This window comes from Muntiacus reevesi, chromosome X (genome assembly GCF_963930625.1).
Source record: "Muntiacus reevesi chromosome X, mMunRee1.1, whole genome shotgun sequence".
Lineage (NCBI taxonomy): Eukaryota > Metazoa > Chordata > Mammalia > Artiodactyla > Cervidae > Muntiacus > Muntiacus reevesi.
In genome coordinates, this window is record NC_089271.1 from 52,697,889 (window position 1) to 52,842,067 (window position 144,179).

Genomic DNA, 144,179 nt, shown 5'->3' on the forward strand with positions numbered 1-144,179 from the left:
GGCTCAACATTTGAAAAGAAACCAATGAAATTCACCATATTAACAAACTTAAAAAAAAAAAGACCCATATGATTGTCTCAGTGCAGAATGCTTTTGCCCTAAGACCAGGAACAAGACAGGGATGTTCACTTTTACCACTTGTATTTGACATTGTACTCGAGGTTCCAGGTAGTGTAATCAGGCAAGATAAAGAGATAAAATGCATCCAGTTTGGAAATGAAGTAGTAAAACTGTCTACTCACAGATAACATGACCATTTTCATAGAAAGTGTGATTAAATCTAATTAAAAATTATCAAAACCAGCAAGTGAGTCTACTGAAGTTGCAGAAAACAAGTTCAATGTAAATAAATCAGTAGTATTTCTATATACTAGCAACAATCAAAAATTGAAATAAAAACCAATTTACAAGAGCATAAAGCATAAGAAATATACAGGGATAAATCTGACAAAGTGAAAGATATGTATATTGAAAACTATAATATATTGCTACTGAGAAAAATTAAGATCTACGTTAATGGAGATATACATTGTTCATGGGTCTGAAGACTCAAAATTGTTAACATGGCAATTTCCTTCAAATTGACCTATAAATTTAATGCCCTCCTAATCAAATCCCAGCAGTTCTTTTTTTTGTAGAAACAGACAAGCTGATTCTAAAATTTATATGGAAATACAAAGGATCTAGATTGCAAGAATTATTATAAAATTACATCATAGCAGTGTAGTATTGGCATAAACAAGTAGATCAATATAACGGAGTCCAGAAATAACCCCCTACATATACAGACAACTGACTTTAGGCAAAGGCATACAAGCAGGTGGATAAGAGCCAGCAAAGGCCAGCATGACCATACCCTCACCAATTCATTGCCTAATTGTTGGCATATGTACCCAAGAGGAAATTCCCCGGAGAGAAAGAAGTCCAAAACCAGATGAGCTTTCTAGGCCAGATGAGAAGCCTGAACAGCATCAATAAAGACTGAGAGCACAGCTACAAATTTGAAATCTGTTGGCACAGAAAGGTAAATTTGGAGGCTTCTGTATATGGAGGAGGGGGAAAAGGGCAAATCCTTTGGGTGACGGAGCTGCCAAGAACCTTCCTTCCTCACTACCTCTTCAAGTGAACCATCCAGATATGCCAACACTAAGTAATTACTATCTGAATATATGTGTGTGTGCAACAACTACATGGGCACGAGAGGCATCTGAAGGGGTTTACAGATTGTTGGAATCAAAGTTCAAAATTATATATCTTATCATTGAGATTTACATGAATGCTCCTTTGCAATCAGGTAAACTTCCTTTGTGTTTACCAGACATTGATTTAGAAAAATTCCCTCTCAGAGTATTTATATTCACAATCTACTTGTGCACTTATTACAGTCTCCTATTGGTTAGGAACACTAAAGAAAAGATCCCCTTTTCATCTGTAGCCTGAATCTCCAGCCTCAGTGACCTCTGCAGTTGCCAAGCATGTCATGGCCTGCCAGCTTCCATGACTTAGCTCATGATGTTCCTTCTGGGAGTGTTGCACCTCACACACATGAGTACTTACACCACTTGCACTTACACTTGTGCATGGTGGTCATGGGGTTGCTAAGCTTCTCCTTGAGCTAAGGGATTCAATGGAACCAGCAGATCTAGAAGTCAGAGATGTAAAGAAACAAGCAAAGGCAAGGGGAGCAGCAGAAAGACACAGGTTTACTGCCTGGAATACCTTGCCAAGGGTATGATGTTGGACAAGTTAAAAATACTCTCAAGCCCCTATTCCTTATGTAGGATTTTTTCCTAAAGAAATCATTATGGAAGTGGGTGGGGTAAGGACGTTTGCATGGATGATAATCTAGAATGAATGTGTGAGACATATATGTGGAACTATATGAACTAAAATGGCAAAAGAAGTTTTTAGTGAATGCTTGAGTTATAAGGTTGATTCTTAATTCTCCTCTGATTTTACAGATTTTTTGCAAGCATAAATTATTTGAATGATATTGTTAAACCTTATACTTATAAAAATATAAATTCAGATACTAGGATCCATCAAAACAGCAGAAAAAGAACTAACATTATACACAACAATTGCAAGGGTAGAAGAAAACAGGACTTTGTATATGCAAGCTGGAGTGTAAATGGTTTCTCATTTCTTTGAGTCATCTAGCAATACATAGTAAAAGCCTTTGAATGCTTACTTTCCTTTCATCCAGGAATTCAATTTACAGAAATATATCATAAGAAAATATGAGAAAAGTGTGCTACAGCACAAGTGTGTTACAATACAAGTTCATTCCAAAACAACACTAAAAAAGAACATGAACAAATCAATATAAACATATACACACAGATATAATCATGTCTGCTTAAAACAACCATAGAATACTATAGTGTTCTACAGATCTTTTTTGTACTATTTAACTTTCATTAATGGATATCATTCTATATCAATACCTGCTAATTTATCTAATTCCTCAACTTTCATGGTCTAGTTTTACTGCAATTCATAAGGGCAAGTACATCACTGAACACACAGGCACTTTCGAATTTTCACTTTTGCAACTGTTATGTATTTACTGCAGTCTACTTGGCTGGATATACCTCTAGGATGAGTTCCAAAAGGCAGATTTCTGGCAAAGGGTGCTTAGAGCACTATTAATTGAGAGACACTGAGAGTATCAGGAGTTTCTCACGAACCTCTAAACGAACCACTGCTCCCTCACCACCATCTAAAATAGGATGGGGATGGGTTGCATGAACTATTTGGGCTCAACAGATATCCTATAATACACCCCAGCTGCACCCTCTATTGTTCTCTCTCTCCAAGGCTGGCTGTTGGGATTTCCGCCAACTTCGGGTGAGGGTAATGGTTGTGGATAGTAATGCCTCCAGGTCTCGCCCACCCCTAGACCCACAGGGCTGGTACCCTAGGTCAGAAGAAGGCCAGAGTACTCCCTACCACCATCACCTCACTCTGGAGCACACACCTGTAGTCAGCATGTAACCCTGAATCTTTCTTTTCTCCAGGTATTGGAAATGGGCAGGGTCATCATTCCACCCACTGCATAGCCGTAGCTGTCACCTCACCACAGCCTTGTGTCTATGCGTTCTGTTCACAGTTGGCCCAGGTAGCATTTCCCACATTTCTCCCATGGAGCTTCTGGACAGTCTGCAGATAGCTAACCTTTGACCCATGCACCACCTGGGTCTTGAACTTGACACCTGCTCCACTTCACACTGGGTGCAGTTGCCAGTTCCCACTCTTGATAATCATCTCTGACTGTAGCAAATGGATGAATAAAGGGTCTTTTTTCTCCTCTGCTAACCTGAGGAAGGGCTTCCTTGGTGGCCCAGATGGTAAAGAATCTGCCTGCAATGCAGGAGACCTGGGTTTGATCCCTGAGTCAGGAAGATCCCCTGGAGAAGGGAATGGCAACCCATTCCAGTATTCTTGCCTGGAGAATCCCATGGACAGAGGAGCCTGGTGGGCTACAGTCCATGGGGTTGCAAAGAGTTGGACATGACTGAGTGACTAACACTTTCACTTTCAACGTGAGGAAGGGGAGTGTGGAGGGACATGAGGGGATGCCTTGTGGTTCCCCTCAGTGGTCCTGGTAACACAATTGCTGTGAGGTTGGGTGACTTTATACTGGGATTTAAATAATGACAAAGACCGTGGGACTGGCCAATTCTTTGTGACTGAATTATTTCTAAGGAGCAGGTATCACCTGTGTCATAGAACAAAATCAAATCATATCTACAGTCATCACAGTGATACAAACAAGGGCTTGGGAGTGCCTGGCTGTCCTTGGTGAGAATACTTGCTCTGCACTAATACTGCTTGAGGATGAGGTTACCCAGGAAGGCTTGCAGCACTGGGCAAGACAGGGTTTCTTTTTCAGTTCAGCCTCCAAGCTCTTACACAGAAATGGCCCCAACTTTCCTCTAACTACTTTGCAGTGTTGTGGAGAAACTTGATTCTACTCAGAGAAGATAGCTGCTGCATATAGGCAAAATCCCAAGGTTAGGAAGCTGGGCTGCAGATAGCCTTTCAAGAAGATAAGAAAAGACTAAGAGTCAAAGAAAGTGCTTTGCATGAGAAGAAACATAAGACTGAGGTCAGCACCCACAGTTCACGCTGATTAAAGAATGTGAGAACTCAGTGCTTCTTAATAAATTTTTATTTCATACACATAAAAAAATCTGAGTTGTAGAAGTAGCTCCTGTGTGTGTGTGCACTTAGTTGCTCAGTTGTGTCTGATTCTTTGTGACCCCATGGACTGTAGCCCATCAGGCTCCTCTGTCCATGGGATTCTTCAGGCAAGAATATTGGAGTGGGTTGCCATGCCCTCCTCCAGGGGATCTTCCCAACCCAAGGATGGAATCCTTGCCTCCTTTGTCTCCTGCACTGCAGGTGGATTCTTTAACCTGCTGAGCCATCGGGGAAGCCCTTGAAGTAGCTCCTGATTAGATATTAAAACTGGTGATCTCTAATTGGTGAGATTAAGGAAGAATCATATATTTATACTTGGCTCTAAATAGCCTATATCTTATTTGTATGAGAGGATGAGGGAGGGAGAAAAGGTGGGATGTGGTAATTCTATTTTTGCCACAGGGGATCTTTCTAATTTTCAAAGAATATGTGCTTCTCTAAAGGTAACCTGTAGGGCCCAGGAACTGTCCTGGACATACAATTACAGAAAAGGTTGCCTGTTTTTTTTTTGTTTTTTTTTTTTGGAGGGAGGAGGGGGTGGGGAAAGGCAGGGAAAATTCCTTCCCGTCCTGTAGGTACCCATCTACCTTTGTTCACCCAAAGCAGCAACAGTGGGCTGCTGTCCTCCTCCCTTCCCCTCACCCCACCTCTTCCCTGAGAGCAGAGGACCAGAACACCTAAGTGATGTTGAAATCCACCCAGGTGCACCAGGCACAAAAGACCTACAACCCTGAGGGCTGAATTTTATCTGCTGGGTTACCCTTGGAGAACCAGATGTCTCTGGAGCCCTGGAAACTGTTGACTTCAGAAAAACAAACAATATTTACTGTCTGAGAGGAGAGTTGGTGGTGATAGTGCTGGTAAACTTCTCCAAAGCCTCCCACTTCTACTGGGAACAAGTTGCACACACACAATGCTACATAATCGGCTGTGTCTAGTTAATAACAATGCGAGCAGCACCTCTATGACAGCAAACGTTTAGTATTCGTTTTGATGGGCAGCCATATCTCAAATGTGCCTCAGTTTACTGATATATCAAGTCTGTGAACATGCTTTTACAAATAAAGCTGCTTTGGAAGTCCCATGTATCTAGGTCTTTGTTCACATGCAAGGTAGTTATCTTAACACAAAATTCCAGAACAGAAATGTTGGCTCATAGGACCGTTTAAGGCTTCAGTTTTATTTGGATTTATCGACTCTTTTCTTACATTTTCTGGATCCCTCTCGTGCTTAAAAATGCCTTTGCCCTCTTTCAGATCCTAAAAGCTTTCACACACCTCTGGGGAGACTAAAGACTTTCTTGAGGGCCACCGAACAGCTGCACTGAGAGAATGTGGAACGTTCAATCAGGGTTGGGAATGTTCTAGACAGAGAGGGACTGGAAGATTTTGGTGTGGAGAAGAAAAACCCCTTTTGGGACTGGGATGTAACACTCAGGTGGGGCGGAGCCTCTACCTGGTCAGAGAGGGCTGTAACCATAGCCCACGTGACATACACATTATTGAGCCGGCGCGTGGGAGTTACCTTGCACACATCCGAGGCTTGGGCTTGGCAGGTGGAGTTGACTCTGCAGAGGTCCTGTTTCGGCGGCAACGAAAGGTAGGTAGATTTTCATTCCCTTTCTGATTCTCCACCAGGTGCTCTGCTATGTCACAGCTGGTTTGTGAACAGATGTTAATGAGTGAGTGTGAGCAAGGGGGATTTGGGTGGGTGGGTGCAGTGCAATACTTGGCTTCCCAGGAGGAAGATCCTCGAGGTCGTCATTTTTCTCTTCACCAGGCATCCCGGCTATGGCCCTTTGCAGTGGGGCAGAACAGGGAAGAATGGTGGGCCAGAGGGGAGAAGGGTAGTTGAAAGAAAAGCGAGTCTTAGGAGCATTACTTGAGATATCTGAGCACTGGAAGCACCAGAATTGGCAACAGAACACATATCTGGGAGTCATCCTTTTGGATGGGGGGAACCAGCCCATGCGGCTCATGGGAGACAGAGTGTGCATGCCCAGGGTTGCGTGCCTTCCCGTCGGCCCTTGTGGTGAAGCGTGTGCAAGGTGGTCTGGGTGCCAAGCTTTGCGGGTCGTGTTTTAGCGTCTGGGTTCTTTCTACCTGGCTGAGACTGACCAGGTGGGTCCACAGATCAGTCCTATCTGGAGTTTAAGTGTGCGTGCATGTGAGGGTGAGCCAGAGGACTTTAAACTGGTCAGGCGGTGTGGTCTCCTTTTGAGGAGGAAGGTCCTCAATGTCGTCGTCTTTCTCCTCACAAGTGTTGCGGCCGCCATAACTCTTGTTCTAGTGGTGGAGGACTGGGGTGGGGGAGGGGTGGTGGAGGACTGGGGTGGAGGAGGGGTGGTGGAGGACTGGGGTGGGGGAGGGGTGGTGGAGGACTGGGGTGGAGGAGGGGTGGTGGAGGACTGGGGTGGGGGAGGGGTGGTGGTGGGTGGGAATGGGGAGTTGGGGGCAGGGAGGAAGAAGGGGGTGGGCGGCAGAGGGCAGGGGGTCAGATGAATGCGGGGTGAGTCATGGGGGCGTTATTTGGGTCCTGGAGGCTCCGGAACTGCTGACAGAGCACCCATCCGGGAGTCTTGGGGGGGGCGGGGCGAGGCGGGGCGGGGTGGGGCGAGGCGGGGTGGGGCGGGGCGGGGCGGGGCGGGGCGGGGCGGGATGGGGTGGGGTGAGGCGGGGCGGGATGGGGTGGGGTGAGGCGGGGCGGGGCGGGGCGGGGCGGGGCAACGGTATCTCACAAAAGAGAGTGCGCATGCCCAGGGTTGCGCACTTTCCAGTCGGCCCTTGTGGTGCGGCTTGCCCAACGCGGTCCGGGTGCCGAGCTCTGCGGGTCGCATTTTAGCATCTGGATTCTTTCTCCCTGGCTGAGACTGACTGGGTAGGTCCATAGATCTATCTTGTTTGGAGTTTAAGTGTGCGTGCATGTGAGGGGGGGCCCGTGGGCTTTAGACTGGTCAGGCAGTGCGGTCTTTAGCCTCTTGAGGAGGAAGGTCCTCGAGGTCGTCGTGTTTCTCCTCACAGGTGTCACGGCCGCCATAGTTCTTGTCCTGGTGATGGGAGAGTGGGGCGGGGAGTGGGGTGATGGAGGTGGGGTGTGAAGGGGAGGTGAGCGGTGGAAGGCAGGGGGTCGGATGAACGTGGGGAGAGTCACGGGGGTGTTATTTGCCGTATTTTGGTCCTGGAGGCACCGGAACTGGCAACAGCACAGATTCGGGAGTCTTGGGGAAGGGGAGCGGGGCGGGGAAATGGTTTAGCCCTCGTGGCTCAGGGTAGATGCAGTGCGCATGCGCAGCATTGTTCACTTACCCATTGGCCGTTGGCGTGAAGTGTGTGCAAAGCGGTCTGAGTGCCGACCTCTGCGGGTCACGTCTTAGTGTCTGGGTTCTTTCTACCTGGGTGAGACTCACCAGATAGGTCCACAGATCTGTCCTGTCTGGAATTTAAGTGTGCCTGCGTGTGAGAGGGAACCACTGGGCTTCTGGTGGGTTGGGCGATGCGTTCTGTGGCCTCTGTGGAGGAAGGCCCTTAAGTCGTCGTCTTTCATCTTACAGGTGTCGCGGCCGCCATACCTCTTGTCCTGGTAGCGGGAGAGGGAGGGCGGTGCACAGAGGAGGGTAGGGGGTCAGATGAAGGGTCGAGTCAGGTAAGGTCGAGTATTTGAAGTACCTGGGTCCTGGAGGCCCTGGAACTGACGACAGCACAGAATCCAGAGTTGGAAGTGGTGAGGTGGACGTGGCCGTATATTACAAAATCTCTCCATATTCAAGGGTTAGAGAGTGAGATCGAATTTCTTTAGTAAGGTCATAACTTTTTTTTAAATCAAGTACTTGAAGGTCCTTTCTCTGTCAAATTGGCTGTGAGAGAAATAAAGGGGTTTGCAGATAGCCTTATTTGATGTTGTTAATAATGTTATATTGTAGCAAGAATTTCCAACCAGCTTGGTGATAGTCCAGTATAGTCTTTTAAAATTAACTACATTCTCCAGTTCACCGTTTTCTACTTTCAGTGTGAAATATGAGTGCACGAGTAAGATCAAGATCTAGAGGAAGGGGAGATGGTCAAGAGTCTTCTGATACGGCTGAAGCTGTGGCTGTAAGTGCTTTAATATCTTACTTCCATTAGCAGAAATTAATAAAAGAAAAATTTTAAAAGTTGAACTAGTATAGCTTTGTTGTACAAAGGGCTCTCTTGCTGAGAATAGTTGAGTGATGAATCTCATGACTGAGATATAGAGCAAGGAGACTTATGTTCTGGTATTGCTTGGATAGGTATATTAATATGAGCCTGGAAATCATTCCTATGACTTCTCTATTGTGGTTATTAATAAATAACACACAGCTCAGAAAAGATGAAGACGGTTTCGAGAGTTACTGGTCCTTGTAGATAACTCCTTTCTTAGAGTATTTTCTCTGTAGGAAGAGTAATTTTGTTAAGAATACTTAGATAGAAACAGGAAAAGCCTCTTCAGATTGTTGATTAGTTACCTCCATGTAGCATGTGTATTTGTGTTTTCTCTTGTCATAGTATTAATAGCAATACTTTTTATTTGCCCCTACTCTCCCCCCAAGGCCCGGAAACTAGGTGGCAAAAAACCTCAACGCAACGAACCACCAGCTCAGAATGTAGACATGGAACCTGGACAAGAGGAAGAAGGAGGAGCGTCTGTGGTTCAAGGTAAAGAGGGGACCATCTGTATTTCATTTATGATGTTTAACCCGTGACAGGTATAAAGGGTTCCCTGAAAATTGGCTGGAAACCTGTTTGGTAAGGAAAAGATATATTTTTCAGCTGATTGCAGTCCCTCTCTCTGATAAGTTTTCCCTCCTCCAGCATTTTACTCACCTATGTTTTAATTTGGCATGCTTGGGAAATGCATTTTTTTCCAAGGCCCTAAATTGGCAAATCAAAGGAAGCAACAATAAATTTTGACAAAATTATACCCTATTTTACTAGTTAAACTCGATTTGTTTGGAATGTTGTTTCCAGGGCTTCTGAAGTCATTGAATCAAGAGTTTAAGCAAAACTAGATATATTTTGGTTAGCTCTTAGATTGTAATTCAAATTTATAATTCAGAGAAATAAAAAATGTGAAACCCTATTGTAGTTGCTACAAAAAGTCTTCAATATTTTTGTCTTCCTGAACCATAACCTAGTTGTCACATATTTTTTTTAACTTTTTACTTAGAAAAGTTTTAAAAAGTACAGAAAAGTTGTAAGAAGGCACAGTGTACTTCTGTATCCTCTTTACCTTGATTCAGCAATTGCTAATATTTTGCCATATAGTAGCCTTGCTTTAGGTATTAATATACATATTATTATTGCCAAACCATTTTGAGAGTAAATTTCAAATACAGCTCTTTACTCTCCAAGTAATTCAGTAAGTATCTCCTAAAAACAGGGATATTCTCCTGCATAACCCAGTACAGGGATCAAATACAGGAATTTAACATTGAGAAAAAATATGTAGTCAGTTGGCCTAGTAATAACCAGTTTTGTCAGTTGGCCTAGTAATGTTCTTTATAGTGTTATTTTTTTCCTGACCCAGGATCCAGCCCAAGACTACCCATTGCATTTAGTTGTCACCTCTCTTTGAACTCCTTTAACCTGGAAGCGTACCTCAGTATTTGTCTTTCATGATTAACATCTTTTGGAGGCCAAACCAGTTGTTTTCATAAAATGTTCTTCAGTTTGGGTTTGCTTAATTTTAAAGATTTCCCCCCGCCCTACTCAGTTTATGAGGTCTTCTTGGTGGCAGGTTAACCTGGGTGCCGAGGGTATAAATACAAACAAGAATGATTTCTGCCTTGAGTTCACAATCTTGTCAGAGAAATTCTTGTAAACAATAGCCAATCTAATGAGTGCAATAGATGTGTATATAGGTTACAAAGGAGACAACTAAGTTTGTTTTAAACAGTTTTAGAAAAAAGATTCATAGAAGAGGTAATATATGAAAAATACAATTTCACTTTATAATAAAAAACTTTAGTGCTCATTACATTTTTATGTATCACATTTAGGGCAATGCTAACCTCCAGTACTTTATTTAATAGCATTAATTTATAGTTTGCCACTTATAGTAATAACTCTCTATTTATATCAGAACCTGAATTGGAAGATCCCCGCCAGGAAATGGGTGTGGAAAAGATTGAGGGTGAGCTTGGAGATGGCCCTGATATGAAAGGGAAGACTCCACCTAATGTGGTGCCTGCTAACATTCCGGAAGGAGGTATATTATCTATTAAGAATGCAAGTTGTGAAGTGGTTGTTTTCTACAATATTATACTTTAATAACAAATTGCACATATAGAGGTTATTTGAAAAGTAGTTCAGACACAAAATACTGCATAAGGAAAAAAATGAATTGTCAGGTTCATGTTGTTGAATTATAAAACATGAAAGAAAATATTATTACTTTAGAGTGGAAGTCCTTTTAAACCCAAGGCAAGTTATCAAATACTTCTTAAAGTACATAAATTAACATACTTCAGTGCTGCTTGGATAATTTTATTTCAACTGAAATCACTCAGTTTTTGCTCATTCCTTAAATTATCTTTAAATAGGCTAGTAGGATTTAATCTGTTCTGGGCTTGATTAATCTGTTTCTTCACACCACCAAAAAGAATGATGCATTAAAAAAATTAGTGCTCATATGCCTGAAAATGTTCATTAGCATGGAAGCATGTGCAGTAGTCAGGGTTCTGGTTTTAGTTTCATTTTATAAAACCCAAACTGTAGTGTCTTGTGTACCTTTTTTATTATCTAAGTAAAGTTCTAAGTAACGTACCACTGTTACATTTATGTTTTAGGTGATGGACAGTGAGAAGTTAAAAAGAAGACAAACTGAAGCCATACATACTGTTGATTATTTGGCTTGATCAGTTCTCTCAATAAAAATTTGCATCTTCCTGGAAAAATTCATGCATGTCTTTGGTCCAGTCTGTTCCTAGGAAGTTGATACTAGTGTAAGTGGTATCTCAAGATTCTTCATGGTATGTTTAGAGCTGGTCTGTAGAAGTGCTGTTTTTTTTTTTGTGTGTGTGTGTGTATAATTTTGTATCTGGCAACTTTGCTAAACTTATTAATAGTTTATGTCTACTTTCTTTTGGATTTTATACATATCCAATCATACTCTATATAGTTTTGCTTCTTCCTTTTAAATCTAACTTTCATTTCTTGTCCTTACCTTATGACACTGGCTGAGCCCTTTGAATATAGTGTTGAATAGAAACGATTATAGTGGACATCTTTGTCATATGCCTGACCTCAAAGGGAAAATTTTCAATGGTTTACTATGATGTATGCTACAGGTTTTTTTTAAAATTAGATCTCTATTAGATCAAAGTTCCTCCTTACTCCTAGTTTTCTAAGAGTACTTACCATGGATATTTGTTGAATTTTATCAAACACTCATTCTGCCTCTATTAAGGTGATCTTGATGTTTCTCCACTAATCTGTTAATGTGGAGTGACCCTTTTCTGTATTGTTGGATTCCTTTTCCTAATGTTTTGTTCAGGATTTTTGAATCTTTATAAGTTAAATTAGTCCATAATTTTTTTATGTACTCTACATATATTGGGTTTTGATATCAAGGGCTATTCTGGTTTTATAAACTGAGTTGATATAAATAGCCCCTTTTTCTGTTTGCTGGTAGAACTCATCTAACATTGGAAATATTTCTTAAATGCTTGATAGAATTCATCAGTGAGGCCATTTGGGCCTGGAGTTCTCTTTTTAGGAAAGTTTTAATGATTCAGTATCTTGGTTTCTGTTCTTAAGTCAGTTTGGGTAAGTTTTATTTTTATAGGACTTCGGCTATGTTATCTAAATTTTCATTATAAAAAGTTGTTCATAATAGCCTCTTATTATCCTCCTAATGTCTGCAGAATCTGCCATTTTCATTCTTAGTACTGATAAATTGTGCCTTCTCTCTTGCATTTTTATCAGCCTCACTAAAGGTTACCTGATATTTTTGACTAGTCTTTTCAAAATAAAACCAACTTTTGGCTATACTGATTCTATCCTATTTCATTTTTCACCTTTATTATTTCTTCTTTCTCTATTTGCTGTTCTTTTTCTAACTGCTGGAGATGTTTAGCTTATTAATTTTCAGCCTTTTAAGCATATACTTTAAAATTATAATTTTCTCTTTAAATAGGTCTTTAGTTACTCAACTCAAAATGTTCTAATTTTATTTCTGATTTCTTTGGATTTTGGATTACTTCTAAGTTAACTTTAAACATTTGAACACTTTCTTTTTGTTACATAGTGCAAATAACTGATAGAACTGTTTAGAAGACACACAGCTAACACACAAGAATTCAGAAAAGTTGAAAGTAAAAGGATGGACAAATGATATCACTACACAAAATAACTAAAAATAGGCTTTAAGATAAACAGGCATTGCTAGAAATAAGGGATACTTCATGTAGAAAAATTGAATTTATTGGAAAGTTTAACAACAGTTTTAAATATGAATCTAATAGCATGGCTTCAAAATGTAATAGATTGGCAGAGCCAACAAGGAGAAATCAGTAAGGCCATATAAGATTTGTACATAGTTTGTTGTTCAGTCGCTCCATCATGTCCCACTCTTTGAGACCCCATGGACTACAGCACACCAGGCTCCTACACTACCTCCTGGAGTTTGCTCAGATTCATGTCCATTGAGTTGATGATGCCATCCAACCATCTCATCCTCTGTTGCCCCCTTCTACTCCTGCCCTCAGTCTTTCCCAGAATCAGGGTCTTTTCCAATGGCTATTTGCATCAGGTAGCCAAATTATTGGAGCTTCAGCATCAGTCCTTCCAATGGAAATCCATGGTTGATTTCCTTCAGGATTGACTGGTTTGATCTCCTTGCTGTCCAAGTGACTCTCAAGAGTCTTCTCCAGCACTGCAGTTCAAAAGCACCAATTCTTTGGTGCTCAGCCTTCTTTATGGTCCAACTCTCACATCCACACATGACTACTGAAAAAACCATAGCCTTGACTATACGGACATTTGTTGGTAAAGTGATATCTGCTTTTTAATATGCTGTCTAGGTTGGTCATAGCTTTTCTTCCAGGGAGCAAATGTCTTTTAATTTCATGGCTGCAGTTACTGTCCATAGTGATTTTGGAACCCAAGAAAAGTCTGTTACATGTTGTACATTATAATTAACAAGGTTTTATCTGACAGAAAACTCAGTATTCAACAACATATTCAGTACATTCTTTTTGGTGCAGTTATTTATAAGAGGACATACACTGCATTTCAGTTCTTTGAAATTTGTTGAGATGTGTGTTATGACCCAGCATATGGTCAGTTTTTGTAAAAAAAAAAACGTCCCATACATGCTTGAATGTATATTCATTGTTGAACATGAGTGATGTACTCTGTCTAACTTCATATTCCTATCCTTTACTTAAACTTCACAAGATTATTGTGCTGTGGTCCCCTTACCTTGATAAGGCAAGGAACCCTTGGGCAATGGCTTCAGTCTTGCTGCTTTCCTAACTCTCCACTCAGCCTGTAGAAAACTAGTTCATTCTTGCCATACCCGCAGAGTGGTAGTAGAGCATGTTCCTAGACTGGTTTCTTTTCTCTCAGCTGTCACTGGCAGCTCTGCAAGCCTTTCTCTAAAACCACTAGGCAAAGACTAGGCTCCTGTTTCCAGAGGAAATATTTCAAGCTCTAAAAACTTGGTCATCACATTTCATTCTGGTTGCAGCACTAGAATGGGTCTCTGATTTTCTATAGCTCAGTGAACATACAGATGGTGAGATGCCAGTCTTCCTTTTTAAATATGCTTCAAATGTCTTTCAGTGGATTGTTTAGCTCCCAATTCATTTGGTTTCAAATGGGGTGGGTAACTTACCCTCTAGAACTTAGTGCAGAGAGGATTTCTTTCACACCGGCCCTCACTGAGTTGACAACTCACAATTTAGGTACATTATTTTCAACAAATCCCTGTTTAAGGAGTTTTCTTTCTTCTTCTTCTTCTTCTTTTTTTTTTTTTTGGTTGTACCATGTGACATATGAGATCTTAGTTCCCTGACCAGGGGTTGAACCTGCACCCTGTGCAATGGACGCATGGAGTTTTAACCACTGTCCAGACCTCCAGGGAAGTCCCTGAGGAGTTTTCAAATTTACACTAATCTTGTTTTTATGTAGACCAGTTAGCCTAGCAAGATGAGAAAATGTATCAATATTATCCCTTGCTCTTTAAAATGTTGTGTTAATTGCTTATTGTCCTGTTGTCAGTAGGCATTTGGATATAATGAATTTAGTAAATTTCGAATTCAGGATATAGATAGCATTTGAAGCCATGAATCCACAGGAACTCACTTGGGTAGAGATTACGTAGAGCTAGATTACATAGAAGAGAGCTAGAGGCAGAGCCCTGGAGCATGCTACAAAAGATAGAACTTAAAAAAGAAGAAAAAATGGCTGCCAGAGAGGAAGAAACTAGGTGAGGTATCAAAATCTTAAGGGAATAATAAGTGGTTGGCAATTTAAAATACTGCTGAGAGGTCATGCAAGAAGGGTAAAAAGGAATTTACTGTTAGTTTGGCAAGACATGTCACCAGAAACCTTGATATGAGTCATTTTAGTGGGAGTTATGATAGAGAGGAAAGCCTGATTGAAAAGAATTAACTGAGAATGGGAGGTGAGCAAGTGGAGATAGTATTAGAAAAATTAATTTTTTATTGAGGTACAGTTGATGTACAATATAAATTACAGGTGTACAATAGTGACAATTTTAAAGACTATGCTCTGTTTATAGTTATAAAATATTGGCTATATTGCCTCTGCTGTAGAATATATCCTTGTAGCTTATTTATCTTATACATAGTAATTTGTACCTCTTAATCCCCTACTTCTATCTTGCCCCTCCCCCTTCCCTCTCCCCACTAGTAACCATTAGTCTTCTATGTCTGTGAGGCTGTTTCTGTTTTGTTATATTCATGTGTGTTGTATTTTTTAGATTACACATAAGTGATATCATACAGCATTTGTCATTCTCTTTAACTTGTTTCACTTAGAATATACCCTCCAAGTCTATCCATGTTGCTGCAGATGTCATTATTTCATCATTTTTATGGCTGAGTAATATTCCATTACATATATATTGCTATAATATATAATGGAATATATTCCATTATAATGTGGACTTCCTAGATGGTACTAGTGGTAAAGAACCCGCCTGCCAATGCAGGAAACTAAGAAATAGGGGTTTGGTCTCTGAGTTGGAAAGATCCCCTGGAGAAGGGCACGGAAATACACTCCATTATTCTTACCTGGAGAATTCCTATGGACAGAGGATCCTGGTGGGCTACAGTCCATAGGGTTACAAGGAGTTGGACATGACTGAAGCAACTTAGCACACATATATTATATTTTATATATAATGGACTCAGCCATAAAAAGGATGAAATATATAATGGAATATTACTCAGCCATTAAAAAGAATGAAGTAATGTCATCTGCAGTAACATAGATGGACGTGGAGGATCCCCAGTGGCTCAGTGGTAAAGAATTTGCCTGCAATGCAGGAGTACAGGAGACTCAGTTTCCGTCCCTGGGTTGGGAAGATCCCCAGGAGGAGAGCATTGCAACCCTCTCCAGTACTCTTGCCTGGAGAATCCCATAGACAGAGGAGCCTGGTGGGCCACAGTCCATGGGGTCAAAAAGGGTCAGACATGGCTGAAGCAACTTAGCAGGCACTATTCACCACATTTTCTTTATCCATTCATCTATTGATGGACACTTAGGTTGCTTCATTTTGGCTATTGTAAATAATGCTGCTATGAACATTGAGATGCATGTACCTTTTCTGATTAGTGTTTTTCATTTTCCTCTGCTAAATACACAGGAGTAGAATTACTGGATCATATGGTAATTCTACTTTTAGTTTTTTAAGGAACCTCCATGCTGTTTTCCATAGTGGCTGCACTAATTTACATTCCCACCAATAGTGTACAAGGGTTCCCTTTTATCTACATCCTTGCTAACACTTTTTATTTGTGGTCTTTTTATTGATAGTCAATCTGACAGGTTAAGGTAATAGCTCATTGTTTTGATTTGCATTTCTCTAATAATTAGTGATGTTGAGCATCTTTTCATATGCCTGTTACAAATCTGTATGTCTTTAGAAAAATGTCTGTTTAGATTGTCTGCTCATTTTTAAATTGGGTTATTAGTTTTTTGATGTATGAGCTGTTTATATACTTTGATATTAATTCCTTATCAGTCATATCACTTGTAAATATTTTTTCCCATACAGTATGTTGTCTTTGTTTTGTTGACATTATAGAGACATATTTTGAGGAATTTTGGTGGTAAAGAAGAAGGAATGAGGTTGAGGGGGGATTATTTTTTGGTAGAGTGATGGCATGTCAGGCATGTTTGTGTGCTGGTGAGAATGGTCCAGTAGAGGATGGAAAGAGAAGACTGTAGGGGTAAGATTTAAAGCACAGTTGGAGGGGTTGGCCTTGGATAGGAGTAGCATACCTTTCCACAGTAATATAAAGGCTGTATAAATTTCTCTGAGTAGAGGAATGGGTAAGATTAGAAACCAGACAGGAAGACTTCTACTTTTTCCTTTATACCCTTTTATGATTTTTGAATTTTGACCATAATTATATCTGCTTTTCTAAAGTAACAAAGATCTGTCATTAAATTTTAAAATATTTTCAAAGAGAAGCTTGTGGTCACTTGCTTTGCAGCCATCTTGTGTTCTGATGTGCATGGAACCCTTATCAGGGGAATCTCATTTGATTCCTGTTGTTGGCCAGGGTTCAGCCAGGCCTTGGAGACATTCTGCCAGGGTCACATTAAGATCCTTAGAGGCTCTGAGGCTCAGAAAGATTATGAAGTGCCCTTGTTTGCACCTGTCATGTATATTTCATGATAAAAAATTGATAAGATTTTTATATTTTCCCCACGATGCTGATTTTGTGGTTTCTTTGAATATCTAATTTGAATATCAAATGTTTCTAGCAATCTCTTTTTCATTGCTGGGAGCCCCGTTCTGCCTGGTAACCTAAACACTTGCTTAGTTGGCCTTTAGGGTGATCTAGCACTGCTATCGGAGAAGGCAATGGCAACCCACTCCAGTACTCTTGCCTGGAAAATCCCATGGATGGAGGAGCCTGGTAGGCTGCAGCCCATGGGGTCGCTAAGAGTCGGACACGGCTAAGCGACTTCACTTTCACTTTTCACTTTCATGCATTGGAGAAGGAAATGGCAACCCACTCCAGTGTTCTTGCCTGGAGAATCCCAGGGGCGGAGGAGCCTGGTGGGCTGCCGTCTATTGGGTCGCACAGAGTCGGACACGACTGAAGCGGCTTAGCAGCAGCAGCACTGCTATTGGTCCTTCAGGCTTTTTCCCCTCCCAGTCCATGACCAAGTACTGGATTGCTCTAAGATACAAGGAAACTGAATACAACCTGGACCCTATGCTCAGTTTCTACATCTGTCCTCTAGGGGCAGGAGAGAGGTGCCAGATGGTTGGAAAGTGTGTTAAACTAGGTGCCTATGAAAGCAGGGAACCAATTTTAGTGTTTCATCACACACCAAAAAGGGCAGGCATTTATTGGAAGGATACTGGGGTGCTTCAAGGGATGGAAACAAGAACTGGCTTAGGAAGGGGAGGCACCGGGTAACTCTGGGGACCTCAGGTGTATGGGAACCAGCATTCTACCCTCCTTAAGGGCTTGTGACTCCTGACAACCAACTCCTGCTTCTGACCCCGGGAGGCCTAGGCACTACCTCCTACCTAGAGGAAGAGGCCAGGTGGAGGGGTGGTGATGTCCATGCTAACCAGGGAGAACTCAGCCACAACATAATGGGGCAGTACAGCCCTACAGGCAGGGCAGTGTGTACTGGGCCAAGGGCTGCCATCACTGGGGCTCAGGCAGCAGACTCTTCCTGGAACACACTGTCTCCGACTCTCTGCTTCTCGTGAGACTCATTATGACACCTGCCCTGGGCTGCGGGCTTCCCCTGTGGTTTAGCTGGTAAAGAATTCACCTGCAATGCGGGAGACCTGGGTTTGATCATTGGGTTGGGAAGATCCCTTGGAGAAGGGAAAGGCTACCCACTCCACTATTCTGGCCTGGAGAATTCCATGGACTGTATAGTCCATGGGGTCGCAAAGAGTCAGACATGACTGTGTGATTTTTCACTTCACTGGGCTGCACTCCCTGGTACCAGCACCTACAGCTGCCTCCCAGCATGCCCAAGCTGCCCAATACCCAAGCCACTTGCTCTGGGCTCAGTCTTTGTGAGCCCCTAGGTGCTGCTCCCCATGACTCCCAGCTCAGCACAGTGGGGTCCCAAAGATGCATGGCCACCCCTCCCCCTGACTGGCGGCTCCACAGATGGAAACTGGTTTCCTGCCACAACCACCTGCTGCCTGAGCTGGGCCTCCGCTGGGCTTGAGGGTCTTGGGACAGTGTCCTGTAGTTCAGGCCCCTCTCTCAGCTGTAGGGGAGATGCCAGGAGTAGGCCAGGCCTTGTTGTGCCTTGTCCATCCTGCCACCCCCGGGGCGGCTGGCTCAGTATCTCCTGGGCCAGAAGGCTGGCTGCCAAAACCTCAGCCCACCCGTGGCCTCGGGAACCCGAGGGAAAGGTGCAGAGGAGGCAAGGAGCAGGCACAAAACGTGCAGAACACCAGTAAGATGGGCATGGGACGTGCCTCTTGGGGCCCAATGGCCTTGCGAGCTCTGCCCCTCTGTATCCGGGGTCCAGGCCTGCCCCGGAATGGAGCTTCGTTCTTATGGGGCAGGGCAGAACCTGGGGTGGGCGGGGAGCCTCAGACAGGGATGGGAACCTGCTCAGCCTCAGAGATGCTGGCTGATCACCGCTTCTGCCAGTGTTCCTTGGGACTTGGCCTCTGGGGGTATGTTTCCCAGCCCCAGGGATGTTTCTGGACTAAGATACCCCTTTGTCCTTGGTCCCACCGTGCTGAGGGAGGCTGCATGGACGAAGGGAAGAACAGGGAGAAAAATAAATGTTGTATATGTGGGTGCAAAACCTATACTCCAGGAATACGGCATAAGATACTAGATAATCTGTCCCCGGAGACCTTTGGTGGAGTGCAATGGACAGAGACCTGGATGAGAATCAAGAGAACTGAGTTGGCTTGTGGTTCTGCTTAACAGCTGTGTATATACTTGTAAGATGTAGCTAGATGAGCCTCTTTGAATGTCAGCTTTGTTGCCTGTAAACTGGAGATAATTCTGACATCACAGGGATTTTACAGAGATTGAGATGAGAATGGCAGTGTGCAGAGAAAAGAGCTAGGCCTGTTGTAAAGGCACAATGGATGTTGGTTGTATCAAAACCTGAATTTTTCTAGAATCAGAGATAGAGGCCAGACTACACTGGAAGTAAGGGGCATCCACCTGCAGTCCACCCACAGACTTAGCTCACACCCTGTCATATCTCCCCATACCCTGCAGCCTGTCAACTCCCTTCCTCTCCAGTACTCACTGTCACCTGGGGCTTTAGCACACCAGACCACACTACCAGTGCACAGGAGAGTGCAGCCAGTATCACACCCACTGCCTATAAGTGAGGCCTTCAGGAAGAGTGGTCTTAGCCTGCATCTGATGTCCAAGATGAGGTGCTAAGCTGAGCTATATGTTATGGAGCAATGTATGGGATGCAGTCCCATGTGTGTGTGTGTGTGTGTGTGTGTGTGATATACATATAAAATCCACTTGCATATTCATTTAATATGATGGAAGAGTACAAAATTTTCATTTCTATGTAAATTTTTGGAGAAGAATCCAAGAAACTGTTAGTAGTGGTTATCACTAGGCATTGAAACTGGGGTGGTGGGAAGGGAGATGAGGAGAGTTAAAAAAAATTCTTACAGATCATTGTCATTTGAATATTTTACTATGAGCATATGTTACTTTTATAATGCAGAAAACTTTTAATTCTGAACTTTTTATTTTGTATTGATTGGGGGATAGCCAATTAACAACGTTGTGATAGTTTCAGTGAACAGCAAGGGGATTCAGCCATACATATACATGTATCCGTTCTCCCCCAAATTCCCTATAATAAAACTTTAAACCAAAATGTATAAATAATAAACAGGTAGATACAGATGATAGAATATGAATGATATGTAGACAGATAAAATATGAGCTAGAGGGTAGACAGATATCTCCATGCCTCACTTTCCTCATTTATCAAATGGTACCTATTTCACGGGATTACTGTGAAGAACAAATAACAGAATGCATACAACCCCTTGGAATAGTTCCTGGCACACACTAGATGCTCAATAAATGTTCTCTTCACTGCAATAATGGTGCTGAGGAAGACAGGCTGGCTGAATGTGATAATCTCTTTCGCCACCTTGTGGTCAGTGTATGCCATGCAGGAAGGTCAATGCCAATAAGAAGCATCAACCCTCTTGGCCTTAGTGGGGATGGCAGACCTATGACTTTTAAAAAAATAAATAAGCAACTTTCCAAATAGGTAGCCAGATGAGACTTATAGTCCTCTACTCATCGCTTCCTGTTTCAATCCCCAGCCATGAAAGTGTCATTGAGAAACTTTTAACCAGTGCATTGACTGGTTTCCTGCTCGTTTTCAAGTCTATCTCTCAGTCTTATTAGTTCCAAGTGACAAAACCCATTCTAGCTTCCTTAACCAGAAAGGGGATTTTTTTAAAACTGCCATTAGGCAGAGTTCAAGGAAATCTCCAACAGGTGAGAGGATCTGGCTTGGGGGCTTGGCAGTCAAAAATTGGTCCCATCCATCTCCTCTGGGGACAGGTACTGCTGAGGCTGAACCTGATACTGTGCCATTGGGACACCTACTACAGTTGTTTGTGAAACCTTGGCATCTCACAGCCATGCTCCACCATTGTCACCAGGCATGGATTCCACTGGATGGTTGACTCCTTACTTGTTTCTCTCTCCTGAACGGAAGTCTTTTTTTTTTTTTTTTAATATTTCCATAATTTTATCCAATCCTCAGGCTATTGTAAAGACTTATGTAGGTATCTGTTACTATATATTTATGTGCTCATTGTTTTTTTTTCTTTTCCCAATTATTTTTATTAGTTGGAGGCTAATTACTTTACAATATTGTCGTGGTTTTTGCCTTACATTGACATGAATCAGCCATGGATTTACATGTGTTCCCCATCCTGAACCCCCCTCCCACCTGGAAGTCTTTATTTAAAAAAAATTTTATTTGAAGAATAGTTGATTGACAAGATTGTGTTAGTTTCTGGTGTATACAGCAAAGTGATTCAGATATATTTTTTTTTCCTTAAAAAAATTTTTTTTTGGCTGTGTTGGGTCTTAGTTGCCATATCTGTCTTTGGGCTCAGTGGTTGTGGTGCATGGGCTGAGTTGACCTGCGGCATGTAGGATCTTAGTTCCCCTACCAGGGATCGAATCCTCATCCTCTGCATTGGAAGGCAGATTCTTAACTGCTGGACTACAAGGGAAGTCACGTATGTTCTTTTTCATATTTTTCTCCACTATGGTTTATCACAGGATATTTTTTCTGCTTGGCTAACTTCATTTCTTTCTTTTTTATTGGCACATAATTGCTTTATAATATTGTTTCTGCTTACAACAAAGAGAATCAGCTATATGTATACATATATTCCCTCCCTCTGAATCTCCCTCCCACTCCCCAACCCTACCTTTCTCGGTCATCACAGAGCACCGAGCTGAGCTCCCTGTATCATGGGATACTGAATGTAGTTTCCTATGCTATACAGTAGGACCTTGTTTATCCATCCTATATATAATAGTTTGCCTCTGCCAACCCCAAACTCCTAATCCTTCCCTCTCCCATCCTCTCCCCCTTGGCAACCACAAATCTGTTCTCTGTCACTATGTGAATCTTGCTGTTTCATAGATAAGTTCATTTGTGTCATAGTTTAAATTCCACATATAAGTGATATCATATGGTATTTGTCTGACACACATCACTTAGTATGATAACCTCTAGCTGACCTGAAGTCTTGATGGGGAACATCTGATTAGTGGAGCCTGGGACTCACACCTCTCCTCCCAGCTGAGTTCTGTTTTCCACCTTACAGAGGCGAAACTCAATGTGGTGGTTTAGTTGCTAAGTCATGTCCGACTCTTTGCAACCCTATGGACTGTAGCCGGGCAGACTCCTCTGTCCATGGGATTTTCCAGGCAAGAATACTGTAGTGGGTTGCCATGTTCTTCTCCAGGGGATCTTCCCCACCCAGGGGTTGAACCTGGGTCTCCTGCTTTCTATAAATTTAGAAAGGCTTTTCAGAAGAGACTGGATAGGGCAGAGGGTGATGTTCTGTCCCTAAGGAAAGGATATTGAGTGTGTATACCTCAGAGTCCCATGTCCCTTCCTGTCTCGCAACAGGGTCTAGATATGGTCCAGGTGCTACTGGGAATTTAGTCTATCTGAGTCTGTGGTCAGAGTCCATAGTGTTCATCCAGGGGGCAGACCATAGCGAGACCAGATGGGAGAATTCTTTTAGGCTTGGCCCTCCATGGGGGCAGGAGCCATGTCTGTCCGGTTTACTACTGTATCCCCTAGCATCTAGCTCGGTGCCTCCACACATGATTGAAGGAAGGAATGATACAATGAAAGAACAAATTAGGTTGGCCACTTTCCTTATGTAGTTGTAAATTTTCACTGATGCTTAGGGACCTTAATCTTAGCAAAAGCCTAAAAGATGCTCTCTTAGGAGTATCTTGTTAGATAAGGGAGATTCAAAAAGAAGTAGCTTTACTCACACCACACTACAACTTCACATAAGGTTTCTGTCTCCTCTCCAGGTCCAAGCAGACACATTGTCTCCATTCAGAGGGAAAGGACAACCAAGTAGGTGTCAACAGGTTTTACTGTCTAACTAGATATGTTCTTGAAAAAATTCTGCTCTCAGAACATATTTCCATGGAGGCTGGCAACCCCAGGTATTGAGGTTCACTTTTTTCCCATATATCAATTGTATAGCTCATTCATTGAGGAGATTCTTCTTTTTGGCATGCTTATGAAAAATTAGTTGAATAAATGCGAGTTGATTCCTTTTAAATATATATTTCCAGGAGGGATGCATGCAAGATTCATTAGAATTGTTCAAGATGGCGGGGTCTGAAGGCCTCTTGGAATTGAACTTTGACATCCAATGCTAGTCTCAGCCGGTGGCTTCAAATGGGGTTTGCTCTTCTCATCACTGGGTGGTGAGTCCTCATCTCTGGTTGTGCCTACTGAAAGGCACAGACCACCAGGGGGAGCAGGTGTGCCTCCGCTGTGGTAGATCATAGCCATTACTGTTTGAACCCCCACCCCGCCCCGCCCCCCAACCAACCTCCTCTGCTCTGGAAAATACTGTTGCTCCGCAACAGAGAAACCAGTCGTGCAGGGCCCCTTCATCAGTCACCAGCCCTAAGTGAGACATGAAATGCAAAGGGCTGCCTTCAGATCCCATCTTCTATAGCTCTTTGGAACTTTCTGGTCACCCAAAATGCTGCCTGTTATCCTTCACACTTTTGAGGGTCCCCAAGACCACCCACACATTCAGTGAATTCGCTAAAAGGATTCAAGGGACTCAGTATATAATTATTCTCAAAGCTAAGGTTTATTACAACAGGATCTACAATAAGATCAGCAAGGCACATCAAGTCCACTCTTCCCCAGGAATGAAAACACATGATATGTGGGTGATGTTTTTATTCAAAGAAGCTCACTCAGTGTCCAAGAGTTTTTTTTTAATTGGGGGACAGTGATTGGACACCCTCTGCCTAGCATGTACCAAAACTCCAGACTCTCAGAAGGAAAGCAGGTGTTCAGTATAAATGACATTCTACAAACAGGTTAAGCACAGAGAATCACACTTATCAATTAGGGAACGGGTAGGGTGCTGTGTTAATAGTCTTATTATGCTGTGCTGTTAATAGTTTTATTACTGCTGTGACAAAATTTCACACACTTAGAAGTTTAAATCATACAAATTTATTCTCTTAGAGTTCTGGAGGTCGTAAGTCCAGTACTGGTCTCACCAGGCTAAATTCCAGGTGTCAGCAGGGTTACATTCCTTTCGGAGGCCCCAGAGGAGGGTCTGTTTCCAGCTTACTCAGGTTATTGGCAGAATTCAGTTCAGAGGTCCTTGTTTTCTTGCAAGGATGACCTGAGGGCTGTTCCTAGCTTCTAGAGGCCACCACATTCCTTGACTTATTCCTCTTTCTCCATCTTAGAACCCAGAACAGTGAGTCAAATCCTTTTCAAGGCACATCTTTCTGATTCCTCCTCATGTCTCTGGCCACAACTGGGAAAGTTTCTCTGCTCTAAAGGATTCATGGGATTAGATTAGGCTCACCCAGATAATCCCAGATCATCTCCTTATCTCAAAGCCCTTAACTTTAATCACACTCACAAAATACTTTTTGTCATATAAATTGAATATGTTGTCAAGTAACATATTCATAGGTCCCAGGGATTATAACATACATCTTTAGGCAGCTACTATTCTGTCTTCAACTTCCAAGTTCCCAGTTGCCAGCCAAAGACCAACCTTGAAAGCAGGGCTTTCTAAAGACAACTCAAGGTTGTCTAAAGTCAACTTAAGGTCTCAGGTCTATTCTATTAACTATTTTCTGCACATCAATGCATACTAAGAAAGGTGATGTTATGAGGGATAAGTGATATCACTTTCTAATAGTGTGTGACCCCTCTAGGGCTTGTGAAGTCTTGGACTTTGTAGACAACTGGCCCCATGGCCCAGTGCACAAAGAGGCCCTTATGCTCCAGACACACTCCAACCTTGAGGCTGCACAGGGCTGTCTCCTCCCCAACCCCTTCAACCCTCAGAAGAGCCAAAAGACTGTTAGGCTTTAGTGGTTATTAGTATTGGGCTCTCCATAAAATAGATTACCATTTAAATTCTTAGCTATGTACCAAAAGCAAGTTATATATTCTTTCTGATTCTTATTTCCTCATCTCCTTGTAGATATAACAACACTATCTTACAGATTTAAATGAGACAATGCACATAGTGTATGTTCAAGAAAATACTTCCAGATCATAATGGCTAGTGGGCTAGGAGATAAGACATCTGGGGCGGGGGGCAAAACCAAAATTAAAATCTATTTTCACAGGGAGCTTCCTCTTGGAGGAAAAATAAAAGAGTTATGGAATCATTGTTTAGAATTTACCCTGGTCTTTTTTTCCCCCCTTTTTGAACCCTTATCTCTTTATTGACTAACTTATTTCTCTTTCTTTCTGTGAAAGTGTGACATTGTGAATCATTAACCTTTGTTTTTCACCCTCAGCTCCAACTTGCCCTTGTACTCCTGGCCCTGCCTCAGACTCAGCACGTCCACAGTTTTTGCCCCAGGGTAGAGTTATTTTAGCAGAAATGCAAATAGACTCAAAGAGCCCAAGATCAGCTTTTGAGTTTCAGAAGAGATTTCAGAAAATTTACACAGAGGAAATAGGACTATAAGAAAGGCTTTCTGAGTCGTGAGATCTTAGGTTTTCTGAACACTAAGAGATAAGGATTCAGCCTATCTACAGGCATAGAAGAATATGCCTGTAGTTGTCTGTCCAAAGACATCCAGCCATCCCACACTAGATGAAAATCCCACAGACTGAAAGGAAGGCTGAGAGGGAGGCAGGGAGATACTGATGACATTCAAGGTCAGGGAACTGCATCCCCCATTTCAGACTCCACTGAAGCCTTAAGGAGAAGAAGATATCTCTCTGTGTGTTTCTGTCTCTTCCTACTCCCCTACCCTCCATCCCCACAGGATTTGGGCTCCTTCTCATCTCCAAATATCACAATGGTATGATCTGGAGTATAAGAAAGGCCAATGAAGTACCAGAAATGCTTTTAAAAAGCCTGGGCCTTGGCATTGAGAGAGGAAAAGAGTCTGTGATTTTCATAGAAGGTCCAACACCAACTATCAGGCTAGGAGGGAGTTGCAACCAAAGTCCTGTATTATTAAAGGCTTGCCTGGTGTGGGTCCTTAGCAAACTATTTCAGGTTCTCTGAAAAATACACTGCCCTCCTGGTGTGGGAGTCACTATGAGGTAAAGACTCCATTCCTCCCATGACGAGAACAGTCATGAGTTTTCCTCACAGCACAATGACAATGTCTATGTCACAACAGCTGAACAAAACACACTTGGACAGAAAACCATGGGCTCTGTGGTTCCTTGCTGGTTAGATGATATCAGGATGGAGTTTGGGCACAAAAATTGAGGCAGATTGAAATTATGAACAACTCAGTGATGTCCAACCCCTTCTGCCTGCAACTACTAGCCTCCCATGTCTTCTCACTAGCAACCCTCTGAATTTGGGGTAAGCTTCATGTAAGCACCACAGAAAAGAAATAAAAAAGACCCTGTGAACACTATATAGCATGGATTAAAAACAAACGAATATTGTTCTTGCAGCTGGGTTGCACGGATGTACATCGGGGGGAACCATGAGTCCTACTGAATGATAGGCAAACTGTAGTGTATAAGTTGATTTTTGCACTTTTCAAGGAAGAGGAGCTGTGAATGTGATCAGGTTCTCAGAGGGTTCAGAGATGTACATTTTTGCAGGAGGGCCTCCTGGGTCTGTGCTTTATTTATCTGTGCACCCTATGAGAACTCATTTACAATTGCAATGTCATGCTTTCCCTGCCTGTGGAGTGGAAAAAACAATACTAAGCACACAGAGTTATTGTGAGGAATTAATTAGAAGGTGCTTTGTAAATAAATTGATTTTAAAATGAGGAGTATTCATGTGTTAGCCCTCTTTACCACCCCAAAATTAATAGCTCTATTAAATAATAAGCAATTGGTTGAGATTTTTGGTATCAGAGAGACACAATTTTTAAAAAAAAATGTATGTGTATGCAGTTTATAAGTGACATAATGATGTGATTAATCCTTTATTTTTTCAAGGAATAATTTTCATAGATCATTTGATATTGTGTGCTCTAAAAATGATGATGATGGTATGATAATTCCTTGTACTTGCATAGTCAGTAGTCCTCTCATTTATCTAATCGGTTGTTGACAAAGCCCTCCTCTTACTCTTGTAAATGAAATGAGGCTATTGCTGGGTCCACAGTGTTTGGTTGCCATGGTTTGAGTTCGTTTCATAAGCTGTTGCTTGGCAATCCCACGCGTCAGCTGGCTCTTTTTCCTCAGCACTCACCACACACTGAAGTATAATGAGACTGAGACTGGGCAAAGGAGGATAATGGTCCCTGAGCGCTTTCTATCTTCCCCCACAGTGCTGTTACCATGATGTTTGACAAATGAGTTGAGAGCAGAGGAATGAAGTGGTTACAAACATGGGATTTAGAGTCATGCAGACCTGGGTTCAAATTCAGGCTCGGGATCTGGCTCTATGTTTCCTTTAGCTATTCACTTAGAGAAGCCAATCTGAGTCTCAGTTTTCCCATGGGGATAATTACATTTAGCTCCTAGAGTGGTTGTGAGGATTGAAGGAGAAAATCCATGGAAAGCACCTGCATACAGTAGGTGTAACCTATGCTTATAAGGGTGATCAGAGGTGGTGGAACCACAACTTTCCTTGTTCTGCAGTAAAATGCCCTGATGTCATGGTCAGGTTGGATTTTATTTGTATAGTTATGTCCCACTTTCCTTTAAGCATAAGAGTGAGTGGGCCTGCTGCAAATTCATGGAGTAAAAGAGAAATTTATAAATAATCAGGACCAAGGAAAAGAACAGGGGGTGTTAGTACCAAAAGGAAAACAAGTGGGGATGCAGCAGACAGAAAATATCAATAGAAGATGCCCACTCCAGGTAGTGAGTGGGTAGGTGCTAGACATTCAAAGGGGCTTGCGTCGGAGAGGCCCATCTCCTCCCTAGACAAGCACATGGCCACAGGCAGTGGTGTATTGGTGAAACAGCTCTCAGGGAAAGAAAACCCCTGATTTGTAGCATTTGCCTATTTCCATGGTGTAAATGCTCCCACTAGGGCTGATTTCAAGTTGCCAGTATGATGTCATGAACAGAGATGTGGAGTTGGAAAGAGATGCCCACAATCCACTCTCCCTAGGCCTTTAGAGACTGCTCTAGCCCAGAACTAATCCCTTCCCTAAGGGCATCTTTCCTGTTTTGTTCTCATTGTTGGGCATCCCCAAAAAGCTTCTGTCTTTTTATAGCAGTTTAGAGAGATCAGTTCTCAAGCCTGCTCTTCTGGCCTTCAGTTTTCCCAGACAGGAAGGATATAGCTGAGGAAATCTCTTGCGCAAGCCCAGCCCCCACCTTTATAGATTGGCTTCTGTGGACTTTCTGCCCCAGGGCTGGGACCCCATGACCTTCCCCGGATCCATAGGAGACTTGGGACCTAGGTAGACTCACCTAGGTAAACATACTATTTGAGGTAGTCTCTTCTTTCAAAGTTATCTTTGTTTACCTTTTTTTATGTAATCCAACTCAAACATGCTGCCCTGGTCATGGTCTTTCATATTCTTAGTTCTACAACATATATGACCTTAGTATTTTTTTTATGTGTCACCAACCAGTTTTAAAAAGAATCACTTTTTAAATAAACCTGTGCAACTGTACCATTTCTTAAAGTGGTAGTAGAACTTCAGTGCAGTTGTTTGGTTCTCAGAGCTGGAGTAAACAAACAACCATGTGTGGGGGGTGGATTCCCTTATGGCCCGACTGGTTTCAGGTGTCAGTCACTGATTTTCAGTCACAAGAGTAGGCACGTTGACCAGCTTTTGGTGAAAATATGTCTTTTACAGTTTACTTGGTCCATAATTTTTATTCCCCCCCACTCACTATCTGACGATTTCCAGTTGAATGGCTTCTGCAGATTCAGTGTCCTAAACACAGTGTCTCCCCTACAGATCAGCTGAAAATACCAGTATGCTTATGTTGCATAAGCAGCAGAAGAGAAAATTAGATGTGATATCATATAACTTTCTAAGGAAGGTAGATTTAGTAACAGAAGAGGGTTTTTTGGGGGGAGTGTGAGGAGCTAGGTACAAAGTCATTAACTTTATAATTAATGGCCTGTCACAGGAAGTGAGGGCTAAGCTTCCAGAAGTCAGTGGAATGCATAAGTTTGGAGGGAGAAGCTAGGGGAGACAATAATCTCCCTGAAAGAGCAAGAAGATCAAGACTGCCTGGGCAAGATCCTCTGAAGGAGAGAACAAAGCATGGGAAAATGGAAGACTGTTGGGAGAAGGTGCAGGTGGTAGGGACAAGGGGGAGTTGATCACTAGAGACTAAAAAGAAAGCTGTAGGAGACGAAATAACATCTAATGGCAACTTTCAAGTTAAATTCTATGGGAGCAACACCTCACATTGGCATATCTCCCCTTAGAAAATCTTCTACAATTTAATTCTACAAACCTCACTGTTATGATTTTCTATGGGGAATATGAACAAAATCTGGTTTCAAGGTTTAGATATGGAGAAAAACAGAGTCCATGAATTTGAGTAGCAAATGTGGGGCTTATAAACACGCACGTGAATGAAGGGATATCTTTGCATGAAGAGATCTACTGTTCACCACCCACTGGTTAGGGTTGGGTGGAGGGTATTTACTGTGCCTTGCTGGAGAACCACAGGTCAGAGAGACATAGGGAGGACCCAGACGGAGTCTCCTTGAATGTGAGCCTATAGGCTTGTGGAACTCTTCCTCAAGCTATCCACCCAGAAATGGGCCTGGCCTTCATGATCCCCAGAGATGTACTCAGGAGGGGTAGGCCCCTGCTGGGGACAGTCTTGCTAGATCTGGAAGAGCAACTTATCAGCAGGGATAAGCATACAGTCTGTCTTAAACACACACAAACACACACACAAAGAGTCAACGATTTTTTCATCATAATATTTTCCAAATATTTGAAAAATTTGTGTTATCAAGGAGTTTGGGGACTTTTAATAGTTTTTATCTTTCAGCCTTTGTGCCCAGCTATTTAAATGTTGGTGAAGAGTGAGGGTGTTATTTTTTCTGTTCCGAGAAAAACCTAAAACTTTTCAAGTCCACTTTGACATTTGGGGCCAACTTTTGGATACTAAGAGGCTTTATTTCTAATTTATTTCCAGGAAATTTTGCCTCACTGCCTTTGTATAGAATTTAACATTTTATCTTCTACTATGAAAAAAGCATGTGTGACTGAGATGGCTCAGTGACCATCTGAGATTCATCCTGTCTTTCCATGGCATGGAATTGTGACTAGAAGCAGCTGCCCAGTTGGGGATTACAGTTCTCAGAACCCCCACCCCCACCCCAAACCATCCAGGTGATTAGTACTTGGTAGTAGAGTGTGAGAATTACTACATGGCCAAATAAAGGGCTGTGCCTTCCCTGTGGTCTCTTTCTTCATCTGCCAGCTAAATGGTGGGAACACTGGCACCCTAGGAAAGAGCGAGGTCACAGGATAGAAGGAGGTCACCGTCAGGCAAGAACAACATCACTGGGTTAATGGAGCAAGAATCTAATCTATCATGTTAAGCCACTGAAATCGTTTCAGGGTTTATTTATTTACAGTAGCTAGCATTACTTTAACCAGTACAGGGGTTTCTCCAGTCAATCATCAATCTTGTACACACAGCTTAACCTTGGAATATGCTCGGCCTTTCCAAACCCTCTAACTTTGAAATGCATTTCAGAAAACCATAAAAAATAAAGCCCGGGGTGATGGTTGGGAGTGGGGGTGGTATTCTTTGGTAAGCCTTCAGTCCAAGCTGGGTCAGGTTCTATCAGGTTTGCCTTTCTGGAAAGGTCACAGACAAGTAAACCCAAGACTGGGCCCCAAAGGAAGGTGTTTAGGAATTTATCAGCCGGAAAAGACTTAATGCTAATAGGCAGGTGGTTAATAGGAGCCTAGAAAAATGCAATTAAAAGGTTAGAAAACTTATAGTATAGGTTAAACATGGGTAGCAGCCCAGACAAGTAAAGCTTAAAGAGACAGAAGAAAGATGAGTAACAGAACAGCTGGGGATGATATGAATGCAGAGGTGAGGAAGGGCTGGTTAGGACCTGATTTGGTGAAAGTACCACTTATGTAGCTGTCTGCATGGCCGAGCACCCTTTGCGCACTTTTCTTTGGGCTGTCCAGGGGCCTCCCAATGCACTGAGCCTTTAGTGAACATAGGTAGCATTGCACATATAAACATTCTACATGGCAGCACCTTCCTCATTCTCAGATTAATGTGACAACTTGTGGGAGTGTGATGATGCCAGGCAAGCAGTGGGCAGGGCTGCTGAGTAGATAGCCTCAGTTACCCAAAGGAGCTCAGCAGATTGACCTTTCAGTTCTAGATGGCCCCAAGGAGACGGCAGAGCCTGCCTGCCCAGCTCCTACATCTTGAGTCCTTGAAGCTCACAGTTTTGGCTCTTTTTCTTTTGATGCCCTGCTAAAGATGATGTGTATATTATCACTCCTCTCCCCTCACCTCCTCCCTTTTTGGACTAAGTCTTTGCTGTCAGCTGTGCTGTGCTATGCTCAATCATGTCCGATTCTATGTGACCTTGTGGACTGTAGCCACCCAGGCTCCTCTCTCCATGGGATTTTCCAGGCAAGGATACTGCAGTGGGTTGCCATTTCCTCCTCCATCTGTTATCAGGGTCCTGAGCAAAAAAGAGTGAGACATTTCTTTATTAAATCAATTTATTCTGAGATGCAGTAACTAAAAGCAAATTCCATTGAGGATAAGGAGTTCTAATTGCTCAGAGAAAGGAGTTTCTCCATCCACATATGATAAACTCTTTTCATCTGGTCACTAGTCTGGGATTTGTGAGTGATGAAAGAGGCTCTGTACCTGGCATGCCTTAATGAAATTCCTTGAAAGTAATAACAAGTTGTGGGGCTTCCCTGGTGGCACAGTGGATGAGAATCCATCTGCCAATGCAGGGGACGCAGGTTTGATTCCTGGTCTGGGAAGATGCCACATGCTGCAGAGCAACTAAGCCTGTGCACCACAACCACTGAGCCCAAACTCTAGAGCCTGGGAGCTGCAACTACTGAAACTGGAATGCTTAGAGCCCATGCTCCACCACAAGAGAAGCCACTGCAATAAGAAGTCCAAGCACCACAAGGAAGGGTAGCTCCCCTCACTGCAATTAGAGAAAGCCTGTGCAATAAAACAAAGTCCCAGCACAGCCAAAAGTAAATACATAAATTAATTTAAAAAAACAAGTTGTGTGAGTGGTTGTCTGAAAGAACAGTAGTCTTGGTATCCCTAGTAGAGCATTCTTATTGGAGGAACTTTATTTTTTAAAATTTCTAGTTATTATAAAATGTTGGCTATATTCTCTGTGTTGTATAATATATCCGTGTAGCTTATTTTATACCTAGTAGTTTATACTTCTTACTCCCCTACCCCCTCTTGTCCCTCCCACTTCCCTCTCCACTAGTTTGTTCTATGTATCTGTGGGTCTGCTTCCTTTTTGTTATAGTCACTAGTTTGTTGTACTTTTCAGGTTCCACCTACAATTGCTATCATAAAATATTTGTCTGTTTAGCTTATTTCACTTAGCATAATGCTCGCCAGTCCACACATGTTGCTGCATATGGGAAAACTTTGTTCTTTATGGCTGAGTAGTATTTCCGTGTGTGTGTGTGTGTGTGTGTGTGTGTGTGTGTGTGTACGTGTGCACTACATCTTCTTTATTCAGTCATCTGTCGATGGACATTTAGGGTGTGGAAGAACTTTATTTTGATCAGCATGTGTATTAGTCAAAGTTCAGTTGCCCATAACAGAAATCACTCTACTTACTTTAAAAGGATATGGACTTAAGAGAGGGGAAAATATGGTTACAAAATCATCAGAAGGGCTGAAGAGGCAACCCTTAGGCTCAGCTGCCAGGAATGACTACTAACATAATAAAATGAAGTGCCCCACTAGGAAGAATGTTACCTCTGCCACATAGGAATCTGGGGAGTTAGGAAGTTTCTTCCCTGACAGCTGGGTTCAGGATCATAGTATCTTAGTCACAATCCTGGAGTCAGGAATCTGCCATCAAGACCGTTGGCTCTAGGAATATACTCCCTTAGCTGTGCACCTGAGGTCATGAAGCTGCTATCGCATCTGCTGTTCCAAAGCCACCTGGGCCTGCTAGACTGCCAGCCATAAAATGGAGGCCTCTAATACTGCCACCGCTCTCTCCACTTGACTAAATTTTCAAAGATAATTCACATAGGAGTATATCTGATTAGCGGAACCTAAATCACATCCATTTCCTGGTTTCAAAGAAGGGAGAAAATAGAGCTTTTAGCTCTATTTTGTGTCATAAAAGAGGGTGCACCAGGGAAGGGTTAGAAGAGAGACTGGCCAAGCCAATTTACAGAGTTCACTACCTGTCATTCCCTGACCAGAAAAAAAGCCCTCATTCCTGGCCCTGATGCTCTGAGAGCAGCCTTTCATGATAGGAAACAAGCCCAATTAGATAAAAGCTTCAATTCTGAAAGCAAAACAAAGTAGCAATATAATGTCATTGGACTGGGAACATTATGTTAACTAAAGCCTGCATTGACGTAAATGATAGTCAAAAATATACCAAAGCTAGGTTTATAAAGTGTATTACTGTTTGGGAAAAAACCATAACATCTGAAAAATTATTTTTGAGAAGAAAATGCTTTAAAAAGTTGTGACATCAAGTGACACTATATGTATGTGTGTATATATACATGTACGTGTGTGTGTGTGTGTGTGTATGGAGATACAAATATCCAGGATATATTTCAAAAATATTTATGTGGTAGAGAGAGGATAATGAGAGTAGGAATTTGGGGTACAAGCAAAAAAAATAAAATAAAATTTGAAAAGAGAATAGTCTGTACTGAGTGATGATAAAAGTGTGCTATAATCTGTGTGATATGAATAGTCCAACAACTGCTTTTTTAACATCTAAATAGGATACATAAAAATTACTAAAGTGTTAACTGGTGATTGGAGGCATCCATTTTAAATTAACTTGCAACTGAAAGTTTCATGAAAATACTGCCAAAGAGAGCAGGAATAATTGACTTAAATAAATAAGATTTAAAATATAAAATTTGCAATCTACAGAATGGGAGAAAATATTTGCAAATCATACACCACATAAGGACTTAATATCCAAAATATATAAAGAACTCATACAATTCAATAATAAAATCTCCAATAGGTTTATAAATGAGCAGAGAAACCAAACAAGAATTTCTCCAAAGAAGACATTCCAGATGACCAACAGGTACATGAAAAGATGCTCAACATAACTAATCAGGGAAATGCAAATCAAAACCACAGTGAGCTATCACTTCATACCTGTTAGAATAGACATCACCAAAAAGACAAGAGATAACAAGTGTTGGTGAGGATGTGAACAAAAGGGAAATCTTATGCACTGTTGGTGGGAATGTAAATTGGTAGAATTACTATGAAAAATAGTATCGAGTTTCCTCAAATATTAAAAATGGAACTACCCTATCCAGTAATTTCACTTCTTGGCCTATATCCAAAGGGAATGAAAGCAGGATATTGAAGAGATATTTCCACTCCCATGTTCACTGCAGCATTATTCCCAATACCCAAGATACGGAAACAACTTAAGTATCCACCAATGTATTAATGGATAAAGAAGGTAAAGAAGAGGACATTATATATATTTTTTCCTTCATGAGAAAGAAAGAAATCCTGCCATTTGCAACAATATGGATGAACTTAGAGGACATTATGCTAAGTGAGATAAGTCAGAGAAAGACTAACACTCTATGATCACACTTATGTAAAATCTAAAAAAGCTGAACTTGTGAAAACAGAGAGTAGAATGGTGGTTGCGAGGGTCTGGGGGTGGGGGGACAGGAGAGATGTCATTTAAGGGTACAAACTTGACACTGGTAGTTAAGTCTTGGAGATCTAATGCACAGTATCGTGAATATAGACAATAATATTGTATTATGATCATCAAACTTGTTAAGAGACTAGATCTTAATTACTCCTGCCACAAAAAAGAAATGATAATTATGTGAGGTGTTAGCTAATTGGTGATAATCATATTGCAATATATAAATGTATGAAGTCAACACATTGTACACCTTTAATTTACACAGTGTTACATGTCAATTATATCTCAATTTAAAAAATTAAAAATGTAAAGAAAGACAAATCACTCTCCAAATTCTGAAATACATGCAAATATATAATTTTTTAAAAGCTTAGAAAATGTCACAGTGTTTAAAAATTAATCAAATGTCCAAATGGAAAGCCTAGGAATGTTCACATCCTCAATTCTGATAGAACAGTGTATGGTATCAAAATTATATCAGAGACTGATAAAAATTTGTACAAATGAAAAGCTTATTGAATATGAAAGAACATTCAGAATAAAATCATTGTTTCAATTGTAACTGAATTTTTAAGAATTCACAAATGATAAGGTGTTTTGAAGCCAGAACAGTAACATGAAATAGTTCAAAAGTGAATACAATAGTTACAAAAGTCTTATAAACTGCTGTTGGGAGATACTTGCTTTGAGTCAATTTTCATATGTAAAAGGCTTATAAAAATTTTAGAAACCAAACAGAATAAAATTACTTACGTTAAAATGAAATTGAAATAAAAATAATATCAAAAGAGCCACAACATGGAAACAACTCTGTAAAAACCTGAAACAAATCTACTTGACTTATAAAATCATTGAAAACTGAATCCCAAACCATTGGAATTTACTGAAAGATCTTAGTTATTGATTGGAAACATTTCATTTCAAACCAACTAAAAATTTGACAATTTTGCCCAAACTGTACAATGCCTCACTCTAAAATTCTTCTTTCCCAAGTTCCCTCATATCATATTTTTTTTCCCCTTGTATCATATTTAAACTAAATCCCCCACACAATTAGGCAGCTGAGCAGGCCAGGAGGCATTCCTTTGGCACTTACAAACAGCAACAGTCCACAGAAAGGTCAGAGCCCTCACTTCTGCCTTTCATACCATGACGCAACTTGCCAAACCCAAGCTCTCAGGTCTGCTCTTCATATCATGAAGATGTGGGTCTTTGCTCACATCAACCAAGAGAGACCCCAATAGTTTCGAAATAAACCTAGGGTCCCCCACACTCCTCAGTAGGAAGGGAATGGCAACCCACTTCAGTATTCTTGCCTGGAGAGTTCCATGGACAGAGGAGACTGGTGGGCTACAGTCCACGGGGTCACAAAGTCAAACATGACTGATGGACTAACACACACACCCTGGGTTTGAACCAGAAGCTTCATCCAAAGCTTTGGGCTGTGCCAGATCATTCTGATGTAGGGAAGAAAACCCTACCTTTTTCAGCTCCCAGATGGCTGTTGCAGCTATATGATGATGGTTAACCTTGGCCTTTTTCCCCTTTGGTGGAGTTGACTGGAGCTGACTCACAGATTCTTTTCTTTGTTCTAGTGTCTTCCATGTGCAGGCCAAAGGCTGGAGCAGTTGGGTGGGGTGTCGATGGGGAAAAGATGAGGTCCAGGTCTAGGGATTGGAGCAGGTTGTAGAAGATGAGTGCTTCATGTTGCGGGAAGCAGCAGGCAGCGCTCTGGTCTGGAATGGAGCTACATCATGTTGAGGTGAGGGTTGTCTGGGGTGGGCTGCCACATCCAGGAATGGCTGATTAAGTGGGTCTTGATCTAGACATTAGCATCCTCAAGGTATAAAAGGGCAGAGGTGAATGATTTGGTCAGAGCTGGGCTGTGGCAGGGTGGGGGGGGGGGCAAAGATATTCACCCAGGTCTAGTTAAGGGTTGTTCTCAGATATGGTGTTTCACTAAATCTAAGATGCTATCAAGTGTAAGATGTACCATTATTTTATGTATCACTACACGAAGAAAGTGGGCTTCCCAGGTAGTTCAGTGGTAAAGAATCTGACTACCAATATAGGAAACACAGGAGACTTGGGTTCGATCCCTGGTTTAGGAAGATCCCCTGGGCAAAGAAATGGTAACCCACTACAGTATTCTTGCCTGGAAAATTCCATGGACAGAGGAGACTGGTGGGCTACAGTCCATGGGGTCACAAAGAGTCAGACACCGCGGAACAACTGAGCACACACGAGCACAATAAGAAAGTAAAAAGACTGCCAATTAAACTATGCCATAATCTTTTCTTTGCACTTAGAATTTTAAATTTTTACTTATTGAAAGTCTTTTAAATTTTATATAGACATAGTCACTCTTATGAGTGTCTTAAAAATATAAATAATATAAATTGTTTTAAGTATTCCTAAAATTTCTTCAGATTGATAACCTGATTATTCTGAATCACATTTTGGTTCAGAGTTGAAATTGTCCATGTTTTCTCACAGGATATTGTCCTCTGTGCCATCAAGATAGTTGCTGATGCTGCATTCCTTAAGAGAAACATCCAAGGTATTTTCTTCCAAGTTGCTTCCAAGTTACAAGTTTGGACATGGGATTACTTGCTCAGCTTGTAACAAGTAATCTGGTTGAACATACCTCAACAACAAAGTACAAAAGAGTTTCAGCTACTTGTAGGTATCTTCCTTGCTTTGGACTAAAAATATATTTTGTTGTTGCACTGCATGAAAAATGCAGAATTGCAATAATTTTTCCATGTTTCTGGAGAAGGAAATGGCAACCCACTCCAGTACTCTTGCCTGGAAAATCCCATGGACAGAGGAGCCTGGTAGGCTGCAGTCCATGAGGTCGCTAAGAGTCGGACACAACTGAGCGACTTCACTTTCACTTTTCACTTTCATGCATTGGAGAAGGAAATGGCAACCCACTCCAGTGTTCTTGCCTGGAGAATCCCATGGGTGGCAGAGCCTGGTGGGCTGCCGTCTATGGGGGTCGCACAGAGTCGGACACGACTGAGCGACTTCACTCACTCCCTCACTCATACAGATCACCATTTCTAGCCTGAGAGTGGCCATTACTCTTTGTGCTAATATGCTTCTGAGAGTTTGATCTTTGTTCCAAAGCTCTTTATTTCTCTTTTAACTTTTGAAATACTTTTAACCTCACAAAAAGAGTACAAAGGGGTCTCATGTACCCATCACCCTGCCTACATCAATAGTGACATCTTACATAACTTATAGTGAAAAACCAGGAAACCAATTGGCACAACACAGTTAACTGGACTACAGATCTTAACTCATATTTTACCAGTTTTTGCATGCATGTTTATTTTGTATGTCTGTGGATCATTCAATGACATTTAGTCAGATGTATATATTTGTATAGCCACTACCATAGTCAAGGCTTTTTCAGTCACCACAAAGATCTCCCTCATGCTACTCTTTATAGTTACACTCTTTATTGGGGCAAATACCCTCAGCCTTCTCCTCCAAGTTTGGCTTTTATCTGGCTGTAGATGCTAAGCAGTGCCTTTGTTGACTGTCTGTTTTGCCTCCAAAGCAGACTATTTTCTATTAACCATCTCCACAACACCCTACACCACAAGTCCCCCTGACTCCTCTTTTGACTTAAAGTATTGTCAGTTGTTATGGTTACTACAGCTTCCTGGCTTCTGACAGTTGATTGCTGCCACCTGGCTCTCTTAATTCCAGGCTCCATGCTTCCCATGAACATTAATGAGCAGTAACCACCTCTCCTACCCACAACCCTAGCCAGCAAGTGAGAGTCAACATTGAGCTTCTTAGTGATACTGGTGCTCCTCTCATCAGTACATTCCTGATGGTTTTGGTGAATAGTGAGTTTTCCTCATGCACCCCTTCCCCCACCCAAGGAACATAATCTTCTGATATTATTTCCGACCTCACAGGGTCTATCCATTCCAACAGTCCATTTCCTCCATCTTTTCTATTCCTCTCTACCATCTACCAGGCGACATAGGCATTTTCACTTCATCCAGCATGAGCCTTTGCCTACTCAAGGCTTCTAGGAGCCACCCTGAAGTAAAGTGAAGTGAAAGTCTCTCAGTCGTGTCTGACTCTTTGCAACCCCATGGACTATACAGTCCATGGAATTCTCCAGCAGAATACTGGAGTGGGTAGTCTTTCCCTTCTCCAGGGGATCTTCTCAACCCAGGAATCAGACCCAGGTCTCCTACATTGTAGGCATATTCTTTACCAGTTGAGCCACAAGGGAAGCCCCAGAGCCACCCTAGCAGTGAGTTTGCTCCATCCCTAGGATGCTTGTCAGGTTGTTAAATCTACCTCCCAAGAAAGTACCCTCAAACTGTTAAATTCTTGCTTCTTCAATCTTATGTTCTAGCTACCTTGATCAAGCACCTCAAAATCCAGTCTCAGGGGTACTCACCTGGCTCATGTGAATCTGTTAGCCAATTCTTCCCAGCTCCTTCAGTATACAATCTATTTCCTTCCTTTTAGGGTCCAGCACATTTCCAGTTGGATTATGCTGGGATTTAACTGAAGTTATTAGCCTAGCAGCCAGGAGAAAAGATTGGGGCAGCTCCTGAAAGGGAAACCATATGTTTTGTAGAGTGAGGCTTTGTTGACATCTTCCAGCATGAGATGTGCTGACTCTTACTAGGGAAGGTTGAGCTACCTGTGCATTTTCTGAGAGTTCAGGGAAATCTACAGGGCCAATATCTTAAGAGTATTCATTCAGATGGCTCCATCCTATTTTTCAGGTCCCAGATTTTTCCAACCAGGGCTCTGACTTTAGCATGACAGACTTACCTAGGATGAGCATTTAATCATCTTGAGACTCTTACTATCAAGTCCTGAGTCTGCTCCTCTGATGTGTCAGGTTGTCACCGAGTCCAAGCTCTTACTGCTCCCCACACAAGAGGCCAATAAATCAAGAGATCTTTCATTGAGGGAAGGAACTGTGACTTTATTCAGAAAGCCAGCAGGCCAAGAAGATAGTGGACTGGTGTCCCAAAGAACCATCTTGCATGGGTTTGGATGCTAGTTTCTTTTATAGAATGAAGAGAGGGAGGTGAGGAGGTAAATTTAAAAAGATGGTTAAGTTATTGCATATATTTCCTGATTCCAGTCAGACTGAGGCTACCATGATAGTTCAGTTGGTAAAGAATCTGCTTGCAATGCAGGAGATCCTGGTTCAATTCCTGGGTCAGGAAGATCTCCTGGAGAAGGAATAAGCTACCCTCTCCAGTATTCTCAGGCTACCCTGGTGGCTCAGATGGTAAAGAATCTGCCTGCAATGCAGGAGACCTAGGTTCAATCCCTGGGTTGGGAAGATCCCCTGGAGAAGGGAATGGGTACCCACTCCAGTATTCTGGCCTGGAGAAGTCCATGCACAGAGGAACCTGGCAGGCTACAGTCCATGGGGTTGCAAAGAGTCAGACATGACTGAGTGATTTTCACTTTCACTTTCCAGCCAGACTCAGGAGGGATGTGCTTGCTAATTTCTTCTTTCTTGCAGCCATTCACAGGTGGCTCCACTCAAGATGTTTAAACACAGGTAATTTTTTTTTTTTTTGTGAACTTAAACAAGGGTATTTCAGCTTAACAATCAGGCATGGGAAGGCAGGGTTCTGGGAGATGTGCATTATGTATACTTTAAGCTATAGGCAGAATTCCTTTAGTGATTGATTTGTAGCAAAGGCAATGGAAAGCAAAGGTTAAAGTAAAAGAAAGAGATCCAATATGGAGTCATATTTGTTCTTCCCTATTACATGCTCTTCTACTGAAAGAGAAGAGGGCATCTTTGTAAGCTACCAACAAGATCTTCTGTCTCTTATGCTTAGGCATTAATTGCTTGTTAACAGCCCTCTATCTCATTATTCCCTTGTAGATAATCAATACAAATTTGTAATAACCAGTCAGCTTTGCTGATCTTCCTTTCTTTCTTTTTTTTTAATTTTATTTTATTAGTTGGAGGCTAATTACTTCACAACATTTCAGTGGGTTTTGTCATACATTGACATGAATCAGCCATAGAGTTACACGTATTCCCCATCCCGATCCCCCCTCCCACCTCCCTCTCCACCCGACTCCTCTAGGTCCTCCCAGTGCACCAGGCCCGAGCACTTGTCTCATGCGTCTCACCTGGGCTAGTGATCTGTTTCACCATAGATAATATACATGCTGTTCTTTCGAAACATCCCACCCTCACCTTCTCCCACAGAGTTCAAAAGTCTGTTCTGTACTTCTGTGTCTCTTTTTCTGTTTTGCATATAGGGTTATCATTACCATCTTTCTAAATCCCATATATATGTGTTAGTATGCTGTAATGTTCTTTATCTTTCTGGCTTACTTCACTCTGTATAATGGGCTCCAGTTTCATCCATCTCATTAGAACGGATTCAAATGAATTCTTTTTAACGGCTGAGTAATATTCCACGGTGTATATGTACCACAGCTTCCTTAACCATTCGTCTGCTGATGGGCATCTAGATTGCTTCCATGTCCTGGCTATTATAAACAGTGCTGCGATGAACATTGGGGTGCACGTGTCTCTTTCAGATCTGGTTTCCTCGGTGTGTATGCCCAGAAGTGGGATTGCTGGGTCATATGGCAGTTCTATTTCCAGTTTTTTAAGAAATTTCCACACTGTTTTCCCTAGTGGCTGTACTAGTTTGCATTCCCACCAACAGTGTAAGAGGGTTCCCTTTTCTCCACACCCTCTCCAGCATTTATTGCTTGTAGACTTTTGGATAGCAGCCATCCTGACTGGCGTGTAATGGTACCTCATTGTGGTTTTGATTTGCATTTCTCTAATAATGAGTGATGTTGAGCATCTTTTCATGTGTTTGTTAGCCATCTGTATGTCTTCTTTGGAGAAATGTCTGTTGAGTTCTTTGGCCCATTTTTTGATTGGGTCATTTATTTTTCTGGAATTGAGCTTCAGGAGTTGCTTGTATATTTTTGAGATTAATCCTTTGTTTCTTTATTTGCTATTATTTTCTCCCAATCTGAGGGCTGTCTTTTCACCTTACTTATAGTTTCCTTTGTAGTGCAGAAGCTTTTAAGTTTCATTAGGTCCCATTTGTTTATTTTTGCTTTTATTTCCAATATTCTGGGAGGTGGGTCATAGAGGATCCTGCTGAGATTTATGTCAGAGAGTGTTTTGCCTATGTTCTCCTCTAGGAGTTTTATAGTTTCTGGTCTTACATTTAGATCTTTAATCCATTTTGAGTTTATTTTTGTGTATGGTGTTAGAAAGTGTTCTAGTTTCATTCTTTTACAAGTGGTTGACCAGTTTTCCCAGCACCACTTGTTAAAGAGGTTGTCTTTTTTCCATTGTATATCCTTGCCTCCTTTGTCAAAGATAAGGTGTCCATAGGTTCGTGGATTTATCTCTGGGCTTTCTATCCTGTTCCATTGATCTATATTTCTGTCTTTGTGCCAGTACCATACTGTCTTGATGACTGTGGCTTTGTAGTAGAGTCTGAAGTCAGGCAGGTTGATTCCTCCAGTTCCATTCTTCTTTCTCAAGATTACTTTGGCTATTCGAGGTTTTTTGTATTTCCATACAAATTGTGAAATTATTTGTTCTAGTTCTGTGAAAAATACTGTTGGTAGCTTGATAGGGATTGCATTGAATCTATAGATTGCTTTGGGTAGAATAGCCATTTTGACAATATTGATTCTTCCAATCCATGTACACGGTATGTTTCTCCATCTGTTTGTGTCCTCTTTGATTTCTTTCTTCAGTGTTTTATAGTTTTCTATGTATAGGTCTTTTGTTTCTTTAGGTAGATATACTCCTACGTATTTTATTCTTTTTGTTGCAATGGTGAATGGTATTGTTTCCTTAATTTCTCTTTCTGCTTTTTCATTGTTAGTATATAGAATGCAAGGGATTTCTGTGTGTTAATTTTATATCCTACTACCAGCAGCTCTATGCCAATAAAATGGACAACTTGGATGAAATGGACAAATTCTTAGAAAAGTATAACTTTTCAAAACTGAACCAGGAAGAAATAGAAGATCTTAACAGACCCATCACAAGCAAGGAAATCGAAACTGTAATCAGAAATCTTCCAGCAAACAAAAACCCAGGACTAGATGGCTTCACAGCTGAATTCTACCAAAAATTTAGAGAAGAGCTAACACCTATCTTACTCAAACTCTTCCAGAAAATTGCAGAAGAAGGTAAACTTCCAAACTCATTCTATGAGGCCACCATCACCCTAATTCCAAAACCAGACAAAGATGCCACAAAAAAAGAAAACTACAGGCCAATATCACTGATGAACATAGATGCAAAAATCCTTAACAAAATTCTAGCAAACAGAATCCAACAACATATTAAAAAAATCATACACCATGACCAAGTGGGCTTTATCCCAAGAATGTAAGGATTCTTTAATATCCGCAGATCAATCAATGTAATACACCACATTAACAAATTGAAAGATAAAAACCATATGATTATCTCAATAGATGCAGAGAAAGCCTTTGACAAAATTCAACACTCATTTATGATTAAAACTCTCCAGAAAGCAGGAACAGAAGGAACATACCTCAACATAATAAAAGCTATATATGACAAACCCACAGCAAGCATCACCCTCAATGGTGAAAAGTTGAAAGCATTTCCCCTGAAATCAGGAACAAGACAAGTGTGCCCACTCTCACCACTACTATTCAACATAGTGTTGGAAGTTTTGGCCACAGCAATCAGAGCAGAAAAAGAAGTGAAAGGAATCCAGATAGGAAAAGAAGAAGTGAAACTCTCGCTGTTTGCAGATGACATGATCCTCTACATAGAAAACCCTAAAGACTCTTCCAGAAAATTACTAGAGCTAATCAATGAATATAGTAAAGTTGCAGGATATAAAATTAACACACAGAAATCCCTTGCATTCCTATATCCTAACAATGATCTTCCTTTCAAATGTCAGAATCCTTGTACCTGAAAGAGTGTTTCCTTCCACTGGACAGTTTCCCAGGTCACTACTGGTGAAACTGTTGGCATTTGCATTACCACCTTGTGGAAAGGAATATCTGTTCCCATCTCCAACTCAGGATGGCATTCTCTTTGCCCAACAGGTAGTGAGTGATCCAGTCCCTCAAACCCATCTGACCATCAACTTTCTTGAATACCATCAACAATGTACTTTATGTCTATTCAAAACCTCCAAGAAGGTGATGCTAAGATGGGATTAGATGTGCAAGAAATTTATTGGGAGAAATGCCTTTGGGTGATAAAGAGTAAGAAGCAGAAGTAGGTAAGGGAGAGCTTTCAGATTACAATCTAGGCTTGACACCAGTGAAAGGAGAAGGGGAAGGAAAAGGGACTGGCTAGAGAGAGTTCCAGTCTATAGTATAGTGCAAAGAAAGTTTGAGCCCATCAAATGGGTTAGAGAAATATTGTGTCCCGCAAGAATGAGCCTGCAGTAGCATTTGCACCATGCTCAGTCAGTGCTATTGGCAGCGTGTGGGTAGCATGGTCTGGGTGCAAACTTGGTGGTGGACCAAGGCTGATGGAAGCTAGGGCTACTAGTCAACTATGCTTTCTGCAGCAGCAGATCTCAGTGGCATATTTTTATGGCCACTGTAAGTGGCATTCTAAGAGCAAACCTTACATCTATCTCTGGTTTTGACCTCTGGGGAAAGGGTTTTGGGCTTCTCCCCATGCCTCTTTAAGTGCAATGCATGGACAAACCAGGGATGATTGATCTTTTATCCCACTTGAATACCCCCAGTATGAGCTTCCACATTACCAAGAAAGGCTTCCTCTCTCCCCGCCCCCACTCAAGTTTGGGAACACGAGTGGGAGTTGGAAATATGCCATGACCAATTTCCAATCATTTAGGGTCTTCTCTTTGGCTTGAGTAGAGCCCTGGCCTGGACCTTAGACTCTACCATACAGCTTATTGATCTAGAATGTAAAACCCTGGGCTAACTTTTGTAACTCTTTGCCAAACTATGTTTTACCTCTGACTCTCACTCTTGGACCCTCAATGTATTCAGGCCTCCACATAAGGTGGACAGTCAGGTGTTTGCTTTCTCAGGCTTATCAACCCAAAAGGAAGGGCTTTAGCCCAATTAAACCCTAAGACATTTCAGCCCTTAGGCAGCTCAGCTTTAGACCTGATTAATGCTCTTCTGACTGGCCACCCATTTCTGTGAGGTTTGCTGTTTATCAGGTCATTTCTTAGTTGAAAGTATCCCTATTGCTTTAGCAGCAAAATCTCTTAATTGGATGATTTCCAGTGTGTGTGTAGGGTGGTCCTCCTGCACAGTTAGAATGGCCTCAACTCAACAGGAGTGGCTGTGAACCATCACCAGGAACAGTACTTTACAAAGATTACCCAAAATTATGCCCCCAACTAGAGGTTGTCTGTTGGTCCTTTAATGGACCGGAACCTGGTGGTCTGGAGTTGACGATAAGAAAGTAAGAGAGAGAAAGAGGCTGATAGCCCTTGTTGGTCCTTTAATGGACCGGAACCTGGTGGTCCGGAGAGTAAGAGAGAGAAAGAGGCTGATATCCCCTGGTTTACGCGGAAAGCCGATAGAGTCCTATTCTTAGGGCTCACGCTGCTGCACGTAGGCACCGGGCGCCCTCTCGAGTGGGTGAAGGTGCAGTGTGCCTTTTCGAGAGGGTCTTAGAAGCCCGGGCAAGAAAGTGAGCTCAGCGGGCCTCCGCACTCCAAGGAATTAGCTAGAGAGAGAGAGAGAGAGAGAGAGAGAGAGAGAGAGAGAGAGAGAGAAAGAATAGAAAGAAAGAAAGAAAGAAAGACACGGGGACCAAAGCTCTGATGGAGCAAAGGTGTTTTAATCAGCATGGCATTGGCATGTTTACTGTAGTTATTCTCAGCAAAGATAAAGATTAAAATTCCAGACTTACAAAACATAAGATGATCCCTATCAAAGAGAGAGTTGCAAACAGTCACTCAAAAAAGGAAGAAGGTACTTATCACCGTAATGAGAAATGCCTGGATTCCTCAGCTCCAGGAAAGGCGTGCCTCTCCTCTTAATTCCTGAATATTCAGGAATACACAGGAAGCCTCTTGTTAAATGCTTCCTGACAGTTGCCTGAAAGGAATTCTTAGAGGTTGGTTTGAGGCCATTGCAGGGAGCATTCTAGGCAGGTAGAAAAAGCAGCTCTCCCCTTCAATGGATAGTGGAACTTCTTTCTACTATCCAACATGTGGGATGGCATAATTGTTTCAGCTATACTAAAATGTTTGTTATCTTAGATCCTGTCATGGGTTGTGTCTCTGAAAAGATATGTGGCAGTCTTAATTTCCAGTTCCTTGTTTGAATGTGACCTTATTTGGAAATAGCATCTTGGTAGATGTAAGCAGGTTAAGATGCTGTCATTAGGGTTGGCCTTTAATCCAATAGGACTGGTCTCCTTATAAGAAGAGAAGAGACACAAACAAAGATAGAGACACATAGGGAGAATACCATGTGATGAAAGAGGTAGAGATTGGAGTGATATGTGTATGAGCCAAGGAATGTTGACAACATCAGAAGCTAAGAGAAAGGCATGCAATATATTCTCCCCTGGAGAGACCATGGCACTATAGACACCTTGATTTTGGACATCTAGTCTCCAGAACTGTAGAAGGATAAATTTTCATTGTTTAAAACCACCCAGTTTGTACTAATTTATTATGGCAGCCCTAGAAGACTAACGTAGATCTCTGTAGTGACTTTGATTAGTTTTGGAAGGAGTTTCCAGAAATATGAAGGGGAAAGATGGGACCTACCCATCAGAGAGGAATGTGTGCAGCACTTTGATGTTCCTGGCCCTCCTCTAACTTTTGTTAGCCAAGAACAAAAATGAAGAGACGAGGATCCAGCTCAGGTCTCTGATTGTGAAGTCTTACTAGTTAAGAGTTTCACTGCATACTTTGACCAAGGTATCCAGTGTTCCCAATTTTTATTTATCCTCTTGGTTTGATACTTTGGGCTCCTAGAAATGAAAATAGTAATACTACTAGATAATACTTATGAGAGTTCTTGTTCTGAATTCTTTTACATTCATAAAGTCATGACTCACAACAACGCTAAAATGGAGTCATTGATATTACTATATCTATTTTTACATATGAAGAAACTGAAACAGAGATCTTAAATAATCTGTCAATGGTCCCATAGTCAGGAAATAGCAGAGAATAGGATTTGAACTCTGGCAACAATGGCTCCAGTGTCTGTGCTTAACTGATATGCCATGGGAGAGGCATATAGGAAGCATGGGAGAGGTAGTAGCAAACAGGATTCACCAAGGACTGGATGTTTCAGTAGTCCCACAACCTACTGACTGTCAGAAATGAATAGGCTGACTTTGTTGCCATAGTGTTTGGATGTCCTCAAAATGGAAGCCCAAGGCCACAATTTCAACCTCCTAGAGCCAATTCCGTTTTCCAAAGTAGCTTATTGAGATCCCATGTCCCTGTACTCCCAGTCCAGCTTCTCCTTGTACAAAGGACTCATCCTCAAAATATAATTTGCTTTCTCCCACAGTTAGTAGTTCTCTCCCAAGATTATTTAGAAGATAATAATAAATGTTAGAGAAACATAGTCATTAATTGATATTGATACAGCTATTTCCCATGGAGAAGTTGGAGGCCTCTCCAAGAATTTCTCCACTCAATGGTCTTAGGCTACTACTAGTGCTGGGGGTTTTATGAACAAATTGAAACCTCCATCATACAGCATAGTTTTTCACCAAGTTCCATTTGGCTTCCAAATAATGCAGGAATGATTATGGATGAAACTTGTAGTAGCTTTCTTTCCAAGCCAACAATTTTTGGACTGTTATCCTCATTTCTTTGATAACAACAGCACTGGGGTTATGTTTCTGTTGGAGCTTGGGGTAGCTATGGTCCTTATACCAACTTGAGCTCAAGTGTGAATACATGACTTATCTAGCTGACTTTTCCATCAAAATTAATTGTACTGTGACAGCTATTTCTTTCTCCACAACCTACTACAAAATTTGATGACAGTTAGGTTAGAAAAAGAAGAAGAAAATAAATCTTTGAGATTTCTGAGACATGCTTACTTCAAGCCAGTTCAATCTTGAGTGCTACATGCGGGATTTCAGGTACTCCTGCCAATTTTCCCATCCCATAAACAATTCTGTACCCAGAATTCAGTGGAAAAGTCTATGTATCTATTCCCTTCTGTATTCTCAACAAGCCCATTGCAGTCTTGAAAAGTAATTGTGTGCTGAGAACCCACTCCTCCTGTCTTCTTAGTTTGAAATTTGCAACGGCTGATCTTGGTGCAGAACCAGAACAATTTCTTCCATTTCCCTCTGGATGCAAAGTCCCGTATGTAAAGTGCAATAATAGTCAGTAAAATGTATTGCTTATCAAAGTGCCTCACTCATTTTCCCTGAAGAGTATAAACACTGGTCTCTTCCCAGAGATGACAGAAGAGTTCACATGGGTTTTTGGCTTGGGGCTCTGCCCTTAAACTGAAAACTCGGCCCAAACAGATTGGCCTATTTAATTCAATGTAGCTTGTTTGGATAATCAGTGTAAAACATGTTTTACAGCATTTTTAAAGTCAGGTTTATTAAGATATAATTTACATGTAGTAAGCCTTACCCCTTTTAGAAGTACAGTTGCGTGAATTTTGACAAAATTACACAGTTGTGGGCTTCCTTGGTGGCTCAGGCAGTAAAGAATTTGCCTGCGATACAGGAGACCCGGATTCAATCCCTAGGTCGGGAAAATCCCCTGGATAAGGGAATGGCTATCCACTCCAGTATTCTTGCCTAGAGAGTTCTATGAACAGAAAAGCCACGCAAGCTACAGGGGGTCACAAAGAGGTGGACATGACTGAGTGACTAACACTTTCACTTTCTTTTTCGTACAGTTGTATAATTACCACCACAATCAAGATACAGAAAATTTCCATGTAACAAAAATTTCCCTTGTGTCTCTTGGTAATCAACCCCTTTCCTTCCTTGCTCCCAGATGCTGGCAACCACTAATTTGTTTTATATCCCCATAGTTTTACCTTTTCCAGAATATAAATAGAATTGCATAGTATGTAGTTTTCTGATTCTGATTTCTCTTACTCAGCATAATGCATTTTAGATTCGTCCATGTTATTGTATATATCCATAGTTTGTTCCCTTATATTGCTGACAATTATTGTCCTTTTATTGAATGAACATACCAAAGTCAGTATATCCATTCGCCATGAAGGACATTTAGATTGTTTCCAGTTTGAGACTTCTATAAACATTCATGTACAGGTTTTTGTATGAACATAAATTTTCATTTCTCTAGCGTAAATATCTAGGAGTGGAATTGCAGGGTGATATAGTAAGTGTACATTTGACTTTATAAGAAACTTAACACCTTTCTATTCTTCCCTAGTATCTGCCCTTCCTCTCTGAAAAGCTAACTGCTATCAGTTTGTTGCAGGGTTTCACTATCCCCAAGCCTTTAGTTTACCACCAAAAGATTATTTTTTAGAAGGTTTCTAGAAAGTAACCGGCATCAATCATTTGTTTTGACTTTCTAGTTCTTCTGGTGGTAATAATTGGAAAGTCATATAGTTTTCCGTATTTCACATTACTGGGGCCAGGTGCTGAATTGGTGGTTTAGTCACTAAATCATGTCCGACTCTTGTGACATGGACTGTAGCCTGCCAGGCTCTTGTGTCTGTGGGATTCTCCAGGCAAGAATACTGTAGTGAGTTGCTATTTCCTTCTCCAGGGGATCTTCCCAACCCAGGAATCAAACCAGGGTCTCCTACATTAGCAGGCAGATTCTTCGCAGTCTGAGTCGCCAAGGAAGCCCACTTTAGGTGGTGGTAGTTTGGTCGCCAAGTCGTGTCCGACTCTTGTGACCCCATAGACTATAGCCTACCAGGCTCCTCTGTCCGTGGGATTCTCCAGGCAAGAATAGTGTGAACTGTCAAATTTTTTTGAGTGTCTATTGAGATTTCTAGGATTGCGAAGACCAGGGTTTCATCCTAACTTAATGGAATGGCTATCTAGTGTCTAGCCCTTGTGATGATCCCAAAAAAGCTTCTTAGTGATTCTCTTGAGGATATCTCTCTTGATTCACCATTGCCTTGTAATTGACACAATCCCATTGTTATGTTGCCCCATACCTAAGCTCACTCCATCAGTGACTTGGAAAACTTTTCAGTTCTTAAGGCACTCTCCCTAGACTTGAAAAACTTCTTGGAGCCCTGAACTTCAAGGTTTTCAGTGATAAATGTCCATTTCATTGTGGGTGGATGGCAGAGCAGAGTATTTTTTGGGGGGGTTGCCCCAGGTTGCTCTGTCTCCCCTTCCCCTCCCTCCTGAAGGCTTGCTGGCTGCCTTTCATCATCTTCCTTGTTTGATTCACCTTGACAAATTCACGTGCAGACTTGTCCTTTTAATGAAGTACAACTGATGGTGCGTGCACCATAATGAAAGGGGTTTGTTCTTTTCCTTGGCATTCTTCAAATACCTCATCACTTTCAGACAAATTCTTCCCATTTAGTTCTTAAAATGGAGTCCCTAGTCAATCACTGAGACTAAGAATCTTTTACAAAAGTTTCCATTTTGATTTAGTATAATTTATCAATTTTTAGTTTTATGGATCATGCTTTTGGTATAATGTCTAAGAATTCTTCACCAAGCCCTAGGGCCTGAAGATTTTCTCCTGTTTTCTTCTAAGAGTTTCATAGTTTTACATTTAAATCTATGGTTCACTTTGAGTTAATTTTTTGTGTAAGGTTTAAAGTTTAGGTAGAGGTTCATTTTTAAAAAATTTTTGGCCTATGGATATTCAATTGTTTCAGCATCATTTGTTGAAAAGACTATCCTTCCTCCACTGAATTGCTTTAAACACCTTGGTCAAAGATCAGTTGGCCATTCTTGTGTGGGTCTATTTCAGTGTTCTCAGTTCTATTTCATTGATCATTGATTTTTTATCATTGATCTCTATTTTTTCCCATTGATATGTCTATCTCCCTGCCAGTACTACACATTCCTGTTTACTATAGCTCTATGTTCATATGTGCTCAGTCACTTCACTCATGTCCAACTCTTTGCAGCCTTATGGACTGTAGCCTGCTCCTCTCTTTCTAACTATGTAGAGAGATGTACCATGTTCATGAGTTGGAAGGTTCAGCATATAAAGATGTCAGTTCTCCCTCAAATTTATATATAGCATTATTTAATGAAATTCCCAAGAGGAATAAAGTTAGAGGAATCACACTGCCTGAATTTTAAAGTTGTGATTTCTCTAACGTTATTCCTTTATTGTTAAAGGAATAGCTAAACAATATTGTTTTAGCTATTCTAGTTCCTTTGTCTTTTAATATAAGTTTTAGAATAACCTTGCCTCCATCTGTAAAAAAATCTTGCTGAGATCTTCATAGAAATTGCATTAAATAATGCTGTATACAAATTTGGGGGAGAACTGATATCTTTATATGCTGTCTTCCAACTCGTGAACATGGTACGTCTCTCCACCTATTTAGAAAGAGAGAGATTTTTCTCTAGGTATTACACATAGATAACTTATCATAGTCTGCTGGTATCAACATTTTCCCAGTTTGGATGGAATGTGGAAATCTTACTCAGTTATAATTGTCTTATATAATCTCCTCTGCATACTCTGAAAACCACATCAAATGGTACTTTATAATTCATCAAACATAATTTAGAAAACTCAATTGGAGAAGGAAAATCTACTGTATATATCCATATATTTACTCTTTCTGTTATGCTTTATCTCCCTCTTGATGTTCCCAGATTCCTTCTTTTATAATTTACTTTCTGTTTAGAGAATTTCTCTTAGCCATCCTTTCAGGGTAGGTTGGCTGGTGGCAAATTCTCATAGTTTACCTGAGAATACCCTGATTACTCCTTCATTCCTAAAGGATATTTTCACAGAGTTCTTTATTGACAGTTGCTTTGTTCAGCTTTTGAAAAATATTGTGTCAGTTCCTTCTGACCTCCATGATTTCTGATGAGAAATCCTCTGTGATTCAAATTGTTTTCCCCTTAAAGGCAAGGCGTCATTTCTCTCTTGCAACATTTTTATTTGTCCTTTCTTTTCAGAAGTTTCAGTATGATGGATCTTGGCATGGATTTCTTTATGTGTATATAGTTTGGGGTTTGTTCAGCTTCTTGAAGTTATAGGTTTATGTCTTTTGGGAGTTTTTCAGCCATTATTTTTTTTCATTTATTTTTATTAGTTGGAGGCTAATTACTTCACAATATTGTAGTGGGTTTTGTCATACATTGACATGAATCAGTCATGGAGCTACATGTATTCCCCATCCCGATGCCCCCTCCCACCTCCCTCCCTACCCGATCCCTCTGGGTCTTCCCAGTGCACCAGCCCCGAGCACTTGTCTCATGCATCCAACCTGGGCTGGTGATCTGTTTCACCCTAGATAATATACATGTTTCAATGCTGTTCTCTCGAAACATCCCACCCTCGCCTTCTCCCACAGAGTCCAAAAGTCTGTTCTGTACATCTGTGTCTCTTTTTCTGTTTTGCATATAGGGTTATCATTACCATCTTTCTAAATTCCATATATATGTGTTAGTATGCTGTAATGGTCTTTATCTTTCTGGCTTACTTCACTCTGTATAATGGGCTCCAGTTTCATCCATCTCATTAGAACTGATTCAAATGAATTCTTTTTAATGGTTGAGTAATATTCCATGGTGTATATGTACCACAGCTTCCTTATCCATTCGTCTGCTGATGGGCATCTAGGTTGCTTCCATGTCCTGGCTACTTTTCCAGTTCTACCTTTTTCCTCCTCTCCTTTCCTAACTTAGATGACACAGATGTTCAGTTATTGCATTTTTTAGTTTTAAAAATTCCATTTAGTTCTTTTTTATACATTCTACTTCTTTGGTGAGATATTCTTTATTCTTGTCTTATTTATTATTTTTAAATTTTATTTATTTTTAATTGGAGGATAATTGCTTTAAAATGTTGTTGGTTTCTGCCATACATCAACATGAATCAGCCATAGCTTTATGTACGTCCCTTAACTCTTGAACCTCCCTCCCACCTCCTACTCCATCCCACCCCTCTAGGCTGTCGCAGAGCTCTGGATTTGAGCTCCCTGTGTCATAAAGCAAATTTCCATTAGCTATCTAATTTTACACATGGTAATGTATATGTTTCAATGCCATTCTCTCAATTCCTCCCATACTCTCCTTCCCCTGCTGTGTCCACAAGTCTGTTCTCTATGTCTGGGTCTCTACTACTGCCCTACAAATCAGTTCATCAGTATCATTTTTCTAGATTTCATATATATGTGTTAATATATGGTATTTGTTCTTCTCTTTCTGACTTACTTCATTCTGTATAACAGGCTCTAGGTTCATCCACCTCACTAGAACTGACTCACATTTGTTCCTTTTTATGACTGAGTAATATTCCATCATATGTATGCACCAACACTTCTTTATCTATTCATTTGTTGATGGACGTCTAAGTTGCTTCCATGTCCTAGCTATGGTAAAGAGTTCTGCAATGAATATTGGGGTACATGTGTATTTTAGAATTATGGTTTTCTCAGGGTATAAGCCCAGTAGTAGGATTGCTGGGTCACATGGTAGTTTTATTCCTAGTTTTTAAAGAAATCTCCTTACTGTGCTCCATAGTGGCAGTATCTATTTACATTCCCACTAACAGTGAAAGAGGATTGTCTTTTCTCCACATGCTCTCCAGCATTTATCATTTGTAGATTTTTTGATGATCCCTAACAAATTGCCAATGGCATTTTTCACAGAACTAGAAAAAAATTTCACAATTTGTATGGAAACACAAAAGACCCTGAATAGCCAAGGTAATCTTGAGAAAGAAGAATGGAGCTGGAGGAATCAACCTTCTTGACTTCAGACTGTACTACAAAGCTACAGTCATCCAGACAGTATGATACTGGCACAAAAACAGAACATAGGCCAATGGAATAAGATAGAAAGCCCAGAGATAAACCCATGTACCTATGGGCACCTTATCTTTGACAAAGGAGGCAAAAGTATACAATGGAGAAGAGATAATCTCTTCAATAAGTGGTGCTTGGAAAACTGGACAGTTGCATGTAAAAGAATGAAATTAGAACACTTCCTAACACCATACACAAAGATAAACTCAAAATGGATTAAAGACCTAAATATAAGACCAGAAACTATAAAATTCTTAGAGGAAAACATAGGAAGAACACTCTATGACATAAGTCACACCAAGATCCTCTATGATCCACCTCCTAGAGTAATGGAAATAAATAAAAAAATAAACAAATTGGGTCTAATTAGACCTAAAAGCTTTTGCACAGTAAAGGAAACCATAGACAAGATGAAAAGATAACCCTCAGAATGGGAGAAAATAATAGCAAATAAAGCAACTGACAAAGGATTAATCTCTAAAATATATAAGCAGCTTGTGTGTGTGTTAGCTGCTCAGTCATGTCCAACCCTTTGCGAACCATGGACTGGAGCCTACCAGGCTCCTCTGTCCATGGGATTTTCCAGGCGAGAACACTGGAGTGGGTTGCCATTTCCTCCTCCAGAGGATCTTCCCAACCCAGGGATTGAACCCATGTCTCCTGTGTCTCTTGAATTGCAGGCGGATTTTTTACCTGCTGAGCCATTAAAGGAATCACAGCTTAGGCAGCTCAATATCAGAAAAACAAACAACCCAATCAAAAAATGGGCAGAAGACATAAATAGTCATTTCTACAAAGAAGACATACAGATGGCCAATAAACACAAGAAAAATTGCTCAGTATTGCTTGTTATTAATGTTATAGAGAAATGCAAATCAAAACTACAATGTGGTATCACCTCACACTGGTCAGAATGGAGACTTTCTTTTTAAAAATTTGTTTCTATTATGTTTGTAATTGCTTATTGAGGCATCTTAATAAACATCTATGTCACATTGCTTGTAAGTTTTAGTTGTCATTTCTCATCAAGTGGAGATTTTCCCAGTTTTTGATATGAGTGATTTTTGATTGAAACCTGTACATTTTGGGTATTATGTTAATGAGACTCTGAATAGTATTTAAATCTTTTGCTTTTATCATGCTTCTGACACTGCTCTGGCAGGGGAAGGGGAATGCCACTTCATTGATGCCAGTTGGAGTGGAGTCCTGGTTCCTCATTTAGCCTCCATTGACACATAGGGGTGAGGGTGTTCTCAACCCCCATCTGCAAGGTGGGAATTCTGGCTCTCCCCTATGCCTCTGCTGATACCACCCTGGCTGAGAGGAGAAGAAATGCCTCACTATAGTTCTCATGACTGCCAGCAGCACCATACTAGGGGAAGGGTGCTAGTTTCTGCTAGATGGTGGTAAAAATGCCGATTCTCTACTGGGACTCCTCTGATACCACCCCAGTGGGTAGAAGAGGAAGGGCCCCTTGTTATCACCAGGTGGGCATAAATCCTGTCTTTCCATGTAGTCTCCACTGACACTGCATCAAAGGGGCCTTGTTATTGCCCGGCAGGAATGAAAGTTCAGGCTCCCAACTTGTCTTTCTCTGAAACCACCGCAGCATATTACAGCCTGCCAAGGGTTTAAGTTTAATTTCCCCACTTGGCCTTTGTTGGCATGGATAGTGACTTAATATTTTCTAGGGAATTTTCTTGGAGTAGAGTGGTTATTATCTAAAACTTTTCTATCTTGCAAGGTTGTCCCTTTCCTGGTACTCTGCCTAGAGAGAGCAGTTGTTTTTTCTTTTTCTTTTGCTTATTCCTACTGATGCTTCCAGGTTTTCAGCTTCTCTAGCACCCGATCTAGGATAGATGAAGCAAAACAAAATAAAACAAAACCTCAGGAAACTCACTGCTTTGTTATTCCTTGGGCTCTGAGGTCAATAGTCTGCCTTCTTTTGTCTGTTTTCCGACTATTCTTATGTTCGTTTTATAACCAATGTCAAAGGTTTAAAACTGTACTTAGCAGGAGAAATAGGGAGAAATACACCTACCACATCTTTCTAGACGCAGAGGTATCACTTGGTTTGTTTTCACACTTAATTTTATTATGGAAAAACTTAAACATACACAAAAATAGAGAAATGAGTAGAACAAACCCCCTTTAGTCAGCTTCAACAATTTTCAACATTTTGCCAATCATGTTTTATTTCTCCCCACTCCAAGATCTGTTGCAGTTTTTAAACTCAAAGCTTAGATATAATATTATCTCATTCAATGTGAGTGTGCATCTCTATGAGGAAATATTTTTTACATAATCACAATGTCATTATCATAATTTACTAATTAATAATTCCTTAATGTAAGCAAATACTAAATCATATTCAAATTTCTGTGATTGTTTCAAGAAGTATTTTTAAATCTGATTTTTTCAAAATAGGACACAAACCGAATGCAATGATGCATTTGTTGTTAACTCTCTTAAGTCTCTTTTTAAAATCTTTAAATTTCCTAAGTTAGGCACAGAAAGACAAATACTGCATGATGTCACTTATATGTGGAATCTAAAAAGTCCAACTCATATAGCTGAGAGTAGAACGTTGCTCCCAGGAATTGGAGAGTAGGGGAAATGGGGACATGTTGGACAAAGGGTACAAAGTTTTAGTTATGTAGGATGAATAAGTTCTGGAGATCTAATGCACAGCATGGTCACTAAAGTCAATACTACTGTACTGTATACTTGAAATTTACTAACAGAGTAGATCTTAACTGTTATCATGATTTAAAAAAGGTAACTATGTGAGGTGATGAATGTGTTGATTAGCTTCATGTGGTAATCATTTCACAATAAATACATATATCAAAATATCACATTGTATACCTTAAATATACACAATTTTTACTTGTAAATTATACCTCAATAAAGCTAGAAAAGAATGTGGAAGTCTCCCATCTTTCTTTTTCTCATTCTTTCTTTTTCACTTAGAAATAGACTTTAACCAGCATAGTACCAGAGTAGAAAGAAAAAGAAAAAGAAGCAAAACAGTACAAAGTCCAGGAACACATCAAATATTCAACAAGGATGGGATTTCAAATTAATGAAAAAATAAGGATTGTAACAAATGGCATTGGGATAAATAGCTATCAATCTTAGGAAATGTAACACAGTTAAATCACTATGCCAAAACTTTAAGTTCTAAATGGATCGATAATTTAAATAAAACAATAAAAGTAATCTGAAGAAAAAATAGACTTTAATTTTAGAGCAGTTTTAGGTTTACAACAAAACTGAGTGAAAGGTACAGAAAATTACCATATATGCTTTGCCCTCACACATGCATAACCTCCATTATCAACATCCCCCACCAGAGTGGTACATTTTTTTACAATTAATGAACTTAAGTTGACACATCATGATCACCTAACATTAAGATTCATTCTTGGTGTTGTACATACTTTGGGTTCAGATAAGTTTATAATGACATGTATCTACCATTATGGGGGCTTCCCAGGTGGCACAGTGGTAAAGAATCAGCCTGCCAATGCAGGAGACACAGGAAACATGGATTCGATCCCTGGGGTGGGAAGATCCCCTGAAGAAGGAAATGGCAACCCACTCCAGTATTCTTGCCTGGAAAACTCCATGTGCAGAGGAACTGGTGGGTTACAGTCCATGGGGTCACAAAGACTCAGACATGACTGAGCACACACACACACACATCCACCATTATAGTTTTATACAGAGTAGTTTCAATGCCCTAAAATCCTCTGTGCTCAGTCTATTCATTCTTGATTCTCCCTAACCCCTGGCAACCACTCATCTTTTTACTGTCACCATAGTTTTTCCTTTTCCAGAATGTCATATAGTGGAATCATACAGTATTAGCTTACTTTGTTGCTGCTGTTGTTTTAGTTAAACATTTATTGCTTTCCTCATCTTCTTTTAAATGGCATTTATAACTTTAAAAAATGGGTTATTTTCCCTAAAAATTCCATTCTGGATTTGGCTGATTGTTTCTTAGTGGTGACACTGAACTTATTCTTTTATTTCACATATCACCATTAACTGGGAATTAGAGCTCCATACCTGATTAGATTTAGGTTCACTTTTTAAAAAATTTTTGGAATCAATATTTCATAGGGGATATATGATTCCAACTGCATCACATCAGAGGGTACATAATATCTAGCTGTCTTATTATTAGTGATGCTAAAATTGATCAGTGGGTTCATGTGGTATCAATCTGATCCCTCCATTGAAAAACTCGCCACCATCCTATTTTTTTCCATTCATGATCATTGTCCTAGATTAGTGGTTCTCAAGCAGAGATGATTTTGTCCCTCAGGGGACATTGAACAATGTCTGAAGACATTTTTTTTTTTTTTGAAGACATTTTTAATTGTCACAACTGGGGTGCAGTACTAACGGCATCTAGTGAGTAGGCATCAGAGATGTTGCTAAAAATTCTGTTAATACAGTGCATAGATAGTCCTCAAATAAAGAATGATCTGTCCCCAAATGTCAATAGTGTTGGTGTTGAGAAACCATGGTCTAGATTTATTATTTCACTAGAGATTATAACCTCAGATATGCAGATGACACCACTCTTATGGCAGAAAATGAAGAAGAACTAAAGAGCCTCTTGATGAAAGTGAAAGAGGAGAATGAAAAAGTTGGCTTAAAGCTCAACATTCAGAAAACTAAGATCATGGCCTCTGGTCCCATAACTTCATGGCAAATAGATGGGGAAACAGTGGCTGACTTTATTTTGGGGGGCTCCAAAAATCACTGCAGATGGTGATTGCAGCCCTGAAATTAAAAGACCCTTACTCATTGGAAGGAAAGTTATGACCAACCTAGACAGCATGTTAAAAAGCAGAGACATTACTTTGCTGACAAAGGCCCATCTAGTCAAGGCTGTGGTTTTTCCAGTAGTCATGTATAGATGTGAGAGTTGGACTATAAAGAAAGCTGAGTGCCAAAGAATTGATGCTTTTGAACTGTGCTGTTGGAGGACTCTTGAGAGTCCCTTGGACTGCAAGGAGATCCAGCCAGTCCATCCTACAGGAAATCAGTCTTGAATATTCATTGGAAGGACTGATGCTGAAGCTGAAACTCCAATACTTTGGCCACCTGATGCAAAGAGTTGACTCATTTGAAAAGACCCTGATGCTGGGAAAGATTGAAGGCAGGGGAAGGGGATGACAGAGGCTGAGATGGTTGGATGGCATCATCAACTCAATGGACATGAGTTTGGGTAAGCTCCAGGAGTTGGTGATGGACAGGGAGGCCTGGCATGCTGCAGTCCATGGGGATGCAAAGAGTCAGACATGACTGAGTGACTGAACTGAACTGAACTGAGAGATTATAAACAGTGACATAATAATTATATCATTCCTGCTGCATTTGCTATCTGCAATTACTACATAAATAAGAATAGCATTAACTATGGGAAAGATGTGATAATTCTTGGTTTTTATCTTTATTAATTTTTGCAACAATAATTTGGTGCATCCAGGGGTGACCAATGTTTTTTAATATCATTATGAAATCATATTTTATACATTTGATGCTTGATTAATTGCAGATTTTTGATGCTGTAATTGTCCCAATATAGGCAAATGGGAACGCCCCTTCATCTTGGATCCTGTGTTCTTTTGACACGACTACATGTCTTTGATATCACCCTTGTTTTTTGACAAAAAAGACGTCCCAGGATAATTTTGTACAATTTCCTGTTATATACCTATAAATAATTATTTCTTCAAGGAAGATTGATTCCTTTTGGTACAAAATGATATTTATAGACCACAATCCAGGCATTAAACATACTTGTTACGAGTAGGTTGTCATTGCTGCTATGTCTTTTCAGTGGACAGAGCTAGGAAATATTTTTAGAAAGAGAAAAATAAATAAACCATAAGTTCATAATGTTTCTGTAAATATTTATATTTCCTCAACTCTCTTACACAAAAGGTAGCATCCTACCTATGCTTTATGGTAAAGGCTTCTGAGTCCATATTATGAAGCAGAGAGGTAAGGAATCAAAAGTATGTCATTGTAGTAACATAGATGGACTAGAGATTATCATAGTAAGTGCAGTAAGTCAGATGAACACAAATATCACAGGATATCACTTACATGTGGAATCTTTAAAACATGATACAAATGAACTTATTTAAAAAACAGAAACAGACTCACAGACATAGAAAACAGACTTACAGTTACCAGAGGGAGAGTTACAGTTACCAGAGGGCTGGGGAGAAGGATAAATTAGGAGTTTGGGATTAGCAGATACAAACTGATATATATTACTACTTGTAAAAAAGATAAACAAGGAACTAGTGTGTAGTACAGAGATCTATACTCAACACTTTGTGTGTGTATATATATATATGTACACCTGGAGCTAATACAACACTGTATATAAGCTGTAACTCAATAACAAAAATAAAGAAAGGAAAAGGTGTAAGTCAAATGAGGCAACAGTCTGAAGGGGTATAGCCAGGGTTGCTGAAGACTGATGGAAGCTAAGAAACCTTCTCTGCCCTCTTCCCCACCACTAGCCTACTGCTTCCTTCTGTAGGGCTTGCATCTTCTGGAAGCCTGTGGGGGAGCCTGACGAGCCTCAGGTTCAGTTCCCTTGATACTAGTATGGCTCTGGAGATGCAGGCTGCAAGTCTTTGTCCTGCTGCAATGATGAGCAGGGCTTCTGAGCTGGCTACCTTAGTCATCATGACCAGGCCAGGAGACTGGCTATTCCTGAGCTTAGGACAGTGTGGCATGATCCAAATGGGATGGGAAGAACCCATCTGACCAGCTTCCAGATCTAAGGGCTTAGTGCTGAATGAACTTGCCATTTTCCTTTTTTTTTTTTTTTTTTAAGCCCAGTGAAGAGTCACAGACCATTGAGGGCTGGAAAAAGTAGGTGTCAGATCTCATTGTTGATAGTATGTATATTCTGAATGGGAATAGGTATAGAAGCAGAGACAAAGCATAAGCAAATTCGAGGCATTTATTGTTTTTGTGCCTCAGTTTCATTTGTATAGTGAGAATAATATTGGGACTCACCTCATCAGGGTATTATGAGGTTTAAATAACTTTGCTGTTGTTCAGTTGCTAAGTCATGTCCAACTCTTTGTGACTGCACAGACTGTAGCCTGCCAGGCTCCTCTGTACATGGGATTTCCCAGGCAAGAATACTGGAGTGGGTTGCCATTTCCTTCTCCACAGGATCTTCCTACCCAGGGATCGAACCTGTGTCTCCTGCATTGCAGGCTGTCTCCTGCATTATTGGTGGATTCTTTACTGCTGAGCCATCAGGGAAGCCCTATTTTTACTATCATTTGAATATAATCATTGTATGAAAATCATAAATTATATCATGTCATTCCCTTGCTTACACCCTCAAAGATTCCCATCATAATTTACATAATATTTAAATCCTATATAATGGTCTATAAGGCTCCAGGTGATCTTGTTCCTGCCTACATCTCTATCTTGGTCATCTTGTACCACTCTCCTTCTTCTTGGTCACTAAATTCAAGCCATTCTGGACATATTTTCATTTCTTAAAATCATCAAACTCTTTTTTATCTCAGGACCTCTGCACTTGCTCTACATGTTTATAATCAGAAAAACAAAAATAAACCTGAGAAACTAAAATCCAGAATCCATAAAGAAAAGTTTGTGAATCTCAACTATATAATAATATTAAGCAAACTCCAGGAGATGGTGATGGATAGGGAAGCCTGGTGTGCGGCAGTCTGTGGGGTCACAAAGAATCAGACACGACTTAGTGAATGAACAACAAACATCATATGGTGAAAAAAATGAAATAAAATACAATAGTTAAATGATGAATGGGAAAATAAACATATACTTGAACATGACAGCCAAAGGACTAATACCTTAGCAGTTAGGAGCCCAAAGTCTAGATTCCAACTGCTGGGTTTGAATCTCAGATCCATCATTTACTAGCTTGGGTTTCACTTAATCTCTCTATGCCTCAGTTGCCTCAACTGTAAAATGGGGATTATAACAACACCTACTACTTAGTATTGTAGAGAGGGTTAAGCAATTTAATAGACTGACTCTTGGTATACTCAAGCACCATGTAAATTTTACTTATTATCAGGGTTACTAAGAAGCCAAGAAAACTAGGAAAATGATGTAAACAGCAGTTCACAAAAATGTAATATGAAATAATCAATAAACATGAAAATATGGTTGACTGGTGGCTCAGAAGGTAAAGAATCTGCCTGCAATGCAGAAGACCCCATGTTTGATCCCTGGGTTGGGAAGATCCCCTGGAGGAGGAAATGGCAACTCCAGTATTCTTGCCTGGAGAATTCAATGGACAGAGGAGTCTGCCAGGCTACAGTCCATGGGGTCACAAAGAGTCAGACATGACTGAGTGACTGACACATATGGTTAGCTTCACTCATGATGAAAAGCATTAATTTATTTCACATATATTTACATATGTATTAAATGCCAAAGAGGCACTGGGCATAGAATGGCGAACATCTTACTCTCATGGAATTTACACTGTAGTAAGTGTGTGTGTGTGTGTGTGTGTGTGTGTGTGTGTGTAGTATTTAATACATCATGTAGTAATAGTGTTTTAAATTAAAAAAAGCAGGAATGGGGTGTCATTTTATAAAAAGGTCAAGGACTCTGAGATAAGGGGATAGTTAAGCAGTGATCTGAAAAAGTGAGGGAAAAAGTCATGAGGATTTCCAGGGGAACAGCTTTCCAAGAAGAAGGAACAATAAGGGCACAGGCTTGGAAGCAGGAGCCAGCTTAGCTTATTCAAGGAACAGCTGTAAATCTAGTTTGTTCGAGGCAAGGCTGCGTTGATAGAAAGCTAGGTCTAAGAGACAGAGGCCAGATTCTACAGGACTTTAAAGGCCAGGATAAGGACTTGGGACTTTGCTAGGAGTGAAATGAAAAGCCTGCTATCACTTGGGAATTGTATTCAGCTATGCATAACAGGGATCCAAATAATAAAGGCTTAAATAGGATGATGCTTTGAGTATTATATTGATTCTAGGACACATCATTATTTTATGTACCAAGAAAGAGGAAAAAATGCTGGCAAACATAATCCAGAAGCTGTCATTCAAAGATTTCAGAGATATTGAAGCATAAAGAGAGATGTACCTTTCAGAGTTGGTAGCATAATATGCTATTTTTTTTCTCATGTAAGATTAGGTCCTGAGGTAATCAGTTTTTGATTGCAAGATGGCTACTCAGCTATAGCCATTAAATCCTCATTCCAGGGAGGAAGGAGAAATGAAGAAAGAGGAAATGCCTTTTATTCCTCCGTATTAATTTTGTAAAAATTCCCTCCAAAAAATTTACTGACATTTTTATTGGCATTGCATTGGTTGTGCACATCGACTTAGCACTGCCTGATGTCTAGCACAGAATGCTAAGTTGTTGATCCACATGTATATTACAGCCTCATTTATTTTTCATAAAATGGATAACTGTATGGAACATGCTTGTATTGGCATAGAAAATTTCTCAAAGGATACATGAGAAACTGTTAACAAGTGGTTGTTTAGTGAAGTCACTCAGTTGTGTCCAACTCTGTGCAACCCCGTGGACTGTAGCCTAGCAGGCTTCTCCCTCCATGGGATTCTCCAGGCAAGAATACTAGAGTGGGTTGCCATTTCCTTCTCCAGGGGATCTTTCCGACCCAGGGATAGAACCCGGGTCTCTCGCATTGCAGGCAGACGCTTTAACCTCTGAGCTACCAGGGAAGCCCAAGTGGTTGTTTGAGGGGAATAAAACTGGGTTTGATTGGCAGGGGAGGGGCTTTAACTTTTCATGTTATGCCTTCTTTCATCTTTTTATAGCTACAAATATTGTATATATTGCTTTTATAATAATAAATATAAACAAGTAACCTTAAAAGTGGAGTGTGCATTACCCTGGGGGCATACATAGGGAGACTTTCCAAGGGGTAAATAAGCAATTAGAGTTTGAAGGGGATCAATTTCTACATCCTCAAATTTCATTTTCATGTTTCCTAAAATTGATCTGCTAGAGAATACACTAGTAGTGGAAAATATTAAGCTGGTTCTTTTTCCATATCCCTTTTCACAAATAGTTCTCTTTGCACTTTACAAAAGAAAAACATCTTTGATCCATCCCAAATCTTACCTGGGTGCACTGCCCCACAGTGTAAAATCCTCAGGGTACCAGAGAGACAGTTCCAAACACTGCTGCCAATGGTGAAGAAACAAACTGGTATAACAAATATATATAACGTTATCAAATCCTGTTTCAACTCGGCTGGCTTCCAGTAAAATTGAAGGCAAACCCAATTGAGCTGTCAGCTGACAAATCATGAGAAATAATTTTGAAGATAAATCATTGTGTAATTTTCCCCCATATGTCTTCAAAGGAATTCAAATACTTGAGTGACATTTCTAAAACAAAATGTCCATTCCTATTTACTTATTTATATAAACAAGGTTTCTATGTGTGGTTTAACCAAAAACAAAAAGTTGAAAGAGAACTGATGCTGAATCCTGCTTCATTCTAAAATAAGCAATATTTATCTATTAATACACTCACCACCTTTTTTAAAAAAAAGACTTACATCACTAGTAAATTTGTTTTTTTGTTTAATAATTACACATTAAAATTTGAAATATGTTTATAATTTTTGATCCATTGTATTCCAATACTAATTGTCATGATAACACAAGCAAGACTAAATTGTGAACAACATTTACAGCTTTAGGAACACAGGAACTTTTAAAAAGCATTTAAATAGCAAAATATACACATTTTTGCTACAGAGAAGTCTGGTAGGATAATCAATAAAATCATTTCAAGTGTAAAAAATATGTATATTGGGATAAAATTCTGTTAGAATAAGAGGGAATTGAGAACTCAGGGAGAAAAGGGAAAATTTACACCTCCCAAACTGTCAAAGAAGAGCTCATTTATGAATTTTTAAAACTGATGACGGTGGCTCTCAAATCACTAACAGATTTAGGTTTCACTGCTTTCACATAAAACCGTGATGTTTTGTTTGTGAATTTGTTTGTGATTTGTCAGAAATCACATTATTTGCAGCTTAACATTTTGGATGCAAAATTTGAGATGTCAACCTAAATATGTGTGAAGGAGCACAACGTTAAAGATATTTTTAGAGAGCATTGTTATAAACCAATAGTTTTATATAAACATACAAAATAAATATCAGAGGGAGCATCATATACTCATTTGCCACCTTGTGGCCAGAGTTGTATTCAACTCCAGGCAAGGTGCTGTAATGAGGAAGGGGTCTCTCTCTAGGTCAGCCCCTTCAGCTATGCTTCCATCAGGTCTTTGTGAGGCTGAGATGGTAGCATTCGCCTGGGACTGAATCCAGACTCAAACAAGCAAGAAGTACCAAAAGGATTATGCTGACACCTGCCCCTCTCCATGTGATTCAGAGCAAAAGCAACATGCAATCAGGAAAGGAATGTAAGAAGTGCAACAAAGTTCTGACTTTTCCCATGAGAACTGCTTTAAAAAAAATCAAATGAACTATTTCTGATATTCGTTTCTTGATTCTTCTGTTTTTGGTGTCTTTTCTCTACTGGTGACCTAGACACCTCCTCAGTCTGCCTTTTGGGGAACCCACTCCTGTTTCTGGCCCCTGGGGCAAGTGTGTTTGGTTCGGTGCTGGTTTCACAGCTCCTAGTGCAACACCTGGTCTGGGTTGGCGCTGAATAGACATTTGCTGAGTGAGTGGATGGCAGAGTGCACAACCCCCACCCCGCACTCTGACCCCCACCCACCGCCCTGGCCTCCACTTCTTCCTTAACGTGCTGGACATGTGGGCTTCTGCAGGAAGATGATCAGTAAAGCTGTCAGGTTGCCATGGTTAGTCATCAGTGGGAGATAGCCTTGGGTACACTGAGATTTTTAGGTCACTTTGGTGTCTGTTACCCTGTGGAGGTGGGATGAGAGTATTTCTTGTGCCTCCCCGCCCCCACCCTTGTAGGAGCAGAATTCCTTCAGTGGGGGGTGCTCTAGTTGTAGTTCCTCTTGTTGCAGGCCAAAAGGGGCAGGCGTTTATTGGAAGGATTCTTGGATGCTTCAAGGGATGGGAACAAGAGTTGGCTTAGGAAGGGGAGACACCAGGGCAGTTCTGGGGACCTCAGGTGTAGGGAACCAGCATTCTATCCTCTTTAAAGAAGTGAAAGTCGCTGGGTGATGTCCGACTCTTTGTGACCCCCTGGACTTACAGTTCATGGAATTCTCCAAGCCAGAATACTGGAGTGGGTAGCTTTTCCCTTCTCCAGGGGATCTTCCCAACCCAGGGATCGAACCCAGGTCTCCCACATTGCAGGTGGATGCTTTACCAGCTAAGCCACAAGCGAAGTCCTCTATCCTTCTTAAGGGCTCGTGATTCCTGACAACCAACCCCTGCTGCTGACCCTGGGAGGCCTAGGCACTACCCCCTACCTGGAGGAGGGGGCCAGGTGGAGGGTGATATCCACGCTAACCAGGGAGAACTCGGCCACAATGCAATAGGGCAGCACAGCCCTACAGGCCGGGCAGTATGTACTGGGCCAAGGGCTGCCATCACTGGGGCTCAGGCAGCAGACTCTTCCTGGAACACACTGTCCCCGACACTCTGCTCCTCGTGAGCCTCATCCTGACACCTGCCCTGGGCTGCACTCCCCGGGACCATCACCTGCAGCTGCCTCCCAGCATGCCCAAGCTGCCCAAGACCCAAGCCACTTGCTCTGGGCTCAGTCTTTGTGAGCTCCTAGGTGCTGCTCCCCATGACTCCTAGCTCAGCACAGTGGGGTCCCAAAGATGCATGGCCGCCCGTCCGCCTGACTGGCGGCTCCACAGATGGAAGCTGGTTTTCTGCCACTCCCACCAGCTGCCTGGGCCGGGCCTCTGATGGGCTTGAGGGTCTTGGGACAGTGTCCTGTAGTTCAGGCCCCTCTCTCAGCTGCCAGCAGTAGGCCAGGCCTTGTTGTGCCTTGTCCATCCCGCCACCCCCGGGGCGGCTGGCTCAGCGTCTCCTGGGCCAGAAGGCTGGCTGCCAAAACCTCAGCCCACCCGTGGCCTTGGGAGCCTGAAGGAAAGGTGCAGAGGAGGCGAGGAACAGGCAAGGACTGTGCAGAGCACCGATAAGATGAGCATGGGATATGCCTCTTGGGGTCCAATGGCCTTTGGGAGCTCTGCCCCTCTGTATCCGGGGTCCAGGCCTGCCCCGGAATGGAGCTTCGAAGGGCAGGGCAGAACCTGGCTGGGGTGGGCGGGGAGCCTCAGACAGGGATGGGAACCTGCTCAGCCTCAGAGATGCTGGCTGATCACCGCTTCTGCCAGCGCTCCTCCCGACCCGGCCTCTGGGGGGATGTTTCCCAGCCCCAGGGACCTTTCTGGACCAGGATACCCCTCTATCCCTGGTCCCGCAGTGCTGGGGGAGGTTGCATGGACGAATGGAAGGACGGAGAGAGGGGAGGAGACGATGAAAGGGGTCAGAGCAGCGATTGGAGCCGAGAACTGGAAGCGCCTTAAAGAGACTGCGCGGTCCCCGCCCCCCTTCCCGCCAGCCTCAATGAATTAGAGCTGTGTTTCTCAAACTTGCCTGCTCATAAGAATCTTCTCGGGCCCTAGTTAAAGATACAGGTTCCGGAGCATGTTCCTTCGCGATTCTGATTCAGTGGGGCTGCGGGTGGAGCCGAGGAATCTGTAATTTTAACACGCTCCCCACGTGATTCTCGTGAACAAGCAAGTTTGGGAAATATTGAATTAAAGGAAACCGGACCTGGCTGCAGAGCGGCCTCCGCTAGGGGGCTACGGCAGGAGGATTCCCGGGGGCGTCGCCTGCTTCCGCCGCCGCCTCCTTCAGTGAAAGTCCCTTTTGGGTCCAGCTGCCACAGCCACCGCGCTCCCTCAGGCCGGACGGGGGACACCCCTGGTCTGCGTGGCCCCCGCGCCGCCACGCCCAGTGGCCGCCCCAGCCCTGCGATTAGGGGGAGGAGCCGCTGCCAGTGGAGGCGGAGGAGCAGAGGAGGCGGAGACGGCAGAGACGGCGGAGAAGGCGGAGAGGAAGGTGGAGGCGGAGGCGAAGGTGGAGGGGAAGGTAGAGGCGGCGGGGAAGGTGGAGGCGGCTGGGAAGGTGGACGCCACCGGGAAGGTGGAGACTGTGGAGGGTCCGGGACGCCGGGGAGAGCTCAAGCTGGAGCCCGAACCTGAACCCGAGCCGGCACGGGAGGCGGAGCAGGAGCCGAAGGGGGAGCCGAAGCCGGAGCCTGAGGATGAGAACCCGGCGCGGAGTGGCGGTGGCGGCGGCAGAGACGAGGTTCCTCTCCCCTCCCTTCCCTCCGACCCCCCGCGGCCCCCCGATCCTTCCCCGCGGCGCAGCCGTGCCCCCCGCCGCCGACCCCGGCCGCGGCCGCAGACCCGGCTCCGTACCCCGCCGCAGCCTAGGCCACGGCCCCCGCCCCGGCCCCGGCCCCGGCGCGGCCCTGGGGGCGGGTGCCTGGATGTGGATTTCGCGGTGGGTCCACCAGGCTGTTCCCACGTGAACAGCTTTAAGGTGGGAGAGAACTGGAGGCAGGAACTGCGGGTGATCTACCAGTGCTTCGTGTGGTGTGGAACCCCAGAGACCAGGAAAAGCAAGGCAAAGTCGTGTATCTGCCATGTGTGCGGCACCCATTTGAACAGACTCCACTCTTGCCTTTCCTGTGTCTTCTTTGGCTGCTTCACAGAGAAGCACATTCATGAGCACGCCGAGACAAAACAACACAACTTAGCGGTAGACCTTTATTACGGAGGTATATACTGCTTTATGTGTAAGGACTATGTATATGACAAAGACATTGAGCAAATTGCCAAAGAAGAGCAAGGGGAAGCTTTGAAATTACAAGCCTCCACCTCGACCGAGGTTTCTCACCAGCAGTATTCAATGCCAGGCCTCGGTGAGAAGTATCCAACCTGGGAGACAACCAAACCTGAGTTAGAACTGCTGGGCCACAACCCAAGGAGAAGAAGAATCGCCTCCAGCTTTACCATCGGTTTAAGAGGACTGATCAATCTTGGCAACACGTGCTTTATGAACTGCATCGTCCAGGCCCTTACCCACACTCCGATCCTGAGAGATTTTTTCCTCTCTGACAGGCACAGATGTGAAATGCCGAGTCCGGAGTTGTGTCTGGTCTGTGAGATGTCTTCGCTTTTTCGAGAGCTGTATTCTGGAAACCCATCTCCTCATGTTCCCTATAAGTTGCTGCACCTGGTGTGGATACACGCACGGCATTTAGCAGGGTACAGGCAACAGGACGCGCATGAGTTTCTCATCGCAGCGTTAGATGTCCTGCACAGGCACTGCAAAGGTGATGATGCTGGGAAGGCGGCCAGCAATTCCAACCACTGTAACTGCATCATTGACCAAATTTTCACAGGTGGCCTGCAATCTGATGTCACCTGTCAAGCCTGTCATGGTGTCTCCACCACAATAGACCCATGCTGGGACATCAGTTTGGACTTGCCTGGCTCTTGTACCTCCTTCTGGCCCATGAGCCCAGGGAGGGAGAGCAGTGTTAACGGGGAAAGCCACATACCAGGAATCACTACCCTCACGGACTGCCTGCGAAGGTTTACGAGGCCAGAGCACTTAGGAAGCAGTGCCAAAATCAAGTGTGGTAGTTGCCAAAGCTACCAGGAATCTACCAAACAGCTCACAATGAATAAATTACCTGTCGTTGCCTGTTTTCATTTCAAACGGTTTGAACACTCAGCCAAACAGAGGCGCAAGATCACTACATACATATCCTTTCCTCTGGAGCTGGATATGACACCGTTCATGGCCTCGAGTAAAGAGAGCAGGATGAATGGACAGTTGCAGCTGCCAACCAATAGTGGAAACGATGAGAATAAGTATTCCTTGTTTGCTGTGGTTAATCACCAAGGAACCTTGGAGAGTGGCCACTACACCAGCTTCATCCGGCACCACAAGGACCAGTGGTTCAAGTGTGATGATGCCGTCATCACCAAGGCCAGTATTAAGGATGTGCTGGACAGTGAAGGGTATTTACTGTTCTATCACAAACAGGTCCTGGAACATGAATCAGAAAAAGTGAAAGAAGTGAATACACAAGCCTACTGAAGTGACGCACAGACCTACCTACCTGGAGTGGAAGATGACAGTGCCCATACTACAACTGGCATCACGATTTAAAGGACCTACTTGCATGGCCCACGGGCCTGATAGAGTAAGAATTGAACAGTTTCCAGTGTCTAAAAGGTCCTGATTGTCAGAGGAATAGAAGGGGCGGGAGAAGAGGCTCTAGTCTAAGCAGTCACTTAAAGGAAGATTAAATGGCAGGATGCTCTGGGCGGGGCAGGCAGGAGTAGGGAAAGCAGACACTGGTCCATATCCTATATTCCTCCAAAAGATTGTGTGGGAAAGTGTGGGGTGGGAGGGGGGTGGTGTGGGGGGGATGTGTGCCCTTGTAACTGTAAAACATCTTTCTCCATGGGTGTTTCAGCTTCAACTGACCAATCACATAACAGTTATATGTTTGGGGGAGAAAAAAGAAAAGCTTATACAAATGTAGCCCATTACATATATGGGTGGGAAAGTGGAAAAGCGGAGGAAGCAGGGATATTTCATTGACAAACACCTTTGCCAGTTTCTTTGTATTCGTGATTTTTTTGTGCTATTAAATGCAGTATTAAACAAAGAAAAGCCCATGTGGGCCTGTGAAACAAGAAAAGGGGGTTTTTGTATAAGGGGAGCAATTGCTCCAAAGGTAGAGAAGGCAAGAAACACTGTAAGATAAACCAACACAGACAGGCCTCAGCTAAGAGTTTAGTGTGTGAGTGTTTAAAAAAAAAAGCTGTATGATATACTTGAGCAAATCAATGAACCTCTTTGCGATTGTTTTCTCATCTGTACAATGCAGATAATTCCTACCTTAACGGGTTATTGTTAAAGATTAAGTGATATAAAATGTGTCAAAGTATTAATTAAAAAGGCTTGGGACTTTGTACGGGCTCAGTGAACATTTGTTGCATCTGAAACTTCTTTGGTCCAGGACCAGAATGCGTTAGAGGTGAGGGTCAGCCCTACCTGAGACCCATGGACAAAAATGACACACACTGTGTCAGATGCAGTCACATACACACATTTATAACTTCCTCCCCAGTACTGTTTTTTTTTTTTTTTGAGCCCCCAAGGCAGTGGATTCCACTATTGTCCCTTGGGTGCAGGGCATTACAGTCAGTGCCACATTCAGGACTGGGGGGGAGAATCACAGGTGTCCCCCGTCAAAGTCATTATTCTGTCCATTTGGAAGACTCATGTTGTTATCATGACTCAGCACCAGGGATGGGACTCGGGGGCCAGTAGACTGCTCGGCTTCCACGTGAGGGTGTTGGTGGTCTTTGCCCTCCACAAGTGTTATGGACATGGCTGCATCCACCTGCAGGCATAGATCATGAAAAGGCTTCCAAAGCTCACTGGTATACCAGCCCAGGGATAGCGGGAGAGTGGCATGTTGGCCTCCTCCCTGATTCTCACAGAGGGCTAAGCCCAAACAGATGGGATGTGCCCAGGACGGGTTAAGCCCTGGTGGTAGTTCCTTCTTTTATCCTCTTCATCAAATACAAAAGGACATATTACTTAGAAAACATGAGGGGAAGGGGAACTAAACATTTCAGACCCGTGGGACTTGCATCCACTGGCTCTGGTAAAAGACTGGGCTCCTCCCACAGCTCCCCAAGTCTACTTCATGGTCAGTTCATTTGGTAGTATATGTTTATTTGTGTGGTTGTGGCTGCATCCCCAACTAGCTCACAGGCATTTTTAGGACAGGGATTGTCTCTCCTCTTGTACCCTGGGCTGCATTCTCAGTCCCTAGAACAGCCCCTAGGACATAGTATTTGAAACATTTTCTGGATGGATATATGAACTCAAACACCTTCCTTTCATAACCAAATTTTCCTCACTCCCCACCCCCAGGACTCATTATCCTCAGGAGAAAATATATCTTGTAGGCTGGGGGAGAGCAAGAGGCAAGTGGCCTCGGATGCCACTTGGCACCTTCATGCAGGTATCTGACTTCCCTTTGGGATGTGTGGGAGCCCTGCCTGGGCAGACAGCCACGTCCTCCTTCCTCATCCCTCCCACAGGAAGAGTTCAGTCAGGCATGTCCACCAGATCCTGACTGCTTGCACAGACACTTTGACATTTGTAAAACATTTTTATTTGGAAGTGATTTCTATTTTATAGGAAACTTAAAAAAAAAAACAGTTTAAAGAACATCCATATACCCTTTACCAGATTTACCTATTGCTAACATTTTACCCCCTTTGCATCTATGCACTCGTGTGTGTGTGTGTGTTTGGACCAACTGAGGGTAAATTACATCATGGCCCTTTATGCCCAAGTACCTCAGTGTGCACTTCCTACAATTAGGCATATTCCCTACATCACAGTTAACTATACTGTAACCGCTTCAGCAAATTTAACATTGATATAATACTGTTATCTACACTTGTACTCCAGCTTTGTCTGGTGACCCAGTAATGTCCTTAATAGCATTTTCCCTCTTCGTCACAGCATCTGGTCCAGGATGAGGTGTTGCTTTTAGCTGTCATGTCTCTTTAGCCTCCTTTAATCGGGAATATTTCCATAGCCTTTCTGCATCTTGTATGGCATTAGCATTTTTAATAGAACATTCCTCACTCTGGGTTCATCTGATACAGAAACTGTCTTTTAAATACCCTATACTCAGGAATAGGTCTAAGAGATATGAATGGCATTGAGACTGAAACTGACCTCCCTGTCCCCACTGGTGAAAGGCATAGACCACCAGAGGGAGCAGCTGTACCTGGCACTTTCTGATTGAAACATTCACCTCTCTGTCTGGCAAACACCACTGTCCCTCAGCAACAGGGGAGCCATTCGAGCCCAGCCCTATGCTCTCCCCATCACGAACCCCCAGACTGAACCATGGAGTGTAACAACAGCAGGGCCTGCTTTCAGATCACATCACTGTGGAGCCCAGGGCATTGTGTACTGTGCAGGTATGTGTTAGCTTGAGCTCAAATGCAATTCAGGCATGTTTGAGCATGTCTAATACACTGGTGAGCACCTCCATGGTCGGGGCCTTTAGGGGGTCAGGAGGTAGCACCCTTGGCACCTTCTTCAACGTTCCCATGGTGGGAACAGCAGCAGTGGGGTGGCAGGGGAGGGATAAGTAATTTTGAAGCAGCTTCATGGACAAAGCACACAAAAATGGGGCACAGACTTAAGTGAGGAGGAACATGGGAGATGCCCAAAACAGATTGGTTTCTGACATAACTGAGGACTTTCAGACAGCATTGGGCTATTTTACATGGGGGCTGGAATTCCTGTAGGAGCAGATATGGGCAAGAGCTGGTGAAATTTAAGGTCGTTCTTTAACTGAGACACTCTACTTCCACAAGCTGGTAAGGCCAGGGAATCTTAGTTCATATGTGGATTTATGATCTGGGCCCAGAAGGGTATGGGCAAAAGATGGGTGGTCGCAGCTGGGAGCTTATCCACCCACAGAGCTCACGGGGACTTACCTTTCATCCATTGTACATGCTTCCTATGCGTTCTTGGCCTGATCTAGTTGGAAATCCAGAACTCTATCACTTCCCATTTCCTGGAGTAACCAGATGCTGAAACTTATTCTGGCTTACAGGTCACATTAGGTAACTGCCTCACTTCTTCCCCTCCCACTGGGAATCCTGATCAGGGATGCCATCAACCAAGAGGTCTTTTCCAATCAAGAAACAGAGTGGCCTCCATATTACTCATTGCCATAATACAATAGACCTGGTGCTAGGAACCTATCTTTGCATCAAATGTATATTTCACATCCAGAAGCAAAGGCCCCCATCCTCCGAGAGTATGTAGTCCAGCACCCACAGCAGTGTGTCATTTACACACTGACTTAATGCTATGTTTAAATTCTTGCATCAAAGCATGTCAGATATACAGGAAATGCACATATCATCGGGGTGCAACTTCATGAATTTTTGTAAAATGAGCACATCTCTGTGAACAGCACTCAGATAAAGAAATAGGACGTTACCCATAAGCCAGGCCCCCTTCCTGCCTCCTTCAAGTCAATAACCCCAAAGGGTAATCCCTATCTTGACTTCTTTCACTGTAGATTAGTGTTGCCTTTTAAAATGCCATCTATAAATGGAAATGTTCAGTATGTACAGTTTTGTGTCTGGCTTCTTTTGCTCAACATTATTTTGTGAGCTTCAGATATGAAGCCTTCTTATCAAGCAAAATTATGTGGAATATCATTATTTCTGTCTAATGAACTGAAAGTAAGGATTCCCTACTCTTCCTAGTGATGCCTCACTTATTGAACCAATTCAAAGGGACCCTGGTCATTGCAAAGTTGGACCTTGTGAGGGTCTATAATGGCCTTCATGCACAAGAAAACAGTGAATGGAAAACAGCCTGCCAGATAAGTTTGGGCTTATTTAAGCACCCAGAAATGTTCATCTTGGGCAGTACTCCAGCCTTGTTCCAATAGCTCCTGGATGGGATGCTCTATTGTAGTAAGGCCTCACACATAAATGTGCATCAGAGTCACCTAGAGAGCTTGTTAACACACAGGTTGCTGGGTCCTGCCCCCAGAGTTTCTGCTTTCAGTAGATCTGGGATGGGGCCTGTGAGGGGGGTTGAGAATTTGCATTTGTAACACATTCCCAGGTGATGCTCATGCTTCTGGCTCTGGGACCACACTTTGACAACCACTGATCTATTCAATTTGTTTTCACACTGTGGTACTTGGGGCCAGAAGAGTCTATGAAGGTGGCCTTGGGGAACAAGAGGAGGGGCAAATTAGTGAGGATCAGGAACTCTGAAATATAAAATCATTAAGAGAGAGTTATTGATTTTGTATTTGGGAATTCCAAGTAATATTTGAAGAAAGAGTTCTGCTACTAAAATGTTTTAAAGTTGAAAATCACTCTGCTAAGGAACTTTAGACCCCAGGGGAATGATGTATTTAAACTATGTAGGTGGTATATCTGGAGAATGATGCAGCATGCTGCAAAGACCTGGCCTCATATGTGCCCTTAATCTAGATGATCCCGAGGTAGATTAATTTCCTTGGAACTCAGAGAAGTTCATATTTATGAGGACGGATGTGATAAGGGAAAATTCTTAAAGTATAAACACAGCACAAAATCATATATATAAATATGATTTTCTTTTGGCTGTACAGCACACTAAGATGACATAAATAGCACCCCCCCACACAAATACAAACACATATTAACATAAGATAAACTAACAAAAATTTTAATTTATAGTCGAACTTAAAAAAATAAAAAGTAAAATCTTCAGAGAAAACGAAAAAAGCCAGTCTAGTAATTGTAAATGGACACTACAACAACCTATTGTAGTTACTGGTTCCAGATATTAGGCCCGAGGGGCTAGGGGCTCCAAGCCGGGAATCTAGTGCCCAGGCAAGTACTGGCAATACAGCCTCAAGTCCACCAGAGGCAGAGAAACCGTCACTGAAACCTCTGGATAAAGCCTTAGTAGCTTCTCTGTTCATTAGAATGGGATTTGGAAAGTAAGCCATGAAAAGTCTTATGCTCTCTCTGGAGCCATGAGCAGAAATAAAAACCCCAGGCCTATGTCATATGTGGTTAGGAGGGATCTACATTTACCTCACTGCATGTTATGGGAATCACATACTGAAAAATTAAAACAAATATTGGAGCAGAATCATTGAAACTTCTAGAACCTCAGTGAAAGCAAAAATATTTTTTATAAAACACAGCACATAGAAGCCCACAGAAAAAGACCATATCTGCTGAACATGTGCTCAGAAACAAACAATAAAAATATTGCACTTGCAAAGAAATGAGACGCCATGAAGGTGAGTCACCAGTTGCCACAAGGAGGAGAATTAGTACCCCCAAGCAACATTGATGAGATAAACTTCTACTCTTTTTCTTTGACAGTAGAATAAGGACATTTTCAGAAAAAATAAACTTAAGAAAGTTTAGCAATAATAGACTCTTACTAAAATAACTACTGGAAGATATACTTCAGGAAGAAGGAAATTGAAATTGGAGAGAAGGAATGAGTAGGAGGCAAGGAACAGTGAACAAAAATTGGTAAATGTGAGGCAATCTAAATAAGCATATAAAACAATGATAATGTTGAATCATATGGAGGTATAAAAACAAGCTGGCACTAAAAACACTGGAGCACAAAAGCATGTAAAACAGCAGGAAACTATTACTATTTAAAGCATTCTAAGGCTTTTGTTTGGGAGGAGGATAGGGATACTGCCTGCATTCGGACCTTGTTAAGTCAAATATGAATATTTAAACATTTAAGAGTGTGAACTTCTATTGAATAGTTTCTGGCAATGGCAGGCTTGGTTATTTGATTCAACTTTCCTATTGAAATATTGAAATATACTGGATAAAAATTTCAAAACTGCTTAAAAGGCACTGAAGTCTGTTCTGTACTTCTGTGTCTCTTTTTCTGTTGTGAAGTGATTGGCCTCCAACTAATAAAATAATATTTAAAAAAATAAAAAATAAATAAATAAAAATATCTTTTATAGAAAAAAAAAAAAGGCACTGAAGAGCTGAGAGAGGACAGAGGGAAATGTTCAGGTCAATTTTTGGATGAAAGCTTGTAATCAGGCAGGTAAGCAGAGTATTGACACACCAAAGCCAATTGGGTTTGAGGGTGTTTGCCTACAGTGCCCACCTGAGCTTTGAATCAGCGGTCACAAAAGGCTGGAGGGGGAGAAGTTAAGGCTCAGGGCCAGCACAAGATAGGGGTTTAATATGACACCCTCTCTACATTAAAATGAGATCCCAAAGAACTACACTGGCTGCATAAGGTTCTGCATCCCAATCAGAACTAAATCTCCCCTGTTTCCAACAATCCCAGATAACTATACAAAAGGCTGCCTTAGCACCAAGAAGAGCTCTCTTCCTAAAAATAAGGGGTATAAAAGGGGGGAGTGGGACAGAGAACCATATGGAGGTTCCTTAAAAAAAAACAAAAATAGAGTTACTATATAATTTATGATCACACTCCTGGGCATATATCTGGAGATAACTCTATAATTTAAAAAGATATATGCAACCCATGTTCATAATGGAGGAGGAAATAGCAACCCACTCCAGTATTCTTGCTGGAAAAATCCCATGGACAGAGGCGTCTGGCAGGCTACAGTTCATCTGGTTGCAAAAGAGTCAGACATAACTGAGTACTGAGCACATGTTCATAGCAGTACTATTTACAATAGGCAAGACATGGATGCAACCTAAATACCCATTGACAGGTGAGTGTTTAAAGAATATATAGTACATATACACAATGGAATATTACTCAGCCATAAAAAAGAATGAAATAAGCCATTTGCAGTAAAATGGATGGGTCTAGAGATTATCATACTAAGTAAAGTAAGTCAGACAAAGACAAATATATGATATAGTTTGCATGTGGAATCTTAAAAAATTATACAAATGAATTCATTTACAAAATAGTAATAGACCCATAGATTTAGAAAACAAACTTATGGTTATCAAAGGGGTAAGGGAGGAGGAATGAATTAGGAGTTTGGGATTAAAATATACACATTACTAATATGAAATAGCTAACAAAGACCTACTGTATAGCATAAGGAATTATACTCAGTATCTTGTAATAACCTATAATGGAAAAGCATCTAAAAAGAATATATATATTATATATATACACACATATATAATATATATTCATAAGTGAATCACTTTGCTATACACCTGAAACTACCACAACATTGTAAATCAACCTTATTTCAATAAAAGTTAAAGTAAATAAGGACTGCCCTGGTGGTCCAGTGGCTAAGACTCTGCACTCCCAATGCAGGAGGCCCAGGTTCAATTCCTGGTCAGGGAAGTAGATCCTACATGTTGCAACTAAGAGTTCACATGTCACAACTAAAGATCCTGAGTGCTGCCACGAAGACTGAAGATCCTGTGTGCCACAAGTAAAACCCAATGTAACCAAACAAATATGTACAAAAATAAAATAAATAGATTATAAAATTTTTAAAAGGGAAGAGTAGGTTAAAAATTCATCCCTGAGAAAAAGAGGCCACACTCCAGTCCTCAAATAGATTTGTACCCCATCACTCATGGAATGAATCAGCCAGGGAACTTCAAGCTGTGACCTTGGATTTAAGTGGCTTCCACGGTACTCAGTAAAAACAAATACAAATACAAAGCCTCTGAAGGAGAGTCTATCCATTCCGGGTCTTAGGAAACCCCTACAAATAAGTTTTCAAGGGCACAATGACCAGAGAACAGACTAAATTTGTCATACCAGGAACCAAGGGAACTCAGTTAAAAATTCAAGTTAAACTCAAGGGAACTCAAGTTAAAAACAGCAGGAATAGGAAACAACAGAAACAGACTCACACAGATTTCAGATAAGAGAATTACCAGACACATATGTTAAAACAACTAAGTGTACATGTTTAGAGAAACAAATTATTAGTTTAAAAATATCCACAGGGAAGAAAAATCTATAAAAAAAGTGACAATGCATCTTGTGGAAAAAAATGAAAAATAACTTCTGGAAGTGAAAAATACTGACTCAGTGAATGTATCTGGCAGAAAGGTGGACGGTGGACATAAGTGAAGAGAGCATTAATAAGCTGAAAACATGATCAAGAATGCAGTATGGAGAGAGGGAAAAAATAGAAAATACAGGAGAGAGAGTAACAGGGAGGATACAATGAGAAAATCTAGCACACATCTGATTATAATGTGAGAGAAAGAGAATATGAATATTGATGGAGCAGAGTCAATATTTGAAGAGATAATAGCCGAGAAAGTTTCTAGACTTAATGAAAAGAAGTTAACTTACACATTCAAGAAGCTCAACAAATCCTGGGTAGGATAAATAAAGAGGTCTAACCCAGACACTGAAAAAAATCAAAGAGAGAGAAAATGAAGTCAGAGAAAGATGACAGATCATATCATAGGGACAGCAATTAGATTGATAGCTGATGTCTCAACAATCAGAAGATAGTGGAATGATCTTCAATTTATTGATTGTTAACTTAGTATTCTAAAATCAGTAAGAAAAAAAATAAAGAATTAGAGTGAAATAAAGACATTTTCACACAAACATTGAGAGAGTTCTTCACCAGCAGATCCTCATTAAAGGAAATCCAAAAGAGTGTACTGTAAGTAAAAATAGAAGGAAAAATATCCCAAGGGTGGGATGACTTGGGAGATTAGGATTGACATATATACACTATTGATACTATGTATAAAATAGATAACTAATGAGAACCTACTGTATAGCACAGGGAACTCTACTGTGTTCTGCAGTGACCCAAACGGGAAGGAAATCTAAAGAGGGAATATATGTATACATGTAGCTGATTCATTCTGTCCATGGGGTTCTCCAGGCAAGAATACTGGAGTGGGTTGCCATTTCCTCCTCCAGTGGACCATGTTTTTGTCAGAACTCTTCATTATGACCTGTCCATCTTGGGTGGCCCTCCACAGCATGACTCCTAGGTTCACTGAGTTGTGCAAGACCCTTTGCCACCACAAGGCTGTGATCTATGAAGGGGCAACCTACTCCAATATTCTTGCCTAGGCAACCCTATGGGCAGTATGAAAAGGCTAAAAAATATGACTGCCGAAGACCACCCAGGTTGGAGGGTGTCCAATATGCTACTGGGGAAGAGCAGAGGGCAAATACAATAATATCTCCAGTAAGAATGAAGTGGGTAGGCCAAAGCAGGAATGATGCTCAGGTGTGAATGTGCCTGGTGATAAAAGTAAAGTCTGATGCTGTGAAGAACAATATTGCATGGGAACTTGGAATGTTAGGTCCATGAATCAAGGTATATTGAATGTGGTCAAGCAGGAGATGGCAAAATTGAACTTCAACATCATGGGAATCAGTGAACTAAAATGGACCAGAATAGGTGAATTGAATTCAGATGACACTTATATCTACTGCTGTGGGCAAGAATCCCTTAGAAGGAATGGAGTAGCCCTCATAGTCAACAAAAGAGTCTGAAATGCATTGCTTGGGTGCAATCTCAAAAATGACAGGCTAATCTCAGTTTGTTTCCAAGGCAAACCCAACCACTATGGCCCAAACACTAATGCTGAATAAGCTCAAGTTGAATGGCTCTATGAAGACCTACAAGACCAACTAGAGCTAACGCAAAAAAAAAAAAAAAAAAAAAAAGATGTCCTTTTCAGCCTAGGGTAATGGAATGCAAAATTGGAAGTTAAGAGATACCTGGAATAATAGGCAAGTTTCCCCTTGAAGTGAAAAATGAAGCATGGCAAAGGCTAACAGAGTTTTGTCAAGAGAACATGCTGGTCATAGCAAACACCCTTTTCCAAAAACACAAGAGAAGACTCTACACATGGACATCACCAGATGGTCAATACCGAAATCAGATTGATTATATTCTTTGCAGCCAAAGATGGAGAAGCTCTATATAGTCAGCTAAAACAAGAACTGGAGCTGACTGTGGCTCAGATCATGAGCTCCTTATTGCAAAATTCACACTTAAATTGAAGAAAGTAGGGAAAACCACTAGAACATTTAAGTATGACTTAAATCAAATCCTTTATGGTTATACAGTAGAGGTGACAAATAGATTCAAGGGATTAGATTTGGTAGACAGAGTGCCTGAAGAAATATGGATGGAGGTTTGTAACACTGTATAGGAGGCAGTGACCAAAACCATCTGAAAGAAAAAAAAGTTAAAGAAGGCAAAGTGGTTGTCTGAGGAGGTCTTACAAATAGCTGAGAAAAGAAGAGAAGTGAAAGGCAAAGGAGAAAGGGAAAGATATACCAATCTGAATGCAGAGTTCCAGAGAATAGCAAGGCGAGATAAGAAGGCCTACTTAAATGAATGATGCAAAAGAAAACAATAGAATGGGAAAGACTAAGATCTCTTCAAGAAAATTGGAAATATCAAGGGAACATTTCATGCAAGGATGGGCACAATAAAGGACAGAAATGGTAAAGACCTAATAGAAGCAAAGAGATGAAGAAGAGATAGCAAGAATATACAGAAGAACTATACAAAAAAGATCTTAATGACCCAGAAAACACCTAGAGCCAGACATTTTGAAGTGTGAGGTCAAGTGGGCCTTAGGAAGCATTACTATGAAGAAAGCTAGTGGAGGCGATGGAATTCAATGAATCTATTTAAAATCATAAAAGATGATGCTGTTAAAGTGCTGCACTCAGTAAGTCAGCAAATTTGGAAAACTCAACAGTGACAACAGGACTGGAAAAGGTGAGTTTTCATTCCAATTCCAAAGAAGGATAATGCCAAAGAATGTTTAAACTACCGTACAATTGTATTCATTTCACATGCTAGCAAGGTTATGCTCAAAATCCTTAAAGCTAGGTTTCTACAGTACCTGAACCAAGAACTTCAAGATGTATTAATTAGGTTTAGAAAATGCAGAGGAACCAGAGATAAAATTGCCAACATCCGTTGGATCATGGAGAAAGGAAGGGAATTCCAGAAAAAACATCTACTTCTGCTTCATTGACTACATTAAAGCCTTTGACTGTGTGAATCACAACGAAATGTGGAAAATTCTTTAAGATATGAGAGTGTCAGACCACCTCATCATCTTCTGAGAAACATGTATGCAGGTCAAGAAACAACAGTTAAAACTGGACATGGAACAATGGACTGGTTCAAGATTGGGAAAAGAGTATGACAAGGCTCTGTATCATCATCCTGCTCATCTAACTTCTATGCAGAGTACATCTCATGAAATGCCTGGCTAGATGAAGCACAAGCTGGAGTCAAGACTGTGAGGAGAAATATGAATAACCTCAGACTTGCAGATGACACCACCCTTATGGCAGATAGTGAAAAGGAACTAAAGAGCCTTTTGATGAGGGTGAAAGAGGAGAGTGAAAAAGCTGGCTTGAGACTCAACATTCGAAAAACTAAGATCATGGCATCCAGAATCATCACTTCATGCATGGCAAATAGAGGGGGGAAAAGTGGAAGCAGTGACAGATTTTATTTTCTTGGGCTCCAAAATAACTGTGGACACTGACTGTAGCCATGAAATTAAAAGATGCTTACTCCTTGCAGGGAAAGCACTGACAAACCCAGATAGCATATTAAAAAGCAGAGACATCACTTTGCTGATGAAGGTCTTTCTAATCGAAGGTATGATTTTTCCAGAGGTCATGTACAGATGTGAGAGTTGGACCATAAAGAAGGTGAGCACCCAATAATTGATGCTTTTGAACTGTGGTTTTGGAGAACACTCTTGAGGGTCTCTTGGACAGCAAGGGGATCAAACCAGTCAATCCTAAAGGAAATCAACCCTGAATATTCATTGGAAGGACTGAGGTTGAAGCTAAAGCTCCAGTACTTTGGCCACCTGGTGGGAAGAGCGAACTCATTGGAGAAAACCCTGATGCTGGAAAAGATTGAAGGTAAAAGGAGAAGGGCACAGAAGAGGATGAGATGGTTAGATACCATCACTGACTGAAGGGACATGAATTTCAGCAAACTCCAGGAGATGGTGAAGGAAAGGGAAGCCTGGCATGCTATAGTCCACGGGGTCGCAACGAGTCAGACATGACTTAGTGACTGAACAACAATAACAAAGCAGTGATAATGAAAGGGAGGTCCAGTGACCCCTCAGGTCCCCAAGATCCTTTTAGGGGTCCACAAAGTCAAAAGTATTTTAATGAGAATACTGAGATTCTCTTTGCATTGATCACACTCTCCATCAAGTGTTCAGTATTTTTCCAGAAGCTACATGACCTATGTTATTGCAACAGATTGATGCACAAGCCAATATGAGAGTCCAGCTGTCTTCTATTCACCCAGACACGAAAGAGATTTGCAAAGATGTAAAACAATGACATTATATTTTTGGATATTTTGGAATATATACTTACCTTTCATTGCAAGTATGTTATTTACGTAACATGTAATGATTTTTCTACTATTACTGTTTTAAATTCAGTTCAGTTCAGTTCAGTCACTCAGTTATGTCCAACTCTATACGATCCCATGGACTGCAGCACACCAGACTTCGCTGTCCATCACCAACTCCTGGAGCTTGCACAAACTCATGGCCATCAAGTCGGTGATGCCATCCAACCATCTCATCCTCTGTCATCCCCTTCTCTTCCTGCCTTCAATCTTTCCCAGCATCAGGATCTTTTCCAATGAATCAGTTCTTTGCATCAGGTGGCCAAAGTATTGGAGTTTCAGCTTCAGCATCAGTCCTTCCATTGAAGATTCAGGACTGATTTCCTTTGGGATGAACTGGCTGGATCTACTTGCAGTCCAAGGGACTCCCAAGAGTCTTCTCCAACACCATAGTTCAGAAACATCAATTCTTCGGCTCTCAGCTTTCTTTATGGTCCAACTGTCACATCCATACATGACTACTGAAAGAAACCATAGCTTTGACTAGACAGACGTTTGTTGGCAAAGTAATATCTCTGCTTTTCAATATGCTGTCTAGGTTGGTCATAGCTTTTCTTCCGAGGAGCAAGTGTCTTTTAATTTCATGGCTGCAGTCACCAACCATCTGCAGTGATTTTGGAGACCCCAAAATAAACTCCCTTGCTGTTTCCACTATTTCCCCATCTATTTGCCATGAAGTAATGGGACTGGCCCTGCCCATCAACAGAAAATTGGATTAAAGATTTATGGAGCATGGCCCCACCCATTAGAACAAGACCCAGTTTCCCCCTCAGTCTCTGCCATCAGGAAGCTTCCATAAGCCTCTTATCCTTATCCATCAGAAGGCTGACAGAATGAAAACCACAATCACAGCAAACTGATCAAACTGATCACATGGACCACAGCCTTGTCTGTCTCAATGAAACTATGAGCCATGCCATGTAGGGCCAACCTAGACGGACGGGTCATGTTGGAGAGTTATGACAAAACGTGGTCCACTGGAGAAGGAAATGGCAAACTACTTCAGTATTCTTGCCGTGAGAACACAATGGACAGTATGAAAAGGCAAAAAGATAGGACACTGAAAGATGAACTCCCCAGGTCGGTAGGTGGCCCATATGTTACTGGAAACAGTGGAGAAATAACTCTGGAAAGAATGAAGAGATGGAGCCATAGCAAAAACAACACCCAGTTGTGGATGTGACTGGTGATGGAAGTAAAGTTCAATGCTGTAAAGAGCAATATTGCACAGGAACCTAGAATTTTAGGTCCATGAATCAAGGCAAATTGGAAGTAGTGAAACAGGAAATGGCAAGAGTGAACATCAACATTTTAGGAATCAGTGAACTAAAATGGACTGGAATGGGTGAATTTACCTCAGATGACCATTATATCTACTACTGTGGGCAAGAACCCCTTAGAAGAAATGGAGTAGCCCTCACAGACAACAAAAGAGTCTGAAATGCAGTGCTTGGATGCAATCTCAAAAATGATTGAATGATCTTTGTTCATTTCCAACGCAAACCATTCAATAGCACAGTAATCCAAGTCTATGCCACAACCACTAATGCGAAAGAAGCTGAAGTTGAACGGTTCTTTGACGACCTACAAGACCTTCTAGAACTAACACCCAAAAAAGATGTCCTTTCATTATAGGGGACTGGAATGCAAAAGTAGGAAGTCAAGAGAAACCTGAAGTAACAGGCAAATTTGGCCTTGGAGTGCAGAATGAAGCAGGGCGCAGGCTAACAGAGTTTTCCCGAGAGAACACACTGGTCATAGCAAACATCCTCTTCCTACAAAACAAGAGAAGACCCTAGACATAGACATCCCCAGATGGTCAATACCAAAATCAGATTGATTATATTCTTTGCAGCCAAAGATGGAGAAGCTCTATACAGTTAGCTAAAACAAGAATTGGAACTGTGGCTCAGATCATGAGCTCCTTTTGCAAAATTCACACTTAAAGAGAAAGTAGGGAAAACCACTAGAACATTCAAGTATGACCTAAGTCAAAACCTTTATGGTTATACAGTAGAGGTGACAAAGAGATTCAAGGGATTAGATCTGATAGACAGAGTGCCTGATGAACTATGGACAGAGGTTCATGACACTCTACAGGAGGCAGTGATCAAGATCATCCCCAAGAAAAAGAAATGCAAAAGGGCAAAATGGTTGTCTGAGGAGACCTTACAAATAGCTGAGAAAAGAAGAGAAAGGAAAGCTGAAGGTAAAGGAGAAATGGAAAGATATACCCATTTGAATGCAGAGTTCTAAGGAATAGCAAGGAGAGATAAGAAAGCCTTCCTAAGTGATCAATGCAAACAAATGAGGAAAAAAAGAGAATGGAAAAGACTAGAGATCTCTTCAACAAAATTAGAGATACCAAGGGAACATTTCATGCAAAGATGGGTACAATAAAGGCCAGAAATGGTATGGACCTAACAGAAGCAGAAGATATTAAGAAGAGGTGGCAAGAATACACAGAAGAACTGTACAAAACAAAATCTTCATGACCCAGATAACCACGATGGTGTGATCACTCACCTAGATAGAGACAAACGCGCTAGAGTGTGAAGTCAAGTGGGCCTTAGGAAGTATCACTGTGAACAAAGCTAGTGGAAGTGATGGAATTCCAGTTAAGGTATTTCAAATCCTAAAAGATGATGCTGTGAAGGTGCTACACTCAATATGCCAGCAAATTGGGAAACTCAGCATTGACCACAGAACTGGAAGTGTTCAGTTTTCATTCCAGTCCCAAAGAAAGGCAATGCCAAAGAATGTTCAAACTACCACACAATTGCACTCATCTCACACACTATCAAAGTAATGCTCAAAATTCTCCGAGCCAGGCTTCAACAACACATGAACCGTGAACTTCCAGATGTTCGAACTGGATTTAGAAAAAGTAGAGAAACTGGAGATCAGATTTCCAACATCTGTTGGATCATTGAAAAAGCAAGAGAGTTCCAGAAAAACATCTACTTCTGTTTTATTGACTATGCCAAAGCCTTTGACTGTGGAAAATTTCCACAATAAACTGTGGAAAATTCTTCAAGAGATGGGAATACCAGACCACCTTACCTGCTTCCTGAGAAATCTGTATGCAGGTCAAGAAGGAACAGTTAGAACTGGACATGGAACAACAGACTAGTTCCACATCAGGAAAGGAGTACATCAAGGCTGTATATTGTCACTCTGCTTATTTAACTTAAATGCCGAGTATATCATGTGAAATGCCAGGCTGGATAAAGCACAAGCTGGAATCAAGATTGCCGGGAGAAATATCAATAACCTCAAATATGCAGATGACACCACCCTTATGGCAGAAAGTGAAGAACTAAAGGGCCTCTTGATGAAAGTGAAAGAGGAGAGTGAAAAAGTTGGCTTAAAGCTCAACATTCAGAAAACTAAGATCATGGCATCCAGTCCCATCACTTCATGGCAAATAGATGGGGAAACAGTGGCTGACTTTATTTTTTTGTGCTCCAAAATCACTGCAGATGGTGATTGCAGCCATGAAATTAAAGGACGCTTGCCCCTGGAAGAAAAGCTATGACCAACCTCCTTAAAAAGCAGAGATATTACTTTGTCAACAAAGGTCCGTCTAGTCAAAGCTATGGTTTTCCATTAGTCATGTATGGATGTGACAGTTGAACCTAACATGTGAAAGCTGAGAGCTGAAGAATTGATGCTTTTGAACTGTGAGAAGACTCTTGAGTGCCCCTTGGACTGCAAGGATATCCAGCCAGTTCATGCTAAGGGAAATCAGTCCTGAATCTTCATTGGAAGGACTGATGCTAAAGCTGAAACTCCAATGCTTTGGTCACCTGATGCAAAGAACTGATTCATTGGAAAAGACCCTAATGCTGGGAAAGATTGAAGGTGGGAGGACAAGGGGATGACAGAGGATGAGATGGTTGGATGGCATCAGCGATTTGATGGACATGAGTCTGAGTAAGCTCCGGGAGTTGGTGATGGACAGGCAAGAGTGGCATGCTGCAGTCCATGAGGTTGCAGAGTCGGACATGACTGAGTGACTCAACCGAACCGATAGGATTGGATACCGTGATGTTAGTTTCCTGAATGTTTAGTTTTAAGCCAAATTTTTCAGTGTCCTCTTTTACTTTCACCAAGAGATTCTTTAGTTCTTCTTCACTTTCTGCCATAAGGGTGTTGTCATCTGTGTATCTGAGATTATTGATATTTCTCCTTGCAATCTTGATTCCAGTTTGTGCTTCATTCAGGCTGGCATTTTGCATGATTTACTCTGCAAATAACATTTATTTTAAAGTGATTTGTAAAAAAAAAAAAAAAGAAAAAAGTGATTTGTAACTTCTATAATGGCAAATATTGACAGATATAATCCACATAAACAAAGCTCTTTAGGAATTTCAATAATTTTTAATTAAAATGAGCATATAGTAAAATTTATTTTGTTGGCATAAAATTTGATGAATTTTAACAGTTGTATAGGCTCATGCAACCATCACCACAAACAGAATAATAAAAAAAAATTCCATTAACTCAAAATAAAAAATAGATTAATATGTAAAACAAAAAACTATGAAATTTTTAATAGAAAATATACGAAAAATAGCTTCATGACCTCAGGTTAAGTAAACTCCAGGTGCTGTCCTTTGGTTATACCATCTTCCCACCCCTAAGCCTTGACAACCACATATCCATTCTCTGTCACTATAGTTACATCTTTTTGATAATGCCATATAAATGAATCATACAATATGTAACCTTTTGAGACTTGCTTCTTTTCTTCAGCATAACGCCTTTGAGATCCATTCAAGTTGTTGGGCAAATCAATAGTTCACTCTTTTTTATTGCTGAGTAGTACCACAATTTTTTTTATCCATTCACTTGCTAAAGAGTGAATTTGGGGCTGTTACAAATAAAACTGGGCTTCCCAAGTGGTTCTGTGGTAAAGAACCTGCCTGCCAATGCAGAAGATGTGAAGAGATTGTAGGTTCGATCCCTGAGTTGGGAAGATCCCTTGGAAGAGAGCATGACGATCCACTCCAGTATTCTTGCCTGGAGAATTCCATGGACAAAGGAGCTGCAGTCCATAGGGTCACAAAGAGTCAGACATGACTAAAGAGACTTAGCATACATATACATATATAGCTACCATGATCATCCATGTACAGGTTTCATGTGAACGTTTCTCTAAGGTAAATACTCAGGAATGGGATTGCTGGTAACTGTATGGTTAACTTTATAAGAAACTCCTAACTGTTTTCCAAAGTGGTTGTAACATTTTGCATTTATTATTATTTTTTTACATTTTGTATTTAGAAGAGCAATGTAACAGTTCCAGTGGCCCTGCATCTTTGCTAGCAATTGGTTTGGTCAGTATGTTTTATTTTAGCCTTTCTAATAGATATGTAATGGTTTAATGCATATTTTCCTAGTGGTTAATGATGTTGAAAATCTTTTCATGTGTTTATTTTTTATCCCTATAGCCTCTTTCTTCATGTGAATACTCAAGCTGTTTCGCCATTTTTTGATAAAATTTTTATTTTCTAACTCTTGGGTTATGCGAGTTCTTTACATGTGCTGGATACAAGTCCTTTGTCAGATGTGGGAATTGCAGATATTCTCTCCCAGTGTGTAGCTCCTCTTATCATTTTCTTAATGTGTCTTTCACAGAACAAAAAGTTTCCATTTTGATCAAGTCCAGTTTATCATTCTTTCCTTTTATGGTTCATGCTCATGGTGTCATGTGAAAAAAAACCTTTTTACCTAACCCTAGGTCATGAAGCTATTTTTCCTGTTTTCTGTTAAAAGTTTCATAGTTTTGTGTTTTACACATAAATCTGTTTTTTGATTTTGAGTTAATTTTTGTGTAAAGTATGAGGTTAAGATTGAAATTCATTTTTTTGTGCATCTAATTCCAGTTGTTCCAATGTCATTTATTGAAAAGATTATTGTTTCTCCATTGAATTGCCTTTGCATTTTTATCAAAAATCATTTGGGTGTTTTGGTGTGGTTCTCCTTCTGGACTCTATCCTGAATTGATCTATGTGTGTGTCCCTTCACCAAATACCACACTGTCTTGATTTCTGTAAGTTCAAAGTAAAGTTCATAGTCTTAAAATCGGGTACTGTGATTACTTTGACTTTATTCTTTTCTAAATTGTTTTAACTATTTTCATTCCTTTGTCTTTTCGTATAAATTTTGGTATCGACTTGTCAATGTTGATAAAAAGTATTATATTCCTTGGACTTTGATTGGAATACACTAAATGTATAGATTAATTTGGGGAGAACTGGAATCTTTACTATGTTGAGTCTTCCAATCCATGAACATGCTACGTCCCTCCATATTTAGACTTTTACTGATTTCTTCCATTAGCATTTTGTCATTTTTAGCATACACTTTTGGACTTCTGTGAGTCCACACCAGGTTACACCAGAAGAAATAGTAAACTTACTGATAATTCAGTGATACTACAAAATCTAGTCTTCTTCCCCAATCTACTCTATTATTTACTTTCAGAATACTCAAATAGCTGTTCCATGCATTCTGTCCAGGTTTCACAGCTATATTTGTTGTGAGAGACAGTTTGGAGTTCGTTTATTCTAACTCAGCAAAACAAAGCAATAATTTTTAAAGTGTGAATAGATTATGAGATGAAAAAGCTTGAGAAATGCTGCATTGTAGATACTGGAGTTAGAATACTGTCCCAGAGATGGAAGATGAGGCCACAAAGCAGGAACTGAATTTCATCCATTAAGCCCTTTCACACAAGGGGCACTAGTAAAATTTCACCTGCAGGGTCAGAAATACAGCAAGGGAACTCATCATTTGTCGAACAAAATAGGTAGGAAATGGTCACCCCTAAAATAAAGGGCATGCAATAAATAACTTCAAAATCATTAGAAAATTTTTAAAAAGTTATTAAGAGAGGCAGGAAGGGAGGAGGAACAAAAAGAAAGTATGATTCAAAGGTAACACAAGGACTTTCTCTTCCAATCATGGTGGACTAAAAGGAATTGGGTTTACCTTCTTGCCTTAAACAATGAAAAGGAATTAATAAATTATATAAAACAATGGTTTTCAGACATTAAACATCAGGCACCAAAGGACATTGATCACTGAGAGAAAGAAAACAAGCAAAGTGAGCCTTATGATTCCCTCAGTTTACTGCCTGGAGAGTTTTCAAGTCTCAACATGGGCAGGGGGAACCCAAACAGAGCCTGGCAGTCTCCCTGAGTCAAGAAGACTGAGCTGAAAATTCAAGGAGAACAAGGCAATTAGATTCACAGGACATAGTATTGGCATGGGGAGTGAGGGAGAAGGAGAGAGACCAGATCAGAGCAAGAGAGAGAGCATGCTTGAGTGCTCTGGAAATATGCAGTGGGTTCTCCTAGAGTCTTGAGCTGAGTACTGATCAGCACATATGTGAGGAAACGACCCAAGGTCAGGAAACGAATTATAAGAAATGAGCATAGAGAACAAGGTTATGAGCTCAAACAGGGCTGGGAAGAGTTCATATCCCCAATATCCAGAGTAGAGAAATCTTGTAATACACAGAGGTTTGGATAGAGTACTTAGAAGAGTAGTGCCACAGTCTCAGTTCAGTTCAGTCGCTCAGTTGTGTTCGACTCTTTGCGACCCCATGAACCGCAGCACGCCAGGCCTCCCTGTCCATCACCAACTCCAGGAGTCCACCCAGACTCATGTCCATTGCGTTGGTGATGCCATCCAACCATCTCATTCTCTGTTGTCCCCTTCTTCTCCTGCCCTCAATCTTTCCCAGCATCAGGGTCTTTTCAAATGAATCAGCTCTCCGCATCAGGTGGCCAAAGTATTGGAGTTTCAGCTTCAGTATTAGTCCTTCAAATGAATATTCAGGACTGATTTCCTTTAGGATTGACTGGTGGATCTCCTTGCAGTCCAAGGGACTCTCAAGAGTCTTCTCCAACACCACAGTTCAAAAGCATCAATTCTTCTGTGCTCGGCTTTCTTTATAGTCCAACTCTCACATCCACACGACAACTGGAAAAACCACAGCCTTGACTAGATGGACCTTTGTTGACAGAGTAATGTCTCTGCTTTTTAATATGATGTCTAGGTTGGTCATAACTTTGGTCATAACAGTAGAGGATGATATTAGCCTTTAACTACTGATCTGATCTGTTGGAGAAAAACAAAAAGTAAACTTTCCTGCCAATCCAGGAAATCCTCTCCATGAAGGTAGACAAGAAAGGAAACAGTTTTTTATTGAATAGGCATTAAACCAGATTGCTGCATTATAGACAATAGCTAATGAAATTGGAAAGAAATAAATCCCATTCTTCTTTATGCAATGTCTCTATTACATACTTGTTTTTAAATTATAATGTGTTCTTATGTAAGAGGACTTGAAAGTACTATTTGCTACACATTCTTTCATAGTTCATCCTAAGTTCACCCGGTAATTGGAGTAACCATCTGTGCTAGTTAATTGCCTTTATCTGAAGAAAAAATATAGTTTCTCATATCTCTATGATGAATAGGTGCTTACAGCTTAGGGCAAAGCACCTAGGCTAAAATCCCAGGATGACAGAGAAATATAGGGGCATTATTGTCCTTGATGTTTACATTTCAAAGAGATGTCCCTTCAGAAATACATTTCTGAAAAAATACAGTCCCTTCTGAAATAAATTTCTGGATTATAAGGCTGGCAAGAGACTCATTTAATCCTTAAAAAAGATTTACATACATATCAAAGCAACACAGGATGGATGAACAAATACTAGATTTCTCAAAAAAAAAAAAAAACTCTAAGAAATGGGAGAGAGTAAAGGTCTCTTTCCCTTTTGGCGATAGGGAAAATTCAATTTTATTTTTACTTACTCTTCCAGATTTTACCTTACAAAGATGAAAAGCAAACCTAAAAAGGATCAAGTCCTTTCCAAGTAACTTAACTATATCCTAGAAGAAGTTAAAAATCATTAAAAGAAATTCAGAAAATGTAGTACCCAACAAAATAAAATTCACAATGTTTGGCATCCTATAAGACATTACTAAGTATGGAAAGAAGTAGGAAAATATGACTCATAATAAGAAAAGTATAATAATAGAAACAGACCAAGAAATGGCACAGATGACAGAGTTACTAGACAAGGCCATTAGAACAACTGATGTAAATATATTCCATATATGTAGAGGAAAGGATGAGTATGTAAAGGAGAAAAATAGAAGATATAAATAAAGATCCACACTGAATTTTTAGAGATGAAAATATACATCTATGATATAAAATACAGTGGATGGGATTAAGAGCAGATTAGACATGTCAATGAAAAAGACTAGTGAACATGAGGACACAGCACTTAAAATCATTCAAAAAGGAAACACAAAGAAGAAAAGTCTGAAAATAAATGAATAGAACATTAGTGAGCTGTGGGATGACTGCAATCAGCCTAATATATGCATTAGGAGAGGCAAGGAAATGGAAAAGAAAAATTATTAGGAGAAATAATAGCTAAAAATTTCCCAAATATGATAAACTCTATAAACCCCATAAATCTATGAAACTCAATAGACTCTGAACACAAGAAACAAAGAAAACTACATTAATGTATGCCAAAATCAAATTTCTCAAAACAAACAAACAAACAAACACCCAGTGTTAGAGAAAAGAAAAAAAAAAAAACTCCTATAAGAGACCAGAGAAAAGATATATTATATTCAGAGGAACAAATATCAAAATGATACATATTTTTCATCAGAGACCATGAAATGCAGAAGACAGAGAAGCAACATCTATAAAGGACTTAAAACATTGTCAACGTTGAATTCTATATTCAGCAAAAATTTTTTTAAAAATGAAGGAAAGTGAAGACATTTACTTAAATATACAAGCTGATAGAATTAATCACCAGCAGACTTGTACTACAAGAAAATTTAACGGAAGTTTTTTTAGGCAGAAAGAAAATACCAGGTGGAGACTTGGATCTATATAAAGAAATTGAAGAGATTGTAAAAGGCAACTATGTGGGTAAAGAGTATTTCTTTTCCACATTTTACACCTTTCTTGAATAGATCATTGGTAGCTTAAAGCAAAAAGGATAAAATGTTTATAGCATATGTAGAAATAAAATGTATGAAAACAACTGCACAAACACAAGGTGAGGGAACAGAAAGATGTTGTTGTAAGGTTCTTATACTGTACATGAACTGTTATTACCTCAAGATTGATTGTGATAGGTTAAATATATATACTGTAAATCCTAATACAATCAGCAAAGTAACACAACAAAAAGTTACATCTAATAAGCCAGAAAGGAGATAATGTGGAATAAAAAGTACTCATTAATAAAAAAACAAGACAATAAAAGAATAAAATGGGAACAAAGAACATATGGGATAGAGAAAATATCAATAGCAAGATGGCAGATTTAAATATCATATCAACAATCACATTAAAGGCTCGTGGTTTAAACACCCCAATTAAGAGGCAGAGATTGCCTGATTGGATGAAAAAGCATGACCCAACTATATGCTGCCTACAAGATATCCATTTTAAATATAAAAATATAAATATATTAATAATTCTATGCTAAGCAGAAGGAAGCTGAAGTGGCTATATTAGTATAAGACAAAATAGATTTCAGGGCAAATAATTTTACCAGTGAAAAAGTTGGCTTAAAACTCAACATTCAGAAAACTAAGATCATGGGATCTGCTCCCATCACTTCATGACAAATAGATGGGGAAACAATGGAAACAGTGGCAGACTCTATTGTTTTGGGCTCAAAAATCACTGCAGATGGTGACTGCAGCCATGAAATTAAAAGACACTTGCTCCTTGGAAGAAAAGCTATGACCAACCTAGACAGCATATTAAAAAACAGAGACATTACTTTGCCAACAAAGGTCCATCTAGTCAAAGCTATAGTTTTTTCAGCAGTCATGTATGGATGTGACAGTTGGACTGTAAAGAAAGCTGAGCACAGAAGAATTGATGCTTTTGAACTGTGGTGTTGGAGAAGACTCTTGAGAGTCCCTTGGAATGCAAGGAGACCCACCAGTCCATCCTAAAGGAAGTCAGTCCTGAATATTCATTGGAAGGACTGATGCTAACGCTGAAGTTCCAATATTTTGGCTGCCTGATGTGAAGAACTGACTAACTGCAAAAGACCCTTATGTTGGGAAAGATTGAAGGTGGGAAGAGGAGAGGATGACAGAGAATGAGATGGTTGGATGGCATCACCATCTTGATGGACAAGAGTTTGAGTCAGCTCCGGGAGTTGGTGATGGACAGGGAAGCCTGGTGTGCTGCAGTCCATGGGGTCACAAAGAGTCAGACACGACTGAGCAACTGAACTAAACTGAATTTTACCAGAGATAGAGTATCAGTCATACTGATAAAATGGCCAATTCATCAAATAACTGAACTTCAAAATGCATGAAATAAAAACTGAGATTTTCAAGGAGAAATAGAACTCACAGGTATGAGACTTCAACACCCCTCTTTCAATAAATGATAGAACAAGAAGACAGAAAATCAATAAGGGTATAGAAGACTTAAATAAAACTATCAACAAAAATGGCCTAATTAACATTTATAGAACACTTTACCCAAAACAGCAGAATATGCACTATCAAGGGTCATATAGAGTATGAACAAGACACCAAATTCTGAGCCATAAAAAGTATCAATAAACAAATTGATTTAAGTAAGATGAACTCTGACCATAAAATAATTAAATTACAAATCAGTAGCAGAAATATATTTGCAAAATCTCAAGATATTTGGAAACTAATTAATGCAACTATAAATAACCCATGGGTCAGATAATAGAAAGAGCAAGAGGGATTAGAAAGCATTTTGAACTGAATGAAAATGAAAATATGGCAACAACAAAAACAGTGCTTGGAGGGAAACTTATAGCCTTAAACATTTACATTATTAAAAGATAAAGTTCTCAAGTAAATAACCTATGCTTCCATCTTAGGAAACTAGAAAAAGAGAAGCAAATCAAATACAAATTAAATAGAAGAACAAATATAGTTAAATATTAGATCAGAAATCACTGTAACATAAGATAAAAAAATCAATAAAGCCAAAAACAGTTTCTTTGAAAAAAATCAATATAATTAATAAACACCTACTTAGACTGTATAGGGAAAAAAAGAGAAGATACAACTTACTTGTATCAGAAATAAAACAATGGAACATCACTACAGATCTTAGACATATTAAAAGGATTATGAGGGAATATTATGGACAATCAGTTCAGTTCAGTTCAGTCGCTCAGTCGTGTCCGACTCTTTGCAACCCCGTGAACTGCACCACGCCAGGCCTCTCTGTCCATCACAAACTCCCAAAGTTTGATCAAACTCATGCCCATCGAGTTGGTGATGCCATCCAGCCATCTCAAACTCTGTCATCCCCTTCTCCTCCTGCCCCCAATCCCTCCCAGCATCAGGGTCTTTTCCAATGAGTCCACTCTATGCATGAGGTAGCCAAAGTATTGGAGTTTCAGCTTCAACATCAGTTCTTTCAATGAACACCCAGGACTGATCTCCTTTACGATGGACTGGTTGGATCTCCTTGCAGTCCAAGGGACTCTCAAGAGTCTTCTCCAACACCATAGTTCAAAAGCATCAATTTTTCGGTGCTTAGCTTTCTTCACAGTCCAACTCTCACATCCATACATAACCACTGGAAAAACCATAGCCTTGACCAGACAGACCTTTGTTGGCAAAGTAATGTCTCTGCTTTTTAATATGCTATCTAGGTTGGTCATAACTTTCCTTCCAAGGAGTAAGCATCTTTTAATTTCATGGCTGCAGTCACCATCTGCAGTGATTTTGGAGCCCAAAAAATAAAGTCAGCCACTGTTTCCACTGTCTCCCCATCTATTTCCCATGAGGTGATGGGATCAGATGCCATGATCTGTTTTCTGAATGTTAAGCTTTAAGTCAACTTTTTCACTCCTCTTTCACTTTCATCAAGAGGCTTTTTAATTCCTCTTCACTTTCTGCCATAAGGTTGGTGTCATCTGCATATCTGAGGTTATTGATATTTGTCCCGGCAATCTTGATTCCAGCTTGTGCTTCTTCCAGTCCAGCATTTCTCATGATGTACTCTGCATATAAGTTAAATAAGCAGGGTGACAATATGCAGCCTTGACATATTCCTTTTCCTATTTGGGACCAGTCTGTTGTTCCATGTCGAGTTCTAACTGTTCCATCCTGACCTGCATCCAGGTTTCTCAAGAGGTAGGTCAGGTGGTCTGATATTCCCATCTCCTTCAGAATTTTCCACAGTTTATTGTGATCTACACAGTCGAAGGCTGTGGCATAGTTAATAAAGCAGAAATAGATGTTTTTCTGGAACTCTCTTGCTTTTTCGATGATCCAGTCGATGTTGGCAATTTGATCTCTGGTTCCTCTGCCTTTTCTAAAACCAGCTTGAACATCTGGAAGTTCAATAGCTCACTCTAAAAGAAATAGATAACATACAGACTTGGAACTAAAAAAGAAATTAAATTTTTATTTACAAAACTTCCTACAAAGTAAACTCCTGGCAAGATGGCTTCTCTGACAAATTCTACTAAACATTTAAGGCAAAAAAACAACCCCAAATTCTATACAAAGTCTTCCAGAATATAGAAGATGTAGGGACACTTTCTAATGGTATGCAGCCAACATTACTCTGATACCCAAATGAGACAAATAAATTCAAAAGAAAACTACAGACCAATACCTCTAATGAACATAAATGCAAAAATTCTTAAAATTTTAGAAAATAATCTAAAATATCATGAACAGGTAATTTATTCCAAGAATACAAGGAGAATTTAAAATTTGAAAACCAAGAAACGTATTTCACAATATTAAAAGATGAAAAAATAATGAACCATATGATCAATTCAGTAGATTCTGAGAAGTACTTTACAAAATCTATCATCCCTTCATGATAAAAATTCTCAGCAAACTAGGGAAAAAAGGAATCTCCTCAATCTATTAAACAAAACCCACAAAAACCTAGGTGTAAAATCATACTTATGGTGAAAGATGGAATACTTTAAGGCCAATCAAGAACAAGGGAAGATTATCTACTCTCTGCTTATATTTGTTATTCTATTGGAGGTTTTAGCCAATACAATAAAGACCAAAAAAATTAAAAGATATACAGAGTAGAAAGGGGGAGGTGAAACTCCAAACTGTCAGATGACAAGAGAATGCTACGTAGAGAATGCTAAGGAATCCACAAAAGAGGCTACTAGGATGAATACATGAATTTTGCAATGCTGTAGGATACAAGAGCAAGATGCAAAAATCAATTGCATTTTTTATACAATCTGCATACTATTGGAAATTGAACTTTAAAAATATACATCATAAAATACTTAGAGATAAAAGTCTAATAAAATATGTGCAAGATCTATGCATTGAAAACTAGAGGGGCTTCCTTGGCAGTCCAATGGTTAAGATTTCATCTTTCAATGCAGAGGGTGTGGGTTCAACCCCTGGTTAGATAGCTAAGACCCCATGTGCCTCACAGCCACAGAACCAAAACATAAAAAAAAAAAAACAGAAACAATATTGTAAAAAATTCAATAAAGACTTTAAAAATGGTCCACATTAAAAAAAAAAACTTGGAAAAAAGAAAACTAGAAAACATTGCTGGAAGATATTACAAAAGATATAAATAACTCAAAAGGCACATCCTCTTCATGAATCTGAAGACTCAATATTGTTAGGATATCAGTTGTCTTCAAATTATCTAAAGATTCAATGCAGTCTCAGTAAAAATCTTAACAGAATTTTGTAGAAACTGACAAGCAAATTCTAAAATTCATAGGTTAATGCAAACATCTAGAATAGTCAAACACAATTTTTTAAGGGACATGCAATTGATTCCAAGGGCAGATTGCATCTTTATTTAAAATACTAATATTATATTTTATTCAATATATATTTTTGCATTAATTTTGATTTTTAAAATACTGTAATAAGCCACTATTTATTACTGAGTTTTTTGGTGATTGCTTGAATTTTTCCAGCTTTTTTGAGATACAGTTGACATATAACATTGTGCAAACTTAAGGTGTACAATCAGATGATTCAATACATTTATTCAAATACAATTTTAAAAAAGAATAAAATTGGAATACTTATAATAACTGACATCAAAACTTTTATAAAGATACAGTAATCAAGACAGTGTGGTATTGGCATGAATATTGGTAAATAGATCAATGGAACAGAATAGAGAGTCCAAAAATAGGCCCAAAGAATTGATTTTTGACAAAGATACAAAGGCAATTCATTAGGAAAGAATAGCATTTTCAACAAACAGTGCTCAAATGTTAGATATCCACATGCAAAAAAGTAAACTTTGATGCATGCCTCTTTCCGTTTATAAAAATTAACTCAAAATGGTCATAAATCTAAAGCCATAAAACTTCTGGAAAAGAACATAGTAGAAAATCTTTTGTTTTAACCTTGGGTTACACACATATTTCTCGTACATAATTCCAAAAGGATGGCCCATAAAAGAATAAATTGGTAAACTGAACTTTATTAAATTGAAATTTGTCTTAGAAAAATGTTGTTAAGAGAATGAAAAGACAAACACCAGATCAGGATAAAACATTTGCAAATCCCTACTTAACAAAGGACTTGTATCCAAAGTGTATAGAGAAGTTTCAAAAGCTGAATATACCTGTAACTATTGGTGTGGCCAAAAAGTTCGTTTGAATTTTCCTGTAACGTGTTATAGAAAAACCTGAATGAAGATTTTGGCCAATTCAATACTAAATAAGTCAAAATGGTAGTTAAAAAAAAAAACCCTTAAGAAAAGGCATGAGGCCAAAATGACTTATGATAGCTTTCTTTTTTTTTTAAACCAACCTTCAAAAATTATATAACCTTAAATTTCCTGGTGAATAGGACATTCAATCTTTTGTGGCTAGAATAACCTTCATGTCCAAACCTGACCAAGATAGGGCATGAAAAAAATTTTAGAGGACAATCTTGATTATAAACATAAATGAAAACTCCTAACTAAAATACAAGCAGATTTATTCCCTCACATTTAAAAAATATGAACAAATAGGGTTTATACCATTATTTCAAGAGTGATTTAGAGAATCTGTTAATGTAATTCACCACACTAATAGTCAAAAAAGAGAAAAACCACATGATCATCTTAGCTGTAGAAAAAGTAACTATTAAAATTTAACACCCATTCATTCAGTTCAGTTCAGTCACTCAGTTGTGTCTGACTTTTTGCAACCCCATGGACTGCAGCACACCAGGCTTCCCTGTCAATCACCAACTAATGGAGCTTGCTCAAACTCATGTGTTTCAAGTTGGTGATGCCATCCATCCGTCTCGTCCTCTGTTATCCCCTTTTCCTCCCACCTTCAATCTTTCCCAGAATCAGGGTCTCTTTCACTTTCACCAAGAGGCTCTTTCTTTGCTTCCTGCCATGAGGGTGGTGTCATCTGCATATCTGAGGTTATTGATATTTCTCCCAGCAATCTTGATCCCAACTTGTGCTTCATCCAGCCTGGCATTTCACATGATGTACTCTGCATATAAGTTAAATAAGCAGGGTGACAGTATACAGCCTTGACATACTCCTTTCTCAATTTTGAACCAGTCTGTTGCTCCATGTCCAGTTCTAACTGTTGCTTCTTGACTTGCATGCAGGTTTCTCAAGAGGCAGGTAAAGTGGTCTGGTTTTCCCATCTCTTGAAGAATTTTCCACAGTTTATTGTGATCCACACAGTCAAAGGTTTTGGCGTAGTCAATACAGCAGAAATAGATGTTTTTTTCTGGAATTCGATTGCTTTTTCTATGAGCCAATGTTGTTGTTTAGTGATTATGCCATATCCAACTCTTTTGTTACTGCCAGCCTCCTCTGTCCATGGGATTTCCCAGACAAGGACACTGGAGTGGGTTGCTATTTCCTTTTCCAGGGACCCAGGGATCTTCCCGACCCAGGGATCAAATCTTCATCTCCTGCAATGGCAGGCGGATGCTTTACCACTGAGCCACCTGGGAAGCCCATGAAGCCACCTGGAATACATTCTATGATCCAGCGGATGCTGGCAATTTGATTTTTGGTTCCTCTGCCCTTTGTAAATCCAGCTTGAATATCTGGAAGTTCTCAGTTCACATACTGTTGAAGCCTAGCTTGGAGAATTTTGAGCATTACTTTGCTAGCATGTGAGATGAGTGCAATCATGTGATAGTTTGACCATTCTTTTGCATTGTCTTTCTTTGGGATTGGAATGAAAATGGACCTATTTATTATTTAAAAACAACTAAACAACAAAACACAAGAGATACAGAGTTTAAAAAGGGTATACACCTAAAACCTACATGAAACCCAGCGCCATTACTAGCCAACATTAAATTAGAAATTCTAACAATGTACTAAGATGATAAAAAGAAAAAAAACTGGAACAAAGATCAAAAACGAAGATATATATATATATACATATATATATATATATATAAAATATGGCTGTTTATATAAAAAAGCTATGAGGACCTACAAAAGTATTAGAATAAGAGAATTCAACAAAGTTGGTAGAGACAAGAATTTCTCATAAATGACAGTAGAGTTCCTATATGGTAACAATTAGCAGTTAAATATAATTTTCAGGGAGGATCTTATTGGGCAGGAGATGGGAGGAGATTCAAGAGGGAGGGGACATATGTACACTTATGGTTAATTCATGTTAATATATGACAGAAATCAAACCAATATTGTAAAGCAATCATCAATTTATTAAAAATAAATAAATATTTTAAAAAGAAGTAAATAGAAAAAAAAAAAAACCCTATGAGGTGCCTAGGAATAAATCTAAAACCAGTATTTTACTTAAAGTAACATACATGTATATAATATCTTTTAAAATTTATTTCTATCTCATTATTTATACTTTTGTCTCCATTCAATCAACATTTTTACTACCTACTCTGTACAAAGTCATTCTTGTTAGGGCCATAGATGTAGTGATGAATGAAAGTTCTAGCCTTCATGAAATTTACATTCTAGTGGGAGGAAGTGATAATAAATAAAATGGGTAAAATACATAGCCTTGTAAAAAGTGCTTGAAGAAAAATAAATCAAGGGAATTGATGACAAAGGAGGTGGCATTTTAGGAGTGGTAGATGGGAAGGATAACATATGTGATAGAGAGCCAAATGAAGTGAGGAGCTTGCCAAGGGGATATATGGTAGCGAGGAGAGGGAAGAAGAGCTTTCCAGGCAGAGAGAGCAGCAAGAGCAAAGACCCTGAGGTTGAGGGGCATGGCAGGCCTAAAACAGTAACCCAAAATTATGTGTATCCAGAGGAGATTTGTGCAGGGAACACATCATAGGGTCTTTCTTGCAGACCATGATAAGGTGTATGGATTTTTGTTTGAATAAGATGAAGACACTATTAGAAGGTTTTGAACACAGGAATAGTATTATTTGATGTGTGTTATAAAAGGATTGATCACTTTGACTTCTGTATTATGAACAGAATATGGAGTGGCAAAGGTAGAATCCGGGAGACTAATCAGGAGCATATTACAGTAATCCATGTGAGAGATCATGATATTTAGGAACAGTGAGGTAGTGTTGGCGAAGGTTAGAAATGGTGTAATTTTGGGTGTATTTGAAGAGAAAACCAAAAGGAGTTGCTAATAGATTGAACATAGGGTGTGAGAAAAAGAGACAAATCAAAGAGAATTGGGGATACAATTAGGGTTAAAGCTATGGTCAATGGATTTTGACTTGAGGAAGGATAGTTCTCCATCAACTGAGATGAGGCATGGTGGGGATGGATCACATTTTTAAGGAAAAATCAGGGCTTCAGTATCAAAAATATTAAGTTTGAGACACCTATTAGACATCCAAGTTTAGATGTCAAGAAGGCAGTTCTATGATCTGAAATTAAAGGGAGATGTTAGGTTTAGAGTGATAAGTTTGGAAGTCATAAGCATATTTTTAAAAATGTATTATATTGAGGTATCAGTCAGTTCAGTTCAGTCACTCAGTTGTGTCTGACTCTTTGCAATCCCATGAACCGCAGCATGCCAGGCCTCCCTGTCCATCACCAACTCCCAGAGTCCACCCAAACCCATGTCCATTGAGTCGGTGATGCCATCCAACCATCTCATCCTCTGTTGTCCCCTTCTCCTCCCGCCTTCAATCTTTCCCAGCATCAGGGTCTCTTCCAATGAGTCAATTCTTCGCATCAGGTGGTCAAAGTATTGGAGTTTCAGCTTCAGCAACAGTCCTTCCAATGAACACCCAGGACTGATCTCCTTTACGATGGACTGGTTGGATCTCCTTGCAGTCCAAGGGACTCTCAAGAGTCTTCTCCAACACCACATTTCAAAAGCATCAATTCTTCGCATCAGGTGGTCAAAGTATTGGAGTTTCAGCTTCAGCAACAGTCCTTCCAATGAACACCCAGGACTGATCTCCTTTACGATGGACTGGTTGGGTCTCCTTGCAGTCCAAGGGACTCTCAAGAGTCTTCTCCAACACCACATTTCAAAAGCATCAATTCTTCTGCACTCAGCTTTCTTTATAGTCCAACTCTCACATCCATACATGACCACTGGAAAAACCATAGCCTTGACCAGACGGACCTTTGTTGGCAAAGTAATGTCTCTGCTTTTTAATATGCTGTCTAGGTTGGTCATAACTTTCCTTCCAAGGAGTAAGGGTCTTTTAATTTCATGGCTGCAGTCACCACCTGCAGTGATTTTGGAGTCCAGAAAAATGAAGTTTGCCACTGTTTCCACTGTTTCCCCATTTATTTGCCATGAAGTGATGGGACTGGATGCCCTGATCTTAGTTTTCTGAATGTTGAGCTTTAAGCCAACTTTTTCACTCTCTTCTTTCATTTTCGTCAAGAGGTTTTTTAGTTCATCTTCACTTTCTGCCATAAGGTTGGTGTCATCTGCATATCTTAGGTTATTGATATTTCTCCTGGCAATATTGATTCCAGCTTGTGCTTCATCCAGCAAAGGGTTTCTCATGATATACTCTGCATATAAGTTAAATAAGCAGGGTGACAATATACAGACTTGACACACTCCTTTTCCTATTTGGAACCACTCTGTTGTCCCATGTCCAGTTCTAACTGTTGCTTCCTGACCTGCATACAGGAAATCAGATTGATTACATTCTTTGCAGCCAAAGATGGAGAAGCTCTATACAGTCAACAAAAACAAGACCGGGAGCTGACTGTGGCTCAGATCATGAACTTCTTATTGCCAAATTCAGACTTAAATTAAAGAAAGTGGGGGAAAGCTACTAGACCATTCAGGTTTGACCTGAATCAAATCCCTTATGATTATACAGTGGAAGTGAGAAATAGATCTAAGGGCTAGATCTGATAGAGTGCCTTATGAACTATGGACAGAGGTTTGTGACATTGTATAGGAGACAGAGATCAAGACCATCCCCAAGGAAAAGAAATGCAAAAAAGCAAAATGGCTGTCTGAGGAGGACTTACAAATAACTGTGAAAAGAAGAGAAGCGAAAAGCAAAGGAGAAAAGGAAAGATATACCCATTTGAATGCAGAGTTCCAAAGAATAGCAAGGAGAAATAAGAAAGCCTTCCTCAGTGATCAGTGCAAAGAAATAGAGGAAAACAATAGAATAGGAAAGACTAGAGATCTCTTCAAGAAAATCTCTTCAAAGGAACATTTCATGCAAATATGGGTACAATAAAGGACAGCAATTGTATGGACCTAACAGAAGCAGAAGATATTAAGAAGAGGTGGCAAGAATACACAGAAGAACTATACAAAAAAGATCTTCATGACCCAGATAACCACGATGGTGTGATCACTCACCTAGAGCCGAACATCCTGAAGTGTGAAGTCAAGTGGGCCTTAGGAAGCATCACTATGAACAAAGCTAGTGGAGGTGATGGAATTCCAGTTGAGCTATTTCAAATACTAAGAAATGATGCTGTGAAAGTGCTGCACTCAATATACCAGCAAATTTGGAAAACTCAGCAGTGGCTACAGGACTGGATAAGGTCAGTTTTCATTCCAATCCCAAAGAAAGGCAATGCCAAAGAATGCTCAAACTACTGCACAGTTGCACACATCTCACATGATAGTAAAGTAATGCTCAAAATTCTCCAAGCCAGACTTCAGCAATACATGAACCGTGAACTTCCAGATGTTCAAGCTGGTTTTAGAAAAGGCAGAGGAACCAGAGATCAAATTGCCAACATTCGCTGGATCATCGAAAAAGCAAGAGAGTTCCAGAAAAACATCTATTTTCACAGGTAGGCTTATTAATTTCCTCATCTGTAGTCATTTCAGTTTCATTCCCAAATAGTTCATACTGGAAGCACAAAGAGTTTCAGAAATATCAAAATCTTCCTCAGTGGGGCTTAGGATTCAGCTTTAGTCTGACTGGGAATAGAACTCCCTTATCCAGGGCTCTGCATCTCCATTGGAAGAAGTGAAGGGCCGGCCACAATTAGCCACTCATTTCTCCTTCTCAGCACTCACAGACTTGCCACCACACTCTGCCTTAATATCACCAGAACTAAGCTCTTCATGACCTTCAACTTTATGTCAGTCATTACAAAATCCCTGGGACTCCTTGGTCACTACCTGCATATTTCATGTTCTAGTGTCACACAATTTTGTGTATTCACCTAACCTATTCCCACCTCTTAGCCTTGAAATCCTTCCACTTTGTCCTGTAGAATCATAGCCCTGGTTTGCTCAGGACAATTCCAGTTTATACATGGTGTGCCACTGTCTCACCCAGTTTAATATTTGTCATTTTCATAAGTATCCTGGCTTGGATGATAAATTATATAATCATCCTATATAGTACTCAAAGTCTTCAGTAAAACTCTATATTTTTTCCCTGTTTACTGAATGCTTCCCTCACCTTCTTAATCTGACTGAAATCTGAATCTACCCAAGGACCTTACAATCATCTTAAGCACTGGTTATTTTTATTTCCACAAATTGAAGTCCCTCACTGCTATTTTCAAATCATTCTCTTTCTCCTCCCTAGAAATCCCCATCTTTCTTTGAATTTCTTATCACTTAATATGTTAAATATATTAAATATACTATGTAATACGTATGAACTTTCCTGGTGACTCAGATGGTAAAGAACTGCCTGTAATGCAGGAGATCCGGGTTTGATCCCTGGGTTGGGAAGATCCCGTGGAGAAGGGAATGGCAACCCACTCCAGTATTCTTGCCTAGAGAATTCCATGGACAGAGAAGCCTGGCCGGCTATAGTCCATGGGGTCACAAAGAGTTGGACACGATTGAGTGACTAACACACACATGTAATATGTACAATTTAGCTTCTGTCTCACTGTAACTCCCTGCAATTACGCTTGTCTTAATTCTTTGTGATTTCAATATCTTAACACCTGATTCTTCTAACACTCTAGCCTCTCAGTCCCTTGAAATCCTCTTCTACAGTTTTGTCCTCCACCTAATTGCAGTCTCTTCCTCCATTTTGTCATTTCCAGGGACTCCTATCCCTCTCCTATATCCTTGGAGCGGAATATGGCTAGGGAAAAGCACAAAATTACACTTTCACTTTAAATTCAAGACCATCAACTTCAAGTGGGCACTTAATGTTGCCAGGAAATCACATAATATTATCCTAGTCCATTTACTCTCTGTTTCCTAGGCAACTATTTCATACCTTCTCTCCCTTCAAACCTCTAACACCTCCGCACCCGTGTCCTCACTCTCAGCTCATGACCTTGCTTCCAATTTCACTGAAAAAACAGGCAATCAGAAAACAAAGCCCATAAATTTCTACCACTGCATCTATTACTTACCTATATAAATCTGTGTACATATTCTACCCTTTCTCCTATGACTATGGATGAACTGTCCCTGCTCTTAGCTGAAGCCAACCCCTCCACTCCTCTTCTGGTAATTCTCTCCTCTCTTGCCCCTCAAGCTTTTTTCCCGTTCTACAGAGTTTTCCCATCAGCTTCAACCATTCCTCTCATTAAAAAAAATTTTAAGTCTTTTTTTGAATCGCCTTCTCTTGCTCTCTACCCACCTGATTTCTCTGTCCCCCTTTACAGCAAAATTCCTCATCAGAATCATCCATATTCAATGTCTACAAGTCCTCCATTCTTTAAATTTTTTTAAAATTTGAAATAATTATAGATTCACAGGAAGTTATGAAAATAATAAAATAATAAAATAATATGGAGGTCCTTTGTAAGTTTCACCCAGATTTCCTCCAGAGTTACATGTTACAAACTATTGACAATGGTATAGGAAATTGACATTGGTACAAAGTGTGTGAATACTTCTATGCCATTTTTATCACAAGAGTAGATTTGTGTAACCACCACTGCAATCAAGATAAAGAACTGTTCTATCTCCATAAAGATCTCCTTTGTGCTACTCCTTTTTATTCACTCCCCTCCCTTCACTATTCCTCATCCATGGCAATCACTAATTTATTCTCCATCTCTACAAATTCTTAATTTTGAAAATCTTAAGTAAATGAAATCCTATAATATGTGACTTTTTGAGATTGCTTTTTTACACTCACCATCCTCAATATCCATTTAAGTTATTGCATGTATCAATCGTTTCCCCCTCCCCACTTCCTTGTGTTTTATAAATAAAAGGAAAGCATTGCATGGGGATGATGACAGTGTCCCTGTGTCTAGAAGTGGGTGGTGATACTGTAAGTCTCTATCAGGTCATCTAGGACAGTGCTGGGCATGGTGGTGATCTTGGCCAGCTCACAACACTCCAGTTTCGAAGTGAAGACAGCAGTTGAGCATCTGGGACGAGGATGGTCAGCACCACATTCTATAGAATGTGATGTTTTGAAAGAACAGCATGTATATTATCTATGGTGAAACGGACCACCAGCCCAGGTGGGATACATGAGTCAGGTGCTCGGGCCTGGTGCACTGGGAGGACCCTGAGGAGTCGGGTGGGGAGGGAGGTGGGAGGGGGGATCAGGATGGGGAATACGTGTAACTATATGGCTGATTCATGTCAATGTATGACAAAACCCACTGAAATGTTGTAAAGTGATTGGCCCCCAACTAATAAAATAATATTAAAAAAAAAAAAAAAAAAAAGAATGTGATAGTCTATGCACCACACCTAACCATCATGGGGCTTGAGGCCAGCGAGATGTGGCAGCATGGTGGTCAGCCTGTTCTTCAGCTTCAGCAGCCTCTGAAGCCCTATGTCACTGTCCTGTGTGACAAACCATGTGACATGCTTGTTCTTCCACACCACTGACTTTTTTGGTGGGCCTTTAGGTGGCCTTTCACCCAGGGTCCTCTAGATCATATTCACTTAGGTGCCCACATGGAAGCCTGCTCCCTGAAGCAGGCACATGTCTCTGGAACTCTCCTTGGCTTTCAGCAGGTACAGGTAGACGATGAGCTTGCGGTCTTGGGCAGACATACTGAATCCCAGCTGAGTTTTGTCCACCATGAGGTCTACAATGTACACCTCGAGGGCTTGTCATCCCCAAACCAGAGGTTCAGAGTCTTGCTCTCCTCCTGATAGCATAGCAGTTGAAATGCTCTTCATAACAGCCATGGCCAGGATGAAATGCTCCACACTAATTATCTGGTGGAAGTACAGTTGTGTGCTAATAAAGACCATGCCCGTCAGCTTGCTGGGCCACATGCTCCATAGAAAGCTCTTCTGGTTGATGGCTGCCATCAGGTGGCAGTTACAGTGACACAGGATGGTCATGGGCCCCTTATGTTCCTCCTCTTACAGCCCCTTGAGTTTGTTCTTGGTTATATGCTAAGTATATGTTTAGTTTATTAAGAAAATACTAAGCTATTTCCAGAGTGACTACCATTTTACATTCCCACCAGAAATGTATAAAACATCCAGTTTCTCCACATCCTTGCCAGCATTTAGTATTATCAGGTGTTTTGTTTTGTTTTGTTTTGTTTTTTAGCTTAGAAGTTCTAAGAGGTGTCTAGTGATATCTCACCATAGTGTTACTTTGAATTTCCTTAAATGCTAGTGACATTGATCATCTTTTTAGGTGTTTATTTACCTTCTATTTATCCACTTCAGTGAAATGCTTCTTCATGTTTTTTGCTCATTTTCTAATTGGATTATTTGCTTTATTTTACTGTTCAATTTCAAGTGTTCTTTATGTATTCTATTCTTTTGGCACTTGAAAAGTGTTATGCCACTTCCTTCTGGCTTCCATGGTTTCTGATGAGAACCATGTCTTAATTCAAATAGCTCCCCTCCTCCTAAGTAAGGTGTCATGTTTCTCTTGGTGCTTTCAAAGTTTTTTTCTCTGCTTTTAGTTTTCAAAAGTTTGATTGTGATGTACCTTGGTGTGGATTTCTTTGCATTTATTCTGTTTGTGGTTTCCAAGCCATTGGATCTGTAGGTTCATATCTTTCCCCCAAATTTGGAAGATTGCATATTTTCCAGTTCTAAAATTTCCATTTGGCAATCCCTACCAAAATATCCATGACATTTTCCACAGAACTAGAATAAATAATCCTAAAATTCATATGGAACCACAAAATATCCTGAATTGCCAAAGCAATCTTGAAAAAAAGAACAAATCTAGAGGTATAACCCTCCCAGAGCTCTGACTATACTAAAAGCTGCAAAAATCAAGACAGCATGGTACTGGCACAGAAATAGACACATAGCTCAATGGAACAGAATAGAGAGACCAGAAATAAAACCATGCACCTATGGTCAATAAATCCATGACAGTGGAAGCAAGTATACAGAATGCAGAAAAGACAGTCTCTTCAACAAGTGGTGCTGAGAAAACAGGACAGCTACCTATAAAACAATAAGAACATTCCCTTGCATTATATTTAGAAAGTTCAAAATGGTTTAGAGACCTAAATGTAAGAATTTAGGTAAACTGTAAAATGCCTAGAAGAAAACATAGGCAGAACACTCTTTGACATAGATCATAGCAATATTTTTAGATCAGCAAAAGAAATAAAAGCAAAAATAAATAAATGGGGCCTAATTAAACTTAAAAGCTTTTGCACAGCAAAAAAAAATCCATCAAAACAAAGAGACAAACTACTTACTGAGAGAAAATATTTGCAAATGATGTGACTGGCAATTGGTTAATATCCAAAATATACAAACAGATACAACTCAGTATCAAAAAACCAAACAATCCAATAAAAAAAAATGGGCAGAAGACCTGAATAGAAATTTTACAAAGAATACATACAGATGGCTAACAGGTACATGAAAAGTTGTTCACTGTCAGAGAAATGCAAATCAAAACAACAATGAGATGTCAACTCACATCTGTCAGAATGGATATCATCAAAAAGTCTACAAGGACTTCCCTGGTGGTCCAGTGGTAAAGGATCTACCTGCCAATGCAGGGAACATGGGTTCAATCACTGGTTTGGGAAGATTCCACATGCCTCTGGGCAACTAAACACATGTGCCACAACTACTGAGCCTGTGAGCTGCAACTATCAAGCCTGCATGTTACTACAACTGAAGCCTGCATGTGTAGAGCCCGTGTTCTGCACCAAGAGAAGACACTGCAATGAGAAACCTATGCACCACAAAGAAGAGCAGCCCCCACTCACCAAAACTAGAGAAGGACTGCATGGAACAACGAAGAACTAGGGCAATCAAAATAAATAAATAAATAATGTTTTAAAAGTCTACATATAACAAATGTTGGGAAAGACATGGAGAAAAGGAAACCCTTATATCCTGTTGGTGGGAATGTAAACTGGTGTAGCCACTATGGAAAACTGTATGGAGGCTCCTCAAAGAACAAAGAATAGAACTACTATATGATCTAGCAATTCCACTCCTGGGAATATATCCAGGGAAAAGTGAAAACGCTAGTTTGAAAGGACACATGCTCCCCAATGTTCTTCAGTTCAGATCAGTTGCTCAGTCGTGTCTGATTCTTTGCAATCCCATGGACTGCAGCACATCACACTTCCCTGTCCATCACCAACACCTGAAGCTTGCTCAAACTCATGTCCATCAAGTTGGTGATGCCATCCAACCAGCTCATCCTCTGTTGTCCCCTTCTCCTCCCGCCTTCAGTCTTTCTCAGCATCAGGGTCTTTTCAAATGAGTCAGTTCTTCACATCAGGTGGCCAAAGTATTTGAGCTTCAGCTTCAGCATCAGTCCTTCCAATAATATTCAGGACTGATTTCCTTTAGGATGGACTGGTTGGATCTCCTTGCAGTCCAAGGGACTCTCAAGAGTCTTCTCCAACACCACAGTTCAAAAGCATCAATTCTTCTGTGCTCAGCTTTCTTTATGGTCCAACACTCACATCCATACATGACTATTTGAAAAACCATAGCTTTGAGTAGATGAACATTTGTTGGTAAAGTAATGTCTCTGCTTTTAAATATGCTGTCTAGGTTGGTCATAACTTTTCTTCCAAGGAGCAAGCGTCTTTTAATTTCATGGCTGCAATCACCATCTGCAGTGATTTTGGAGCCCCAAATGATAAAGTCTGTCACTGTTTTCATTGTTTCCCCATCGATTTGCCATTAAGTGATGGGACCGGATGCCATGATCTTAGATTTTGAAGGTTGAGTTTTAAGCCAGCTTTTTCACTCTCCTCTTTTACTTTCATCAAGAGGCTCTTCAGTTCCTCTTCACTTTCTGCAATAAGGGTGGTGTCATCTGAATATCTGAGGTTATTGATATTTCTCCTGGCAATCTTGATTCCAGCCTGTGCTTTCTCCAGTCTGGCATTTCGCATGATGTACTCTGCATATAGGTTAAATAAGCAATGTGACAATATACAGCCTTGACGTACTCATTTCCCAATTTGGAACCAGTCCGTTGTTCCATATCCGGTTCTAGTTGTTGCTTCTTGACCTGCATATAGATTTTTTAGGAGGCAGGTAAAGGTGGTTTGGTATTCCCATTTCCCATATCTTTAAGAATTTTCCACAGTTTGTTGTGATCCACATAGTCAAAGGCTTTGGTGTAGTCAATAAAGCAGAAGTAGATATTTTTCTGGAATTCTCTAGCTTTTTTATGATCAAATGGATGTTGGCAATTTGATCTCTGGTTCCTCTGCCTTTTCTATATCCAGCTTGAACATCTGGCAGTTCTTGGTTCATGTACTGTTGAAGACTGGCTTGGAGAATTTTGAGCATTACTTTGCTAGCATGTGAGATGAGAGCAATTGTGTGGTGGTTTGAACATTCTTTGGCACTGCCTTTCTTTGAGATTGGAATGAAAACTGACCTTATCCAGTCCTGTGGCCAATGCTGAGTTTTCCAAATTTGCTGGTATATTGAGTGCAGCACTTCCACAGCGTCATCTTTTAGGGTTTGAAATAGCTCAACTGAAATTCCATCACCTCCACTAGCTTTGTTCATAGTGATGCTTCCTAAGGCCCAGTTGATTTCTCACTTCAGAATGTCTGGCTGTAGATGGGTGATCACACCATCGTGGTTATCTGGGTCACTAAGATCTTTTTTGTATAGTTCTTCTATGTATTCTTGCCACCTCTTCTTAATATCTTCTACTTCTGTTATGTCCAAACCATTTCTGTCCTTTATTGTGCCCATCTTTGCATGAAATGTTCCCTTGGTAGCTCTAATTTTCTTGAAGAGATCTTTAGTCTTTCCCATCTTATTGTCTTCCTCTACTTCTTTGCATTGATCACTTAGAAAGGGTTTCTTATCTCTCCTTGCTATTCTTTGGAACTCTGCATTCAGTTGGGTATATCTTTCCTTTTCTCCTTTGCCTTTAGCTTCTCTTCTTTCCTCAGCTATTTATAAGGCCTCCTCAGACTACCATTTTGCCTTTTTTCATTTCTTTTTCTTGGGGGTGGTCTTGATCACTGCCTCCTGTACAGTGTCATGAACCTCTGCCCATAGTTCTTCAGGCACTCTGTCTATCAGATCTAATCCCTTGAATCTATTTGTCACCTCTACTGTATAACCATAAAGTTTTTGATTTAGGTCATACCTGTATTATCAGTGGTTTCCCCTACTTTCTTCAATTTAAGTCTGAATTTTGCAATAAGGATTTCATGATCTGAGCTACAGTCAGCTCCCGGTCTTGTTTTTGCTGACTGTATAGAGCTTCTCCATCTTTGGCTGCAAAGAATATAATCAGGTTGATTTTGGTATTGAGCATCTGGTGATGTCCATGTATAGAGTCGTCTCTTATTTTGTTGGAAGAGGGTATTTGCTATGACCAGTGCATTCTCTTGGCAAAATTCTGTTAGCCTTTGCCCTGTTTCATGTTGTACTCCAAGGCCAAACTTGCTTGTTACTCCAGGTATCTCTTGACTTCTTACTTTTGCATTCCCGTCCCCTATGATGAAAAGGAAATCTTTTTTTGGTATTAGTTCTAGAAGGTCTTGTAAGTCATCATAGAACCGTTCAACTTAAGCTTCTTTGTCTTTAGTGGTTGTGGCATAGACTTGGATTACTGTGATATTGAATGGTTTGCCTTGGAAACAAATTGAGATCATTCTGTCGTTTTTGAGATTGCATCCAAGTACTGCGTTTTGGACTCTTTTGTTGACTACGAGGGCCACTCCATTTCTTCTAAGGTTCTGCAGTTCTTCAATGTTCTTAGCAATACCACTTGCAATAGCGAAGACATGGAAGCAACCCACGTGCTCATCAATAGACGACTGGATTAAGAAGATGTGGTGTGTGTGTATGTGTCTGCTTATACTGTAATATTGTTGTTGTTGTTTAGTCACTCAGTCATATCCAACTCTTTGTGATCCCATGGACTGCAGCATGCTGGGCCTCCCTGTCTCTCACCATCTCCCGGAATTTGCCCAAGTTTATGTCCATTGCATTGGTGATGCCATTCAGCCATCTCACCTTCTGACTCTCTCTTCTCCTTCTGCCCTCAATCTTTCCCAGCAGCAGGAACTTTTCCAGTGAGTCATCTGTTCGAATCAGATAACCACAGTACTGGTGTTTCAGCTTCAGCATCAGTCCTTTCAGTGAATATTCAGGGTTGATCTCCCTTAAGATTGACCGGTTTGATCTCCTTGCTCCCCAAGGGACTTTCAGGGGTCTTCTCTAGCACTACATTTCAAATATTACTGTAATATTACTCAGCCATAAAAAAGAATTAAATTCTGCTTTTTGCAGCAATGTGAATGGACCTAGAGAATATTATGCTTAGTGAAATAAGTCAGATAGAGAAAGACAAATACTGTATGATATCACTTATATTTGGAATCTAAAAAAACTACAAATGCATGTTTATGCAAAACAAGAACAGATTCACAGATACAGAAAACAAACTTGTGGCTAGCAAAGAGGAGAGGGACAAATTAGGGGTATGGGATTAACAAATAAGAACTACTATTTATAAATTAGATAAGCAACAAGATACACTGTATAGCAGAGGGAATTATAGCCATTATCTTGTGATAGTCTATAATGAAGTATAATCTGAAAAAATACTGAATTACTATGTTGTATACCTGAAACTAATATAATATTGTAAATCAATTATATTTCAATTTAAAAAACTGTACTAAGGATAAAATTTCCATTCAGTTTTCCTTTATGTCATATATTTCTTTGCTGAGCCTTTCTATTTTTTATTAATTTCAAACCTGTTCAGTACTGCTCTTTGAAGCATTTTTATCTTGAATGCTTTAAAATCCTTGTATAATTTATATAATTCCATATAATTCCAACATATACACATGTTCAACATGTGTGACATAGGTCTTGGTGTCTGTTGGTTGACTTTCTTGTTATTACAGGTTATTTTCATTTCTATTCTGTACATTTTTTATGGTATGTGATGGGACTCTGGATTTTATTTAAATTGTCTGTTTAGTTGACCTCTTCTGATACTATGTCCGAAAGGGGATGTGGCCTTGTTAGTACTAGTTGGAGGTAGAAGACCATATTTCCTATCTTGTTTTCACTGTGGAGCAGGAGAGGCACCTTTTACAATTGGGAAGGAGAAAAAAGAGAAAGACAAGAAGGGCACAATTTACTGATTCCAGTTGGACCATAAAGAAAGCTGAGTGCAGAAAAATTGATGCTTTTGAACTGTGGTGTTGGAGAAGACTCTTGCGAGTCTTTGGACTGCAAGGAGATCCAACCAGTCAACCTTAAGGGAGATCAACCCTGAATATTCATTGGAAGGACTGATGCTGAAGCTACAATGCTTTGGTCACCTGATGCGAAGAACTGACTGGAAAAGATCCTGATGCTGGGAAAGATTGAAGGCAGGAGAAGTGGATGACAGAGAACGACATGGTCGGATGGCATCACCGACTCGACGGACATGAGCTTGAGCAAGCTCCGGGAGTTGGTGATGGACAGGGAAGCCTTGCGTGCTGCAGTCCATGGGGTCACAAAGAGTTGGACATGACTGAGTGACTGAGCTGCAGCTGATTCTTAAAAGCGTGGTATCTCTTCCTAGAGTTATGTTCTTTATTCCACCAGTAGATGGCGCACGTTCCACGTGATTAGGTTACAGAGCATGTCTAACAAGTAAAAGTGTTAGTCACTCAGTGGTGTCTGACTCTTTGCGACCCCATGGACTGTAGCCCGCCAGGCTCCTCTGTGCATGGAATTTCCCATGCAAGAATACTGGAGCGGGTTGCCATTTCCTTCTCCAAGGGCTCTTCCCCACCCGGGGATTGAACCCGTGTCTCCTGTATTGCAGGCAGATTCCTTACCACTGAGTCAACAGGAAAGCCCCTAATGCCCTTTAATGGGGCCCTTCTAAACCAAACCTAATTTTAATAATAACCAGTCTTTCTGAATTAGGTACCTGGCTGTTTATATTCAACATTTAGTTAGCAGGGCTTAGTGGAGAAGTTATCATTATCCCCATGTCAGAGATAAGGAAACAGGCTCAGAGGGAAAAATCTCTTGCTAAAGCCTGAATTCCAGACTAGCTCTTTAATTCCAGAACCTGTGTTCTTTCCATCACACCATCATGCCAGGAGGTCCTTTGAAAAGCTTAAGACAAGTTTTTCTAATTGGTGGAATTCTTGGGAGGCTCTCTTTGACTCGAAGATTTTCTCTGTGCCGCTACCACAAAGCTCAACAGGAGTCAGAGAGTAGTTTGGGCTGTTTTCAGTCCAGGCAAGTCACTTAATCTGCACGCCTCATCTTCTTTATATGAGAATGATAAAATCTGCTCTACTTAATTCTGAAGGTGGTATGATGGTAGAAGGAGGAGAGAGATGTGAAAACTCTGCAAAATAGAAAACACTAGAAGAATGATATAGTCAATTCAGCACTTATTCATTGCCTACTATGAGCTGGGCACCGTGGTGGTGCTGGGAAACAATACTACTCAAAGTGTGGTCCACGGCCCAGTCCCCTTCCACAAACTGTTTATCACTGGTCTGCAATAAGAAATTGGGAGTAAATGTTTCAAAACCTTAACAAAACCTTGACAGAATAATTTTATGTTTGTTGAATATAATCAGAAAAGAATTGGACTTGTATTTTCTATGTCTTTTTGATTTCATTTTTCTAGTTGTTCACTTTTATTGTATTTTACAAAAGTATTGGTACACAATGGATTTAACAAAAAATGGTCCTTCACCACAAATGGTTTGAAAAGTTCTGCTAAGATAAATATAAAGGAAGAATAGGTCATGGACTGTGCCTTCAAGGAGTTCTCACAGTAGTGGGTGACCAGGCATCACAGTGATTCTGAGAAAGCACCACCACTGTTCCATGAGCTTGCACTCCTGCATGAACAGAAAGCAATACAGAGCTTGATGAAATACAGAGTAGAGGCCTGCACATTGTCAAAACCACTCCCTAAACAAACTCTCCTATTTGCTCCTTTAGACTCTAGCAGCTCTAATCTAGATAGAATTGAACTTCTCTCAAATAGAGGGCAGTCTGACATGGAATTTTTACAAAGTAAAATTTCTCTGAAAACCATCTGTTAAAAATTTTGCTGGGCCCAATTAGAGAACTATAAAGACTGAGTTTTTGCATAACATAGATTTTCTTGCATAACAAGATCTCCTGGAAAAGGGAACAGCAACTCACTCCAGTATTCCTGCCTAGAGAATTCCCTGGACAGAAGAGCCTGGCAGGCTATAGTCCATGGGGTTGCAAAGAGTTGGACATGACTGAGCGACTAACATATCCACACACAAGGCAGAAAGCTGACCAACTAGCTCTTCAATCTAAACACCATCCTTGACAGGTTATTCAAAATTTTTTCTGTATTACTTTTTAAGATATATAATTGAATAGGTAATACACTTCCATGGCATAAAATTGAGAAAGTACACAACTCCACACCTTCCTTTTTTTCATAGAATTTTACATATAAGTACATAAAAAACATGTATAAAATAGATAACCAACAAGGACTTACTGTATAATACAGGGAACTATACTTAATATTTTGTAATAACCTATAAAGAAAAAGAATCTGAAGAAGAACATATACACACACACACATATATCTGTGAATCACTGTGCTGTACATCTGAAATTAACACATTGTAAGTCAGCTATACTTCAATAAAGAAATTATGCAAAGAGCTTTCTCATTGGGTAGATGTATTAATATTTATTTGAACAATCTTCTTTTGATGAAGATCTGGTTGTTTCTTATTTTTATTACAAACAATTGCACACAATAGATTACACCTATGCAAACACAACTGAAAGAGAGATTTCTAGAAATGGATTTTTGGGATCAAAGTTGTTTCATGTATATGAAATTTTTATAGTTATTGCAAAGTTGCCCTCAATTGACTAATTGCACTACCACTAGCACTTTATAAGAGGACTCCCCCCACCTCCAGCTTTTTCACCAAGTATATTACTAACATTTTATGCTTTACTAAGGTACCACACTGTGGTTTTCATTACTGTTTCTCCAATCATGAGGTTAGCTACCATTATGTCCTAGAAGACATTTATTGATTAAAAAGTTTTTTTTTCTTTTTGGACACACCACAGGGCATACAGGATCTTAGTTCCCTGACAAGAGATCAAACCTGTGCCCCCTGCAGTGGAAGCCCAGAGTCTTAACCACTGGACCACTAGAGAAGTCCTGCCATTTGTTAATTTTGATACTCAGCTCTTCAAGTACAAAGTAATTGTAAGTGATCCTAGATTACCCTATTTTTAGACTTCTTAACCTACTGTCTTGATAGATCCCCTGAACTAGAGAACTTTGCTCATTTCCTTTTATTCAGCCTCATTTTCCTAGAACTATTTCAGGCATTTCTTGGGCATCCAAGATATTTTATTTATGCATGGTATTTTACTTTATTTTTTAATTGAAGTATAGTTGATTTACAATATTATGTTAGTTTCTGGTGTACAGCAAAGTGATTCAGTTATACATGTATATATTTCATATTCTTCTCCATTATAGGTTATTACAAGATATTGAATATAGTTTTCTGAGCTATACAGGACTCTGTTGTTTATCTATTTTATATATAGTGTTTTGTACCACATATTTTATTTTAAAACTAGTATCCCTAGGCTAACATAGTGAAAAGTGAAACCATTGAGGAAAACCTGGACACTAACCACACACAGCCCACCAGGCTCCTCTGTCCATGGAATTCCCCAGGCAAGAACACTGGAGTGGGCAGCCATTCCCTTCTCCAGGGGATCTTTCTGATCCAGGGACCCAGGGATCCAACCTGCATCTCCCGCATTGCCGGCGGATTCTTTACCATCTGAGCTACCAGGGAAGCCCAGGGGCTAGCACTGTACCTGGCACAATAGTAAAGACTTGAACAAAATGTGGAACAAATAAAGAACAATACCAGAAACATTTACTTACTACTTGACAAGGCTATGTACTCATATAACTATTTCAGTCTGGATTTGCAATGACAATTTCAAAATTAAAGATAAAGCTGCTTTGCTATTTATAACAGCCAAAAAACATGGAAGCAACCTAAATGTTCATCAACAGATGAATGGATAAAAATGAATATATGTATATATATACACATAACACACACAATGGAAAAATGCCATTTTCAGCAACGTTGGATGAACCTAGAAATTATCACATTAATGAAGTAAGTCAGGCAAAGAAAGACAAACCATCTATCACTTTATACATAGAATCTAAAAAGATATATACAAATGAACTTATTTACAAAACAGAAAAACACTCACAGACATAGAAAACAAGCTTATGGTTACCAAAGGGGAAATCGGAGGAGAGATAAATTAGGAGTTTGGGATGAACATCTATATACTGCTATGTATAAAATAAATAAACAAGCACCTACTGTATAGCACAGGGAACTATGTTCAATACCTTGTAATAACCTATGATGGTGGAGAAGGAAATGTCAACCCACTCCAATATTCTTGCCTGGAAAATTTCATGGACAGTAGAGTCTGGCAGGGTAAAGTCCATGGTGTCACAAAGAGTCGGACACGACTAAGTGACTATCACACACTCACAGCCTACGATGGAAAAGAATTTGAAAAAGAATACACACACACACACACACACACACACACACACACACACATATAATATCTATATCTATCTCTCTGTGAGTCACTTTGCTGTTCACCTGAAACTAATGTAACATTGTAAATTAACTGTACCTCAATTTAAAAAAATGGATTTTTAAAAAAATAAAGCTGCTTTAGACATGCCAGTTTAGGTGCCACTGTGAGATATTGACCTAGAGGTTTTTCTTTTGTAGCATTAACTCTAAAATGCTATCTTTTATTATACAGAGAAATTCACTGTTTTATTGTTTCTTTAAAATTAACTTTTAAGATCACATTGTGTTTACTCTCTACTTTGTAAGAACTGAAATGGCTTTTGACCAAAAGTCTGGTGAGCACTGTGGCGGATAGGAACATTTTTTCAAGTTTTTCCAAGGAAGGAAGAGAATAGAGGGTCTCAGTTATCTGCACTATTGATCTATCTACACTCTTCTGGCCAGACCCACTTGCGACCATGTACAAACACTTGTGGGGCACCTGGCTAAGGTTCTCATGGGGGAGAGAACAGTTAACAGAATCCGTAACTCCTGATTAAATGATTAACTTTGCCTCATTAGCTCCACACTCTAATCATTACACTTGGGAAAGTATTTTTGTATAGGCATTTTTTACTCAACACATAAATAACTTCTGCAAAATTTGTGGATCCAAAGGGGCCTAAGTAATCATCATCACCATTGGTAGCAATACTAGCTCACATGTACTGAGCATTTAACCTTTTCCAACTATTTAAAATCTATTAATACATTTTATCATATTATTCATTTTACAGATAAGAAACCTGAAGGAGAGTGAAACTTGAACGAGGTGATACAGCTAATAAGTCTCTGCATCTGGTTGGTTCTGAGACCAGGGAGTCTGACTCCAGAGCCCACTCCCATAATTGGTTTTGTTTTGCAGTTTGCAAGAGAGAGAACAATCTTTTACAAAGCGCATTCCTAAAATCCCCAACAGGAGCCCTTCAAGCTGTCAGCGGTCAGTAGCGACACCACGTGGTCATTTTGGTGTACTGCAGCCTTCATACTCCATAAATGACTCCTGAACAAGCCCCCCCCCCCCCAAGAAACCTATATTCCAAGTAAAGCCAATATTTGCTCGCTTTTCAGTGGTAGCTTCCAACCAGATTGCCATCCTTCAACTTACCTTTTTCTTTCTCACAGGAAAAGGCATCTTTTCCCAGCTTAGCTTGCATCTCATTTCTATCTCCCCATGTATTTTACTCCATTATTTATCCCCTCCTTTTCTTGCCTCTTCAATTTCTGTTTCACTAGTGGATCTTCCTGCTCAATCTAAAAATAAGCTCTGGTTTCTCCTATACTGCAATGACAAAAACAAATCAACTAACCTACCTCTCCATGAACATGGACCTTGTTAAAGAAGAGTGATAGATGTTAACTAGACTTATTGTGGAAATCAAATTGCAATATATACAAATAGTGAGTCATCAGCACACCTGAAACTCATATAATGTTAAGTCAATTATACTTGAATTTTTAAAAAGTGCTCCAATAAAGGGATTACCTTTCTCAAAAACTTTAATTCTTTTTCAATCACTTTCTGAATTAAGTATAAATCTCAGCCCAACATTCAGGATCCTTCAAGACTGGGCCTCAATTTATCTTCTAGTTACATCTCCTACAACTTCTGTGAACTTCTTTACCTTAAGCTTCAACCATAGATGACTACTCACAGGTCCTCATATGTGATTCCCTGCCTGCACACCTTTGTACAAGGTATCACCTCTCATTTACCATCTTCAGAGGACTCAGCACAGTTCAGTTCAGTCGCTCTCTTGTGTCCGACTCTTTGTGACTCCATGGACTGCAGCACGACAGGCTTCCCTGTCCTTCACCATCTCCTGGCCCTTGCTCAAACTCATGTCCATCAAGTCGGTGATGCCATCCAACCAGCTCATCCTCTGTCGTCCCCTTCTCCTGCAATCTTTCCCAGCATCAGAGTCTTTTCCAATCAGTCAGTTCTTTGCATCAGGTGGCCAAAGTATTTGAACTTCAGCTTCAGCATCAGTTCTTCCAATGAATATTCAGGACTGATTTTCTTTAGGATTGACTGGTTGGATTTCCTTGCAGTCCAAGGGACTCTCAAGAGTCTTCTCCAACACCACAGTTCAAAAGCATCAATTCTTTGGCGCTCAGCTTTCTTTATAGTCCAACTGTCACATCCATACATGACTACTGGAAAAACCATAGCTTTGACTAGATGGACCTTTGTTGGCAAAGTAATGTTTCTGCTTTTTAATAAGCTGTCTAGGTTGGTGATGGCTTTGTTTCCAAGGAGCAAGTATCTTTTTAATTTCATGGCTGCATTCACCATCTGCAGTGATTTTGGAGCGCCCCAAAATAAACTCTCTCACCATTTCCATTGTTTCCCCATCTATTTGCCATGAAGTGATGGGACCGGACTTGCCCCAATTCTTTTTAGTTACTTGTGGCTATTCCCCTGGACTTCCCAGGTGACGCCAGTGATAAGAATACACATGCCAATGCAGATGTAAGAGAGGAGGGTTTGATCCCTAGGTATGGAAGATCCCCTGGAGGAGGGCATGGCAACCCACTCCAGTATTCTTGCCTGGAGAATCCCATGGACAGAGGAGCTTGGAGGGCTATGGTCCATAGGGTCACAAAGAGTCAGAAACGACTGAAGCGACTTAGCACACAGTATTTCTCCCAAAGACATGCTGCAGCTATAAGAGGATAATAGCCCCATTATTTGAGTGACCACCATGTTTTTCAGTTCAGTCGCTCAGTTGTGTCCGACTCTTTGCGACCCCATGCATGTTTTTTACTCACTGAGAAACTTTGTTTTTTACAATCACAGGCTATCAGGAATTTTACTGCTTGAAATCATGTCAGTGAGAATAAAACATTCCACATTTGTCTGGAGCACAGAAGTTTCTTGGACCCAGAGAAGCAGCCTCAATTTCCAATCCAGGTGTAGAGCTTCAGATAAGGGGTATTTGAACATTCCATATCTATCTTTACTTTGTGGTTCCCAAGGAAACAGGACTCTGGGTTCACTTCGAAGTCCAGACCTGATATCGACCCCTTCAGACAACCCCACTTCAAGCTTACTAAAACAATGCTTCATCTAAAATTCACTGAAACTCCATCCTTCCCCCAACATCATAATGACTCTTTTTGTTTCCCAGGGTTTCTCTTGTGTGCAGATTCTCTTGTTGCAATGGGTCAAAAAACTGGACTTTTCTGATTATAGATTCGTCGTTGGTGGCCTAGTGCTGACTAGGCTAGGGTACATACAGGTTTTGTATCTCACACCACTTAGCTTGTCCAGAGGAGTAATTCAAAATTGTTCACTACAGTAGACTCTGAAGTAGAGTACTGTGGTTCTAGTTAGACTACCTGGATTGATTATACAAATGCCAGCCTCATTTTTGCCAATAAATAATTAGCTGGTTCATGTTAAGTAGGTCAACACACCCCAATGGCCTGTTCTCTCTTTTGTAAAATGAGGGGCTATTTCTTCCAAACCTAGGGCTTCAGAGTCAGGTAGGCCTAGGTTGGAATCTCAGTTCTACCCCTTCCTAGTTCTGTGATTTTTGCTTTCCTGAGCCTCTGTTTTGTAAGTATTAAAAATGGAGACAATACCCAAGACCGTACTGTGGATTTTTCAGTGTTACTATGGGGATCATGTTGGCTGTTAGAAGCATCACTGTATTTGATCACTAATGACACTACTACTATTATGTGAGCCCAGACAACCTTTCTGTGCCTCTGTTTTCTTATGAATAAAAGTGGAGAAATAATAGTATACACCCCAGTGGGGTTATTGTGTGCATTAAATGAGATGAAAAAACTAAAGGGCTAGAACAGTGCCTGGCATATAATCAGTGGCTCAAAATAAGTGCGTGTGTGCTAAGTCGCTTCAGTCGTGTCCGACTCTTTATGACCCTATGGGCTATAGCCTTCCAGGCTCTTCTGTCCATGGCATTCTCCAGGCAAGAATACTGGAGTGGGTTGCCATGCCCTCCTCCAGGTGAAGGTTGCCATGCCTTCCTCCTGGGAAGCCCAAAATTCGTGAGCTAATGTAACATACCATCAGCTTCCCTGATGGCTCAAGCGGTAAAGAATCCGCCTGCACTGCAAGAGACGCAGGAGACGGGGGTTCGCTTCCTGGGTCGGGAAGATTCCCTGGAGGAGGGCGTGGCAACTCGCTCCAGGATTCTTGCCTGGGAAATCCCACGGACATAGGAGCCTGGCAGGCTCTAGTCCACGAGGTCTCAGAGTTGGACGTGACTGAGCACAGCGCACACAATGTAATATATTTATTACATTAGCTCACGTATTTTGTGGGCCAGAAGCTCAGGAGAAACAGCCTAGTTCTAAGGACAAAAGCAAAAAACCGGACCGCAGGCTCGAAACAGTGAAACATAAAGCAGCATTTATTTTTCAAAAGCAACCGACACGCCCAGCACTGGGCGAAGATCCGCCCAGTCCTTATTAAATATGGCAGCGAGCAAGGCAGGCCTACTGCGGCTGCGCGCACGGAAACTCCTCCCAGCACCGCCTTCGCCGCGGCTCTCCCCGCCCTGCTGACTCCCGGGCGGGGATCACCTCCTCCCCGCCTCCGCCGAGGTGTGGGGAGCGTGCTGGCTGGGGCGCGCACGCGCAGACGGCGGCCGTGCTTGGCAGATCTTTGCGAGGCGCCTGTCACATGAGCCGCGCGCCCGCTCCGCTCCCCCTCCCCCTGGCTGGGCTGTGAATGAAGCTCTGCCGGCTACGTGGGGCGCTAGCTCAACTTAGAGTCCCGGACGCCAGAGCCGACTGAGCGCTCGGCCCGCCGGCGGCGGACACGGGCTCCGTCGCTCCGGATCTCGGCGACAGGTAAAGACAAATGGGCTGTCTCTACCGCAGCGGGTCTTAGGCGGGCCCCTTGGTCCCCGGCCCACCCCCAGAGCACCCCCTGGGCGTAGAGACACAGGGGAGGCGCTCCCCCGCTGCCTCGGCCCCCCGGAGATAGGGGTTCCCCGTGCCTGGCCGCCACCGCCTGGCACTCGGAGGAGTTAGACCGGCCAGTTCTAGCCAGTGCAGGGCGGCATCTTCCAGGGAGCCCAGCCCTATTCTCCGAGCCAGGGTCCCTGCGCTGTCCCAGCGAAGTTTCCTCGCGGAGCCGCGCCAAGCCCGCCCAGCTTTTGAATGGGGGAGGGAGGTTAACTGCAGGCGTCCCCTTTCCACGATTGGGGCAGGGTGGCTTTGGCTGGTAAAACCCCGTTGAGGCCCCGTTCTTATCCATCCTGCTCTGGGCTGGCAAGTTTGTGTGGGTCGTAACGAAGAGGAGTCCAAGCTCTCGGAAAAGTAGTTGCTGCGTTTTTCTTTTCCCACTTAACGCGGGGAGCTGGTTCTCTCCTGACTTTGCAGGCTTGAGCTTGAGCGCCTTCTCCTCAAGGGAAAAACTTTACCTTCACGTTGATATGTGTGTACCTTATTAATATTTCAGAGCAAATCATGTTTCAGGAGTGCCAAGTGAAGTTGTACGTGTGCCCATATGATAACGTCAGAGTAAGCTATCCTGAATAAGTGAGGGAGATCCAGAAGTGTGAAGTATAAAAAGCCAGTAAGAATCTGCTTTATGTACACTTCATAGATTTATTAGCGGCTGCCCAGGTTTGACTTCGGAGATGTTAAATTCTCCTGGTCCCATGAGGCGCGTATCAGTACTGCACGCTAAATAAGAGGAGGAAAAAAAAAAAAGCAAACCAAAACAAACTGCTCTAGGTTCCAGATAAGTCATCGAAGCAATTTTCCTGGTGATTCCATCTTGGGACTTTGTGAGTTCGTAGTTTTCTTGGACTTTGCAAGCCTTTCCTTATCCAAAGCATTCTTTTTTCTCTTTTGGCTTCTTGGGGTTAGTGTGCACATTCACACTTTCGTTCTTAAGAAAAAGTCATTTCCATGAATAAGAGGGCTTCCCTGGTGGCTCAGACGGTAAGGAATCTGCCTGCAATGCAGGAGACCTGGGTTCAATCCCTGGGTCGGAAAGATCCCCTGGAGAAGGAAATGGCTACCCACTGCAGTAGTCTTGCCGGGAGAATCCCATGGACAGAGGAGCCTGGCGGACTCCAGTTCATGGGGTCGCAAAGTGTCAGACACGATTGAGCTACTAAGCATACAACCATGCATGAATAATAATAGACAAAATGAGATTGACCACTTGATATTTTTTTATCTAGTTGATAGGTACCTGGGCATTTGTTATGTTACTCATTCCTCTCATGTATATATTTGAGCATTTCCGTTAAAAACCTTGGCTAACTATCTGTTAAGTAAAACTCAAATCTAAAACAACAGCAAAAAACATCATTTAAAAAAGGCCAAAATGATGACCGTCAAGTTCGTTGTTAGTCCTTAGTGTCTCTACTGTCAGCGCTTTAACTTAGAGTGTGAAAGTGTTGCTTGTATGAAAGCAATGGAAATAGCAATCTACTTTGAAGTTCCCTGGGTCAAAAAGGTGAGGACTTTTTCTTGGAAAAAGCAGATCGGCTTGTATACTACGTAAGGAAGACCACTTTAATACTTAAGAACTTGTTTAAATGGACAAGCAAAGTGTTTAATATAGTCATCTTCTAAATCAAATAAAGTAGTCAGACCTTTCATTTTTTTCTTCCATTCCTAGTGCCTTTCTTATCCTTTCAAGCGGTACCGTCCAAAGACTGAATTTGACATTTTAAAAATAGAAATTATCTGAATTAATTTGGTTTTACTTAAATTAGTGTTCTACTTTTACATTTTTCTTTTCTTTTGGTTCTTTTCCTTCCTGATTATAAAAGCAATCTAAGCTCCTACAGGACATTGGCAAAATGTGAGAAAATATAATGAAGTGGAGAGGAAGCACCACGACCTTGAGGGCATGGCTCTTATGCAAGATCCATTTTAAAACTTTAGTCACAAAATTTGCTCTCCTTTCTATGAAATTCTTTAATGTAGAGTTGGATGTTTTGGGGGTTGGGAAGGGCATTGGGTATTGTGCTGTTCTTCATTCCCCGAAGTGTGGAACTTGGAGGTCGCGTCAAGAGACACTTAATGGTTATCTCATCCAACCACCCATCCTTTGAGCTTCTGAAACCTACGTACTGAAGATCTAGTGATTCATGCAGAATTGGACAACACTCAAGGGCAATATTAACTGACTCTAGATCTCCCCGTTCTTTTTTCAGTGATACCTTGCTGCTTAGGTGGAAATATGACACTTGACTGTCTCTGCTTATCATGGAAAGAGAGGTCCAGAGAGGGACAGGAGATAATTTTCAAGGATTTGAATGTTTTTCATTTAGGTATTCGTTTTCTTGTTGACATTTTCAGGTTCCAGCTTGAGCATTCTGCAGAATACAAGACGATACAGCTGCTGTTCTCTCCACATCCCAGTTGATTCTCCCTACAAAACTGGGGGGTCTGGGAAACTCTGAGCTTGCTGACCTCAGCGTGGGAGAGAATAGGATCAAGATGGCCACGTGGCAGGGTAAGAAGTTAGTACTTACTCCTCCAACTGGTTTTTCCTCCTTCTCTATCCTCTCCCACAGCCCAAACCCCCAAGCCAGCGGCAGGCAGCCAGGCAGCTGTTTCTTTAATTTAACCGTTTGTCTTCGCCAGGACAAAGCTTTTTAGTTCAAAAGGAGTTGCTGCTAGCTAGTTCTGATTATTTTAGAGTAGGAGTGAAGGGGTGTGTGTGGAGAGTAGGAGTAGCAGGAAAATGTAGTGCCAGGAGCATTTTCAAAGAACTCCCTTCATTTGAACATGTGCTCATGGGGGTTACAGGTCAGGAGACGGAGAATATTTTTTTCATATTTCAGTTTATTTGTTTCTGGCAAATTTCCATCATAAGGTTCTCAAAGGTGGGGGAGACAGATGTCAGCACCTCTCTGGCTTTCTCTTCCCAATAAAGACTTTAAAGGATATTCAATGTTGTACGTTAATATTAATATCTGTTCTAATACAATGGCATGACTTGAAAGCAAAGCTTAATGCTATCTTGCCTGATAGAGCACATTTCTTGTGAACCTGTGATTTCTTACCACGTAAGTAACTTTTTATTTTTGGTGGGTTTTGGAGAGTATCAGAATCTGCAGGGGTGCATGGGATTTTTATGTTTATCATAAGGGAGTATGGGTTTAAGAAATGGTAGACAAACACTACGTAAATTCGTCTGTGACCCAGAAAAGGTTAAGAGCCACTTAGATGGAGTAGAATGAAGGGAGCTCAAATGTCTATAAATATTCAACAGGTAGGTTTGTTGGTGGTCTGATATTTCTTTTAAAACTGTCTCCTGTTGGTTATGGCTGTAACAAGTATTTTTGATATGCTAGGGTTGTCACTTTAAAGATACTTGTTGAAATGAAATTCGGCCTATATGCCTGGTTTGACTCATCCAATGGGCATTTATCAGGAGGAACTTGGATATTCTTGTTTAAATTCTGAGACATTCTTTTAATTCAACAAGTAGAATATAGATATGAGTAAAATGCAGAACCCTAGAGGGTTCCTTGTCTTATCGAGGAGACAAACTATATAAGTGAATAGTTGTGTCAGGTTGAATATGTGTTATAATAGAGATGCAAAATGTGATGGACGCTCAGAGAAAAGCATGATGAACTGTGGATTTTGAGCTGGCCTAAAAAAATGAAAAATGAGTGGGAGTTTGCCAGATGGGCAAATGAGAGAAGTGCATTCTGGGCAGACAGAGAAGCACTGTTTGGGAACTTCCAAGCTGCTCTGTTGGCCTCATGTGAGATGTGTGGGCCACGACCTTGGATGAAGCAGGAGAGGTAGTCAGAGGCCAGATGATAAAGAACCTTGTATGTCCTAAGAAGGATTTTACACTTTATCCCAGAGACAAAGATTCTAAACAGGGAAGTAACATAATCAAGTTTTATTTTAGAAAGATTACTTTGGCAGCATTATTGAGGTAGGGTTGGAGCTGGAGAGAATGGAAACCAAGAACCAGTTGGGAGGTTTCTGGTATAGTGGCTTAGGGAAGAGATGGTGAGGGTCTGAGCAGAAGGAGGGGCAGCAAGGATGGAGAGAATGAGATGAATTCTGTGAACATTCTGTAACTGGATATGGGAAGAACTGAGCCTGGGTTGACACCCAGTTTTGGGTGCCTGGGGCCAGTGGCGCCATTTATTGAGTCGGGGACCATGAAAGGTATGTGGGGTGTGGGGGTGGTGGGAAATTAGTGTACGGCGTTTGGTTTGGCCTGTTTTGTTTGAGGTGCTGTGAGCTGTCAGGTCAGTGTTTAAAAGACAGTGCTGAAAGTATGGAATTAGAATTTGTGCAGGTGCGAAGCTAAAGTTGTGTTCCTGAGTGCATGCTAAATCACTTTAGTTGTTTCTGACTCTTTGTGACCCTATGAACTGTAGGCTCATCTGTCCATTGGGATTCTCCAGGTAAGAAAACTGGAGTGGGTTGCCATTTCCTTCTCCAGGGGATCTTCCCCCACCCAGGGATCAAACCTGCGTCTCTTGCATTGGAAGGTGGGTTCTTTACCTCTAGTGCCACCTGAGAAGCCCTAGAGTTTGTGCAGGTGGGGAGCTAAAGTTTTGTTCCTAATGATGCATAAAAAGCATGTGTTTTCTTTCTGTTTAATGGAAATGTCATTAATAAGTTAATGATTTATAATAAAAACATTTAAATGGATAACAGTTCTTAATAAAAATGTCATAATTTCTTAATAAGTGATATATTTTGCTATCTCAGGCCCTGAAATTTGATCTGCTTAGAATCACATTGGAGGCAAACAGCTTTTCTAGCATTAATGAAGAGGGGGAGTATTCCACAGAAGTAACTGCAACTCATTCCTTGCTTTGTGCAGCCTCTGAAGTGACAAACATAGTACAATGATGGTTTGGGTGGCAGTATGGTAGAGTAGTTATAAGTGTGGGTCCAGGTTCAATTGTGTTGGTTGTCACTTGGTAGCTGTGAGACCTCGGGCAAGTCCCTTAATCTCTCTGTGTCTCATTTTTCTCTTTTGTAAAATGGGGATAACAATAGAACTCAACCTTGCAAGGTTGTTTTGATGATTAAGTTAATATTAAACAAAACACTTGGAACATAGTAAGTGCCATAAAAGTTTGTGCCACCATTATTAGTAGTAAGCCATTTAGAATAATGTCTATCATACAATAAGTGCTCAGTAAAATTTGGCAATGGGCTGCCCAGGTGGCTCCATGGTAAAGAATCTGCCTGTCGAGAAAGATAAATACCATATGATCTCATTTATATGTGGAATCTGAAAAAAGAAAAAGCAGCTCACAGATTCAGACAATGGATTGGTGATTGCCAAGGATGTGGGGTGGGGTTGAGCTAAATGTGTATAGGAAGTCAAAAGGTACAAGCTTCCAATTATAGAATAAGTAAGTCATAGAAATGTAATGTATAGCATGGTGCTTCTAGTTAATAGTACTCTAGTATATATTTGAAAGTTGCCAAGATAATAGTTTCTTAAAAGTTGCTATCACAGTGAGAAAATCTGTAACTGTGTATGGTGATAAAGGTAAACTAGACTCGTGGTGATTGTTTAAATATACATGCAAATACTGAATCAGTATGTTATATCTCAATAAAAAACTTATAAATAAATTAAAAAAAACTCCAAAAGAATCCACTTGACAGTACAGGAGCTGCAGGTGACAAGGGTTCAATCCCTGGGTTGGGAAGATCCCCTGGAAGAGGAAATGGCAAAACCCACTCCAGTATTCTTGCCTGGAGAATCCCAATGGACAGAGGAGCCTGATGGGCTGCAGTCGGGTTGCAAAGAGTCAGACACAGCTGAGCGACTGAGCACGCACACACAAAATTCAGCAATTGCTGTTATTGTTACTAGTACTCCTATTAGTATTACTACTACTGCTTCTACTACTGTCATTATTATTTGCTATATTCTGGAATGGACTTGGGACCCCATTCTGTGGAGGGAATTTTGGGTTGTCCTTGGAAGGCCTGCCCTATAGTAGTCTATTTGGGTCTTTCTTTTTTAATTTATTTTTTAATTGGAGGATTTAAAAGTGTGGGCTCTGGGCTTAGAGCTAGATGGAAATCCTAGCTTTATGAGCTGTGTGGTTTTGAGAAGGTTTAGATCTGAAGAGATCCTTAGAAAACGTCTAGCCCAACCCCTAGAGGATAGGTTAGCAGTAGTGACAGAACTAAAACTCAGGTCTTGAGTCACTATTCCAATTTTTTCTTATTGACTCTTGGAGCAGGGAATGTGTGGTTCTGTCCTCAGCTCAAGGAAGCTCTGAGTCAGTTTCTGCATCTGCTAGAGAAACTCTTCAGAGCTAGAGGAAGCCAAGTGTCGTTAGTCTCTCAGGTCAATGCTATCTAGTTCCATGGAGAATTGGATCAGAATTCCCATACCTCTTAAACATGGCCAACATTATTATTTTGACTTTGCTTGATGGAATCCTCTAAGACATTTCCTGGCCATTTTAAACAGAGTTTACTGAGCATAATTTAATATTTTTGATAACTCAGGGTCATCATTAATAACATCAGTTTCATTGGTCTAATGGTCAAGAAAATATTGAAGAGAATACTAGCCAAGTTGGGGTGGGATGAGGGTGGAGACTTGTGTTGTCAGGTGCCATTTATTCAATTAACGTCCAGCACCACTTGTGTACCAGGCACTATGTAGAGCCCTGGAGATGGCAGTGGTCAGAGAAAACAGGAATGGGCTCCGCTGTCACAGAACTTACCGATGAGGATAAAAGTAACATTTCAACTTTATGAAATGCTTTATTTAACAAACATAGTGAAGTAACTTGGAAAAATGACACCAATGTAAATTTAGAAGGATTAAAATAGTGTTTCTTAATAAAAGAAGGGGGTGCATTGGAAGTGCCTTTTAAAAATATTCTTGCTCCGTTCTCATCCCCTCAAATTGTGATTCAGTCTTAAGACCTGAGTGTTTAAAGAACTGCTGTGAGCAATTCTGATGTGTAGTCCTGTTTGGGAACTGCTGCATTAAAGAATTAAAAGTTTTAAAAAAATGATAAAGGAACTCAAAAAATATAGGAGGATACTCACATAATTTTGGGGTAGGGAAGATGTTTGTATGCATAATATGAAAGATAGACTGATGAAAAAGTTTAATATAATCAACTATATGAAAATTTAAAATTTCTACACAAAACCATGAGAGAACTAGAAACAATTGCAAAAAGACTCATTATCCTTAATATATAGACTCACAGCTTAATAAGAAAAATACAAGTATTTTACTAGAAAAATGTGCAAAGGATGGGAATAGGAAAATACATAAGCAGAAATCCAGATGGCCAATAAACATGAAAAAATGTTCTCAGTAGTAGTCAAAGAAAGGGGGAATTAAAATGGCATACCATTTTCTCCAATATAATTTGCAGTCATTAAAACGAAATGACAAAATGCAGCTTTGGCAAGGACACAAGCAAGTAGGCATTCGCGTACACTTCTGGTGGGAATGTCAATTTGGCAATATTTGTCAAAAGCTTTAAAAAACATGTTTATCTTTTCACTCAGCAGTTCCTTTTCTTGGAATTCATCCTAAGGAAATAATGAAGGATGTACAGAAAGATGTATCAATAAGGATATTGATTGTAGCATTTTCTATAGTGGGGAAAAATTGATAACACTTGCATTCTGATGCATTGATACAATGGAATACTATAGTTATTAAAAATGATTATGTGGATTAATTATACTTATTAATATAGAAATGGGTTCACAATATGGTGTTATATGGTGGGGGTGGGAAGTACATCCCAAATTATCAGCATTTAAAAGTGTGGGCTCTGGGCTTAGAGCTAGATGGAAATCCTAGCTTTATGAGCTGCGTGGTTTTGAGAAGTTACTTGCCTTGTGTCCAACTCATTGTGACCCCATGGACTATATAGTCCATGGAATTCTCCAGGCCAGAATGCTGGAGTGAGTAGCTGTTCCCTTCTCCAGGGGATCTTCCCAACCCAGAGATCGAACCCAGGTCTCCCACATTGCAGGTGGATTGTTTAACGTCTGAGTCACCAGGGAAGCCCATCCTCAACTTCCACGTTAGTTAAAAGAGGGATAAAATAGAAGTGAACCTAACAGTTCCCAACCTGTACATCCATTAGGATCACCTGGGGATCTTTAAAGCCCCCCCAAGCCCAAGCCTCACCCAGACCGATGAAATATGAATCTCTAGGATTGAGATCCAGTGCTCAGGGATTGAGGCCCACCAGGTGACTCCAGTGTGCAGAGGAATTTGGAAACTGCTGAGCTAATCTGTAGGGTGACTACAAGGATTACATCAGAAAATGATGAGAGTAAAATAAGTCAGAAAGAGAAAAACAAAATATCATATATTAACACATATATGTAGAATCTAGAAAAGTGGTATAAATGAGTTTATTTGTAAAGCAGAAATATAGACACAGATGTAGAGAACAAATTTATAGATACCAAGGGTGGAAGGCAGGGGTGAATGGATTGGGAGATTGGGATTGACATATGTGAACTATTGATACTATGTGTAAAATGGATAGCTAATGAGAAACTACTGTATACACAGGGAACTACACCCAGTGCTCTGTGGTGACCTAAATGGGGAGGAAGTAAAAAAAAGAGGGAATTTACATATACATATAACTGATACACTTTACTGTACAGTAGAAACTAGCACAACATTGTAAAACAATTATACTACAATTTTTTTTTAAAAAAAGAGTCCAGTAAAAAGGGAGAAAAAAAGAAGATCACAGTGCCTGGCATGTGGTAAGTACTCAATACATGGTAACTATTGTTAGTAACTGTTAGTTTTTATTATTAATAGTATGATCCCATATTAATACATGTGTCATGTCCATGTATGTTTCTACAAAGAAAAGTCTAAGGGGATAGACCCCAAAGTATTTTTTAAAATAATTGCGGTTGACTTTCTTTTTGTTTATTTGTATCTTTTAATTTTTCTGTATATAACATAGATTCCTTGTTAATTTTTACAAGTATAATTTCTGAAGGAACTATCAGATATATGTATGCAACTTTATATACTAAGATATTTATAAATGGTGAAAAAATGAAGCTTTATATACTAAGGTATTTATAAATGGTGACAAACTAACATAGGGGAATGTTAGTAAATTACGACAGGTCCACAGAGTAAAATATTTGGCTATTAAAAATTAAGACCAATGCTGAAGAAAATCTTCATGGTATAATGGAAGAGTATGGGATTATTCTGCTTCTGTCTTTTTCAATGTAACTGGGAGTTTATATATATCTCTATGTGTTTACATCTGTATACCTATGAATGTGATGATAAATACAGAATGGATGGAAATGATCCAAAGTTGTTGAACTGGCTATCCCCAGGTAGTAGGATGCATTTATATTTTTTCCCTTTTGTACTTGTATTTTCCAAATTTTATATAATAAATATGTATTTCTTTTAAATCAGAGAACAAGTTGTTTGGAAATGAGGTGTAAAATAGCAGTGCCTCCAACAAGGAAAGAAGTGAATTGTGTGGGCTTCTAGACAGCTGTTTCAGCCTTTCTGTGCCCTCTACCTCCAAATAAAAAACAAAACAAAACACACTAAATCCCTGAGGGTTTTGTTAGAGCAGTTTTTTTTTTTTATATTAATTCTTCCTTAAGTATTCTTGTAATTTTTGACTGTCTCTCCTGTTGACTCCAAAAAACTCTTTTGAGAGTGAGATCGGGGACAGGAAAAGTATGCAAAAATGGGGAAATTACACTTAATCTAGTGTGGGAGTTACATAATAAGGTGAAGTGGCAAAATATGTCCGGGTAAGCGTGAAAATAAAACAGATGCAGTGAGAAACTGTTCTGTTGGCTTCAGATCCAAGGCAAGTAAATTTCAACCTTGCAGTTTTTTTTTTTTTTTTTTAGCACATCACAGTGTATTTGTAAACACTCTGGTGATTTAGCTAACACTTGGGCGCCAAGGGGAGCATCACAAAGCAGTCAGTGAATTGATCACAGAGCTTCAGTGTGAAATCTCGATGGCTGTGTGGCTTGATACTTCGACCACCATCACCTAGGAAAAGCCATCTGGTCCTGTTCTGTTGACCAAAACATTAGTATGTGTGTGACTCTCAAATAAAAGAGATGGTGTTAGCACAGGAGTAAAGAAACAGACCCTCCACTCCCCTCCTTTTTTCTCTGGTGCAGTGTCTCATCTATGGCAGGTACAGGAAATGAGTTCTTCGTCTCTCTGCATTATTGCCCTACCACAAACTCCTCACTGGGGCAGAATGGGATGGGGTATGGATTATGATGAAAAATACTGAGTAGGGGGTAGCCAAAAAGAGACTTTCAGAAAAATTTTCTCTAAGAGCCAGCTATTCCTTCCCAAGCGTCCAGTGTAGAAGGAACATGGGCCTTGGAATCCGATACACCTGCATCTGAACCCATTTCTGCCAGTTGGTAACCAGAGTTCTCTAAGCTCCAAAAGCCTCAGTTATGTCCTCTGGGGTCAAGTGTAGTCTTTGGAGACAGACTCCCTGGGTTTGTATCCTGACTCTGTTGCTGCTAGCTATACGCAAGTTATTTCATATCTTTGGGCCTTACCCTCTTCTGTAAAATGGGGTTAATAATAATCATACTTCAAAGGGTATATTGCATCACTCTGTACTATTTATAATTACATGTGAATCTACAAATTATGTTTTTATCTCAATGTAAAATTTTAATTAAAGAGAATAGGAAGAAAGACTTTCTCCTCCATAACAATAATAGTGTTCACACTTAAGGAATTATCACCTATACAATAATTTTATGTAGTTTATAGCCTATATTTTTTTCAATTATCCTAAAGTATCTTTTAGGACTTCCTTGGTGGCTCAGACAGTAAAGCATCTGCCTACAGTGCAGGAGACCCAGGTTCAATCCCTGGGTCAGGAAGATCTCCTGGAGAAGGAAATGGTAACCCACTCCAGTATTCTTGCCTGGAAAATCCCATGGATGGAGAAGCCTGGTAGGCTACAGACCATGGGGTCACAAAGAGTCGGACACGACTGAGCAACTTCGCTTCACTAAAGTATCTTTTATAGCATTTTTGAGGAGGCATTTGGTATCCAATCAAGGGACAAGTATTTGATTATCTGTCCCTTTCGTTCCTGTTTCTTTGTTTCATTGTGATACATTGACAGTTTTGAAGAAGCCAGGACAGTTGTCATGTAAAAAACATTCCTCAGTTTGGCTTTGTGTGATTGTTTTCCTGAGATTAGATTTGAGTTCTGTGCTTTTGGCAAGAAATTTACATAGGTGATGTTGTGTACGTCCACTGCATTACATTTTGGGTGAAGACATGTAATGTCAGTTTACCCTGTTATTGGTGATGCTAAAGTAATTACTTATTAAGGCAGTATCTGCCATATCTCTTCATTGCTGAGGTTCTGTTTTTTATAGATAATTAATAAAAAGTATCTGTGGCATGGTACTTTAAGACCTTAGGAATATCCTGTTTCCCAAATCATTCCTCCAACAGTTTTAGCATTAATTGGCAATCTTTATTCAAGTTTCTGAAAAGCAATAATTTTTCTAATTTTATCATTCCTCATTTTTTTTCAACTGGAATTCATCTATAAGGAAGTGCTCCTCCACATTTTATTTTTTATTTAACTATAGTTGATTTACAGTATTATGTTAGTTTCAGGTATATAGCTTCAGATTCTTTTCCATAATAGGTTATCATAAGATGCTGAATATAGTTCCTTGTGCTATATGGTAAATTCTTATTGTTTATCTATTTTATTTATAGTAATGTGTATCTGTTAATCCCATACTCCTAGTTTGTGCCTCCCTTTCTTTGGTAACCATAAGTTTGTTTTCTCTGTCCGTGAGTCTGTTTCTCTTTTGTAAATAAGTTGATTTGTATTATATCTTTAGATTCCATATGTAAGTGATATCATATAATATTTGTCTTTGGTTGAGTTATTTCATTTAATATGATAGTCTCTAGATCCATTTATGTTGCTGCAAATGTCTATTCTTTTTTATGGCTAACACTCCATTGTATATATGTACTATATCTTCTTTATCCATTCATTTGTCGATGGACATTTAGGTTGCTTCCATGTCTTGACTGTTGTAAATAGTGCTGCAATAAACATTGAGGTGCATGTATTTTTTCAAATTCATTTTCATATTGTTCATACATATGCCCAGGAGTGGAATTGCTGGATCATATGGTAGTTCTATTTTTAGTTTCTTAAGACACCTCCAGACTGTTTTCCATAGTGGCTGCACCAATTTACATTCCCACCAACAGTGTGGGACTCCTACAGTTTTTAAGAAAAACAAATTGTATCCCAAAAGGCAAATGCTCATTTTTTCCTCCTGGGAAGTTTCTTTTTTAATTGTGGTGAAATACACATAACATAAAAATTGCCAGTTTAGCTATTTTAAAGTACACAATTTAGTGACATTTGGTACATTCACAATGTTGTGAGTACTCTCTAGTTCCAGGACATTTTCATTACACTTCCAAAAGGAAATCCCCTACCCATTAAAAAATAATAATCATGTTGTCCATTGCTATTACCATATCGTTTTGCCTAGAATATTGTTTCCCTCACACAGTTGTAGGTGACAGTGAGAATCACCAAAATGCCTGGCCCGTCATGGTTATTCTCATTGTATTATAATTGTGACAGAAAGGAAAAATCACTATGCTCTTACAGGGATGTTTTTTAACTGGAAAGAATCTTTTGAGATGATCTGTTTCCAGAATCTCATCTTGCACAGGAAGAAACTGAGGCCCAAGGAGACTCATTCTGGTCATACAGCTGTCACATGGGGCATAGAGCCAGGATTAGGCCCCCAGCTTGATAATCAGTGCCAATATGTGTGCCTGTTTATCCCTACTGCATTACACTTCCGCAGGCTTGTCTATTTTATAATTTTCTCCTAAATGTTTGTTTTTTCCAACTGTTGCTTTCCCTGTTTTATTGCTGTTTTGAAAAGTTTGATTTTTTCCTCCCCAAAGAATTGCTTTGTCATGGAGGCTTCCAGGATGTGTTTTTTTTCTTCCTGTGCCTCTGTTAGCATTTTTGAAATAAACTATATTTTCCTTAGGTTTTAACCAGAATTGTGATTCAAAGCTTCCTGTTTCATGTAACACTGTTCTGTGTGTGGCCGGGCAGGGGGAGGGAGGCCTAGAAAGTTTCACTATGGGTGGCAACAAATGTCAGATTTTTCTTCTTCCCATCTTCTGTTTTTTTTTTTTTAAATTATTTTATTTTTGGCTGCGTTGGGTCATTGCTGCACACAGGCTTTCTCTAGTAGCGGAGAGCAAGAGCTACTCTCTATTTGCTGTGCATGGGCCTCTCATTGCAGTGGCTTCTCTTATTGCAGAGCAGGGGCTCTAAGCGTGTAGGCTCAGTAGTTGTGACACACAGGGTTAGTTGCTTTGTGGCATGTGGAATCTTCCTGGACCAGGGATCAAGCCCTTGTCCCCTGCATTGGCAGGCAGATTCTTTACCATTGGACCACCAGGAAAGTCTCCTACCTTCTGTTAACATGCAGGTATTTATAAGACCTGTTGTCAGACCAGAGAAGCTGTTGAGGAGTTAATAGGATGTGGTAACTCCCTAGTAATGGCATATCTTCATGCTTTTCAACCCAATACCATTCAGGGGTGAGTTATTTTATTGTATTTATTTAGGATTTCTGCCCTTACTACTTCCATGAAGAGCATCAGAATCCACTGCCCTCCCTTGGCCTGGCCTGACCTATGTGTGGCCATCTATGACTAAGCACTGAATATTCCCAGGTTGAAATCATGATCTTTCCTATTTAGCTTGAGAGTGATGAGAGGCAGATGAACAAGGGAATGGACACTATCCAAATGCCAAACTCTGCCAACGGCTTCTTTTCCTTGGGCTCTGGACCCTGGTAATTAATAATAATAATAATAATAATAGAACTTCTTCCTCTTAACATTCGCTATACTGCTTGATCCACTATCCGCCCAGATATCAAAGCCAAAAGTTTGTATGGCAGCACATGGTCCTTGCCATTCCCCACATACAGTCCGTCCTTGGTGGCCTAAAGCATTTCAGTAGGTCACTTTCCTGGCAAATGTCTACTTATCTTTCAGTCATCAGCTCAGAGGTCATGTCCTTTCTGTAGCCCTTCCTGAAACCCTGCCTATCCTCTGATAAAATTCGCTTCTTTGTGTATTTCCCCACTATATTGTATATCCCTTGAAGGCATTGACTATTTTTGTTCAGTACTTTTGTTTTTGTGTCTTCTCTATGCCAGACACTGTGTTGGGTGGGTGCTGGGGATATAGTAGTGGCCACAAAAGTCATGATTCTTGTCCTTCTAAGCCTTGCAGTCATGTGGGAGAGTTGGAATGCAAACAAATAAATGCACAAATGTTTCATTATGAAGTGTCGTGGGTGCTATAACGTCCTCTGAAAAAGAATAATAAATGAGACGTAATTTATTGGGAGGAAAGATCTGGGAAAAAGTGACAAGTTTGGCTGAGGCTGAAGGATAAGCAAGAATTATCCAAGCGAAAAGTTGGGGGAAGGGCATCCCAGGCAGAGGAAACAAAGTGAAAATTCCTGAGGTGGAAAGAACCTGGATTCTTCCCTAGCACAGCCCAGTGGGGCTCTACCATAGTGAAGAAGGTACAAAGGGGCATGGGATGAAATTGGAAGGAAGGGGGACTTCCCTGGTGGTCCAGTGGTTAGGACTTGGCACTTCCACTGCAGGGGGCACAGGTTCGATCCCTGGTTGGAGAACTAATATCCTAAATGACAAGCAGTGCAGCCAAAAAAGACAAAAGGAAAAAAAAAAAAAAAGAAATTGGAAGAGTGAGCAGAGAACTGGTCACTGGTCACACAGGGTTTCATAGGCCATGTAACCAAGTATCCTAAGTGTAGTGTGGAGGCTTTGCAGGTAGATTGGACAGAGCAGTTTTCAGTGAAGGAGAGGGGTATGTCTCTATCACTTAAAAAAAAATTCATTTTAATTGGAAGATAATTACCTTACGATATTGTAATGGTTTTTGCCATATGTCGACATGAATCAGCCACGGGTGTACATGTGTCCCCCCCATCCTGAACCCCCTCCCAGCTCCCTCCCCACCCCATCCTTCTGGGTTGTCCCAGAGCACCGGCTTGAGTGACCTGCTTTGTGCATCAAACTTGTACTGATCATCTATTTTACATATGGTAATATACATGTTTCAATGCTATTCTCTCAAATCATCCCACCCTTGCCTTCTCCCACCGAGTCCAAAAGTCTGTTCTTTACATTTGTATCTCTTGCTGCCTTGCATATAGGATCATCGTTACCGTCTTTCTAAATCCATATATATATACTTTAATATATAGTATTTGTGTTTCTCTTTCTGACTTACTTCACTCTGTATAATAGGCTCCAGTTTCATCCACCTCATTAGAACTGACTCAAATGCATTCCTTCTTATGGCTGAGGAATATTCCATTGTATATATGTACCACAACTTCCTTACCCGTTTGTCTGCCAAAGGACGTCTAGGTTGCTTCCATGTCCCGGCTATTGTAAACAGTGCTGCAGTGAACATTGGGGTACTTGTGTCTCTTTCAATTCAGGTTTCCTTGGTATGAATGCCCAGCAGTGGAATTGCTGGATCATATGGCAGTTCTATTCCCAGTTTTTTTAAGGAATCTCCACACTGTTCTCCATAGTGACTGTACCAGTTTGCATTCCTACCAACAGTGTAAGAGGATTCCCTTTTCTCCACACCGTCTCCAGCATTTATTCTTTGTAGACTTTTTAATGTTGGCCATTCTGACCAGCATGAGATGATGCCTCATTGTGGTTTCGATTTGCATTTCTCTGATAATGAGTGATGTTGAGCATCTTTTCATGTGTTTATTAGCCATCCTTATGTCTTCTTTGGAGAAATATCTGTTTAGTTCTTTTGCCCACTTTTTGATTGGGTTGTTAGTTTTTCTGGTATTGAGCTGTATGAACTGCTTGTATATTTTGGAGACTAATTCTTTGTCAGTTGTTTGGTTTGCTATTATTTTCTCCCATTCTGAAGGCTACCTTTTCACCTTGCTTATAGTTTCCTTCATCATGCAAAAGCTTTTACGTTTAATTAGGTCCCATTTGTTTATTTTTGTTTTTATTTCCATTACTCTGGGAGGTGGGTCATAGAGAACCTTGCTGTGATTTATGTCAGAGTGTTCTGCCTATGTTTTCCTCTAAGAATTTTATAGTTTCTGGTCTTACATTTAGATCTTTAGCCCATTTTGAGTTTATTTTTGTGTATGGTGTTAGAAAGTGTTCTAGTTTCTTCCTTTTACAGGTGGTTGACCAGTTTTCCCAGGACCACTTGTTAAAGAGATTATCTTTTCTCCATTGTATATATTTGCCTCCTTTGTCAAAGATAAGGTGTCCATAGGTTTGTGGATTTATCTCTGGGCTTTCTATTTTGTTCCACTGATCTATATTTCTGTCTTTGTGCCAGTACCATACTGTCTTGGTGACTGTAGCTTTGTAGTAGAGTCTGAAGTCAGGCAGGTTGATTCCTCCAGTTCCCTTTTTCTTTCTCAAGATTGCTTTGTCTGTTTGGGGTCTTTTGTGTTTCCATACAAATTGTGAAATTATTTGTTCTAGTTCTGTGAAAAATATCATTGGTAGTTTGATATGGATTGCCTTGAATCTATAGATTGCTTTGGGTAGTATACTCATTTTCACTCTATTGAAGCTTCCAAACCAAGAACATGGTATATTTCTCGATCTGTTTGTGTCATCTTTGATTTCTTTCATCAGTGTTTTATAGTTTTCTGTATACAGAAAATATTTTATTCTTTTTGTTGTGGTGAATGGGATTGTTTCCTTAATTTCTCTTTTTGATTTTTCATTGTTAGTGCATAGGAATGCAAGAGATTTCTGTGTGTTAATTTTATATCCTGCAACTTTACTATATTCATTGATTAGCACTAGTGATTTTCTGGTGGCATCCTTAGGGTTGTCTACATAGAGGATCATGTCATCTGCAAACAGTGAGAATTTTACTTTTTTTTCCAGTCTGTATTTCTTTTTCTTATCTGCTGTGGCTCAGACTTCCAAAACTATGTTGAATAGTAGTGGTGAGTGATACCCTTGTTTTTTGTTCCTGATTTTAGAGGAAATGCTTTCAGTTTTTTTGCCATTGACCTTAATGTTTGCTGTGGGTTTGTCATATATGGCTTTTATTATGTTGAGGTATGTTCCTTTTATGCCTACTTTCTGGAGAGTTTTTTTTATCATAAATGGGAGTTGAATTTTGTCACTTTTGCATACCAACTGTCTAGCAGAGAGTACCTGCCACATACTATGTGTTCATTGAGGCATTGTTTAATGAGTAGTACTTGGCTTGCCTTCCTACCAGGATTTCCATGAATATTAAAGTAGGTAAAATATGCTAAAGTGCTTTACAAAATGTAGAATGTTAAACAAGTGTTATCCTATTAGATGTGATTCACTGGATTCTATGCAGTGATGCTTACAGATGTTCACTACCATTGGTGTGGGGAGGAGGGAAACATTTTAAACTAGTGAAATGTCAACCAGATCATTCCAAGCCATTAATACATTAATGTACTCATTTCTTATATATTCAAAGTGTGCCTCTATTACCAATGCCTTTAACTAATTATGGGTGAGTGTAAACCACCTTATATGACACCATTATGTAGCACTCCTGGTGTTAAGATAATTATGTTGCCAGAAGCAGTATAGGTTTCTCTTCCATGCTGAATTCTCTCAATAAAATCTCTGAGCCTAAAGAATTCATTATTGAAGAGCTGGATAAATTGTGAAGAATAGCACCCTCTGAATTTGCATTTGGATGGGTCAAGGCTAATCACAGCAGGATGTGGCTGCCACTAGCCATGGCATCTAGTTTTCTTGACTGTTAAAGATGTAACAAAATCGTCAGTGTGCTGCTATTTTTGTGTCAGATATCTGGTTCCCTATTTGAACTGCAGGAACTTCAGACCAGGTAATTGACTTTTTTAAAGCACACCCTCTGTGCAGTGTTGGTGGGAGTATAAATTGTTAGAGCCCATTTGGAGGGCAGCTCAAACGTTCTTATCAAAATGTTAAATATATGTCCCTTTTGTCCCAGTGACTCTAGTCTAAAAAGAAACTGCACAAAAACCACTTGTTACCTGGATGTTCGGTGCCTCATTAGTGCCATTTATTCACTGTTGATAATTGTGATGTTCATCATGAGAGATAAGTTACATTAATAATGGTGTATACACACTATGGAATGTATTTCATTAAAAAGAGGGAAGATGGCCAAGATAGATTTTAACTGGGAAAAGAAAGGTGCAGAATGGTATTGTATGGTCCCATCTGTACAGCAGAACAAAGTGGGGAGGTATAGGTTAGATAGATCTGAGTTTATATGCATAAGTAATTTACATATGCATAGACATCTTCTGGAAGTGATACTCACGAAACAGTTATCAGTTCTTTTAGATTAGGAATGGCTAGCTGCAAGCTGTCATTTTCACTTGACACTTCTATATTGCTTGACTTGTTTACAACAAGCTATACTGTCTTTTAATAATAGTCACTAGATTCTTTTCTTGACATTGTTATACGAAGAAATGAAAGATGTAATAGTGGTTGAGGTGAGAGGTCAGGTCTGAAGCACAGGAGGCAGAGTCTGGACAAATCAAAGGCCTTTGAAAGCTACCAGGGAATCATCATGACCAGGAGGCTTGGGGGATGAGGTGGGGTGGGTGTGGCTTTGTTAAAGCTTAATACTAAGAAAATGAGATAAAATTAGGTGAAAATCAGGATTTTGTTAGATTTTCTTGATGAAGCAATTTTAATTATGTCATTAGTTTTGATACATGGATATTTTAATGCCTAAGTTGCATAATAATTGTATTCTAGGCCACAATTAAACAATTAAGTGTCTGAATAAATATCTGTTGTTCTTGTTCCACTTGTATAAATATTGTAATTGAATGTTACACTACAATTTCTTAAGCTTTTTTGCTTAAGGATGGAGGAGGAATGCCAATATAGTCTTATGTTTGAGGCAGAGAAGATTTAAGTTATCTGTATTTGCATAATAAAGTTTTGATTAAGTTAAATCTTCAAATGCTTCAGGCTCATTTTTAGCCCACTCTCTCCTCAGCAAAAGAAGGCTTTTGCCTGAGCTTCAAGAAGTAAAAGTTACTCCCAGTTGACTGTCCTCTTGATTTGGTTTCATGAATAGTTCCCTCACCCAGTTGTGTGTATGTGGAGACAAGAGTCACTATCCAGTCTTGGCTGAACCTGATTCTTTAGTGTTTGGAATTTTAACCAGGAGATGAATGGTAGAAGACTTAAAAAGGGATTAAGAAGCAAGACAGGTTTTACTCTAGGATGTATAATTGTATGTCTGTGTAATTGGGCAGGTGGCAGAGGCTGGAGGGATGGAAACAATTGTGAGAAAGAAGAAAGGCTAAGGACTTTCAGGCTGAAGATGGTCATAGAAAGACTGGAATCATAGAGAGTGCCACTTTTGAGAGATGCTTCTGGTTCTAGAAACCGTAGAGCATGAGGAGCTGCCTGTACTGTGGCTTTATGTTGAGCCTGAACCCAGACCTGGAAGTTATGCTTAGAGAACAGACAGGAAGATTTTTTTCATTGCTGATGACCAGAGAAGCTGTTAGAAATGTCCCCAGCTTGGACTAGGCATAAAGGAGGGGGAAACTGGGAGAAGAAACAGACATCCTAGAAAGACATGCAGGTGGGAAGGAGATACTGGAATTGCAGAGGATTAGTTAGGAGATTGCTGCAGTGTGAGGGCCTGGATATAAGATGTTAATTTGGGAGAATTAAAGGAAGAAGGATGAGGCTTCTTTCCTAGCTCAGTTGGTAAAGAATCTGCCTGCAGTGCAGGATACCTGGGTTTGATCCCTGAGTCGGGAAGATCCACTGGAGAAGGAAATGGCAACCCACTCCAGTATTCTTGCCTGGAGAATCGCATGGACAGAGGAGCCTGGCAGGCTACAGTCCATGGGGTTGCAAGAGTTGATACAACTTAGCGACTAAACCTCCAAAGGAAGGATAAATGTGAGAGACATCACAAAAGAAGATATGACAAAGCTTGGCTACTGGTCAACTTTGGAAGGAGAAGCAGAGTAAAGAACAACCCAAGATTTCACATTATTTAGCAGAAACATTGTGAGCCAAAAGTGGCCATTGTAACATAAAAGATGATAGGAGTTTTTATTAGCTTTCTAGATTAAGAGAAAATCTGCTTCTCAGTAAAATTGACTTGTTGTTCAGTCATTTAAGTTGTGCCTTGACTCTTTGCTACCCTGTGAAACTGTAGCACACCAAACTGCCCTGTCCTCCACTGTCTTCTGGAGTTTGCTCCAATTCATGTCCATTGAGTCAGTGATGCTCTCTAACATTTTTTGCCTTCTATCTTTACCTGCATCAGGGTCTTTTCCAATGAATCCACTCTTCGCATCAGATGGTCAAAATATTGGAACTTCAGCTTCAGCAACAGTCCCTCCAGTGAATATTCAGGGTTGATTTCCTTTAAAATTGACTTCCTTTAAGATCAGTCCTTTAAGATTGATCTCCTTGCAGTCCAAGGGACTCTCAAGAGCCTTTTTGCAGCACCACAGTTCAAAAGCATCAATTCTTCAGGGCTCAGCCTTCTTTATGGTCCAACTCTCACATCCATACTTGACTACTGGCCAAACCATAGCTTTGGCTATAGGGACCTTTGTCGGCAAAGTGATATCTCTGCTTTTGAATACACTGTCTAGGTTTGTCATATCTTTTCTTCCAAGGAGTAAACATCTTTTAAT

The 144,179-nt window shown here is 40.5% G+C and overlaps 3 protein-coding genes and 1 non-coding gene across 4 annotated transcripts in view; all 4 read left to right on the top strand.

The window, feature by feature from the left end:
- Positions 1 to 8,219: 8,219 nt before the first annotated feature.
- On the top strand, positions 8,220 to 66,444 carry PAGE4 (PAGE family member 4). The gene is made up of 4 exons (XM_065916735.1): positions 8,220 to 8,297; positions 8,774 to 8,879; positions 10,306 to 10,431; positions 66,311 to 66,444. The coding sequence occupies exons 1-4, from the start codon at positions 8,220 to 8,222 to the stop codon at positions 66,442 to 66,444; spliced, it is 444 nt and encodes a 147-aa protein (XP_065772807.1).
- A 2,034-nt stretch (positions 66,445 to 68,478) lies between these two features.
- USP27X (ubiquitin specific peptidase 27 X-linked) lies at positions 68,479 to 70,332 on the top strand. Its single transcript, XM_065915434.1, has one exon. It carries the CDS (start codon positions 68,723 to 68,725, stop codon positions 70,037 to 70,039), a length of 1,317 nt encoding a protein of 438 aa, XP_065771506.1. The 5' UTR covers positions 68,479 to 68,722; the 3' UTR covers positions 70,040 to 70,332.
- Positions 70,333 to 77,775: 7,443 nt separating this feature from the next.
- Positions 77,776 to 77,848, top strand: TRNAG-CCC (transfer RNA glycine (anticodon CCC)). Its single transcript has one exon. It is a non-coding gene; the product is annotated as a tRNA-Gly (tRNA).
- Positions 77,849 to 123,029: 45,181 nt separating this feature from the next.
- The window catches only part of CLCN5 (chloride voltage-gated channel 5), a 191,891-nt gene continuing 170,741 nt past the window's right edge, over positions 123,030 to 144,179 (top strand). Inside the window, exons 1-2 of the mRNA XM_065914958.1 lie at positions 123,030 to 123,219; positions 125,695 to 125,851. Coding sequence (XP_065771030.1) covers positions 125,836 to 125,851 — 16 coding nt within the window. The 5' untranslated portion in view covers positions 123,030 to 123,219; positions 125,695 to 125,835. The remainder of the gene's footprint in view (positions 123,220 to 125,694; positions 125,852 to 144,179) is intronic.

Bases quoted from the DNA above. Each gene is read 5' to 3' on its own strand.
- PAGE4 (XM_065916735.1), top strand. From the start codon at position 8,220: ATGAGTGCACGAGTAAGATCAAGATCTAGAGGAAGGGGAGATGGTCAA. The intron at 8,298-8,773 runs GTAAGTGCTTTA...TCTCCCCCCAAG, and splicing joins ATACGGCTGAAGCTGTGGCT to GCCCGGAAACTAGGTGGCAA. The intron at 10,432-66,310 runs GTATATTATCTA...ATCCTTCTTAAG, and splicing joins TGCTAACATTCCGGAAGGAG to GGCTCGTGATTCCTGACAAC.
- USP27X (XM_065915434.1), top strand. From the start codon at position 68,723: ATGTGTAAGGACTATGTATATGACAAAGACATTGAGCAAATTGCCAAA.